The following is a 144179-nucleotide window of genomic DNA, read 5'->3' as shown; positions in this document are numbered from 1 at the left end:
TAGCAAATATTCTACCACAGAAACCCTGTTATATCCAGACGCAAAATGCAAAGGTGTTGAATGTCTTCCATCCACATCGCGACAATTAACAATGTGAGGATAAGATCCTAATATCCTTTGCACTTGTTCCGCATCCCCAGACTTGGCTGCCTCTAGTAACTGACATTCAATATCAGCGCTCCTTGTTAGAGGATCTTGTAAAATTTTCAAAACATTCTCCGAAGCCACTTGAGCTGCTGTGTAACCTTGCAAAGATATTATAGAAGAATCCACATTGTAGGAAAGCAATATCCTGCAAGCCTGTATATTATCATCTCTGGCGCTTCTATGCAACGCAGTCTGCCCCAATCCATCCAAGGCGTTGACCTTGGCGCCGTGACGTAGCAATATATCCATAATATCATAATGCGAAGTATCAGCTGCTATATGAAGTGGAGTAAGAAAGTCTTTATTTTTTTCATTTAAATGCGCGCCTTTCCTAATCAGAGATTCAATTATTTGCTTTCGTTTTGGATAAACAGAACTGACCACCGCATGCAAAGGGGTATCTCCCGTATATGGGTGCTTAAAGTTAACAATATCGGACGCTAAATATTTTTTTATTTTGGTCATGTCAGATTGTCTAGATGCTTCCAAAAGGCAGTGACCCTTGTATTCGTCTAAAAATTAAAGGAGATCATTTTGTTGGCCAACCAACGTTACTACTAACAAGCAATCCTCTCTTGTAATTCTCTGGTCGGTGCAACGTCTATTGCGGACTTTGAGTGACAATTTAGCAAGGTCGGGTCCGCACCTTCACTGAGAAGAAGGGAGCATACTTCGATGCGAGATTTCGAAGCCGCTTCATGAAGCGGAGTAAATGCCCACAAGTCATTGGCATTAACGTTGGCACCATGTTTGATAAGCATTTCGGTTACTTCAAAGTGTCCATACGAGCAGGCATTGTGTAACGGAACCAGTCCTCTGGAATATTGCAATTTTAGTGTAAAATTCGCATATCACTTGGTTAATACTGTATAATTCAAATAAGTGCTCGTACCACGATTACATTGTACAGTAGATTTTAATTTATACCTGATGTTAAGTGTTATTTCCATTTACATACAGTACCTATTGTGAAACTATTTTTATTTTTAAAGGAAGGGCACATTTGTATAGGATTGAATTTCTTTACCTGCAAACCCTATGTATGTATTTCTAAACAATTAGAAATTATCAACTTGCACTGTACAAGAACAGTGTGTCCCATTTTCGACGCTTTCATATGGAACCTCTCTAGTGCTATCAAAAATAGTATATTAAGTAACAAGGGATTAAAAAGAGTTTTTGTTCCTGAAAGAATGGTTTAAAGCCAGAGGCTTGAAAATATTCGCTCGCTTAAGAAATATGGGAGAAAATTAAAAAATTGTTGTTAACTTCAGAATGGCTATATATTTTCTTAGTTAAAACATGTATAGAAAAATGTTTTATACAAAAGTTTATACGTAACTATTGTTGAATAATCTGCCGTTTCCAAAAGTGTATGTGGGGTCTGGAAAAAAAGTTACAGGCCTAACTTAATTTTTGTAATGGAACACCCTGTGTATTTACATAAAAAAGAAGCATATTAAATTTTCTTTTCAAAAATGGAACACGCCAGGAATGATGTTCAAAAAAGATACAAATTCAATATTGATTTTTTATACTTTTTTGTGTTATTTTTTGAAAAAAAACTTTGGTACCTTTTTAGATTAAATTATACAGGATGTTCCATTTAAAACAATGAGGTTAGGTCCGATAACTGCTTACCTGAACCATGTAATGACCAAAATGGTTTTCTAATTGAATGAAAATACTCCTAATAAATTCCAAGAATATTTCCCCACGAATCGCAAAAGTTGTCCAAAAAAATAGCAGTGGGTCCATTGGATCTGCTTTGCCCGGTTACGTAATTTTCTTCTTAAATATCAAATATTTTAAAAATCATATAATTTATTGGCACTTTTGTTAATTCATACTTAAGAACATTTTAACTAAGAAGAAGTCACAAAACCGCGTTGTGCTAAGAAAATTGCGTATTTTTAACGTAAAGTGTGCTCTGGGTCCAATGGACCCTGCCTGCCCGAAGTGGGCTTAAGAAAAAAAAATAAACATCAACTTTTAATAGGCAAAATGAACGTATAATTTATATATTTATGTGAACTTTTTTTTGGTCGTAAAATAAGCGAAAGAATTGTATCTTTCCATATTTACATCATATTTAAAAACACCCTGTTTATTTGAATGAATTTGATTTCACCAGAAAATTTGACCCAAAGGCAGTTATTGTGAAAACAATTTTCAATTTTTCAATGTAAGCATATAAAGAAAAGGAAGCATCAGAGTGAAAACTGTTCAATACAAAAAAATGTGTATGAACTATGAAAAAAAAAATCAAAATTGTACTTTTACCCATGTTTATTATTTGAATGATAACTGGTTGGAAAGAGAAAACAAACTATATCAAACTGAGTAAAAATCCAATATAGCGTCCATTTAAAATAAGGAAGTTGATATCAGTGGCGGTTCATAAGTTATGTAGCCGGTGAGGCTGGGCATGATAAAGGCGTAGGATAGGGGTATTATGGAATACTTCTTCGAAAAAATCAGTTTAATTGCATTTTTGAAAATCCAAAAATAATACAAAAATTACTACTTTTTCTTATATTTTAACGGGTGTACCTATACTTGAAAATAAAATGTAAAAGAATGTACCTAGTAACCTACTCGTATTTGATACAAGGTACAATGTATATTGCACCATGCATATGGGCGCATTTTCGCGATCGATTGTGTGCGCCTGTTCTTTGTGAGCACTATAATAAATTCTCTTCGTCAGTTGGAAAAGTTACTTTTTACAGGCAGTTTCCAATTCTGCTCTTAAATTTATTTGACAATTAATGATGATTTTAATGAGTCAATCATTTTTTTCACACCAGGTCTTAATAAGCTCTATTTGATTTTCCACAATTGCTTACGTTAATTAACGATCAGGAACGGGACGCTTTTACCACCGTAAATTATATGAATGTTATTATACGAGCGCTATTCAGAAAGTAACAGACGTTTTGAAATAAAAAATTATGAAACTGTACGAAACAATTTTTATTATATACATTTGGAAGCTACACTCTTAGGCTACTTGTCAACATAGTTGCCATTCAGACCACCAGACCTCGACCTAGACTGTTCGCTACACACGCAAGAAATGTAGGTATTAAGCTCTACAATATCTGCCCTGCCTCCTAGAAACAGAAACCTGCATGTGGTCTAAGAGGACACCTTCTAAAGAACGCAGTATACCACTATCACCTCTTAAATAGGTCTTTCAATGAATGAAATTGTACCTTCACTTACCTTATGACACTGATATGTAGATATCACGAAATAAATTGAAATTGAAAAAAACAATTGAAATAAGTAACGGGTGTACACTTGTACAGAACCCTTCATCCTTCTATCCTAACTTTTACATAGATAAATTTGTTTTGCAACTTTCATTGCAAACTCGCTCAAAACTCTGGATCACAGTAAGAAATTGGTAAAAATATATCTGTGTGTACTTGTGGTTCATAGTACCAGTTACGTTACATGCAACAGTTCGCTGACAAGTACCAATCTTTACAGTACATAATTAGAAGGTTACAAAAATCTTACCCCTTATCTTTAGCATGCACATCGGCACCATGCTGAAGTAACAACTGCACTATACGACTTCTGTTGTAACCGGCAGCTAAATGCAACGGTGTCGACCTCCGACCATCGCTGGCATGGCAGTTTACGTTCAACGGGTTCAGTAGAACCAGTAATCTATCTTCTGATCCGGATCGAGCGGCTTCCAATAATTCGTCTTTACGAAACTCTCCAGTAAGAACACATCTGGTTGAAGTATCTGCTACATCTAATGGTGTTTTACCTTCTGTGTTACGGATGTTGGGGTCAGCTCCATGTTGCAACAAAGCTAGAACATAATTTAATGTTTACTCAACTTGAAGTATAAGCATAATGCACATAACAGGATTACGAGTAGTTTGTACCTTGCTTTGTACAGAACTGTTCAGGACCTAATCTGAATAACTGAATTAAAGTCAGCAATATTGAATGGGAGTGAGAGTTTCAACAGAAATTTGTGAATTACCTGCCAAACTCTCACCCAGAATATTCAGAATAACACTTTCTGAACCTTCAAATCCTTGCATAGCCATAGAACTGGAACAATGAAGATATCCCTTGGCCAGTTATTTGAATCAATAATTTTTTCAAATTAATTTTTATTTGTTTATTAAACATTCTGTGTGACATGTTTTAAGAATCATGATTGTTTTGGTAAACATTAGTAATTTTTTTAGAATATATTTAATTTGTCTAATGTTTACTGTTATAGCCTTGACTTACTTTATTTTAACTTCATAAACAATTTCTCAAAGTTAAGATCAACATTACCAGACCAGATATTTTAATATTTATGTTAATATTACCATCGTCTCTTTGTGTTAACTAGTAGTAATTACAATTGCAACTGGGTACCTCAGTAATCTGCAAAACAATAATTCTCCCTACATCCATTTTACTAACCTATGCACACGTCAACTTTTCCCTTGATAGCTGCTTCATGTAACGGTGTATAATTCCAATTGTCTCGAGTATTCGGACTTGCACCAGCTTCCAACAGCAGTCTCACGACATCTGCATGACCGAACGAGCAGGCATTATGAAGTGGATGGAGGCCACCATCATCTCTGGCTTGAATCGAAGCACCAGTGGATAAGAGAAATTCGACGACATCTCTTCTACCATATCCTTCCGAAAATCCAATTTATAAACAGATCTTTTGAAATAAAACGAAATTACCTGCCGCAAAATGTAGAGGTGTTGATTTTCTTCCTGCCGTATCACGAGCGTTGACCGTTTGGGCAGTGATTAATTTCCGAACACGTGCAATATCACCAGTTTTACATGCCTCAAACAATTCACGCAATGGATCAGTAGAATTCGAAATAGGATCTGCAGAAGTTGATAGTACAGTTCGTCGAGTCGCCATTGCCAAACAGTTTTTTCACTATGTTTTTAACTAATTAAGATAGTGTGGGCGAACCAATATTTTAATCCACTTCTTTTTAAATTTAGAATACTGCATTTTAGTTATTGTGTTGTAACTTTTCAATTACGTTATTTGTTACAACAGCTGAGGAATTATGTAAAATTGGTGAAAGTTGTTTTGTTGACTTGCAGATTAGTAATCAACCTTCAACCATATAAATAAAGGGTGGGGTTAGCGAGGAACAGATTGGTCAATTTATGACAGTATAACAAAAACAAATATATGTATAGGATGAAACATAATATATCATACCCCATGTTTCAAAATATAGAAATGAATAACAAACTGGTACTTATGCGTGCTACCCATAAACATATGACTCCCAGGTAGTACACTTACTATAAAGCTGGGTATCCAGAATTTAACAAATGACCCCTAACGTAACTACGAACATGTTACGATCGGGATAGGGGGTTGGGTATTAATCCGCACCCAATTGGACACGCGTAACCGTCACGCACATTAAATACTTACGCATTTTCGGTTCAAGTCAGTTTATCCACCTAAAATTGTTGTTTATTGGAGAATATAGCACCTTCTGAATACTGACCAGCAGTATTACTGCTTTACCTTATTTAATTACTGACAGTCACTATTTCATATAATTGCAAACAATTACGGCACATTCGACATTCCCCATGCCTTAACTTCGGGCGTTATTTAATTACATAACCCAACTTTCTTTAGCGGTAATTTAATTTTAATTTAATTATGTTTAATTGATCTTGTGTGATGGAAGAAATATTGGAAGCGGCCATTCTAGGTGGTGCAAATTACGACGACAATGAATCTTTGATAATTCAAAATATCTTAATAGAGATCACCTCTAAAATTTAAAGGTCATAATAATCTTACCTGTACTCTATACCTGTACTTTAGTTAATTTTAGGTTAATTTTGCCAATATAAAGTTAATTAAAATCTGTCACTACAAACACGCGATGGCGACTATCCAGGGCCGGCCCATGCATATGCGGCGCCGTTCGGCGAACATGTTCTGTTGGGGGGGGGGGGGCAGCTTCTCCTTATTGAAGTTTTGAGTGTCATCTTCATTGTCTTGCACTTCAACCAGAACATTGATGACTATCATGTCCATTGCTGGACCATGGTTTTGTGTGTCCATTTCTACTGTTTGCGGATGTTCCTTCCGCAGATGCGGTCAAATCCGTTGCGATGGGTGTTTATTTTTGCAAATTCATTTTTTTGGCTTCTTTTTAGTGCACCTTCACTTTCAAAAAATAAAAAGTGTACTTTTGCGCTTTTGATATGTCTGTCGGTCTGTCTATCTGAGTCACAAAGGCTCCGGAACTACACCACTTACAGACTTGGTATTGGTGTCATTCGATCAGAAATTAAAAATTATTTCATGTTTGTATTCTCGTTAAGGCATGAAATGTCCATGAGGACTATTAAAATCGAAAAAACAAATTTGAAAGTGCACTCTTCGTCTCTTGCTGATAAGTGGCTTAATGAATTTTTTTTCTTTTTTTCGTCTCTCTCTGTCCCCCGTTTCTGATTTTCCCAGCGGGTTGGTTTTCTTTTTCTCTGAGGACATTTTCTCGTATTTTTTACTTTACTTGACCTTCCGTAATTTACACAACAATCCTGAAGATAATTATCACACTTTTAATAAGTAATATTACCACTACCACTAGGGACTGAGTTAAAATAAAACAAAAACACCTCCTTACTATATTCTCAACTCACGTAGGTAATTGTTTTTAGTGCACTTAGATTGTACCTATATGTGAATAGTTTGGAAATTTTGTTTAAAAAATGCAAACGCACATTTTCGGCAATGTGCTCTTTCCGAGGCGCCTATTGCTCCTTTGCACCATAAGCCGATCACCTAACCTCGCCCCCCCCCCCTTTGGGCTTTGGGACAAATGATTGTATATTCTATATTGTATTGGCAGTCCGTGGTTCGAGTAGGTATACAATACAACAGTGTATTACAAATCTTACTAACGGGCGATCAAAAATGAGTTGCTGTCGAGTCGCCTTTGGAAGTTCAAGTTAAGTACGATTTGCCATGTAAACAAAAATTCTAAAGGTGACTCGACAACAACTCATTTTTGATCGCATAGTATAAAACAATTGGCGTGATTGATAGTTAAAAATAGTAAGGGATGTGACTTTCAAACTATACAGTTAGTTTTCGATAAAATTAGTTCTACTTTTGATCAGCTTTTAGTCTAAACTGCATAGAGTACTTTTTCCCCTATTCAAAATCTAGATTTTCGATAAGAGAACAATGCTCAGTTATAATATATACTTCTCGCCCTCCTATTCACTTTATTTTCTGTTTTTTTTTAAATTAATAATGTATGTGTGACAATACCTATACGCGCGAAATTCTAAATCCTGATGTTAACTAGGCCAGTGACGTCATGAATGTATAAGTAAATGAATTCATTTTCGATTTTTCTAGATTTGAAAACATACCCGACGCCAATACGGTCTTTGACGTCATGGGTGTTGTATGAAGGTAGGTATAGATTCCAAATACGCGGCATTCATAGGAAGACTGCGTGTATATTTTTCAATTTATTGCTTAAATACATCAAGTAGGTACACGTTATGTATGTAGAATTTTTGTATTGTAATTTTGATATCGTTTTAGGTAAAAAATATTCATTTAAAGTCGTCAATTTCAAATTCATGCCAAAACGTTCAGTAAGCCAATCTTAAGCTCATCGAGGTAAGTTTTGCTTATTGCGTCTATAATTGTCGATAAGTGCGAATTCGTCTTTTCCAGGTTTTGATAAGTAATAATATGGAACCATTGAGTAATTAAATAGGATGGAACATACAGCCGTTGAGTGACGGATTAAGTATTACTTGTGTTATATTATGGTATTACTTATTGATACAACTAAATATTCCTAACTCTTGTTTTGTACCATTTTATTATAGTACTTCAATAATATGCGATGCCATGGAATTTTCTAAAACAAAAAGATATCCAGTTATCAATTAGCAGCAGTTCGAAATGGATATTATGATCGACTTGGTTACTGTCTTGCAGTTAGTGGTGACTTATTCGAACATTTATTGTAAATTGTTATATTAGGAAACCGGTTTTAGTAATTTGGTCTTTCTTTATGTTGAATTCGCTGTTCTAAATAATACTTTTTGATAGAATTTGATTTGTTTTATAGCAGACATTCCATGGCATTACGGATATTGGCGTAGTTTTGTATTATAAAATTCCATGGCATCACAGATTATTGAAAAAGATGGGGGTTTTATTTTTCAAATTTTCCGTTTTTATTGTGAAAAACATGGAAAACTAATACGGTTGATTGACGTAAAAAAATTTTTTGTACAAAAAACCTTAATACATTTTTGCTCTAAAATAATTTGGGGAGCCAATAATCGCATGTTAAGAATTTTACATTGAAATCCCTATGATGCGTTACGCAAGTCACCACTCTGTATTTCTGTATATAAGATATAATTCCACCATACTAAACTAACCATTTAATTACAAAAAATATGTGTAAATGTACTGTTTCACAATAATCATAAAATTTTAACAAAATCTAAGATTTTTGCTTGTCGTACATGTCTTATAAATAAGATATTAGTGAACAAATTTTTCATAACATTAAAAAAAAATATGGTGATCTACATGTCACTTTTTTGACTTGAAGCTTAAGTACCCCGTTCCACCCCATGTTCCCTTATATATTATTTTGTATTATTGATGCAACATCGTAAGCCTTCTTCAAAACATCCTGCAGAGTATTTAATTTCAATATTAACTAGTTGTCAGATAAACTCCTGACTTGACTTTCCGACTACTTTTAATAGAGTCATTGCAATTATCTTTGGTAATAGTATAACATTCAAAAAATGCCCTCTAGCATATTTATTTTAAACCTGATGCAAAAAGTGTAGAAGCCTTTTTTGTAGATCTCATCAATCAAGACATATCTTTTTTTTGTGTACCTAACTAACATTTTTCACTTTGATGCTTACTTTTAGAGAAAAATGCAAATTAAAAAAAATAAAATAAATGTTTAGGTAACTTTTCAATTCAAAACTTCTCAAAAATAAAGGAACTCACAAAAAAAATTGTAATGAAATAGAGTTTTTAAGCCATTTTGGCCAGTGTACGCGAAAAAAATTAAAAAAAAATTGTTCAAGCCATTATTGCTCTTTTAAACTTTAGACATCCTCAACAACCATGAAGACGGTTACGGATCAAAACCAATATAGGACGTTTTCGATTCCCCATACCACTCTATATGCACCCCCAATTTTCGACCAAATCGGTTCAGGGATTTTTTAGTTATCCTGTTCACAAAAAACGAACCACATACACACACATAAGTGCAAAATACTCTTTCTACACTTAACATAATGCAATATACTAATTCAATTTCCGCCAATACATCTTGTGTGCGAGCGATTGCGATCATACGATGCTGTACACTGTACAGTGGTCTCGCTCAATGTAGCATTCTCGCCGTTTGTTACTAACTTATGGGACCCATCAACATCTGCAGTATAGCCTGTGAGAACGGCATTGTATAGTTATTGAGAAGAAAAACGGGTTCATACAAATCAGACATGACTCATGAGTGTTTAAGTTCCGCAATGTACTTACGCGTTTTACGAAATATGGAATTGGGACGAATGTATGGAAGGCCAAAAGTAGGTAATTTTCATCTTTGAAAAATGCTTGAAGGATGCAGCGTCTGCAGATTTTAGCTAAAATTACCTATATGACCCTTTCTATAAATCGCAAAAACAAAATTTATTGATTGAGATCGCCAACGCTGGAATATGTTATAAGTTTATTATTACTACAGGCAGTTAAATGAATTCTATAATGTGTCAAGAAAGATTTGTCGATGCGACTGGTCAAATTTTGTGTGGGTTAATGAATGTTCTTCAAAAAATGTATAAAACCCACAATTGCATAGAGTTTATTAACATACTTATGGCAGTAAAATCAATCTCTTGCCATGTAAAATATGGAGTCGTGAACAAAGCGTTTCTCCGACAGTCCCGTAGCTAAAAAGAATGTCCATTTGGTGGTGATCGATGCGCTTTACATTGCCTAAGGAATCTTTAGAATATAATGCACCCTTAATGTAACGCGTGAGATATTGCCTCCACCAAACATCAAATTTATTTTTTACATCTTCCTTCACAAAGGAATGTAAGTGAAACAAGTTAGAAAAGTAATCGTTGACGATTTACAAAAATAAAACGCATTTCCACTTCCATTCATTTTCCATTTGTAAGATAAGAACGTTTGTTAAAATTTCGTAAAAATCCGGCCATAAATTAGAAAGTTAGCGTTGCACATGTTTTTTGACGTGCGACTTCAATTTCAGTTTATAAAAAGAATCTTACCGTAGAATTTTAGAAGAATTGGTTTACAAATAACGAATGTGGGTCTGGGCCCATGCGTGTTTTTAGTCGGATCGGATTGGGCATGCGCGAAATAAATTTATTTGATTGGCATTAGTTTTACCTTTATTCGAGGTGCTTACATACAAAATTTCATTTAAATAGATTTACAAATACAAAATTAAATTGCGCAAATACAACAGTTATCGTGCACAACGGACGGACGGACAGACATACGGAAACAGACAGACAGCAATACAAACTTATAAACGATCTTGAGGACCGTTAATAAACGGCAAAAGTGTCAAATTATGGTACATGAAAAAAAATTAGTCAAATTCTTGACAGAAAAGCTTCCTAGCTCACCTCAGACCGAAAAGCGCAACGTCTTGGCACGCTTTTTTTTTACTTTTGTTGCTTGCTGTAATGGGGTCATCCCGCCTTCATTTTTTATTTCTGATCCACAAAGTACATTAAAAATAAAAAGACCCGTGTGTCCTGAATTTTTATTTGTGAGTAAAATAAACCCAAAATAAATTATTGAAAAGCTGTGTTTTTAGTCCGAATTTGAAACGCTTCACACTAAATACGTCACAAACCTACAACCAATCACGTAGAAGTGAGCTGGCAACCTTACGCGAGGGTTTGACGTTTGTCACATTTGACGTTTTGAGAGGGATGTTTAACTGCATCTAGCACGAAAGTGACAAGTGCCCGTGACAGATGACGCAAGTTATAAATGCTATTCTCCTGCAATATTGCCAAGTCGTTATGTCATCTGAATGGTTCTAGGAGCTGATTGGTCGGGCTTATTACGTCACAGAGCCCGCCACAATCATATCGTTTTGAATAAACCTTTTAAAACCGCACATGTTCATTACTTTTTGGCTAATCAGCCTCTATTTTTAAATAAACTTTTACTGTCCAAAAAAATGTTTTATGGTTTCAGGTACACGCTTATTAAATTAGAACTGCGGAATTCAACTATACTGTAAACCCCCATTGAACGCTTCCATTTTTTTTCACCAAATTTGATATTTGAGCAGTAGAATGTAGTACAATTTAGTTGACAGTCACGATGGAACGCTATACAATAGCGAAACGTGTTAAAATTATCGAGTTGTGATGAAAAATTTTAATGGAAAAGTCACCGCCTGCAGCAGGTGCCGCGGCGTTTGGTCGGTATATTATTCAAATAAAATTGTACTACCTTCTACTACACAAATATAAAATATAAGCCAATTTGGCCAGAAATTGTGTGTTTATTTACGTTTAACTTCCTGCGCTCCCCATGGGTGGCCTGGCCCTATACTTATTACCAATAATTCATTTATTATCTAAAGTCAGTAAACACAAAGCTCCTTATTCAATTCAATCGGCACGTAACAATAAGAATGACATTTTACAACTTTATCCCTTATTAACATGGCACTACATTAAGTTGTCAATAACCTTCTTCTTTGTCGGCGGTCTGGTGCAGATGTTATTATAGATCGGTCATGTTCTACTTTTCTTTACGGCATATTAACTCAGATTTCAGTGTTTAAATCTGTGATATTAATTAATCATTATAAAAACTGCAGTATATATACATGTATACAGATATTTTAACATAGGTATTGATATTTTACCATAGTTCTTTGGATTAAAACCAAAAAGAATGCAACGAATGAACTTCTGCGATCGCTCATCGCTCATTGAAAAAAAAGTTGTATGACGTCACGGCGCTAAAAACTTAGATATTAAAAAAAATTTTTGACAGTACATCATTTATAATGCCTAATGTACATTCTCAAAATTTTAACGAAATCATAATAACCGTTTTGGCGAAAATTTTTTTTTTCTCCAACCACCTGAATAAGACGCTATTTTGTGACAGTGTTCGGTACCTAAAATTGACGTTTTGCGGATTAATCGCTTTCACCATGGCAACTGTACAAAAAGTGGATACTTTTGGTCCTAGTACCAAAAAGAAATTGACCTTGAAAGTTGGCCAATTAAAAAATTACAATCACGGAGATATGTCACATTGAGATCGTTTTACATTGCAGGTTGTAAGATATTTCTATACATACAAATCAAATATTTTTGCAGTTTCAATGCAAATAATGATGTTACCTATACGTATGTACATGTATTGAAAATGATTTACGCTCGCTATTTTTATTTAAACCATGTGTAACGTAATTTACATATTCCGTGAACGTAATTTTAATACGTAGACAACCCGCCGTCGCGCGTAACGCCATCTACTTCAGACCCATTGCACTATTATCTGTCATTTTGAATTCAAAATTTGAAAAAGTTAATTGCAATTAATTTTAATTAAAAAACTGTATGGTAAGTTTTTTATTTCAATACAAAATATAACAATATTAATTGTGTATACAATAAAATGACTGAAACTGATAGCGACATGGATTGCACTCCGTCAGAGATTATAGAAACGGCAGAACATGCTACCTCAAGATTTGCTCCCTACAAAGTCGCGAGAGGTGAGAAGTAAGAGGTAAAAACGAATAGGTTATAAGTTAACCTAAAAACTAGAGTGGCATGACACGTGAGGACAAGAAAGCAGAAGTTCTTATACTATAGTAGTGAAACTGTAACTGAATCTAAATTGGAATATAATTTGAAGTAAAGGGGGTTGGAGAAAAAATTTTATGTTTTATTCGTACAAAAAATGCGTTTTCGGGACTCGGAAGGTTGCTGGACTCCGCTAACGCGTCGTCCAGCAACTATCTTCCTCGTCCCGAAAACTGACATTTTTTGTACTAATGAAACAAATAACTATTTTTCTTGTTTTAACTTTGACATTTTTTTCTCAGTTTTTTTGTAATAAAACCTGGCACAATTTTTGTAGGTTGTACACAGAAAAATAAGGTCTTTTTAATAACTTAATAAAAATTTTAGGTGGCTATTTGAAAAAAAAGTTCGATGCCGTTGCGGCGCTCCAAAATTTTTTTTCAAAAATTCGGCTCGTTATTAAGTTGCTTAAAATGATCTAAAACGTCGACATTTGATGAAATTTTATGATGTCCAAAAAACGGTGATCGCAATAGCCACCTAGCTAACGCTAGGAAGCTAATTAATTTTTTACCATAACTTTTTTCGTAAGCGGCACAGAAAGATTCCTTCCTTGGTGCAAGCCTCGACACCATAAGACAAAGACTAGCAGCGACCGGACGGACGGACGGACGAAAAAAGTGGCCACAATAGCGCATTATAAAACCAAGTGCGCAAACAAATAAAACCCCCTTGGTTTATTTATTTTAAAGTTGGGGCGCCATTATGAAGTTAGTCCTAAAATTAATTTCTTTTATATTTTCGTTTATAGAAGTAGACAGGCGATTTATCGAAGTCGATATCCTTAAATCTGCAAAACAATTAAGAGTGTAATGTGTACATTTTGAATTTGGGGGGATACCTTCATGAAGTCATATGCAAGAAAAGTAAAAACTCTCAGCAATATTTGACTATCTTTTAGGAAAAATGATATTATGGATCCATTGGACTTGATGTGGTACCTATTATAATTCGAATTAAAGTTGGTAATGCACTGGCTGGCGCGGGATTTTTCGAAGCGCAAATTGCGGCGCTACCTTTAAACATTTATAAGTAACTCACTTCCTCCTCTTCGCCGCGTTTTACATTCATATTGCATCTCATTTACTATTGAAAAGTAGCACCTAATCGTAAAATAAATATTTGAGTCATGATTCGAGCAACTTGTTTCCTGTAATAAAAGCTAACAAGTTGGGGGCGCGGCTTTACAAAATCAATAATCGCAATAATGTAGTGAAGATGGCTAGATAATGTGTTCTTTTGGAATGTAGTAGTAGAAAATTTTTCTTTGTACAGTAATTCGGTATGATAAATGCAAATAAGAACATATTATTTACAGCTACAGTTTTAGCGTTTTGTGTAATATTGTTTGTGCATATGTTTTTATTTCCCTTGTATACGGTAACTCCAAGTTCTAGTTCTTTAAAATTTTTTATAGACTTTGAAAAATCGTTGTGTTCCAGTAGTTCTCTAAAACCGAAAAAAAGTTGGACTAAACAGCAGTGCCCCAAGTATGGAGTGGTTACTACAATGCAAGGAGGTCGCCTTGGTAATCAAATGTGGGAATATGCATCTGTTTGGGCCGTTGCTCGGCGTACAGGGTTGGAGCCCTATATTCCACGATGTATTCGTATTAAACTTGACCAAGTATTTGATTCACTTTCAGTGCCAACGTTTGAAGAAATCGCTCATTGTCCGATTGACATGGGCACCTTCGTGAAGTCTCTGGATGCATGGAATTATACGTATCAGAGTATAGTATTACCACGTTATTCAGTTCAACCAGAAGTAGTGTTAACATGGGTCCAAGATATCATACAAGAATTTAGTTTGAAAAAAAAATTTATCCATAAAAGTCAAAATATGTTGCGATTAGTTTCTAAGAATCACACCCGGTGCACTTTCGTAGGAGTGCACGTTCGGCGAACAGATTATGTTTCTTATTTGTGGAGAAAGTATTCGATACCTCCTGCAAGTCCCAACTTTTACTACTCTGCTATGCGATATTTTGAAGCAAAGTATTTTAACGTCATCTTTATCATTGTGAGTGATGATCCCGCATGGTGCATTCAAACGTTTAGACAAAAACAAAACATTTACATCACAGGTAAAAAATTTATTAATTCTCCATCTTTAGATTTAGCCATTTTGAGTTCTTGTAATCATTCTATAATTGACTACGGTACATTTGGAGTGTGGGGTGCTATTTTAGCCGGAGGTGAGACAATTTTTTATAACATTAGTCAACGATCTACTGTTCGATTAGCACAGATCTTACCTAATTGGCATACGATTGCCTAAGAAAGGTATTTTTAGAAAATGAAGCCTAAAAAAGCAAAATTTAGATTTATTTTTTTAAATCGTATAAAAGTAAATAAAAGCAGTAATTTACATATGCTTACATGTTGCATTTTATGGGAGTTTTATTAAAAATAAATTGTCAGTGTGATTCTAATTAAATTTTATTATATCCAAAAATATTTTTACACGTTATACATGCTAATCTTGAAGGATGATCACTTCAATTCCCTGAAGTAATTGTAATTAATAAGTAATTAAACAAAGAAGAAATCTAAGTTTCAGATTGTTATTGCATTAACAAATGGAAGTATTTGTACCGCAATGCAATTGAACTCGATTGATTTTTCATCAGAACCACCTATACCAAAATCAATATGTGTAAATAATATAGCTAAATGTTTATATCCATATTTAACTTAAAATAATAGCACTGTCTATGAAACTGTAGTACTGTACCAATCAAATTATTTATATTATATAACTAACCACGCAGTGTTAATAAGGTATAAGCATACCTCTAAAAGTTAAGGGAAACCTAATTTGAAAAGGTGTTCATCATTTACTAAGTTTTAAGAGCTATAAGTCTATATATCTACATATAAGTAAAAATTAAGTATATGGCCTGAATTGAACATTATTCTTGGGAACATTTACATGTGTATCTATTGTCTTTGCATTTCTGTACATAGGTTGCACTCTGAACTTCTACTGTGATCTACAATATTTCTATTATTTTAATTCTGTGCCAAAAGATGAAATTTGTGACCTGAAGTATTATTTTATTGTAAAAAATCTGTAAAACTTACTATTCTGTGATATTTGTATGCTAAAAATTATAATATATACAATCATTGTATTAAATTATTTTCTTCATATGTATTTACTCATATTTCATGTATACTGTAGATTAGTATAAATTAATATATTTAATACCCCACTCTTTGTGTTTCAGTATCTGTACCATTTGATGCGCTGTAACACGCTGTAACAAAATTGTTTATAGCAAAATGAATTTTTTAATTTGTCAAGCAACTACTGTTTACTTCACAGTGGATTTTTATACAGCTGCACACATTTGTAAAACGTTCGCCATTTGTTCATATATATTGCTATTTGTATGTGTCAAGGAGTGGTCCGAAGGCTTGACGCATCTGTTCCATTTGACGACGTAGCTTAATGATCCCGCCAAGTAACTAAATAGTTCTTGCTATTGCTCTCCCCTATTCCAGTATGTGACTAGATATAAACTCTGTAGGCTTGGATTTGTATCTTCTCATGAGCGAGCAAATCCTTCAAAGAAATTTTGCTAACATTTCAGATGTTGTTTTGTAACGGAAAACGCTTCATCTGCACCTGCACTTTTCGCTCTATGAAGTTCTTCCATATAATCTGGATCTGTTAATTGTAGTGTATCTTATAAGTTATACATCCATCTCATCGCTGAATTAATTTTATATTTCAAAGCAGAATTTCTATGTTAAAAGTCAACCGTAGTTTTATATTGCTTATTTTTTCCACCTGAACTGATATCAACTGCTTGTCAAAAAATAATAGTAATTTAGAAAAAAAAGGGAAATTATGATTCCGCACATAAGATGCCAAAATCGATACTTATACAGAACAAAAGTAGTAGGTTTTTATTTCAATAATGCTTACTCGATGGCTCGATTCCCGTGTGATATCTCATGCATTTTTTGTGCCGAATATGTTTTTATTTTCTGCACAGGAAGATAGGTTGCAATGGCAAATATAGACATGTGTTGGTTTGTTACGTACAAATTGCACAAGTAACAGTTTTGTCTGTTCTGAAACAAATTCCTTCCGGAATACGCTACCCTAAATTATACAATTATTTTTTGAAAAGACTAAAATCATTTGATCGGTAAAATTGTTTACAACAAATAACATGAACTTAAGATATAATTAAAAATTAAATGTACTGGAAAATATTGGAAAACATTGCTAATCTTGTCCACCAAATACGTAGGTATATTAGAAGCAGAGGTAATTTGCAAAAGAAGAGTCATTATATTTAGAAGGATGCAGTGAAAGTGAACAGGTAGGTATTTGTGCATCTTCATTCAAATATTGATTACATCTTGTTTAGATAATTAGTCCTTGATCATTATACGAGTACAATATAAATAGTTTAATTTGTTGTACTTTGATCAATTTTTGAATTGGTCCACGCAAATCGACTTCCTTTGCTCTAAGCTGTCTAAATTATGTTTTGCACTCAAAGTGGGTTCATTACATTGTAGCACAGACATATTAAAAACTGTGTACCTACTACACTCTTAAATATGGAATAAAATTTCAGGAAGGCAGTGGAACCAATCGGTTGTCTAGAATATTTTTATTACAGAAAAGAGTATTGGAATTATATCCAATGTAATGTACCGAGACAGTTGCAAACCAATTTTCAAAGAGCAAGGAATGCTAACCTTGTTTGGTATTTATGTATGTCCATACGATTTGTGTACTGCAATCGATGTTATTTTATTTCCGAGATTATTTCACAAATAGGGAAGTCACAAATCATGAGTATCTTCTACGAGGTTCCAAATCATAGTAGTGCTTTATACTAGAAATGTACCTATTCTGTATAAAGGTCTATAACTCTACTTTATTCAATGTTTTACCCTCAAACATTAAAACGATCATATCGTACTATTTATTTAAAAAAGCTGTGAGACGCTTGCTTGTTGATTGTACAATGTACCCCTTACTCGTCGTTTATTGTGGTTTATTTTGATTTTTAAATTTAATACTTGGCCCCACCCTAGCTACGCTTCTGGAAAACCTGTTTAATAAAAGGAAGTTGTTATTCATATATCAATAACAGCCTTATTAAATTTCATTTTGACATTTTTGAATTTTTCCTATCGAAGTCCGAAACTTTGATATTACACTTTTTTTTCATAAATGGATGCTTATCTTCTTTCCGATATTTGAATTTTTGATTTACCCATTCTATAGCAACAAATTGTAAACAACTATAATGAAACTGAATTGATGATAATAAAGAGCAGGGAAATACGTTTATTTTTTTGGTACATGATTATTTTTTAAAAACAGTTGTCTTAGTTAATATACGATAGGTACTTACATTTTTAGTCATACTCGTCTGGTGCAAATGTGAATATGTTGATGAGTGCGTGACAATAAAATAATACAGCAGTTGTATGTGTTCAAAAGTTGTGTCTAATTGGCAGCAAAAGCAAGGATCGTTACGCTGACTAAAAATTAAAACAATATGAATGAAAATATTGAAGTGTACTTGATCCTTATTTGCGTTGTAACTATAAGTAAGTACTTAATACATAGAACCCATTACATAATGTGGTAAATGATTTTTGTGGATCAGAGGTTAATGCGATAGTCAATAATATTTTTATTCTAGGAACACAAAGTCTTTAGCTTTTGACCTTTTACCTTTTAAAAAATACCACTAGACGCTTGTGGTAACATCATCATTGAGAAACATCGTATATAAAAACGTTCTTTCAAAGGTGCATAATAGCTTACATGTTACTGTCTGTGCCTATTCTATAACACGAACCATTCGATATTTCTAAATGATGGGGCCAACTTTCCATTATAATCCGAAAGACCGCAGGCATCATCGTGATAACGTTGGAAATTTTAAGGGTCAAAGATAACGTTGCACTTGAGGGGATAACAGAGAGATCAGGGTAGATATAAGCAAGTGGATGCAAACTGGATAACAAACAGGGATACAGTTGCTTCCAAATGTTAACAACGTCATCTGGATACATCTGCAAATTTCATAGGTTAATCGTTTTCGTAAAAAAACATAAGAACGGAACTAGAACCGGATGGCCTCCCATTAAAATCTTTTGCCTTTCTTTTTGCGAGTCAATATACCTATCTCTACTTTTATATGATACATTTGATAAGGTGAATCGTCCCAATTCTCTTTGAAAGAAGTTTGTATTGAATCATAAAAGTCGAATCATGAAGGTATAGTAAAGTATGTGATTTATTTATACAAAATTAATTATTGATGAATACTTGTACTCACATTATTTATACTTACCTAACATTGCCCTCTGCAACTTCTGCTAGGGACCTTGTCTTTTTGTCGTGCTTGTGGACAGTTCACCAAACGTCTTGCAAGCTAGCAGAAGGTGATCTTCCTTGCAAATTTGACATCCTATTAATTAAGTTTGGCGGTACCCCTGCTTGCAGGGTGTCTTAGAAGGCGGTCAGTGTTGCTTCATCCACCTTTTCGCATACCATGTGCACCACCATGAGTCTCTACGACTCGGTTTGCACACCCATGTTTTTAATTGCCCGGAGGCTATCGGCAATAGTGTCAATTGTCATGGATCGTTTTAAGTCCCTCTGGAGAGATTGGAATCATTTCTGGTATGTTGAAGATGTTGCTTAGTTATTTGGAGTAGACGCTTATTCTGGTAGCGGTTCGTTAAATTTCACGCGTCCGTGTAGCGGGCTTCACATACCGACAGATGCTGTAGTAGTTTGCTGACCTCACCTCTTAGATTTGTCTTCAAATGCTACATTTTTTCCACGTCGGTTATCTCTTGTTGGAGTACTCTATTTCGTGGAACATGTCATAAACAGTGGGAGAGAAACCCTTTCGTATTCCTTTTATTCACGTGATTCATTCTCACAGAACGATACTATGATTCGGCCTCTTTTTGTGACTAACATATTTGAAATGTTTGAAACATCTTTGAAAATAGCTGAGACATGACCGAAAAATGTCAAATTTCGTTTTTATTTTCCCTAGCTTAAACGTTTTCAAATGGAACGTTCCCGTTACCATCTTCTATAGGAATTTTTTTTGGAGAATCTGAATCTGTTATCATAATTTCTACAACACACTAGATGTAGAAACTACAAAGGCTACTTTTTTCTTTCTTAAATAATGTTTGCGGAATGAGATAGAAGACAAAAAAAAAGAAAAATGTCACATTCTATACTTTTACATAAATTTATTACCTACAAGAAAAATTTCAAAATCAAATACTTTCCATTCATTTCTCAATAAAACATCCATGGCTAATTAGATCGTGCTGAATCAACATGCGCTATGATTGCGATGAATTGAAATTAATTTCTTTTTATACCTCATTCCATAAAAATCAATATGGCACCCAAAAGAAATTCTGACAACAGACGCAGATTCTCCGAAAAAAAGTGCCCGTAGTAGGTGCCAACGGGAACCGTCCATTTCCGACCGAAAATGAAAACTAAATTTAACATTTTCAGTCTTTCAAATGCTTTTTTTTTAGTCACAAACAGGGCCAATTTTGCCCCCCATTAACTTATACTGCATCATTGAATAAAATAATAACCTTTTCGTACTTCCGAGACTAAAGTGACAACTTCACTCCATTATGACAAGTACTGAAGTGTCACTTTTTGTCCCGCCGGGATTAAATTTGGACGAAAATCCCGGAAGGATGAAATTACTATCAAGGCAATTTCAGTAGGTTGTTCCACAATTTGTATGCGGCACTACTTCTTAAACGCATCGTACTGCTGCTCATATAGTTTTTTGGATTTCGGTGGTATCAATTCTTTACCTACTTTGGCTGCTCTTTTATCAATATCAAATACACCTTTGTCACCCACTACCAAAATTATGACACTAGCAATGACAGTTTCCAAATTATTTTTGTTACCATAGCATAGGGTTTGTCGTACCAACGCAACGTTCCTATGGTAACTTGTTAAGCAGCGATTTTTTAAAAGAACACGTTCTCTAATTCCATACATATTAAGTGTTTCAGTTTCGGAAGTACGAAAAATATCGTATATACCTTGCGACTGAAGTAGTGGTCTTAATCCCTCAGGTAAATTATGGCCCTCCCTTCGGTCGGGCCATAAACTTTACCTTCGGGATTAAAAGTACTACTTCAGTCCCGCGGTATATAATATACTAAATTTGTTCAACGACTGTATCTAGCACTGTAACCGAGATCCGACATTTTGAAGTACCTATTCAGGAGAATTATATCTGTTCTTTTTACACTCTGCACTCATCATGTTCAGTTGTTTTCTTACCTGGCACTTTATATATAATGTAAGAACAAGAGACGCTCATCGCTTGATACAAATTCGTCCAATCTTTCGTTATCGTTATCGCACGAGATTGTGAAAATGTACTGTCTTCTTTGGACCAACTGATTTTTTCTGCTACTACGAGAAAACGAGTTACCTAATGGAAACAGTTCTAGTTTCGCCCCGTGAAGAGACCCTCCCAGGGATCGGAATACCGTAACCAAACATAGTTATGCTAAGATTGTGATTGATCTCGCATCTCAACAGTAGACTTACATTTTCCACAAGAGGTACAAGTTACCTGTCCCAGGAGTGGTAACGACTCTTTGGTTTTGGGATATGAGTTGCGATTTCCTAATTTCCACATTATCCGTAGCTTGAACGTTGAATTTGCCTTTCTCCACCTGAGATTTGTATTCCCTTTTGTGCGTGTGTCCAGCACATACATAGCCACTTCGCTACCAAGTACTTCTGAGAAAAGTCATACTGGATTGTTTTAGCAACATCATATATTATACTAAAACAGTCGGTTGCAAGTGTTTAGAAAAGGAGCTTACTTGCTTACACATATTATCTTTCAGTGTGTCGAAAACCATCTTCTTCTCCGAAGCACATACGGCTAAAGACAATAGGTAGACTAAATTCAATAAAAATGAAATGGACTCGTCAATTATGTTTTTGGATTGCACATATTTTGACACAAAATGTATAGGTATGCAGGGTGCATAAAAAAGCGTGATAGAAAACCTATTTTTTCTCGGGCACAAGTTTCTAAGATTTCTATGCACATCTGGTTCTGAATTACGTACTATTCAAATTACTTTGTAATATAGATAAATGTTTGGATTCTTATGCATTTGTTTGGCTTGCAACATTAAGTACATACTGTTACCTAAGACTAATCCAGAGTAGTTACAGATGGAGGACTTGTGCACAAAAACTCGAGCAGTTACCACGAAGCTATATCACATACTCTCGCAAGGTATACTCGTCAATCTTCAAAATGCAGGTACGTATTTTCAGAGTACAATCATATTTGGTAGTGTCAGTAGCAAAAGACAGATATATTCGAAATTACTTTCCGATTTCTTCAAAATATAGAACACTCTTCCTTTGAACTTCATATAATCTTCCACTGTTAAATATTCTTCTTATTCAAGGTCAAAAGTAATGGCATCATCCCCTTCAACCCAGTTCAGTGATTGAGGTCTTAATAGCTTATGTATTCGTTTAGCTTTAGAGACGTAATGGATATCTATTATCGGTCTTTTGTTTTGCACTATTACACTATTAACTAAACTAAATATAAACTGGGCCTTATATAGATTGATTTACTTAACTTGCAGCCACATTTATAACACAAGTGCGGATTTCATTATTTATTGCTTCAACATCGATGCTAATACCTAAACGAATCACAATTCAGTTTGCTTATATAGCAAACAGAAAGCTTCTAGAAAATTCTCAAACATCTGACGTGTCATATTTCATAGAAAAATGAGTCACGTCCGTTTTCATCCGTTATTATCAGTGACTATCCGTTATCTATTTTATGGCGCCTAGAAGAGGTTCTAGAAGATTCATCACGAAATATAGTGACTTATTTATCGTGCACAGCATTACAATATGGTAATCCTTTAGAGCGGTTGGATCGGGTTGGATGGTAAAATGCTATAGTTTCGTTTGGATAGTCCATGATCTTCTAAATATCGACGAAAACCCTAAATTGACTTTTTTTATGAAAAGCCGAGAGGTATAAAAAATTTTAAAGAAAAATGTTCTTCTGACCAATCTTGACCATCTTGACCAAACACGAAACAAGCGAACAGGAAAAGCAGTGTTTCAACCTTTGTATTGTTTTTCAAAAACTATAGTAGAACATTCTTCCTTTGTTTTGAGTGAGTCTTGGATGTCGCCAGTTTTCAGATTCACGACACGCACCAGACATCCCAATCAATCAAATATAAATATAATGTAAATATCAAACCTAATATTAACAAAATACTGTAAATTTCATGCATATCATTTAGCCACACAAAATTCAAATTAAAATTATTACGCATACGCATGGGACAAAAAGCTGCGCCTTTTTATGTGTAAACCGGTATTACATGCTTGCCCAACTTATTAATATTATTTAATACTTCAATTCAATCATGTCAGTTTGGCATCATTGCTGTGAGGAACAAGGATAGCAGTATGGAAGAATTATGCGAATTAGTAAGAGAGGCATTTAGTCCATAAGAGCCCCATACTTTTCAAACAAAAGTTATACTCATTTGAAGATTGGGCCTTCGGGTTGCAAAGTGTCCCCCGCCTACTAGTGAGTGATCTAATTTCGCATGTACCTAGTCTAGGCGATAAAGACATCTAACTCAACATTTTGGGGTGGAAAAGAAAAAAATTGGTGGAATATGTTCAGTTAGATGTCAGAAACAACATATTAAAAATCCCACCCTCCAGACCCTGTGCTAAAGGCTCCAGCCACCCCACCACCCCCCCAAAAACCGTGTTTTCGCTCTTTTTAGCTGATATCTCGCGATCTATGAGGTCTAGATGAAATATTTTTAGCTGAAAATATTTCTCCTAAAATGTTACATAAGGTAGATACTCAGAAGTTAGCCAAGGTCTACCTCTTAGCCTAGGAAATTCATAAAAGAGGCGAAAATCATCAATTTTCGTGGCTTTTTGGGTTTTTTTGCAACTATATCACGACCTTTAGGGCTACATGAAATATTTTTAGCTGAAAATGTTCCTCGTGAAATTTCTTACAAGGTAGATACTCAGAAGTTAGCCTAGATGTACCTCTTAGCCTAAGAAATTCATAAAAGGAGGCGAAAATCATCAATTTTCGTGTTTTTCTTATCCACCTCAAAATGTCCAGTTTGCCAATTTTACAATCTCTATCGCCTAGACTAAGTTGAAAATTTCGGAATTTATTCCTCGAGAATAATAGCTATCATTATTGACTCGTGATATAATCTACTATATTAACTCCTTATAATATAACATTAAGAGTTATTCTTGCTAGTATTATTGAACGTGGTTTTGATTGTGTATTCAAAAATTAAAAAACAAACAGAGTGACGTTTTGGGGTTATTTCCGGAAGTGGAAAGATATTGTCATTATGGCCAGTGAATTCTTTGCTTGTTACTCTAAAGAAAGCATAATAGGTATAACCAAATTATGGTTACACTAAATTTTCACTCTACTTAATTAGAAAAAATCTATTTGTTCACAACCGAATATATCCTATCGTTCCGGAACGTATGAAGCACCCTGTATATGTAGTTACACTTATAAACAGTTAAAATTTCTAGATTAGATGAAATGCAATGCAGATCTGGAAGATGCATATCGGAGGACAAAGAATGTGATGGAAAACCAGACTGCCAAGATCAAGATGATGAAAGCAATTGCGCAGGGTTTCCGTAAGTTGTATCTTACTAATGTTTAGAGACTCTTCTAAGAGAATAGTACAATTGCCTAAGTATTTATTTTTTTAAATGGACCATTCGAAAAAGCATTAGAGATTTTAGCTCGGGTTTTAAAACAGCACCTATTAACAAATGTTACTCAAAGTTATGAATTTGATACCTATTTTATACATTTACCCACTGCGTACCTTATTGCACCCATGTTCACAACCAGGGCCGCCGATAAGGGGGGTCAGCCAGGGCATTTGCCCCGGGGCTCGGTCATATTCTGGGGGCCCGGCCAAAAGAGATTTTGAAACCTGATTTTTAATTTAACAATTGTTTATAATATGTGAGGGCAAAAAAGCCCTAAATTTGTTAATATTGTAATTGTAATTGTTTCCATGTTCGAATAAGTAATTTTTCCCCATATTATCAACCAAATGTTACCAATTAATATGTAATTTTCAACTACTTTTATATGTTCCTTCAAACTGAAGCTTGATAATGACCTCAGGGTCGAAACTATAGTCGCTGTGCTGTCACATAATGTCTGAATTTAAAATCTGAAACAATTAAATGAAGTATGGGGAAGGTTTAGTGCTTTTATAATTTCCACTTAGACTTTTTTAATTGTACTTTTTAACAGAAATCTGAATATGAGAGAGTAGAGTATAAAAAAAATGCACAGCAGAAGATTTAAAAAACCATACCATTGAGCAAAATTTCCTAATTACGGCACAGTGGCAGAAGGCTCGCTAGGTAAAAAACCGTTTGAGATAGACTATGGGTCAAGCAAGATCGTTAGATCAATCTCGGTACATTAGCTCTTGAAGCTCAACTTGCTAGAGAAATTAATTTTGAGCGAGTGATATTCACTTTTGCTAATAAGAAAATCCGCAGAGTCAAATTGTAATTTGGTTATTTGAATTCTAACAATTCATAATAAATTATGAAAATTACTGTGTCTGTATGAAAATTATTCAAATGTTCTCGTTTCAAATCTAGGTAGTCAAGATTGAACATGTCTAGTTTCTAGTTAAGTTTCAATTATAGGGGCCCGGTCAAAAAATATTCACTTGATGAGGGTGCATATTATAATTTTAAAGTGGAGTTTTTTGGGAGTGCGACTATAATGTAATATTCTATTAAACTTCCCCGTTGCTATCTAAATGGACGGGCTTTTTTTGATTTTTTATCAACACAAATTAAAATCAGTGGTTCATTTTGAAATGAAAGTACGGTATATACATATATAATAATTGCATTAGAAATGTCAAACACTAAATAACATTTTGAATGCCATTTGTTAATAGATGTTATTGAAGTGGTCCAAACTCTCCATTGTGATGTTGTCCATATAAGAGTATATACATAGGCGAAGTGGGCGTATGCATTTTCTCTCTGCATACATACTGAACTAAAAATAATTAATTTGTGACAGCTGTGGACCCAATTTCTTTCAATGTGCTTATGGCGCTTGTATAAATCAAAATGATGTCTGTAATGGTAAAAAGGACTGTATGGACAATTCTGACGAAACGTCCCCTTTATGCAAGGGTATTCCAGTACCAGGTTGTAGGTAAATGGAGTTTGTTATCATGTTAAAAAGACTTAATCTTGCTTCTTCCAACTTTTAGGATCGGCGAATTTCAGTGTGACTCAGGTGACTGTGTAAGTGAAGATGCATTGTGTGATGGGAAAGCTGACTGTCCAGATGCTTCTGATGAAACGACAAAAGTATGTGCAGGCTTACCTTGCAATGAGTATATAACTTTCCGTTGCGACTATGGAGCCTGTGTAAACAAAGATGCAAAATGCAATGGGGTCAGCGATTGTGTAGATGGATCTGACGAAAGAAATTGTCCCACAACAAGGCCTCCGATTCCACCTCCGACCCCAGAAACAACGCCATCGCCAATTCCGGAGAAGCTAACACCAAAACCAACAGAACCGTTAAGTATTTATTATAATTTCCAATAGAATATAGATTTGGTTGTATCCGCTCGTCTATCAGTTTTATGAGTGGAGCAAACATTTTCTGTTTAGAATAAAAAATCACGTTTAATAAGCGATACCTAGCTAATAAACTAACAGACTTATACCTATGATTATCACGTTTGACTATAATTTTATTAATACGATAAGTATAGATTCCGAAGATCAAACGGGCATTCTGCGCTTATATTATACGGGGTGTCAATTTTAAAACTTGCAGTCAATATTTGATTGCTAAATTCGAAGAAACGTGATCTGTTATCAATAAAAAAAGAAAGCAACCAAGATTGCTTAGTGAAGCAGATCAGGTTGAAGTTCTTGGCCAATTTGCCATAAATCCCTCAATGTCAACATTTAGTTTTTTTGTTTATTATTAAATTTTTGTTAAATTGTCTAATCAATATTGACTTTATTAGTACCACTGGAAACCATTTTTCAGTAGCTTTCCAACGATGTGTCACAAGTATGGGGTTGCCATTTAGGATTTTTGAAGAGGGGGGTTGGGGAGTTAAGGAGAGTTGGGGGGTTGTCACGAATAACGTCATTCTGGTTACCCCTCGATACCCTCGAAATGGTTTTGCGTGATTTTCAATATCTTCTTTAGTTTGGAAAATATTGCCGACTGCAAGTTTTAAAATTGACACCCCGGTGGTACTACAACACATAAATAGGAGAACAGAATTAATGGATTTTCCTAGGTTCTTGATCCTGCCATTTCTCATTTTGAAAATAATTTGCTAAATTTTTTGACACAAGATATAGCGTACAGCTAAATGGAAGTGCGAAAAAGGTTTTAATTTAATTTATTTATTTATTATCCCTCTCTTGTTCTGGGCCCTCAACAGGCTTGCGCCCAATTACAAAGTGACCCGCATAATGCTTTTTAGAGGTGCCTCTGCAGAAGGTCTGAAGTTGTTCTATACTACTCCGGTATTTACCTTACGAATTAGGAAAACTGCAGGAAAACCTAACAGAAACCTAGCAGAAAGCTCGAAACTGGTCTAAGGTAATTTCCATCTCTGCCACAGATGAAAAATTCACCTCAACCCAGGTTCGAACACCCGACCTCCGGATTTATAACTCAACGCTCTACCATTGAGCAATAATGCCGGTAACTTGGCATCTAAGTCTCCAAATTTGAAAATTGCTTTTCATATTTGTCATGCAAGATTTTAAACAATTATTTAATTATTATACCAATTGCAAAAATGTTAATAATTTCAAGAGCATGTTACGTAAAGAACTTCTAAGTCTCCAGAGAAACAAATGTCAATAGGACCATTTAATCTTTTGTTTTCTTTGTTTTTAATTTTCTTTATCTTACTTCTGTCTTATTGTTGTGCATAAGCATTATTTTTGTTTTCTTTATGGATTATGAATTCACGATGGTAGGAGTGAAAAACGATCTTTGGCCGATATCCCACCTTTTAAGCAATTTTTCTTTTATTTCTTTTTCTTATGTTTTATTTTTGCTTAATAAAGGGACTTGATTATTATTAAGTAGGTATGTTTAAAAGATCTGTAGTCGTAATAAAACGCTTTTTGATTTTGTTTTGTAAAATACACCGTAAATACAATTCAAAGATCCCTTATTAGATGTAGTTTTTAACCCTCAACAGAAAGTGATACTTTTGCTCCCATAATAATAAGTTAAGAGCATGGACAATGAAAATGTTTACCACAGCGTTTGCTATGCTGAAAATGTTAAGTTGATATCCCGTATACTAAAATGAATAATAATGAATTCTGAAAGTTTTAACTAATACTTAGTCAATATTCCAGAGGCGGTTGTTCAATTCCTATTCATCCAAGTAATGGAGAGTACTGGCATGGCTCTAAAAAAGCAATTCCTGGAGAATATATACCATCGCTTGAGGCTTTGATCTTGAAGTGCAAAGAACCTGAATACAAGCCTATTGCAGAACATAGTTTTTGCTTCGATGGCACATGGGTACCAAATCCGTCCGAATGTGTACCAACAGATAAGTACGGATATCCGCATATTCACGGAGGGCCGCTTATACATTTTTACAGAAGCGGTTGTTTAATTCCGGATCATCCCAATCATGGACAGTATCACCTTGGTCGTGAACCGGCAACACCCAGAACGTATGCTGCATCTGAGGGTAATCCTTTGGTTTTGAAATGCAATGGACCTGTATATAAACCTTCCCCTCCGTCTGCTACAAATAAAGCAGTGTCTAACTGCCTCGACGGCGAATGGACGCCAAAACCGGCTACATGTGCACGTATGGTACACTAATAAACCCCACTCATAACTTATAAACATACTATAGGAGCCTGCCAATCACTATCATCTACATCAACAACCAAAATTACATGTAAACATGGAAAAGATATATTGGAAAATTGCAATAATCCTGTCGACAATACTGTTGCTATTTTTGAATGTGCATCGTTTCATGAAATGGTAACAACCTCTCGTAATCCGGAGATTGTTTGCAAAGATGGGACATGGGATGACTTTATTCGGCAGTGTCATCCAGGTTAGTAGCTACATGCATGGTACTAGATTTATATTTTTTTCAAGGTCACTAAAACAAAAGTCAAATCTAATTTTTTTATTTGTAACATTTCTTTGACATTGCAGATATTTCTCAACTTAGTTGCCAGTTCGATCTATACATTTGTCATAGTGTGGTACCAACTTTTCAATACATTTATGATAGAAAGCGGCCGCCTATGCTTTCAACCAACTATACTAGTCTACTCCTCGTTGTCTGTGCCAGAACGCTGTATGTACAGCTATTTTGTTTTCATCAATGGTACTGTGCCATTTTTGTATATGGGTTTTGCTTTTATCCCTTGGTTAAGAGTGTATCAAAATCTCCCTAATTGATGTGTAATCTTCTTCTCCATCTTATTGAATGTTGATGCCTATTGCAGGTATAATTATTTTCGTTTATCATTCCGAATTTCTTATAATCTTTTGCTGATTCTTGCTTAGTGCGTTGATATTGTAACGTAAATTTAGTTATTTAGTTTTATTTATTTAATTAACTAACAATAAATTTATAACAGGCTTAAAATGGATTAATTTATAACAGCAATTACAATTTACCACTCGCAATTTATAACAACACAAAAACGTATCGATGTAGGAACTGACTGAAAAATTGGATGGTACAGAGGATCAAAACAAGCATTTTTTTCCAAATAAACCGAGGATCTAACGTGTTTCGTTTGGTAGCCACCGTCAAAAAAGTGGTGACATTTTTCTCAACATCAATAAGAGTTACAAAGACTGGTGGCACGTCTTTCAATAGGTTTTCGGGTATGCCCTTTCCGATTGTATAAAAATTGTTTCAAAATTCCTACCATGAATCGAAATTCTGATTTCGACGAACGAAATTTTGTAACCGGGGGGGGGGGGGATAAACACACGTTCTATCCTTTATGGTATTCTAATGAAAAGTTTGATCGAATTGGTTTGTACAAATTATAACTTTCCCGCGCACCTCTTTTTCGAGATCAGTAGGTGACGGGGCCCGTGGGGGGGGGGGTGGAACTGGTTATATCCTTTCATTTTACTCTAACAAAAGGTCTCAACGAAAGGAATTCATTTGTACCAACCATAGTCCTCCTCCTCGACCTCTTATCGTGATCGGATGTATTCCCTTATATCTCCAGGACGACTTTAAGAGCGAATATCTCGAAAATGGTTGGTCGGAGGAAACTACTCTCAAATGCAAAATGAATCGACTGGAGGTGACATATGTATTGGTAAAGTCGAAGCAAATACCTTGACAACGAAGTGTCGGAAGAGGCAAGTGGAACATCAGGACGAGACATACGTATCTATTGGCGATGTCAAAGTTTCAGTGCAAATATCTGCAGAATGGAGTGTCGGAGGATTGTGAATATATACCAGGCGGCCTTTAAATGTTTATGTGTAAAGAGCCTCCTCCCCATTAATCATCTACCAAAAAACTAAACATCGATAGCCCAACCATTTATACTAAATTATTTCGGTTTAAAAAAATGCGCGTTGTCTGCACAATTTATACTTTTTTGTTATGTGCGACATTTACCCCAATTTTTTTTCTACTTATATGTAACACCCTGTATATTTTTTATGTGGAACAGCGGTTTAATGCGTTTCCGGTGCAATTTTTGTATTTATGGAATATGGGACTAGTACGTTGTTTTTATTTCTTCTTTTTAGATGTGATCGTTTGACTTTTAAAGTAGACATCTGACTTATAAGTGAGTATAAGGAGTGTTTAAATCTGTGGTATACCTAAGTTTAAAAAAACTTTTGAAAGTTCCTCTTTTCAATGATATACAACGTTTGACTGCTTTATATTTTTCCACTTTCAAATGTGGAAAAAAATTCTACATCGATCAATTATTACATTCCCTATACACTAAATACAATTTCTTCTATGCCTATATCTATCTGTTATTGTTTCCATTTTATTTTATTTAAGATTTTCTAAAATTGTGAGCGTTACTTATATGCATACTTTTCATAGGAGGCCTTGAAATAAACAATGAATGTTAAGCGCGTTCGCACCTCCAAATTCAGTATGGTGCTTATGGACATACAGTACATGCTTGCCAAACGTGACAAGACAGCACAAGGAGATAATGTTTTGTTTTAATACTTCAATTTAATTATATGTCAATTTGACATCAATGCGGTTAGAAACAAGGATAGTATTATCGAAGAATGACGCAAACTAGTAAGAGAGGCAATTAGTCCATCAGAACCCATACTGAATCTGGAGGTGCGAACGCGCTATAGTAAGGCCGGATTTAATTCACCTGGTACAAATCTCCAGCAACTCCACTCCACCAACTGTCGTATCTCTGTAACTCGATTTTTCACAAATACATTCCAGTTTCCGTCTCGTAGAATCCACGATAGTACAGTTGTGGAATCTGTCCATATGTACACTTGAACATTCTGGTATTGTAACTCTTGAATTACAAAATTAGTCAACCTGGCGCCAATAGTGGCCGCTAACAACTCTAATCTAGGAATCGTGGTTGACTTCGTAGGCGCTACTCTTACCTTGGCTGTAATCAATTGAACTGTAACTCCTTGAGACGATGCTGCTCTCAAATAAACGGCTGCAGCATAGGCTTTGCCGCTAGCATCACAAAACGTGTGTATGCTCAATCCATCTTCTGTCACTGAATTAGTAATTAATCGGCGCGGTATTTCCAATTCTTTTAACGACTGTAACTGCTCTTTCCAATTAACAAACTCTTGTCTAACTGGTTCATCCACTTATTAGAGTTAGTGGAGTTATAAATAAAGTACTGGAAGTCTCAGCAGAACAAATATTTAGATGAAATATATCGTAGCAAATATAGCACGTCAATTATAATTAAATATATTAACAACACTTATTTATAAACACACTAACTCTAATAGGTTATGGGCCACAGACGAACGATAAATTAGTTGTTGGAAGTCTTACGAGATTGAAGATCATTAAAAATAGAATAACTGTCAAAAAACGTAAGGTGACGTACTTACTCTCGAACTGTCGATCTGTTTTAGTCTCCTAGTCTCGTGGTTATTCGATTAGAAATCAATAAATGGCTGGCGCTAACATCCTTAATGCTACCCGAATCGAATTACTCAACAGAAGTAATTATGATACATGGAACATTCAAGTCGAAGCGTTACTTGTGAAAGCAGATTTGTGGGAATATGTATCCGGTATCCGTCTGAAGCCAGAAGTTGAACCAGATACGCAGAACACCGTTAATCAACAGCAGTTACAAAACGCATGGATTATACAAGATCGTAAAGCGAAGTCAGAGCTCATACTATCAATTTCACCATCCGAGCTGAAGCAAATACGTGGATGCGAAACTTCGAACGATGTATGGATGAAATTACAAAGTATTTACGCATCAAAAGGACCAGCTCGAAAAGCAAATTTACTTAAGCAATTAATTACTCAAAAACTATCCGATGGAAATGATGTGAGGGAACATTTATCGCGTTTCTTTGATACGGTTGATAAACTTAACGCTATGAATGTAGAAATAAATGGCGATCTTCTCACAATTATTCTATTATATAGTTTGCCGGATAATTTTGATAATTTTAGATGTGTCATCGAGACGCGTGACATACTGCCAGACGCTGAATCGTTGAAAATTAAAATAATTGAAGAAAGCGATGCCAGAACAAGAAGAACGGAGAATACTGAGTCAAGTGCAATGTACGCAAAACATCAACAAAAATTTGCGAGCACTCGTACAGAAAAACCACTGTCAGGTAAATACAATAATAAAAAGCCGAACTACAATTGTGGTTACTGCAAGAAGAGAGGTCACAAGGAATCCGAATGTTGGAAAAAGAAAAATGTCAGCAATCCAGGTAAAGATAAACAAAATGAAAATTACGTAGGAGAAAGTTTCTTTACAAACAGTCCAGTAAATTGCGATAAGAACGAACTTTGGTGTTTGGATAGTGGTTGCACATCACATCTCTGTAACAACAAAGATTCATTTCAAAACCTTGAAAGCATTGACAGCAAAATACGACTAGCTAGTTCAGCAACCGCAGATGTTCTTGCGAAAGGTCGTGTCAATCTGAAAATCAAATCCAACGGTAGTTACAAAAACATAAATCTCGAAAATACATTATTTATTCCTGATTTAAGAACTAACTTGTTATCTGTAACGAAAATTGTTGACAAAGATCACGAAGTTATTTTAAAAAGGAAAGCGTTATCGAAATGAATTTTAGCGATTCCAACGTTCCTCATAGTTGCGAAATTTGTATAGCTGCAAAGTTACCACGTTTGCCATTTCCAAAAACTGCTAACAGATCAACAGAATGCCTTAATATCATTCACACTGATCTGTGCGGGTCTATGCGGACCACATCAAACGGTGGCGCAAGATATTTTTTATCGATTGTCGATGATTATAGTCGTTACGGCGAAGTGTACTTCCTAAAAAGCAAGGATCAAACCTCAATTAGACTCATTGAATTCATCGATAAGGCGGAAAGGCAAACGGGCATGAAAGTGAAATTCGTACAATCCGATAACGGAACTGAATTCTGCAACCAGAAATTAAATTCGTATTTTTCAAAGAAAGGAATTCAACGAAGGCTTACAACTCCACATACACCGCAACAAAACGGAGTCGCAGAACGCCGCAACCGAACTCTAGTTAATTCTGCCAGGTGCATGTTGATGCAAGCCGGTCTAAGTAACTCATTTTGGGCAGAAGCCATTAACACGGCGAACTATGTTCGAAATAGAAGCATAACGAAGAGTTTAGCAGAAGGTACACCTTTTGAAAAATATAATGGTAAAAAACCAAATGTTGGACATCTTCGATCATTTGGATGCAAAGCTTTTATTGTCGACACTTCTCCAAACAAAGATAAATTTCAGCCCAGAGCGAAACAGGGAATTTTTGTAGGATATTCTTCCGAATCAAAAGCATATCGTGTTTGGATTCCAGAAGATCGTAAAGTCCATATCAGCAGAGACGTTCAATTTTTGGAAGAGGTTCCAGAAACATATGAAGAAAACATAGTGACAATTACACCTAATTCCGACGGTATCAAACCTATGGACGATATTAAACCTATGGAAGAAATTGGTGAAACGGAAGAAAACGATGAAGAAAAATTCGACACTGTTCATCAAACTAGAAGAGGTCCTGGGAGACCAAGAATCATTCGTTCAGGACAGCCTGGCCGTCCGAAGAAGGAATACAACATGGTTGAAATTGACCGAACATCTTCTGATGAGGAAAGGATCATAGAAGATACCATAGATGACAGTATCGATTGTAGTGATGGCGATGTAGAAGAATTCAACGAATACTCAGGTATGTGCTCTAACGAGATATCATTAACACGGGCACTTTCTAGCGAAAATCGCAACGAGTGGTTCGACGCCATTTACCACGAAATAAAATCCCTCATCGAACATGATACCTGGAAAATAATTAACAAGCCAGAAAATGCAAGAATAATTGGTTCCAGAATGGTGTTACGCAACAAGCTCGATGCAAACGGCGCAATCGAACGCAGGAAGGCTAGATTAGTCGCAAAAGGATTCGCTCAACGTCCTGGAGTGGATTTTCACGACACATTCGCTCTCGTGGCTAGAATGGAATCGTTTAGAGTTTTAGACTATTAGCCGCTCTATCCGCTAAACTTCATTTGAAGATGCATCAGCTGGATGTTACTACAGCTTACCTGAATGGCGAAATCGACACAGAAATATTCATGGAAAAACCAGTTTTTCTTAAAGAAATGTTGCAACGAATGACAGTCGAAGAACATGGATCTAAACTTGCTGCGAAAGCTAACGAGATGTTACTGCGAATCAAAAAGGGCAAGGATATTGTTTGTAAATTAAACCGGGCAATTTACGGTTTAAAGCAGGCAGGACGCCAGTGATACAAGAGGCTGAAAGAGGTTCTACTACAACTTCAATTTACTCCTACTAAGTCCGATCCCTGCGTATTTGTTGATGATGTAGGCGGAAAGCATACCTTCCTTATGATTTACGTTGATGACATCATCATCGCGTCGAATAACTCGAAAAGAGTAAATGATATAAAAACAGCTTTATCTCAAGAATTCAAGATCAAAGATCTGGGACTTGCAAAGTACTGCCTGGGGATTGAAATCCAGCAGAAAGCGAATCACATTCAACTTTCTCAGAGCGGTTATATACAAGAACTCTTACACAAGTTCGACATGTTAAATTGCAAACCAAACGACACTCCATTTATATAGTAATTTAGTTGGCATATTGTTTATAAAAAAAACAGATGTTCTAATATTATTTTGAAATTTTGTCAAAATATAACGAGATCCTTAACATTGCTTTATTTGAGTGCTTAATAAGGGCATAATTATAACATTAGGCAAGATTGGTCGCAAAAGGATATAATCAAAAGAAAGGTATTGATTACAATAATACTTTCAGTCCAGTTGCAAAGTTGCAAACTATTCGTTTGATACTTGGTATTGCTGCAACAGAGAAAATGCATTTGGCCCAATTTGATGTCTCAACTGCATTTTTATATGGAGAGCTGGAGGAAAAGATCTTTATGAAACAGCCAGATGGATACGATGATGAGTCTGGTAGAGTCTGCCTACTCAAAAGGAGTTTATATGGACTAAAGCAGTCGCCTAGATGTTGGAATCATCGTATTGGAAAATATTTACAAAAATTACAGTTTAGAGCCAGTAAAGAAGAACCATGTATGTTTGTTAAAGAGAAAAATGGTGCTAAGATAGTTTTAGCATTATATGTAGATGATGGTCTTATTGCTGCTACTCATAAAGAAGATCTTGAAGAATTTATCCACCAACTTAGAACAGAGTTCAAGATTACCTCAAATGAAGCAACATATTTCTTGGGTCTTGAAATTGAAAAATCGCAGAATGGAAATATCAAGATTAGCCAGAAATCGTATGCTCAGAAACTACTTGAGCGTTTTAATTTTGTTGAATGCAAGTCAGTTTCTACACCAATGCTTTCAAGTTCAGGAAGTTCGAATTCAGGGAAAGCATCAGAAAAAGAAGTCATATTTCCATATCGACAGGTCGTTGGTGCGATCATGTACCTTATGTTAGGCTCGAGACCAGATTTAGCCTACAGTGTGGGATTTTTATCCAGGTCATTAGAAAACCCTACTATTGATGATGTAGCGAGAGCTAAAAGAGTCCTTAGGTATATAGCTGGGACTATTGATCTTGGTATAGTATATCAAAGTAACGCTAAGAAGGGAGCGTTCGAATGCTACAGTGATGCTGATTTCGGTGGTTGTAGTAAAACCTAAAACAGGTCGTTCAACATCAGGAGTACTGGTCAAATATGCCAATGGAGCTGTTTCTTGGATTAGTCAGCGACAAGGTTCCGTAACAGAATCTACAGCTGAAGCAGAAATCGTAGCTGCAAGTGAAGCCGCAAAGGAAGTTATTTGGCTTACTCAACTTTTGCAAGAAATTACATTTTTAAAGGAAATTCCAGTTATCCAGATTGACAACGCAGCAGCCGTTAGACTTTCTGAGAATCCCGAAAATCATCGCAGAACCAAGCACATTCAAAGGAAACACTTCTTTATTCGTGAGCATGTTAGTGAAGGCACTTTGGTTGTAGAAAAGGTTTCATCTGAACATCAGGTAGCTGACATTATGACCAAGCCTCTCGCTCAAACAAGATTACATATCCTTTGTGTAAAGATGGGACTTGTATAATTATTAATTTTTATCAAACAAGGGAAAGTGTTAAAGTCAGTTAAAGTTAGTGTTAGATAAAGAATAATAGGCGGCGTATTTCATAGTTTAGAAAGATTAGAATTTTTACCGTAACTGTCACATGTAATAACGCTCAATCTTGTAATCAATAATATCATTTTCATTAAAGTTTAACGTTGAATTATATTAACTATAACTCGTTTTCTTCAATAGGTATAACCCTTGTTACACGTTGTCATTTTAGTGTGTGGAGAAAAACGTGCGAAAGGTACTCCAAACGCGATTGGGGCAGGAATTGCAAGAGCTCTGGACTATCCTTGGCATGTCGGCATATACAACACCACCCGCGGTTATCTCTGTGGAGGTTCAATCATTAGCTCGCGACTGGTGCTGTCAGGTATGTGTGTGTGTAAAACGAGTTGTACATTAAATTAACGAATTGTGTTACAGCTGCCCATTGCTTTACTGAAATTAACAATGGCCGCCTTAAACTTGATGCTAACAATTACATAATTGTGGCAGGAAAGTACTATAGTGATTTTTACCATGATAATGATCAGGAGATCCAGGAGTTTACTGTATGTAGGTTAAAAGTTGAATATTAGAACATGTCGCAACGTTTTCAGATTGCCAACATTTTTCTTCCTGAAAGATATAAAGGATTCACACATTTTCTTGAGGCGGATCTTGCAGTCGTCGTTTTAAATGAAAGAGTGAGACCGACTCTTAGCGTTCAGCAAGTATGTGTTGATTGGAGAAGCGAGTTTGAACACGATCAATTAATAAATAATAATATAGGAGTTGTAAGTATATTGCCTTTTATTAACGATGAATTGCTAACACCATATTTTCGTAAGGCACTATATACAAATTAATCATTACTGAAGAAAAAATTTAAATGCCATCGGTTAATGCTTTTTCAAGGTTTGCTCTTTCTCCAGAATCGACGTTTTTTGCCTCCTAATTTTTGAACACTTTTTATATTGTACCTTTGCAATTGGGCAATTCGCCTTTCTTGCATCCCAGTACTTTGTATGTATCTTCCCAACAACACAAGCAACCACTCCACACCGCAATTGCGAAATTCGTCCAAGTTCGTTGCAGGTATTGATGTTGATGGTGCTGCTGCGCTTTTCTTCTCTCCTAATGAGAGCCAAGTTTTTGTCACCTGGCTGCGACGGCGGAGGCGGCTGGAGCGGCGAAGTCGCCGGTAACGTGGCGAGCGTAACGCTAAAAAAAATAAGAAAATAGTATATTTCACAACGCATTCGCTAAATTAAAAGATATACAAATTAATGAAAACTTACTTTTCAAACAGACGATTAAACTCGTCTTCCACGTCTTTATCGGCTATCAATACTACAGGAGATTGAGCAGGAGGCTGCTGCTGTATTTGGGATTCCTGCTGCTGCGTCGCTGAAACAGACGTGCCCGCCGGTTGCACATTATTTTTCGGTTTCGCTAGCAGCTGCTCCAACACAGTACTGGGTTTTGCGGTCTTTTTCAGTGATAACTTGGCACGTTGATTTGCAGACATTTTATGTACTCGTAGAATGACGCGAACCAACTGATTCTTTAAACGTAATTTTAGGTTTATATGAATAAACTTTTGCAGACCTTAGTAGAACTGACGTAAATCACGAGATTAAGAAACGAACACGTGAGAATGTCCAAAGTTCACGTAAGCAAAGTTAATGAACTGACATGAATAGCAGGCACAGAGTCTTTTCGTTTCCTCTGAGAACATCCGATACATTCGTACCCTCATCCAAGGTGAAAGCTCAATAACCTCAACAATTTCTTCTGATTAAATAGCGCATAAGTATAGGTTAAAGTATTCGTATTAGAATTGGAAATGCTTATGTTTTGTATGGGTATGAAGTTACCAGTTTCGTCAAGCAGAAAAGAATACAGTGGTGTCGCATTAAGTGATGATTGTACCATACTCGACTGCAATCGGTAGATTCAGGAAAAATCGCGGATATTGTCGATACGGTACTTACTTACCAATGCGCAAGGATTTTGTTAATTCGAATTTAAAATTCTCGCACATCGCCCGTGATAGCATTACAAGCATTGCGACACGAGCGAGTGCAGTAAGTGATTTCGTGTGAATAAGGGTTATTTGTGTTTTACATATGGATTTATAGCTTATGCGGTTATTATTTCCAATGTTTCCGATGTTTGCATAGATTGCAAAATCTGTGGTTTTTTTCATAACTTTTGGTGCCTAACTTCATTGTTTTCGATACTGTTTGAGCTATTATAATAGGGAATTTTTAGGGTATCGTCAAATTTTGAAAATTTTCTGGGGCATCATATTAACACTTTTGGCAATTTTTGGGTATTAAATTACTAATCCTGATAATTTTTTGGGTATCATTACAAATGTTGGCAATTTTCGGGTGTCATATTACAAACTTTGGCAATTTTGGGTTGTCAAATTACAAATTTTGGCAATTTTCGGATGCCAAATTGTAAATTTTGCCAATTTTTGGGTTTCAAATTATAAATTTTGCCAATTTTCGGGTGTCATATCACAATGTTTGGCGATATTCGGGTGTCAAATTACAAATTTTGGGGGTCAATGAACCTTGAGGAAAATTTCGGCAAAATGCCGTAACTTGGAGCGCTTGTTGCAAAATTCAATTCACGTTCTTGCTGAGATTATTTATGTACCTATTTACATATTTTGTACTGTAAGCCTAATTTACATTTGGCAAGTTTACTGGCGGAAAGTACTGTCGGCCAGTAAACTTGCCACGTGTAAATGCGCGGAAAGTACCAGTTAAATAGAAATAGGGTAGCAAGTTTACTGGCAGAAAGTACTTTCCGCTAATAAACTTGCCAAATATAAATTAGACTTTACCCTTTGTATATTTGTCATATTGACATTTTCGTACTTCCGAGACTAAAGTGACAACTTCATTCCATTATGACAAGTACTGAAGTGTCACTTTTTGTCCCGCCGGGATTAAATTTGGACGAAAATCCCGGAAGGATCTAACAAGGCAATTTCAATAGGTTGTTCCACAATTTGTATGCGACCCGCGGGACTACTTCTTAAACGCATCGTAGTGCTGCTCATATAGTTTTTTGGATTTCGGTGGTATCAATTCTTTACCTACTTTGGCTGCTTTTTATCAAAATGAAATACACCTTTTGTCACCCACGACCAAAATTATGACACTAGCAATGACAGTTTCCAAAATATTTTTGTTACCATAGCCATAGCCGTCTATAATTACAAGCCATGCTGAGAAGTTTGGCAACGTTGTCCGAAAGTCAATCGGTGGGCCGATATAATTTTAATGGCGTCTTGTTGCTCTTGAAAAATTGCATTTTTCCTCTCTCCTGTGCTTCGCCTTGGTGGTTTTAATTTAATACAGAAGAAAGATACTTAAGCAGCTTACAATTGTACATATATTTTATTTATTTACAAAAGTAGATAATAACATTTTTATTTGACGTTAAAATTCGGAACGCTGTAAATTGGTAACTGCTCCATAATGTGTTTTCCATTGAGATCTCCGAAATTGGTGAACTTCTGTCGAAAGAGGTCGAGGTGAAGCACACGCTTAGGCACTTAATTTCGGCAAAAGGACAGTAAATCGCTATCGCTGTGCATCAGCGAAGTTATATCAACGACCAGGTGTGATTCGGAATGGCAGATTTTAAGCCAGTCGCTACTCCAGTGGGTCTATGTACGAAGCTTTTAAAGAGGGGAGCCCCGTAGACTTCAAATTCCCGTACCGTGTACTCCTGGGAATAAGTCGGAAGGTTCCTTCAGAAAATCGACTTGACATGTCTGTGCTAGAATATCTGAAATACCAACTAATAAAATAATTATTGTATTCTTTCACGATAAACACTTACCGTACTTACGTACCACGTAGTGTGTAGGTCATATTTGAGCTTGTACAGGTACTTTGAACAAATACAAGTGCTTGTAAAGGGCCCACTAAGGAGTAGCCTGCTTTAGAGGTTATGACAACAAATCGATATATTTCGTTTAGCAACTTACCTGAATAATAATTTCTGTTCATTCCGTACGGAGTAACACAAATTGTCGCAATCTCGCTCTGTTAAAACAGGTAAAAAGGAATATTACACCCAAAACACACATAAAATACACCTGAAATCTGTCAAGTTGAATTAGGAAATCGGCCTACCATGCAGTGTTGTCATAATTCTCAGCACGGCTTGTAATTATAGACGGCTGTGCCATAGCATAGGGTTTGTCGGGATTAAAAGTGCTACTTCAGTTCCGCTGTATATAATATACTATTGCTTTCACAATCACCACAAAATTGGCCCGCCTACACAAGTATGACCAATCAACGACAACAGCAACAAATATGTTGCGCTTGTATTGGTGTTTGCTAACTGTAGTGCAGAAAGTTTAAAGTTTACATACTTTCGGCACGCGGCTGCTGCACATGTCATTGTGAATTGTCATATGGGTATGCGTATTTCAAACTTTTATACAAAGGCACCGCACCGCAACAGCACTGCACTACCACCTATCTGAATGGGGCTTTAGATAAAATCAATTTGTACGAAAGATCGTTAATCCTTTCATATTGGCCCTTCAAATAATGACCGTAAAAGATTATGTACTTTTACCTTTTTCACCTTGAACCCTTCACGTTTACTGGAGGAGTATTTAACTTCTAGGTATTTATCCTTGAGGGTCAGCTATATAAGTGGATTTAGAATAAGTTGAAATCAGTTACCCTTTACGGATGATGTAATTAAATTTGAAAAACTAAATACATAATCTTGTAAGTAATCAATTTGTTTTGCGTTAAAGCTAAGTGCCAATCAAATGAGCGATAAAGATAAGATAAAGAAGATAAAGAAGTATCCTGAAAATCTTTTACGTCCCACTAATTCTCAAACAAATGTTGCCAATGCTATCAATCTAAAAAATAATTCTGTCCACTGTTTTGTTTTCTCTAAGCAGGTATCGAATAAAGATTTCATTTGTAACAGATGCTTGAACTATTTTTCCACAGATTCTCTTCTACTTATTCCCAGCAGCGCTGTTAAAGTGCAACGGCAATCCGTTTATAGTTTAAAAACTACCGAGTAGCATTCACAATTTATGCGGATTTAGAAAGTTGTTCAAATTTAACTAACCTCGAAAATCACAACACTGTACTTCAGTTGAAACATGCACCTTTCAGCCTCGCATGTTATTTAAAGTGATCCTATAGCGGCCCAACGCTTGCATTTCCTGGTTCAATAAAGAACTTCATAGCAGTGCCTATTGGGCTAATGGATTCATTGCAAACATAATTCCAAGGGAAACTTTAAGCCCTAAAGCCCTAGTCAGCTTCATAACTTTATGAATTCAATGGTTTATCGCTTCACTGTATAAGATCCTAAAGTTAGAGATCATAACCACTTCACTGGCAAATATCGAGGAGCGGCACATTGGCATTGTAACCTAAACCATGTACATGTACTGGCATGTAATTCTCGTTGTCTTTCACAGTTTGTCACGTGTTGGAGGAAGGACTTGATTCTTCTTGCATTATATAGCGTAGATTTTGAATTTATGCCAAGCGGCCTTTAAATGTTTATGCGTCCCCTCCCCTTTAATCTTCTAGTAAGCAAGTTACTACCTTATAACCTAACTATTTAAAGCTATTTGGGTTTAAAAACACTTTGTGCACAATTTATACTTGTTAGTTCTCCGAAGCGCTTTTTTTGCTATTGAAACCCATAATGTTTGGTATCAAATTAACACATGGCCTATTCCAGTGTTTATGTTTACAGATTTATTTTATTACTCCACAAATGTTACAAAAAATCGCAATTAAAAAAATTTCCACTAGTCTTAACATTTTTATGTAATATATAAGAGTACCCCTCATCTCCCACGAATTACTTACTTTTTGAGAAGCGATTTTGGCCAATGCAACGTTAATAACCTTTACTTGCGAGTTGCGATTACCGTTTTGTTCAAAATCTTTACAAGTGTTCCATTTTCATTGGCAAAACGATCAAACCATTGCTTAAATACATGCAGTTGCGGCATGTTTTGGGCACACAAATTCATGCCGTGTTTTGTTCCGTTCGTCTGCTATTAACTTTACGCAAGGGTGAACGTGCTTCTTACAGACTTGTTACTACTGGACCGCGCGTTTAATCCTACTATGCGTATTAAAAGTGTTGCGAACGTAGTTAGGCAACACATATACACGTAAAGGCATATTGCGTAAAGAGATTTCGATTTTTACTATAGATTAATGACCTCAATTACATCTTAAAAGGCGTAAACCCCATAACACAGAACGTGGATAAATCGGTAAGGTTGCGACGATGAAACATTTTACCTGTGGAATGAGATTTTAGGCTGTGATTATTCGTGTAAAGTGCTTTTCATTGATGTCCCTTTTAATTTTTTTAGCAAGTATTGTTCATATATCGCTACTTGGTTTTCTTAAGGAAATAAGTAATTAAACGGGAAGTCCAAAATGATTCATTTGGGAGCTACACAATGTTTTTGTTACTTCTACCACAGATTACCCTACATACAATAAACAACACTACCATGTGGGTATTCAGTTTATCTCATGAAATCTCCTTTGGCAACCCAGACAGTTTTAACTTGAACGCCTTTTAGATCTCTATATAAAGAAGGTTGCATGGCCTGGATCGCATCGGTTGTCTTTTACATCGTAATGAAGAAAGACTCCTTGTCGCATTTTCATTGACCAAATACTTCGCGAGACCCACTGTTTGTGCATGAAGCGTCGATTTAAAGCCCATTTCACGGCTTTTTGGTATGAGGGCAACCGATTTTCTTACCCTTCCTTACTTTTAGCAAAGAATTACTATCAGAGCGAAATAGATATTTAGCCTAAAGTATTTAGCGTATTAAATGCATATCGTTGATTGAAACAATTGAATTTTTTACTGATCAAAATAGTCGTGAAATTCTTGAATCTTGTAAACTTTAAAGTTGAAAATCGTATTTGAAGAGTCTTTAAATGTAGGTACTTTTCCAAAATTTGTTTAGCCAATTTCGACGTGAAACAAGTTTATTTATTATTTCTGACGGGGAAACGACGATGTCTCTGTGGACGATCATTAAAGCTGAACTCGTGAGTCTTTGATGTCCGGTTCGGTTAGTCAGGTAGCTCTTCATTTGTTTTAAGAATGAAAATGTTCGCTCAGGCGTTGACTGGAGTCATGTCATCGCATAAATTCCTAGCAATTGTTTGATATTAGGAAAAGAACAGCTCATTGCATTTGTCGTAAGCCTACAAAACATTCACGTGAAACTTCAGTGCATAAAATAAACTGCACTAATATGACAACGAGCGAAAGGGTCACTTCCGGTTGACGAGTATTGACCAAAATTGAATCACTTAGTCCCTTGACCATTGTCTACCTATTACTGAAAACAGAACTGGAAAATTCGAAAACGTTCGTGAGTTACCATGTACACAGACGGACGGACAGACAGTCCAAAATCATAAACTCGCTGTTCTAGTTGATGCGGCTAGGGACTACAACTACCCGTTGATAGTTTAACCGCGTGTGTAAAAAGATAATTCACGAAAAAGAGAATATTCTATAATCGATCAATTTTATTGTATTGACAAACTTCTATTTATTTCAAATCTGTTCTATACATACTTGATTACTAAAATGCATCTTTCTTCATACTCCCACCAAAATTACTAAGAGGTAATTTTTAAAAACATTACATGATTGATCTGGCGGTTTTCCTCGAAAACGTCTATACTTCACGCAATTGCGAACCACATGTTGTATTGCTTTTCTACCTTTCAAGATCCAAACCTTCTCTCTTAAGTGGGACACGATGTATTGAGCTCCTGCATGACACTTATCCTCATGAATAAGCGCATCAACAACAGGATGTCTTGAAGGAAGCAGAATAGGTCGAACAAAATAATCAGAATCCTTCCTCATTGTTATCCGGGTTTTAACTCTTAATAGACCACTAGTATCTTTCTCCACATTAAACGGAAATGACTTATTTTTATCTGTAAACACTTCTTTCTGAACCATAAACAATAATTTCTGCTCTGCAACTCTAAGTTCTTCAACTGTGAGAACTATTGAATAAAAATTATTATGCGTACGGCAACGACATATAAACCGCATCACATAACCCATAACTATTACAAGTTTATTATACTTGGAAAACTTACACTTCGTAGGAAAATACCAAGGAATCTCATCCTTCATCACCGCATTAAACGCCGTAACCATCCTCTTCCTCTCTTGTTGAACTTCATCTTCATTTTCGACATATTTATTGATGGGCCATTGTTCAACATCTTTAAGCCAAGCTGGTCCCTCCCACCACTTTGACTCCAATAATGAACGAGCATCACACCCACGAGAAGGCAAATCCGCAGGATTCAAGGACCCAGGAACATGTCGCCATTCCTCTGGTTCAGTGTTTGAAAGGATCTTTTTCACCCTATTTCCTACGAAGGTTCCCCAGTTATCGTTACGTTTTATCCAAGACAATGCCGTAGTAGAATCTGTCCAGAAGTAACGATTAACATCATCCAACTTTAATGAATTTTCTACAGTCTGACACAGTCTACTACCAATTTCGCAAGAAATCAATTCCAACCTATTAATGGTTATATCCTTTAAAGGAGCAACTCTGGATTTGGCCATCAATAGCTGTACCATTCCTGTACCGTTGATTTCACTTCGAAGAAAAACTGTGGCAGCATATCCACTTTTACTTGCGTCACAAAATGTATGAAGAGTCCAACTTTGTTTGTTGCCTCTGCAAGCCCAACGAGGAATTTCTAATAAATTGAGTAACGCAATATCATGTTTCCATTTAAGGAATTTTCTCGACACTTCGGATGACACAGATTCATCCCAACCAAGTTTTGAATTCCAGGTTTCCTGAAGTAGTAACTTTGGTACTAACGTCACAGGAGCTAATATTCCAAGCGGATCAAATATTTTAGCTACTTCGGCCAAAATAATTCGTTTAGTGGTAGCTTTTTCAACTCCTTTAACGTTTAGAAAACATGACAAGGTGTCAGACCTTCGATTCCACTTCATTCCCAATACGTTAGTAACTACTAGCTGTTCAAGAAAATCATCAACGTTACTTTCCCACATTCGAAGACAAAATTTCGCTTCTGCCATTATACGCGTTGACTCGTTCTTGAATTTCATGTATTCTTCGACGTTATCAAAACATGCAACTACATTATCAACATATAACGTTGTTAATAACTTATCCGCTGTTGACCTAAGATGCTGATCAACTCTTCGCAAATGGTATTCAATAACTGCAGATAAAAGGAATGGACTACAGTTAACACCAAAAACGACACGCTTATGTCGATAAATTTTCATATCTGAACATGTAGAATCCTCCCACCAGAGAAACCGTAGGAAGTTTCGATCATCTTCCTTAACTCCAATCATCAAAAATGCTTTTTCAATATCAGCTGTTGCAGCGACTGACTTTTCTCTAAAGCGTAAGAGGAGGTCAGGAATAAGTTCGAGCAGATTGGGCCCCTTAGCTAAACATTGATTAAGACTTGACGCGCCACCTGCACTACAACATGATGCGTCAAATACCGGTCGCACCTTTGTAGTGCTACTGTCTGGTTTGTACACAGGTCGGTGTGGTAAATAATGACAACTTACACATTCACCTTTTACTTCTTCTATTACATCAAGGTTTAACCATTGTTTAAATACCTGTTCGTAGTCCATGTACTTTCCGTCTGCTTTCAACTTTTGTGTCGCATTTTCTAACCTTCTCTGAGCTACAAATTTGTTTGTAGGTAACCGTGCATGTGCATGATCATCTAACCAAGGAAGAGAAATTTGATATCTACCGTCACTATCCCTTGATACGGTCTGCCGAAAATGTTCCCGCACTTGGTCATCGACTTCGGCCTTTGTTAGCTTTTCACAAGGATCGTCAATACCAATTTTTTCTAAATCCCACAAATTTGTAATTGTGGATGACGAATTGAGCATTGACGTAACTATCATACTAGTAGAAGACCATTCACCACAAGTTTTTACTTTTCCCAAAACAGTCCACCCTAATAGTGTCTCAATTGCAGTTAACCCGCTTTCTAATTGATGCAACTTTCCAGTCAGCAACTTCCCATAAATATCACCTCCAATCAGAACTTCGATTTTATGACTTCCGCTACCGACGTCGTTCACTACAATACCACGTTCATGTAGCTCTTGTGTCCAATTGGCTTTTAATAGTTTAGGAATCCCACCACAAATGTTGTCTTCATCGTAGACGTAAAAATGACATTTGAATTTGGAAGACAAACTTTCCAAGTAAAGTTTATACTTTTTGTGCGTTTTAGAAACTGTAGATGCACCTCCAAACAAATTATGGGAAAACGTTAATTCTGCAATTTTACTGTACCCTAATTCTAACGCCAAACTTTTCAGAATATATGAAAATTGCGCCCCAGGGTCGATAAATGCACGCACTTCCTTAGATTTATTTTTTCCAAGGACTTTCACACGAAGTGTTTGTAGAATTACATCCCCACTGCATACACGACTCGCCATACTCGTAGACAAATTTTCTAAATCCTTATCACCTTCACTGCACTTTCCACTTTCTGATGTTGTATCACTCTTCTGGAGATCAGGACATAAAATACGTCGTTGAAGTTAGCATCAGCTTCAGAAATGAGAAACGAATTTTTACAGTGGACCATATAAATACTTCGAAATAATAATTTATTACTAAAAAAAATAGGGTTAAAGGGTTAGTACCCAATTGTCAAAGATATAACTTTGCAAATATTTAAAATATAAGGGTATAATCTACCCTACACTAAAAACAAAACATTAAAAAATTCTTAGAGGGTAGAAAAAAATTGGTAACAAGTTTATACTTAAATTAACATTAGATACTAATATAAGAAGTGCTATGAACGTATAGCTTTGCAAATATTTAGAGTTTAAGGGGTTAATCTACCCTACACTAGTAAAAACATAAAAAAATTCGTAGAGGGTGGAAAAAAATTTGTAACAAGTTCATACTTAAATTAATATTAGATACTAATAAAAGAAGTGGTATGAACGTATAGCTTTGCAAATATTTAGAGTTTAAGGGGTTAATCCACCCTACATTAGTAAAAACATTAAAAAATTCGTAGAGGGCGGAAAAAAATTTGTAACAAGTTCATACTTAAATTAACATTAGATACTAATATAAGAAGTGCTATGAACGTATAGCTTTGCAAATATTTAGAGTTTAAGGGGTTAATCTACCCTACACTAGTAAAAACATTAAAAAATTCGTAGAGGGTGGAAAAAAATTTGTAACAAGTTCATACTTAAATTAATATTAGATACTAATATAAGAAGTGGTATGAACGTATAGCTTTGCAAATATTTAGAGTTTAAGGGGTTAATCCACCCTACACTAGTAAAAACATAAAAAATTCGTAGAGGGTGGAAAAAAATTTGTAACAAGTTCATACTTAAATTAACATTAGATACTAATATAAGAAGTGCTATGAACGTATAGCTTTGCAAATATTTAGAGTTTAAGGGGTTAATCTACCCTACACTAGTAAAAACATAAAAAAATTCGTAGAGGGTGGAAAAAAATTTGTAACAAGTTCATACTTAAATTAATATTAGATACTAATATAAGAAGTGCTATGAACGTATAGCTTTGCAAATATTTAGAGTTTAAGGGGTTAATCCACCCTACATTAGTAAAAACATTAAAAAATTCGTAGAGGGTGGAAAAAAATTTGTAACAAGTTCATACTTAAATTAATATTAGATACTAATAAAAGAAGTGGTATGAACGTATAGCTTTGCAAATATTTAGAGTTTAAGGGGTTAATCCACCCTACATTAGTAAAAACATTAAAAAATTCGTAGAGGGTGGAAAAAAATTTGTAACAAGTTCATACTTAAATTAATATTAGATACTAATATAAGAAGTGCTATGAACGTATAGCTTTGCAAATATTTAGAGTTTAAGGGGTTAATCTACCCTACACTAGTAAAAACATAAAAAAATTCGTAGAGGGTGGAAAAAAATTGTAACAAATTCATACTTAACTTAATATTAGATACTAATATAAGAAGTGCTATGAACGTATAGCTTTGCAAATATTTAGAGTTTAAGGGGTTAATCCACCCTACATTAGTAAAAACATTAAAAAATTCGTAGAGGGCGGAAAAAAATTTGTAACAAGTTCATACTTAAATTAATATTAGATACTAATATAAGAAGTGCTATGAACGTATAGCTTTGCAAATATTTAGAGTTTAAGGGGTTAATCTACCCTACACTAGTAAAAACATTAAAAAATTCGTAGAGGGTGGAAAAAAAATTGTAACAAGTTCATACTTAAATTAATATTAGATACTAATATAAGAAGTGGTATGAACGTATAGCTTTGCAAATATTTAGAGTTTAAGGGGTTAATCTACCCTACACTAGTAAAAACATTAAAAAATTCGTAGAGGGCGGAAAAAAATTTGTAACAAGTTCATACTTAAATTAATATTAGATACTAATATAAGAAGTGCTATGAACGTATAGCTTTGCAAATATTTAGAGTTTAAGGGGTTAATCTACCCTACACTAGTAAAAACATAAAAAATTCGTAGAGGGCGGAAAAAAATTTGTAACAAGTTCATACTTAAATTAATATTAGATACTAATAAAAGAAGTGGTATGAACGTATAGCTTTGCAAATATTTAGAGTTTAAGGGGTTAATCTACCCTACACTAGTAAAAACATAAAAAAATTCGTAGAGGGTGGAAAAAAATTTGTAACAAGTTCATACTTAAATTAATATTAGATACTAATATAAGAAGTGCTATGAACGTATAGCTTTGCAAATATTTAGAGTTTAAGGGGTTAATCTACCCTACACTAGTAAAAACATAAAAAAATTCGTAGAGGGTGGAAAAAAATTTGTAACAAGTTCATACTTAAATTAATATTAGATACTAATATAAGAAGTGGTATGAACATATAGCTTTGCAAATATTTAATTTTTTTCCGCCCTCTACGAATTTTTTAATGTTTTTACTAGTGTAGGGTAGATTAACCCCTTAAACTCTAAATATTTGCAAAGCTATACGTTCATACCACTTTATACATATATTAGTATCTAATATTAATTTAAGTATGAACTTGTTACAAATTTTTTTCCGCCCTCTACGAATTTTTTAATGTTTTTACTAATGTAGGGTGGATTAATCCCTTAAACTCTAAATATTTGCAAAGCTATACGTTCATACCACTTCTTTTATTAGTATCTAATATTAATTTAAGTATGAACTTGTTACAAATTTTTTTCCACCCTCTACGAATTTTTTTATGTTTTTACTAGTGTAGGGTAGATTAACCCCTTAAACTCTAAATATTTGCAAAGCTATACGTTCATAGCACTTCTTATATTAGTATCTAATGTTAATTTAAGTATGAACTTGTTACAAATTTTTTTCCACCCTCTACGAATTTTTTAATGTTTTTACTAGTGTAGGGTGGATTAACCCCTTAAACTCTAAATATTTGCAAAGCTATACGTTCATACCACTTCTTATATTAGTATCTAATATTAATTTAAGTATGAACTTGTTACAAATTTTTTTCCGCCCTCTACGAATTTTTTTATGTTTTTACTAGTGTAGGGTGGATTAACCCCTTAAACTCTAAATATTTGCAAAGCTATACGTTCATAGCACTTCTTATATTAGTATCTAATGTTAATTTAAGTATAAACTTGTTACAAATTTTTTTCTACCCTCTAAGAATTTTTTAATGTTTTGTTTTTAGTGTAGGGTAGATTATACCCTTATATTTTAAATATTTGCAAAGTTATATCTTTGACAATTGAGTACTAACCCTTTAACCCTATTTTTTTTAGTAATAAATTATAATTTCGAAGTATTTATATGGTCCACTGTAAAAATTCGTTTCTCATTTCTGAAGCTGATGCTAACTTCAACGACGTATTACTATGCTACTACATAAAGAACTCGTAAATAGAGGTGTAGAGTGGGCATAACAAAAGCTAATGACGCGCGTAAAAGACGCAATTAAACTGTGAAAGAAAAATGCGCGCAGGGATGTGGGTAAGTATACATTATACCATCGATTATACGCACTATATAAGTATATAATCAATGATTATACCTACTGCATTCATTATATAAGAAGGTAGTAGATGGCGCTGCGTTTGAAGGAACACAGGAAAAAATTAAACGGCACCAAATTAGTGTGAAGCAGAAATATCCAACACTACGAACAGAAATAAACTATATACATAAATTTGACAGTCCAGTAGGCACCAGAAACTATCATCATTGTATCTACCATTGTATAGTATAGTCCAGGGCCGTAGCTAGAACGAAAATTGTAAGGATGCAAACGAAATGTTGGGAGAGTGGTGCACTTATCGTTTACAAAAATGAAGTCTCGCTCGAGATACTTGTTAGTCAAAAAAGCAAAAAATATATTTAAAAAAATAATTTTATCCAATATATATTATATATTCAGCGATGTTGCGAACTTGCCAAGCAAGAAACGAGCCTAGAGCTGTCCATAACTTCAGATTTCAGATATGTCTGAATCTGAGTTATTAAAGTGGTTACTTTTGAATCAAATTGCATAATTCTAATAACCATTATTGTACTCATACTACAAAATTTAGTATGTAGGTAATATTATCATTATCAAGAATAATCGTTTTTATTCAATTTTATTGTAATAATTATATTGTATATTTGTGATAATCAATTTACAATGTACAAAAATAGCACTATTTGTACATTTTTATTTTACGATTCTGATCGTGATCGATCAGAGGGTGCCACTTAATGTCCAGAGGGTGCCAGGCACCCTCTGGCACCTCCCTGGCTACGGCCCTGGCCGACACCTTTCCAACGAGGGGTCGGAAGGCATATCTACGACGCACCGTTCTCGAGATATTACGGTTTGTCAGAATTTTTGGTCGAAATTTCAAACCGTAATATCTCGAGAACGGTGCGTCATAGATAGTTGGAAAGGTCTCGACCAGCGCTGTCAGAATTTCGACAAAAAATTCAAAGGGCTGTAACTTTTGATCTAGTAGCTCGATCTTGGAACTGTTTGAAATTATGGATTCTACAGGCACATTCTATAAGAAAATATTTTTTTTCGGTCGATCTGAGACAATTTTTTTTTTCGGGCCAAAAAAAAAGCAGTGTTATACCTTCCTTTTTTACCAAAAATCGACTGCACCAAAATTTCTCGGGAAAAAAAAACCGATTCGTACTTTTGCGATTAGACGTCTCAATCAAGTTATGGGCAAAAAATTTAAAAGGCTGTAACTTTTGATCTAGTAGCTCGATCTTGGAACTGTTTGAAATTATGGATTCTACAGGCCACATTCTATAAGAAAATATTTTTTTCCGGTCGATCTGAGACAATTTTTTTTTCGGGCCAAAAAAAAAGCAGTGTTATACCTTTCCTTTTTTACCAAAAATCGACTGCACCAAAATTTCTCGGGAAAAACTTTTTCTTATTAATTTTGGTGCGTAGAATCCAAACCGATTCGTACTTTTTCGATTAGACGTCTCAATCAAAAGTTATGGGCAAAAAAACCAATTTCGGCAAAAAATTCAAAAGGCTGTAGCTTTTGATCTAGTAGCCCGATCTTGGAACTGTTTGAAATTATGGATTTCACATTCTATAAGCAAATATTTTTTTCCGGTCGATCTGAGCCAATTTTATTTGGGGCAAAAAAAAAATTCTGACAGCGCCGACTTGAAGTTTCGACCAAAAATTTTGACAGCGCCAATGGATTGCGCTGGCCGAGACCTTTCCAACGAGGGGTCGGAAGGCATATGTACGACGCACCGTTCTCAAGATATTACAGTTTGTCAGAATTTTTGGTCGAAATTTCAAACCGTAATATTTCGAGAACGGTGCGTCCAGGGCCGTAGCTAGAACGAAAATTGTAAGGGTGCAAACGAAATGTTGGAGGGTGGTGCACTTATTGTTTACAAAAGTGAAGTCTCGAGAGACTTGTTAGTCAAAAAAGCAAAAAATATATTTAAAAAAAATAATTTTATCCAATATATATTATATATTCAGCGATGTTGCCAACTTGCCAAGCAAGAAACAAGCCTAGTGCTGTCCATAACTTCATATATGTCTGAATCTGAGTTATTAAACTGGTTACTTTTGAATTAAATTGCATAATTCTAATAACCATTATTGTACTAATACTACAAAATGTAGTATGTAGGTATTATAATTATCAAGAATAATCATTTTTATTCAATTTTATTGTAATAATTATATTGTATATTTGTGATAATTAATTTACAATGTATAAAAATAGCACTATTGTACATTTTTATTTTACAATTCTGATCGTGATCGATCAGAGGGTGCCACTTAATATCCAGAGAGTGCCAGGCACCCTCTGGCACCTCTCTGGCTATGGCCCTGGTATAGTCAAATAATTGTTAATATTATTAAGTTTGTCCATTCTAGCACATGACATAAATAGCAGATGTGTAACTAGAGATCAGCACATGAAAATGGAGCAAGGAAAAAATATGCAAGACAAAGAAATGTGACGTTGAGGAGAGAGGAAGGTGGGAAAAAAGACCTATCGAGTTTAAAGGGGACAAGCAGATAACAATCCACTTAACTTACACGTTTAAATTGGTTCCCCCTCCAGCATTCCACAAAAATTTTTTGGGTATTTTTGATTTCTCTAATAGACCAAAAGGTATGGTCCCTTCAGCTTTTAAAATTTTACGCTGCATATTGCAAAACCGACAATAAAATCAACAATACTAGTAAACCTTTACTTTTACCAGATGTACAATTTTTTATAGTAACAAATAAATTAATCGCGTATTCTTTTCTCTATTGTCTATCATAATAAAATAAAATGTAATAGTTAAGGTACTTTCAATATGAATCGTCTCAACAATGATTTCTTAAAATAAAAATGTATCAAACAAAAAATAACATGCAATAAAAATGATAATGAGATGATATTAAAAAAATTATCACAATATAAAGTAAAATCGTTTGCTAAGAATTCCATGCTTTGAGTGTCTTTGAAATTAATCGATACTATAAGACGGTTACTTTTTTATGTTAATTTTACCACTAAAATAAACACAAAAAAGAGTAATATGTTTACGAATCAATTAGTTACAAAAATCGATGTTGGAGCAATGAATTCCACGCATGCTGTACAAACAAAAGTAAAATGACATCAATTACACTTCCTCCTAGCTTACGTGATAAAAATACTTAATTTACAAAATAAAACTATTTACAATAAGTAGTGCAGATATGGTATTCCTAAAGAAGAACATTGAGCAACTGCGTACCTTCTTAACAAATACGCACCTGACAATTTGTTAGAAAAAAACTTCTTTTGTGTCTGTAAACATATGGGGGAATTTCTTTTTTATATCTTCGCGCCAAGCAAGATCAGTGTTTGATCCGTACCTGTAATTGAAATCAAATTAATGGATTATCATACAGGCTGCGAATTTATTCGAGATAAATTCACAGAATTGTTATACCCAAAAGGCGACCACTCAGAGGGTACACATTACATATGTCTCAATGTGTTTATAAATGGAAAATCGTCCATATATAGCTTCTATGCTCAACTGTTTCGGAATAGTACGCCTCAGAATTATTTATTGTCAGCAAGAAGACTGCAAGTGGGTTCGCAAATTATACAAGGTGTTTTGGCCCGTGCAAAAAAACATTTCCTAAATAAAGCTGTGCAAAAGAAGGCCCTTAATTTTGAATAATAAGCTGCTAGTTTCGAAACACCCTGTAAGTGTGAAGCAAGTACAATTGTTTAGTTGAGCTTTGAAGCTTTAAGACATAGACGCCCATGAGTGCCCGCCGTAAAACACAGTTAGTTGCAGTACCTTAAAATGTTAGCCACAAAAACATAATCACAATTTTCGATCGTAAATTTGGCAGATTGATAGAAAAGGATGTGTGTACGTATAAAAGAAAGCATATAGAATAGTTACAATACATTGTAAGTTAAAATGAACATAAGATTCAGATTGAAGGAAGTGACCATCACTTTAGTCACCCCCTAATCATCAATGTCCCCTTAAAACTAAAAAAAAGCTTGTGTTGCAACTTGTGCTCATTTTAACTAGAATGAACTGTATAATCTTTACTAATAGAAACAGTATTTAAGCGCCATAAAAAATGAATAAATAAAAACACACGGGACCGGCTCCACACGACCATTGGAGTTTTCGGAAAAATTTCTAATTTGATCTCTTCTTGCATAAACGTAATTAACTAAGTCGCAAATATAACAGGAAAGAGCAGATTCTGAATTTTGAGAGAAGAAACGGTTTTGCCTGAAAAATAGATTTGTTCACTTTATTGTTCAACGGTAATTTATAAAAAAAAATGTTTCATAAATTCCACACTATGTCAATTTTCTATCCCAGAATCTGAAAAAATGGAAAACTTCATAGAAATAAAAACAGTTGTTTATTATCTGCGATTGTTGCCTGCTTTTCCTTACAAACATATTTAATATGTCAAACTAATAACACCCCAGGACATCTCTTCTGCTACAACTGTTAAAAAAACAAAAATTCAGAGATGGCTTATTGTCTCAAGATTACTAGGGAAATCTTCTGTATACTCAAATTTGGGGCAGTTGTAGAAAAAACAAATGCCTAGAAACTGTCAATAACCGCACAGACTAAATTCAACTCAATTAAACGTATAGGCTTTAATATTAATTATTTTACTTATTCTGTTTATTGAAAAAGGTTATTTTATTATACATACACCCTGTATAGAAGACATAATACTTTGTATAAGTCAAATGTGCAAACTTAGATATAGTATGGAAACAGTTGAAGGATAGCGAACTGTCATGACATGGTGGCATAAAAGATAGCCATTTCAAAAAAGAGTGACAAAGATATTGGCTCTTTCCGGCTCTCTTTAACGAACGAGAGGTTTGAGAGCATTCCCAGAGGAAGATCTGCCCAGTTATGGTTTACCAAAAAGCACAAATGTTATTGATGGCGGCTTTACCTTTACTGAGTGAAATTAAATATTAGCACCAAAGTTTCTACAATTTACTCTCATTTTATATATCATATGTACTAAAACCGCGGTTACAGTGATCTCTACAGTACAAAACGAGCAAAGGAGAAGTGACAGGATAGCCAACCACTTTATTGACATTCATTTAAAAGAAGATACAATTATCATAGTCCAACAGCAGCATTTTCTTGCAAATAATGTAACGGGAGCCCGCAAAGCATTGGTTCCGTTTCGGTTTTTCTACGGGGCTACAGAGACGGAGACTAACCGTCCGTTTGCGTTGGTACTGTAACGGTTTTTAAATAACGCAAGCAAAAGTAATAAGTGTGGTAGACGTGCATCGGTTGTCATATCGTGTAGGTCGTCTGCTAAGATTATGCGGCTTGCTTGCGCGGTTAGTGGCGGAAATGAGCATCATTCGCTTGAGAAATGGCAAAAGTTAGTGGAATCAAAGATACAATTGGTTTCAAAAAGGTTTTAATAAAGTTAATAGCCCAACATCAAAGTACTTCCGGGTGTTGTGGTATTAATAAAACTAGAATTTCAAGCAGAGCGGTATACATTTTTGTGAGTTAGACATACGCCCAAGCCAAGTCGTTTAAACCTCCCAGTCTAACGTCGTTTCTCCAAAAACTGAACTACAGAGTAGTCTAGCTGAAAGGTCGATTTTCTGTAAAGAGGTGGCTATAGGGGCGTTTTAGATATAGAGAAGGCGTTTGACCATACCACTCTAGAATCGATTAAAACTGACTATCATAAAATTGTATGTGGAAGTATGTTCAACGTAACTAAACAAGGTTTATTATTGAGATTATACACAAATAAGCCGTTTTCCTACGGATCAATGTAGGGCATAAATGGAAATGCTTTCGAGAGAAAGAGGGAAAGACAGAGAGGACAAAAATATGGGTTCTTTAGCACTAATAATAATGGTATCAGTTCCGGTTACCTATTTAATCGGACCTGGTACCAGAACATTTATTTTACAGATTCAATGAAACTTGTCATCAAGACCAGTAATAATTTATTTGTGAGGGACGTAAAAAAGGGCAACTTTTTCAATAAACAGTTCAGAAAAAAAATCAAAGATTTACAATGAATTCAATCCGGGTTAATAGTCTATTATAGTGGGGTCCCGATGATCATCTGTCACACAAATTTCTAACATCGATCCCCCACTGTACCTTTTACCTACACCGCCACCCACACACCAGTAACACACAAACAATACATACCAATAATCACGCTGCTCCGTATTTGGTCTAGAATTTGAATGATGCCTACTGCTCCAACTGCTCCTTGAAGAACCGGACCTCGTCGCCAAATACCGCTGATCACTCGAATGTGTGGGATACTCGGCTCGTCTACTACCCCCCTGATGACTCGACCTGCTCGGTTCTCTATTGGAATATGGATACGATCGTCGACTACGCTCGTAGTACGGATAATATTGACTCGACGTCCGGGCGTCTTCTCCGCTATAACTACTTCTGCTAGGAGGTTCCTTTCGTACGTTGTTACTTTGCCGAGGAATCGGATTGACCACTCCAATTTGTTTAACTGGCGTCGTTTCGGATTTCTTTTGCAAATTTGGATCTAAAGGAAAAATGGTGGAGGGTTTCGTTGGCGCTACCCTGGCTGTGGCACCCGATTTGGTAAGAGTACTATTAACGTTGCCTTCCTTAACCAGCTCGTCGAACAGCGCGTTCATCGCGTCTGGTTGCAATGGAGGGTCGGCTTTGGCCTTCTTCTTTTTGGGTATGTCGTCGTCCGAATCCTCAAACACCGTGCTCTTCGATTTACTAGCCGGTTGTTGCAATGTCGATGACTCATGCACCGGGGTTTTAATTTTCGTTTTCGATTTACTCTCCTCCTGCTTCACTTTCATCTTCTCGTCCTTTTTGCTTTTACTCTTTTGCACCTTGCGATACTCGTAATCCTCGGCCTCGAGCAATTTTTCAATCGAAGAATAATCTACAGGTTTCCTTTTTCTTCTCTTAACGTTATCGATCATGTCGCACTGCACTGGAATGTTGAATAGTTCACATTCAGTTTGTTTCGGCGTCCTTGGGCTTTTGGGTACAGGAGACTGTTTAATATTCTCACCTCCAGTTTTGGGGGAGTCACTCTTAGCCGCTGTTTTCACGGCCGATTCATCCGGAGCGGGAATTTCACTAGGCTTCGGTGTGCGTTTCTTTGAACTTCCACCCAAGTTAAAATCGTCAATAATACGCTCTTTTGGAATGACTGACTTCACTGTAGGAGCTGACGAGCTCACTTTTGGCGACTCACTCTCTTTACTTTTCAACTCGGTTGATTTCTTCGGCTTCGGAGCAGACGGTTTTGTTTTGTTACTGTTACTGACCAAATCGAGATTGTTCGAGTGTTTTTTGGGCTGAGGTTTTAGTTCACTTTCGGTCTGTTTCGGCGTTCTGGGGCTTTTTGGTACAGTTTTGGGTAACTCAACCTTGTCCGCAACAGTTTTCACGGCCACCGGCGCTGGTTGAATTAAAGCGGGGCTTTCACTAACCTTTGGTATACGTTTCTTTGAACTTTCGGCCAAATTAAAATCGTCAATAATCAGTAGACTTCGCTCTTTTGAAATAGCAGATGAGATACTCGAAGTGGTTGGCTTCACTGTAGGAGTCTGAGGTGACGAGCTCACTTTCGGCGACTCACTTTCCGTACTTTTCAACTCGCTGGATTTCTTCGGTTTCGGAGCAGACGGCTTTGTTTTGCTACTATTACGTACGAAACCGAGATTGTTCAGCTGTTTTTTGGGCTGAGGTTTTTGCTTAGGGCAGTTTATCATGTGCAGCTTTGCTTTCGCCGAGGGACTTAGTTTAACGTACAGAGGTTTTTCGACCATCGGCTCTAAGTGGGGCATTTCCTTGACGGTTTCGTGGACAAGTTGGGGGATCTGTTCTACTATAACCTTTTTATTCATGAAGCTATCGTTTGTAGAGATATTTTCGAATGTAATTGGAAGATAGTGCAGACCCGAATAATCGCCAAGATTCGAAATGGTAGTCTCAGTGGCAACATCTTGGGGTTGGGAAAAATCGCAAATAAGATCCAGACCCTGTGGCTGAGACTCAACAGTAAAATCTAAGCCAGTAGTAGAGAAAATATCTTTACACTCCGTCTCTTTTTGAAGGGCGGGGGGTTGCGTCACTCTCTCCCCATCAACCTCATCCCTAACCTGGCGACTTTTCTTTTCATCGGCTTTACTTTTGACTTTTTTAGTTAAAGTTCCTTCTATATTACACTCAGTGCTACCTTTCCTAGATTTAGTAAGTTTTGCCAACATTTCCCGTTGACTCGATTCCGGTATTTCGGTTGGCTCTCGTTGTACTTCAGACCCTTCCACAATCTCTGCACATTCAGCAGTCTCTTCAATCGGCTTGACGTTCCCTTGAGGGACTCGTTCTAGTATAACCTTTTTATTCATGAAGCTGTCATTTGTTTCGAATGTAATTGGAAGATAGTGCAGACTAGAATAATCGCAATGGTTAGAAATAGTAGTCTCAGTGGCAACCTCTTGGGATTGAGAAAAATCGCAAATTAGATCTAGACTCTGCGGCTGAGACTCGACGTTAAAATCTAAGTCATTGGTTGAGAAAATATCTTTACACTCGGCCTCCTGCTGAAGGGTGGGGGCTTTCGTCATGTTATTCAAATTTTGAATGCTGGTCAAGACGACGTTCATCAATTCGCTCATATTTTCGACGCTCATCGTCTGCTGCTGGAAATGATTCACGAAGACTTCATTGTTTACTTTGGAAAACTCGATGTTGTTACTTGCAGATGGCTCGTCGTACCCTAACTCGACTTGTTTTAAATTCGTTTGATAGTCACAGGGTTGAGCCAAAGGAGGGCTCGACTCTCTACCCAACGTGTTTCCGATTAACTCAAGAAGCTGGAAATCCGCACTGCTGTCTTCGGATGATTCTTGATTGAGATGATTATCGGTTAAGTATGGTAGCATAGTATCACTAATCAGGACATTTTCCAGCTCTGACGAGACGATTTCCTTATTTTCTGAAGAGTGATCGCTTTCGTTCGTGTCGCATTCGCCCCCTAAGAGCGGATCGCCTATACTGTGATAATTGTGATCCGACCCCTTGAAAAATATAAAGCCCGTTTTACTGGACCGATTCTGTTCTGAGAACATTACGGCAATTAAGTTATCCGTAATTTCGCAAGTTGTAGTAGTTTGCTTATCCGTGACTTCTAACAATTGGACGGGAGTTCCAATTTCGCTCTCGCGAGGAATAATCTGAAACTTTGTACCGTCCTGAATGTAAGGGAAGATGTTTTCCTGGCACTGAGGCTCTAGGCTTAACTTTTCATCACCCGTTTGACTGATGGAGGTATCAGCAATGGCCTGAGCATCTTCCAGATTGTCTACTGATGGAGCTGCAGATTCTTCAACCGTTTCCAAAGTTTCAACTTTTTCTGGCTCACCAGTGGGAGGCTCTGGCAGAGGTATTTTATTTTTAAGATTTTGAATGATGCGATCAATACTTTTCGGTTCACTCTTCTTCACTGGCGTTACTTCAGATGTTTTTTTCTTTTCAATGACCATGTTTGCAATTGAATCCCTCTGTTGATCTGCGCATTGTTCATTGGAGTTGGGAGTCGCTTGCTTACTCTCAGTTAAGAACTTCTTATAACTTTGCTCGTAATCATGAGTCACGAACCGTTTGTCTTCTAATTTCCGTTTTTTGCTTGGTGACTCCCCATTTTCATCTATGGTCCTAGTGGTATTACATTCAAGACTAAATCTTACACGCTTATGCTTTGGCGAAACTTTTTTCCTACCTGGCCTTACATCCTCTTGGGAATACTTCGGTTGCTTAGTTGAATATTTTTCAAACACTCTGTCTACATCTGGTTCACTATCATAGTTATCGGTTACGGCAGGTAATGTTTCCATTTGCACGAATACTAAATCATCATCGTCAGTTTCATTAGTTTTCTCGCCTTCTTCCGTAAATGAAGACAACTTATCCGCATCGGCAGCCAGACTCGGCTCTGTTCCTTCAGGATCAACAATCTCTTCGAACTCAGTCCCTTCCGTTACACATGTTTCTTCATGCGACGTATTACTGTGATCAATTATGGACTCTTCATGTCCGATGACTAAGTCAGTATCGTCCACGATCTCCGTTATCAATTGATCAGGTCTGACACCTTCCAATAGATGATCATCGGAACTGTCTTCGCAATTATCCCAATCCCTTATAATATTCGACACCTCCTCACTCACTTCCTTCTCAACCAAGTCAATTTCACTGTCATCTGCAAACTTTTGCAACCCACACTCCTCAGTTGCCACCTCATCAGCAGATACTGGCGGTTCTTTTTCAAGCTGCAAGTCTCTATCGTTATTATCTGGTGGTGGCGATTTTTCCCTTTGATCATTGAAGTCTTCCTTTGACTTCTGAACCTCTTCTTCTTCTTCAATCGTCTTAACATCATCAACTCTCTCCAAGTCGTTATTTTTGTCTGAACGTGCTTCTTTGTTTACTTTCATCTGATCAGTGTTAATTATTTCTTCGGCCTTACTGACTGCATCTTCCACGCTAGCGCAATTTTCAGTCGCAACCGTGGGAGATATAACTTTAGACGGAAGCAGACTTTCGTCCTCTTTAATCTCTAAATCTTGTTCATCAACCTTGGCGGACAATTTGTTGTCTTTCTGTTCATTATCTATAGAATAATCAGCGGATGGTAGCTGCTCTACTTCAGAATGATCTTCTGCTCGTTTCTGTTCATGAACGATTGTCTCATCACGAATTTCAGGAATTGATTCTTCCGAACCCATGGGTTTCATTTCTTGGACGATTGTCTCGTCGCGGATTTCTGGAGTTGATTCTTGCAAAGTCAAGGGTCTCGTTTCTAGGACGATTGTCTCATCTGGGATTTGTGGAATTGATTCTTCGGCACCCAAGGGTCTCGTTTCTGGGACGATTACTTCCTCTGGGATTTGTGGAGTTGATTCTTCGGAACTCAAGGGTCTCGTTTCTGTGACGATTGTCTCTTCGCGGATTTCCGGAATTGATTCTTCCAAACCTAAGGGTCTCGTTTCTGGGACGACCGCCTCCTCTGGGATTTGTGGAATTGATTCTTCGGAACCCAAGGGTCTCGCTTCTGGGACGATGGTCTCTTCCCGGATTTCCGGAATTGATTCTTCCAAAACCAAGGGTCTCGTTTCTGGGACGATCTCCTCCTCTGGTATTTGTGGAATTGATTCTTCGGAACCCAAGGGTCTCGTTTCTGGGACGATGGTCTCTTCCCGGATTTCCGCAATTGATTCTTCCAAAACCAAGGGTCTCGTTTCTGGGACGATCGCCTCCTCTGGGATTTGTGAAATTGATTCTTCGGAACCCAAGGGTCTCGCTTCTGGGACGATGGTCTCTTCCCGGATTTCCGCAATTGATTCTTCCAAAACCAAGGGTCTCGTTTCTGGGACGATCGCCTCCTCTGGGATTTGTGAAATTGATTCTTCGGAACCCAAGGGTCTCGCTTCTGGGACGATGGTCTCTTCCCGGATTTCCGCAATTGATTCTTCCAAAACCAAGGGTCTCGTTTCTGGGACGATCGCCTCCTCTGGGATTTGTGGAATTGATTCTTCGGAACGCACCTCTTCAAGGATTGAGTCATTGCGAATTTCTGGAATCGATTCTTCAGGGTCCACTTCTTCAACGATTGTCTCATCACGGACTTGAGGAATCGATTCTTGGGAGTCCAAGGGAGTAACACCACAAAGAAGTGGTTGGAGGTTACTACCAGATGTTACTATAATCTTGGCAGAATCGTCATGCTTTGTGTCATCTATAGATGCCTCTTTCGCTGGCGTCTCCGTGTCACTCTTTGGAGAGCCCGCACGTTTTGGTAATTCCACTACATCAGGCAAGGACACCTCCTCTTTTACAACGGTTACTTCTGGCAACTTAGCAGAACTTCCTTTCTTCCCAGACGAATATGATCGCCTCTTTCTTCTAGAATCTTGCTTAACCCCGCTTTTTGATCTTGAATATTTCGATTTTTCTAGCGGCACCTTCTCCACGCTCGCATTTTTGAGTTTCTCCTTGATCTTATTTTTTAAACAGGATATCTGTAATTCCTCCTTCGGGGCAACCTTCTCAATGGACGCTTGTAGTTCTTTTTTCGGGATAGACTTCTCAATCGGAGTTTCTTCCATGGCTTCATTTTTTTGTGTCTCTGCCAAATTTGTATCTTGCACATCGTCAGCCAATATTTGCTCTACTGGCTGAAGACAGGTGCACAATGATGATGATATGGCAACTTGAATATTTACAGTTTTCTGTCCCGCTGAGCTCTGCTCAACTACAGGAGGTACTTCCTCAACAGTGGACATCGCACCTTGATTATCTGTCACCTGCTGAACTGGTGCAGCTTTATCAGATTCTTGATCATGTGGGATCTGATCGACATCCTGTTTGGGTTCATTCTCTTTATTGTGTCTCAGCTTAGGCTTGTCTCGCAACGATTTCCTAGTACTATGAGTTTTTCGTTCCTTCCGTTTCTTCCTCTCCCCTTCCAATTCTGCGGGCTTCTCTTTAGTTTTCTGCGTATCATCTTTTCTCGCGGACTTATCACTTGGATCTTTCGCTTTCAATCTTTCTCCCACCAACGAAGTTTTGGTATCCAAGTCGGGAGTCTTTTGTTTTCGTTCATTATCCGACTTACTCCTATGCCTTTTTGACGATTGTCCCGATTTTTTGTGAGTACGGTCTTGATTATCCGCAGTTTTCGCTTTCGATCTCGACTTACTTCTCAGCGATTTCACTTCTTCAGTTGGTGGGATTTCTTGGTCTTCGTTTTTTGATTTACTCTCTTTTACAGTGACAATCTCGTGCGCTTTCTTGTCCTTTGATTTGCATTTCCTGTCCTTGTTCGATTTTAGTTCTTCCTTGGTAGAAGTTTTGGGCAGATCACTCTCGCCCTTAACTCGGCGCCTTTTCTTTTCATCCGTTTTACTTTTGACTGTTTTAATTGAGGTTCCCTCGATTTCACGTTCAGTTCTACTTTTCCTATGTTTGGGTAGCTTTTCCAATGACTCATCTTTACTCAATTCAGTTACTTCGGTTAGGGTACCGACCTCCGGTTGCACTTTAGACTGTTCAACAATCTCTGCATCACTCGTCAATGGAAGCAATTCCTCCACAACTTCAACAGCTTGTGCACCAATTGTTTCCTTTTTAATCAATTCAGCAGACTTACCATTCTCTTCAATCAAATGACCACTCTCTTTACGGACTTCTTCATTTTGATGACGCTCATCTTCTTGCTTCGAAATACAAGTTTCTACTGTGAGATTACCCTTTACATTGTCCTCTGATTGGTCTGAAGAACTAGCCAAGTCCAAAGTTTCAGGTTCTTTGACTATAGCTACATCTTTCAGTGAGGATTTATCTAAATCTGCTTTATTTTGTTCACTGTTCGACACTTTCTTTACAGAACTTGAATCATCAAAAACTGAAGCGCTTCTCGTACGCATTTTAGTTTTACTTGACTCCATTTGTGTTTTCTCGTAATTTGATCTAGTTCTCGGTCGTTTAGCAGGTGATTTCGTTGATTGCTCAACTACCTCGGATACCAAACGAGACGACATTCTTCTCTTTGTGATCTTGTTGGGCTCTGTGGCTACCGGCTCAACAGTTTCCACCTTCTCTGTAGCACAGTCACTTTTAATTTGCAGTGAGTCAATGGACTTTGTTTTTGATAGTCTACCTGCTCTATGCCTTCGGCCACCATCTTGACTTTTAGATCTTTTGTTTTCCTTGTCGGTCTCCACCTTTGGTGCATCACTTAAAGGCAACTTCAAAAGGTGGACATATGGTATGCAAGGAACCTGGAAGCACTTCAATGCGGCCTTAGTTAGCACCCTTTTGCTCTCAGGTTTATTTTCCAATGTCTCACTATTTTCCACTAATGAGGGTGTCGCTTGATTCTCATCTGCCACAGTCAATGACATTTCTGGTACATCTGCCACTTCAGTGATGGACACCTGCACTTCGTCCGGTACAACCAAGTTCTTTCTTCCATAATTTTTCCTTTTCTTAAACGGCATTACAGAAACTTGCTTCTGTGATTCCTCCGAAATCTCAATAACGGTCTCGTTCAAATGACTGTCTAGTTCCGTGGTGATATTGATGTTAATCTCCACGTTCTTGGTCATGGTTAACTTTAATTCTTTGCACAGTTCCTCACTGGTACTTAGTGATAGATTTGTTTTTTCAAACTCTTCTGCTTGCTTCAGAATATCATAGTCGATGGCGGGGTGATCCTCCGACTCGGGAATGCTTATCAAAATTTCCTCGGACACCTTCTTGTGAGTCACAAACACGATGCCATCATCTAAAGTATCTTCGTCAAACGCTATATTGTCAACCAGAATGTTTTGCAGACTTTGCACGCAACTAAAACGCTCGTCCATGCTTTCCTCGGTATCAGTATTGGGGGTGGGAATCATGTTGTAGACGCAAACAGGTGGGGGAGTAACCAGGCTTTCAAGATTCATGAAGGTCGACGGTATGCACTTGGAATTATCCTGGGGATTAATGTTAAGCTTCGCCAAGGCGCTATTCCGCGTGACTCGCCTCGGAAGTTCCTCCGACTTTTTTTTCCCACTTTTCCGCTTCCTTCCACGCTTCGATTTCACAATTTTTACATTGACTGATTCGATCTTCTCCTTGGTTGCGGCGACCGATGCGAGCACATCCAGATCATTCACCACCACCTCGCATGTCTCCGTTATCACGGTTTCTTCATGAACGTAATCTAGTGGCAGTTCACTGGTGTATTCCACGACCAACTCATGATGAACGAGTGCTTCTTCTGGAGTTTTCTTCAAATCCCTCTCAAAGCACGTAGCAACTTCGCCTTCATTGACTTTTGCTTCATTCGCATGCTCCAACAGATCTTTAGTGTGGAAATCTTCTGTTCGAATTTCTTCGTCTGACACTTTCTCACTGATATTTTCCTTAGAGTCTTCATCACAGTTCCCTTTTTCTTCACGCTCTGAATCTGTTGAAGTTTCAACCACGACATGGCTTAGGGTAATATCATCAAGTGACGCATTCAAATGATTGTGATAATCGTCAGATTTACTTTCAACAATGGACTCAACGGGATCATCTGCTATTACCAAATTTCCTTCGTCATTCTCATCTTCCATCACTAAATGTTGGTCATTATGTGCACTCTCCACCTCCAAGTGTTGACTATCGGTTGTCTCACTCTCCATACACAACTTCTCACTTTCATGAGCTAGTGCCAAATGTGGTTCATCAATGTGTAGATTCTGATCATCCTCCTTGGATGAATGTGGCACCTCTGGTACTAACAGATCATCTCGTTTGTCATCTGTTACCAAAACACTTTGTTGGTGTAGATCTAATTCAGAACTTTTACTCAAATCACGAACAGAACATTGATTATCATCTTGCACATCATCATTCTTTAACTCGGCCACATCCGACTCATGGACTGATACAGAACTATCGCAATTGTCTACATGTGACACATTTTGTTCAACCGCATCTGGTACATCACTTGATTGGGAACTTTTGTAATTGTCTTCAGTTACATCATCCACCATTAATTGTGATTCATTAGATCTTTGATTGGAATTATCATCCTCTACATTTTCCTCAACCAGATCTGACACACCGCTCGATTGGGAACTTTTGCAATTATCCAAATGAGGCTCTTTGGTCACATTAACACTTTCATCATCCACCATTAATTGTGGATCATTAGGTCTTTGGCTGGAATTATTTTCAAGCTCTATATCTGGTTGATCACAGGCGGCAGGCGCTTCAATATGACTCGAATTGCAATTGTCAACTATTGTCAAATGGGGCTCATGAGATATTAGCAGGCTCGAGTCAATGCTCAAATTTTCTTCTCGAACCGTCACATCAACAGATTCGGAATCGCTGCACTCGTGATGAACTGCAAATGAACGGTCCACAATGTCATTGCTGCTTAAATCTTCTGGTTCCACCTTGCCTTCGACTAGTTGGAGAACAGTGTCTTCTGCGTCTTTCGGCCTTGGCTCATAGTCATCGATTACAGTTGTGGCACATTCTTCATTGTCCAAGACTTTGCAATCGTCAAACTTAGTAAAATCGCATGGTTCACTAACAAGATTATCGCCAATATCTTCCAGAGTATTACAATCTGCAGTATCATTTTCCTTGGGCTCTTTTTCATTGTGTTCAATATTGTCTTTCTTGGCGTCGCAATTCTCACTGCTTTCTTCTTGGCTCTCTGGCAGACTGTCACTATCATTAGCTTCAAGCACATTTTCAGTCTGTGAACTCTCTTTTGGTAGATCATCTGACACATGCTCTTTGATCACTGGACCAAGGGCAGTATTATCCACAATTTGAAGATCACCTCCATTTTCATTTTCCTGGATACCATTCGTAGTGCGATCTTCTTCATTGGTGTCAGTACTGCAGCTGCCTTCAACTTTTTCTTCTTCCTCAATACTTTCATCAGTTATTTCACTGACATGTTCTTCCACATTACTACAATAGTTGCTTTCTTCCGTGTCTTTAACCCCATCAGGGGATGCGGTGTGACTACAGTCTTGATCTAAAGAATCTTCTTGACTTTCAATTATTACGTGCGGCATTTCGACACTTGCGCTCTCTTCGGCACGACTCGGACATTGATTCTCCAAATTCGAAGCTTCTTCTGTATCAGGCGAAACGTCCATTCGTAAATCTTCCACCTCATTAACATTGGGCAATATAAGGTCGTGTTCTTTGTCGACCTCAAACGGGACACTTGAGGGCTGTTGATCTGCGACAATGTCGCTGCTAACTTCAGAAGCCGTACTCGAGCTATGTTCATCAATCGCTCTGTCTAACTCGGCAATAATATTGTTTGTAATTTCGTTATTTTTCAAAGTGTACTCGATACGATAATCACAAGTCGGAATGGGGTCACTAACTGTAGCCGACACAGTTGATAAAGATGAATCAGTTGAAATAAGATCAATGTCACAGAGATCAGGCAAGAGAGGCTCACTTTCAGGAACTTTGTGCTCGTTTTCAGGACTGTCGCATATCATTATTTCAGTCTGTGAACTCTCTTCTGGTAGATTGATTTGAGGATCATCGTGCTCTTTGTATACTGTATTAAGAGCACTGTTATTCACAATTTGAAGATCATTGTCCCTTGTATTTTCTTTGGGAATTGAACTCTGTTCTTCATTTTCATTATGTTCCAAATTTTCATCAAACATTGTGTGTTGGTTAGCTTCAGTCGTCGCATGAGTGGTGACATCTTCAGTTGTGGTGATGGTCCCATCATCCACGGCAGAAGGTTCACATCTTGTGAGGATCTGAGATACTCCTTGAGCGTTTTCTTCCTTGTCTAACAAATTGGTGACATTGGCCTGAGAGTTGGTGGTATCGATAGGAGGCTCAAGGCACTTTACAGCTTCTTCTCTTTCAGCAAAGGTTGACTCACAAGCTTCAATGGCACAGTCCGATTTGATCCTTTCATTCGGCACTAAAGGATCATAGTCATCCACATTAATTACTGTACCAGAAGCCACATCCGGCACAAATTCAACATCGCTGTCATCGTCACTAACACAAATGACTCGTTCCCTTCGTGAGGTAGTTGAATGAAGATTAAGTCTACTGTTACTATTTCGCCTACTTTGTACATTTATTTGTTCAGGTATAAGAGACTTTCTCGAAAGCCTAGCTTTATCTACGAGATCAATTGCAACTATGTCTTCATATGCACCTCTAAGCGGTGAAGTGATCTGGGAAACGAGTTGATTAATGAATCGCATTTAGAAGTTGTCTACCTACCTCTACAACCTCTTCCTCTTCGGACGTCGCCGCGTCGTCCTTGAGAACATTGCATTTCTGTAGATACCGCGAAATTTGCTGCAATTTCGGCACCCGCATCAAATTCCCTAAATTAAACGCATCGGTCTGCTCTCTAATCTCGTTCATCTTATCCCAGACATTCAACTTTTGCAACAGCTTACTGTAACAAACCCAATTGAAGACAAAACCTGCGCGCGCACGCGATTATTATTACCTCATTAAATTCTCTATTAAACTACGATTTCGCTTATATTCAGATTTTACACTTTTTACAACGTATAAAGCCTTAATTGCACAGTAGTCAACAGGACTCGGTTTTACAAAGCATTCTCGTTTGACAGTCGACGGGTCGTGTAATATTGTTAAAAGGAACGTTAAAATTCGGCTCTCCACTTGATCCTGATATTGAGAGCTGTAGTTTTTCGGACAATATAAAACCTCGTACTCCAATTCAACATAACTAATAAGTACGGATAGAAGTTCTTGAGTTAACGGAAATTTTTTATAAACCTGTAACAGTGATATTTTAGTAATACCATAACGTGAACACATATCATCATCCCCAGTCACGAGCTTGCTCCACCTCTTCAAAACTGTATCTGTACTGTCAGGTTTTTAACTATGCCGAATTGTGTTAATTACCATTTTTATCCTTGTTTGCTATTACATTGCATTATCAAAAATAAAACCAACATATGCCGAAAAGCATGGATAAATAAAAGCAGAATGAGGACTAAGCACCAAAGAAAACTATACACAAGACTTTAGTACCCTCAACAATAGTAAAAGATTGTAGGCGCCACTATCACCATTTGAACAAAGTATCCTCAGTGCCATATAGTCAAGCAGTCGTCAACAAATTTCAATTGTTTTCATAAGGGTGTACCATGACGCGGCCTTAAAGCGTATTATAATATTTGTTCATGTGTTTTGGATAAAAAATAAACAATTTAATAATACACCGGAGCTAACCATGCGAAAATGGAACGTGGGGATTCCAGACCTCATCGGTCCACATGTATGAAGAGCATATAAGTTAACTATTAACTAACACATTCAAAAAAATATATACATTTATAAATATACAAGGGAAGTAAAAAGTACAAAAGAAAAATCTATATATAGATTACATCCTACTAAATAGAAACAAAAAATGCAGAGAAACAAAAACTAAAGACAAACAAAGGACAAATGAAACAATAAAATTATATAGGCTAACAAATACATAAGGAAACAGCAAATGTATACTTGTAAAAAATAGAATTAAGATAAGGGATGCTACTATCTATGCAAAAATGGAAGAAAATGAATATTGAACAAATGTGACAAAAAATTTAAAGAAATAGTATTATCGACAGCAGTTGAAATATATATATATATATATAAAATCAAACTAGATGGTGAAACCACAATATTAAAAGAGAAGTTAAAGAAAAAGACAGAAAAATGATATGATAGTGATAATGCAAGCAAAACAAAAGGCATGGAAGGAATTTGAAATTAGACTACAATTAAATAGGCCCAGTAATCAAAACAACGTAGGTACTGAAGAACCTCAGGAATAAAGTACGTCAAATGAATAATTTGAATAAATTTAAGTAGCTTGCGAAGAAAGAATACTTAAAGTAGATCCAATAAAAAAGATACAGAGAAAAGAATGTAATATCAGCAAAGCGCGATAGAATAACGCAGGAGAGAGCAAAAAATTTAGAAGCAGAAGAAATAGAAATGTTAACTAAAAGCCTCACTAAAGCTTGGAATAAGGCAATCCAGAAACAGGGGGAGACCACACTGTTCTGACTACAGAGATATATCCTTTTTCAAGCATTTTTTCAGATATATGAATCAGACCTAAAAAGAAAGCTGAAAGAAATGGTGCAACCTCAACTTGACTAAACTAAGCGCTAAAAAAACTGTAAATAATTTGAAAGCTATTGTAGGTATAAGACAATGCCAATCCGAATTTGTTTGAAAAAATTGAAACAAAATTTTGTTCTAACTTGTGAAGACTCCATAGATTAATATGAAAAATTATGATTACCTATTCAAATAACCAGAATTTTTTAATATTTAAAATACAAATATCTCCAAAACAGTCAATGTGGGTCACAGATATTGTTTAATAAACTGACCTTAATATTCAAAGTAAATCTAAATGTGGAATAAAAAAGAGGAGTTGCCATTTAAAATAAAGAAGTTGGTGACTACTTCCGGTATAACCGGAAAGGTTACAAACTGCCACTAAATATTTAAAAAAAAAAGCGTATAATTTTCACTTTCCATTTAAAGCTAATTGTCCCTTCAAATCATCATAGCATCATAGCTATTAGGTATTTAAGTAATACTCCGCTATCCGCTCCGCCCACTTTAAAATAAAGGCAATAATATATAGGTATATATAGAGAGCAATTTTGGTTTTGGTTAAAGTCTAAAGTCACTAAAATCTAAATATTCTGTAGTATTCACTATTCAGTGAGTGATCAGTGTTGGCAGTCAACGATTTGGCTATTCGGCAACGATCGGCAATTCGCTACATTGATGCCCAAAATAACAAATAGGTATCAGGTACTTAGTACTGCTACTGAGGTGAGATACCTGCGTCCTGCCTTTCACGAAATGACGAAAATAAGAATTTTAAATTTTAAAAACAGGAATTTTTTTGCCCATAACTTTTGATGGAGACGTCTAATCGAAAAAGTACGAATCGTTTTGGATTCTACGCACCCAAATTAATAAGAAAAAGTTTTTTCCCGAGAAATTTTGGTGCAGTCGATTTTTGGTAAAAAAGGAAGGTAATAACTGCCTTTTTTTTGCCCAGAAAAAAAAATTGTCTCAGATCGACCGGAAAAAAATATTTTCTTATAGAATGTGGCCTGTAGAATCCATAATTTCAAACAGTTCCAAGATCGGACTACTAGATCAAAAGTTACAGCCCTTTGAATTTTTTGTCGAAATTGGTTTTTTGCCCATAAATATACCTATTATTCAAAGTTTTCGTTGACTAATTAAAGCAAAAGCAATAAAGGGGCCTGTCAGCAGTAAGAAATAAAATACCGTTCTAATCTAATCTTTTTCGCCTGTGCAACCCAATTTCTATTTCTTCCCCCCCCCCCCCTTCTAGTACGCACTGGGTGACTGTATGTGCCACGAACTTGTTTAATCCCCCCCAGAATAAATTTCTACGTACGCCACTGGTGCTAATTCTACAATTACTTAACATAATTATGGACGATACTTTAAAACTGATAATTAAATTAAAAAAGGGACAATGGAGTGCTACCATACTATACCATTCACTAAGTGAAAACTTCCTGTGGAAATGCGAAATTAGCAAAGGAACAAAGACGGAGGCGTGAGGAACTATTCATAGATCAACACTTCTGTCCAGAAGTGAGACCTACAAAATTGAATGCGCGATACCTACAATTTAGATTAGATAGATCATAGTGTCACATATAAAATTTGTTGTATCTCGCCAAATAAAGGATGTTGAAATAACCCTCTTATCTCGAACGTACTGTATACTAGCACTGGGGGCCCGTTCCAGCTTGGAATTTGACTTCTAACCGTATCAACGAGTTTACCCTTGGATCCCCTAAACCGATACGAGTCTCTAAACAAGGCAGATGTACTCAAAGTAGGTAGGTACCCCAAGGTAGTCTAGTATGACATAGCACAATAGGCATCAGATACTATAAAAGGTTAAAACTTTCAAGGAAAAAAAGTATATTTAGAAAAATCTAGAACTCTAACAAATAAAAAGACAAGAGAATAAGCACTGGAAGGAATGAAAATTACAATAAAATTTGCTAAATAATACAATAGAAGAAAGAGTGATATGTTAGTCCCCTTAAAAAATATTCATTACGGAATATACAGATTGACAGATCCAACAACGAGAGGATACAGAATACAAAGAATACATGAACAAAATGCAAAACAATATAAGCCTTCTTCGGCACAGGGTAAATGTTCTAAATAGGTACAGCAACTATCAGAAAGCCTAGTAAGATGTAGTGAATGACCCATGACCCAAAATGTGTAATAAATTAATGCAAAAAGTATATGAAACCAACAGTTGATGATTTCTCTGAAACGAAACCTTGTATTAAAAGTGGAAATGAGAGTCTTTTTTTAAATTTGTTTTGTGCCTGTTCAAATGCTATAAAAACAAAATAGATGAAGTGATCACTTTAACCGCAAGCGTAGATAAAGACAAACAGATGATTATGCATTCAAATGACATCTGTCATTCTTATTTCAAATGGGACGCGGAGCTCGAAATAAAATGAAATTCAGAACATATTACAATGCTGTTTCTATTGGAACGACCGCGACGGCAGAACATAATGTTAGTCTTGTTGACGTCTAAACTAAAGTCAGAATTGTCAGAAGAATGATTTATGGCAACTGCTATTAAAAAAACTGTTGTATTATTCATGACGATAAAACGATAATAAATAACTATAATTACACGAGCCCAAAAATCAAATTAAAAGCTAATGATTAAATATATATGCAATCAGTATACAATAGAAATTGTAATACCTTCGGAATCCATTTTAGAATACATTAATTCTTTGTCATTGCCCTCTCAATAAGTTTTTAAAAGAAACGCGCTTTAATTGCAATCGATAGCACAATTACTATTAAACTATTAAAGATAAGCATCAAAAAACCAATTCAGAAATCTAAGAGCTAATTAGTGAAGTAACGATTTTTTTTCAGTACCTTAGTTATTATACTATTGTTATACCTTATGTGGGGATATAGGGAAATGTGGTATCAAACAACGTCGATTTTCATGTAGATTTCGAAAATCCGATAAATATAGCGTGTTCTATTCAAAATAAGAAAGTTGTTACCCACATTTTGAAATGAAGTAATCATGATAATGTTTTCGTAGATCATGAAAAACTATCCTAAATACATTTAAGTAACCGTTTGGGTGAAACAGCCTGTATATAGCAACAGAATGATAGCAATGGGGATATACAATAATTCAACTGTTCTAACCGCGAAAGAAATCACCATAGAACATTTCAATGTCAAAAAAAAAGAAGAAAAAAAGTTCCATCAAATACTGCAAGCAAAAATGTTTTCCAAACTCAATAATTAGTCAACTAGACAAATATTAGTCTTAAAAAGATCTACAACTGCTATACCTAAGGTTGGCTCTGGCGTATCAAGTTCCCAAAACTCCCAAATTTTGCGTTTTTTCTTTCGCATTTTTTTCTCAGGTTGGAAAATGTCTTGCGTGCACAACTGATAATTTGGAAAAAAATATACCCGGCAAATTTCAAGAAATTGTGATAATTTTTGTGGCCCCCCTCCCAAATTTATTACTGCACCATTTTGTGGCAGCGAACTTTTATCCAGAATCTGAAAGGGGTTACTGAAACACCTAGATAAAGTAGGTAATTTAAAAAAACGCAAATTTTTGAGTCATAAAACGAATCAAATGACACATTTTAACCCATGGTCTGATTTTAAAAAAAAATTTTAATATCCAAAGTAAGGAACTTAATACAAATGCAGGTAAGCGATACGTGAAACAGCATGCAAGTGCAGTGATGGCAAGCAATAGAAGCAAAATATAAAAATAGATAGCATTGGTTAGTTACACACAAAAATAAGAACACAACAACTAAGCACGAAAGATGGCATTATAGTAACTATTTATTGATCACAAAATATAAGACAAAACATAAAGTACAGAAAACAAGCGATACTGAAGATGAAAAATTATTGTCAGACGAGATTATTTGCGATGAAATAAATAAACCATATATACAGATAAACTGCTTTTTCCTCCATGAATTATAGACGAGTGAAAAAGTTTCGTATCAATCACAAAGATAGTATAATTAAGATAAAAGTTCTGTCTTTTTTGGAGGTGCAAACTCAACAACCAGGGATAATGATATATGTATACAAACCCTTGAACTGGCATTGGTTATAAAATGTAGTTTTCATAAATTTCAGACTGCATGCAAACGTTTTCAAAAATCCAAAATATTGTAATAAACTTTTTGAGTGAGAATTAATGTCAATACCTTAATGTGCCTAGAAATATAGTTGTGTAGAAAAATTAGCATTTTGTAAACATCTTCCAGGTGTTCCTTGTTCTTCCGTACATGTCGAGGGGCCTCCTGGATAAACCTGTAATTTATGGCTCTCTAAATCATTTCAAAAAAATTCAAAAAATTCAAATTAATTATCTATTGAAATAAACTTGAGTGAAGTGAATTGTTCAAAGAGTACCGTGCAAATTTTAAAATAAATCTTTCTTCGTCTGTTGCATTCTTCGCAGATTCCTTCTTCTTTCTTCGATTGCTGATCTCATTACTGAATGAAATTAGTGATAAATTGAGAAAGAAAATCTGAATGAATCATCAATATCAAAAAAATAATTAAAAGTAGTTGTTATTAATCTGAATTATTGAAAAATAATAAAAGATTGATTGAATAAAATTGCTTTCAAAGATACTGGTTCCTGTAAATAAATCGCGTGATATTAATTCGCCATATTGCAAAGCACAATGAAACGTAATGATTGTCAAATATGTTACCTTCGTAATAATTGTACTATGTCACCCAGTTTTGATGGAACCGAAAGATCCATTTCATCGTTTTGCAACAAAAGCAGCCGACTTCGAATGTCGCAATAATCCGTGAGTAGGCAATCTGAAATTGAAACGATCAGGTGACTACGAAAGCTAAATGGAACTCACCTTTCGATGCATTTCGCAGTTGTACTTTGTCAAACGAATTGCACAAGTCATTGTAGGAGTTCCCTGGAAACGTCCCGCTATAGTCTTGGCGATGCGCCATTGTACTGAAAGCAAGAATACAACATTCAGATTCAGATAAAATATTATTATTACACATTTGTCAGTAGAAATAATCCACGAATTTAAAAAATGATTGAAATGCAGAGAAACACTCAACAGAGTAGGTACTTCACGATGATCATCCTGTATAATTCCTGTTAATGTGAAGTATATTTTACAAAGCTGGGCAAAACCGCTCTGTCTAGTCCCTAGGAAAATTCTTAAGTTATACAAGAAGATTTCTAGGAAGACCTCTTAACAACATTTTTTTAAAGTTTTCTAAAATTCAGTTTCACATTCCAGACTGGACAGCGGGAAACCAGGAAAATACCCGCGAGGAAAAGAGACTGCTGATTTGTGTATATTATGAAACAGTTTTTACTAGAAGAGTGGAAGATCGCCAACTCTGATCCATTTGTGAACATTTATCTTTGTTTTTCACAATAAATTACTATTATTATTATTAAAGGCACAGCTTTTAGGGACCAATAAAGACTTTAAAGGCTCAAAAACAATCTACAAGACTCTGAAAGACTCTCAAAAGCTCTTAAGAGACTTTTTGAGATTCATGATACTGAAGCCTCTTATAAAAGACTCAGTTCGTAGAACACTCTTTGTGTATAAAAGACTCTCGAACATTAGTGTAAATGAAAAAAAAATTTGTAAGATCAAAGAAGTTTTACGAGCACGGGATTTTAAGAAACTTCCAGAAATAATTCCTGGCATGATTTCAAAGGAGAAGATTCCAGAGGATTTGATTTCCAAGAAGATTACTACAGTGGAGTAACTGTTTTCTGTGGGAAAAAGTGGCAAAATATTTGTTGGTTTTTGATTCTTCTTCTTCCCCTTCCCCCCCAACAAAGGAGCAGTCAGTATCAGTCAAACAGACAGAAGCGACTAACACGTATTTGACACAATTCTAAAAGGAGAAATAGATACTGAGAAAACAAATTCAAATAGAATAAACCAACTTTGGGCAATAAGTCCTACTAAAACACATTGGAAGTAGCTAAAACCTCCAGATAAGTGGTGGCCTCGATCGTGGTATAACATACAAGACAACATTAATGAAATCATTGCTATTCCGAACACATTAGGTACTTGGATATTTGTAAATGTATAGTGGGTTGGGTTGGTAGAGCACGAGATAGAACAGTCCACTCAAAAATAAAAATTAAAAAAAGTAAATAAATAATTATTTATCCAAAAGTAAACATATCTCTTTAATTGTTTACATATTGTACTCACTCACCTATTATAATGTCATTATTTTATTAGTTTAATTCGAGGTTTAAGTAATCATGTAATCATTGGCGGCTCGTGACATTTCAAGTTGGGTGGTGTGCTCGAACCACCACCAGTTTAATATGATAATATTAACCCCCAAGATTAACCCGATAAAAACCAGTGAGTGCTTCTTAAAATTGAACACTTCCTCTGTATATTCACTTAAAAAATCAATTCATTACTTTATTGTAATAATCAGTAGAAATAGGTAATGGTACCGGCACGTAAGAAGGCATAAGATGACGCATCCCTACTATTCATTTTCTATTAATTGCACCTACTGGTACGCCACGGATCCAGTTGGCTCTTCCTGCAGAATCTGCACATAGCCTTCTCATGTGCTGCTAGCAGTAAGTAATGCAGTTAAATAGCAGATGAATAAATCTGGGCCTGTCAAATAAGTTTAATTAAATATTCGCACTTTATTCTCAGTTACTTGATTTGATGTGAAAAAAAATACACTTTATAAATTGATATACACGGTAATAGTGCCAACATCAACTAAAATAAATAAAAGTTAGTTCAGATGGAAAATTGAACCTTCATAGAATACCATTGATAGAAAACAACTGAAGTCCTACTTCAAGTTGCGGCTCATCTTCACGTTCACTTCGGCTATGCCCGATTTACTTTGTGTTTGATTTCATTATGTTACGGAGCTACTCTCAGCTGCAGTTGGAAGATGACTTTCTAGAAATTATTTATCATACCCAGAAAGAAATTATTTAACAAAATACTACTAGACAAGCCGCCCCTGTTTATTGTTATTACAAAACTGCATTTTTTAGGTCTAGTACAAAAGTTATTGTAATAAAAAGTGACTTCATAAACTAAAAAGAAGTCCTACGAGACGTTTACGATATGCCTCCGTGAATAAGAGAAAGCTCATTCATAGAGAAAAATGGGCACTTCTCTGTGCTGCCAATCGAGCACATTTACAATGAATCCGTAAATCAAACATAAATGTTTTAGTAAGCTATGCCAACAAATTACACGTCATTTGTTACTCAAGCATGAACGACAAACGAAGTCGGTCTGTCTACAATGTTGTCAATAGCTGAAGGGTTGGCAAATTCAATTGTTTACATCGCCCTTTAGAGTTGCAGAAAAAGTTAGGTTAAGTTTGTATTTACCTTTGGGTGCTGCAGAAAAAATGATCCCCCCAATTGCTAATCTCACCACTACCACTTACCTTTCCAAATAAGGTTTCCTCGAAAAGCAAAAAACTGTGCACCACTACATTATGTAATGCTAATTACACCGAAAATTCCAATCTATTTGCAATTACACCAGTAATTAAAACGCGAAAATGCAATCAAGTGAGTCATTAGGATTTTTCCTCCAAATAATCGAGCACACCGCCTATGCACAAAAAGGTCACGCATCTAACTGTAAAAAGGATTTAAAAGGTGGACATTCTCTTTTACCAATTCGAAAGGATATGGGTTGTGTTTGAGGGCAGAGGTTTAGCCCCCATTTTTCCTTTTAAAGTTAAAAGGGTCGTGGGCAATTAAAATACTTACATTGCTAGCTGCACTGCATTTAAATAGATCGCGTGTCGGCACTATAATTAGAAGAACGAATTTCGCACTTTTTTAAAAAAATTACTGCAGTCACGATAAATAAATGTGTATTATTTTATGTATTAGTACATGTTGGAGCATCCTGGGTTTTCTTTAGGGGCAATTTCAGGTTGGCAACTGTCGTTGGTGATATGTGGTAATGCGGGAAAATTCCCGAGGGAGTTCTTGGGTGTAATTGTAATTGGTGGCGGTGCGGGTGGCGGTTTTTTATCATCGAAGGCAAGAAGTAAAGGCCGTTTCGGTTAGTATTATTTATTTGGGCGTAAAACAGGAATGGTTCTGGTGTGTTTTGTTTGCGCGAGGTTGGCAGTACGCGAATGTCCCTACGTCAACCAATGAGCCATCGGAAGAAATTGAGAGCATTTACCTTCAGCTGTGAATTTGTTCCCCTTTTATGTGACATGGCGTCCGAGAGGAAAGTTAGACGTTAAGCGGGCAAAACCGTTATTACTGTTTATATGCATATATGACGAAGCGGCTTTTTGTAGAAGCCAGAAATCATTTCTAGACACTTGCATTGATGGTAATGCATGCAAGGAAAACGCAACGGATGAACGATGGGTAGGGATTCGCGGAAGCATTTTATTACAATTCCGATTTTTCGGGATAAACCCAATGCTTTAATCTTGATTATACAATGTAACCTTCCATTTTCTGTTCACAGGTACTTCGAAAAGCATCAGACCCATCCCTACCAGGTAATGTATAAACAAACCCCAAATCGACGGTCTTATGGTCCGATTATACTGAATTTTCTCAATTTATCCCAAATTCTCGACCACCATCACTCAAATTATTATATCATTCTCGTTCTACCCCCTTTACTTGCAAAATTGTAGCAAAAATAAAGATAATTAATAAATATGGCTACCTGTCAAAGAATTAATCTAACCTTTGTCATGTTTTTCTCAATGTAGAATTCAAAGTATAACTCAAAGAGCTACAGCTCGAGCGGTGATAGGTACGAACGTATTAGAGACTCACCCAATGGAACTTACCGATCGGATAGTCCGGACTCACAATCTCCGCGTGACCGGGACAGAATCTACCAATCTAAAGGCTCCTATATACAGAAAATACGTGAAAAGGAGAGAGAAAACAGAGACTACAAGCCTACGAGAGATAAATATTCAGGTATACAACTCTTCGCGCGAAACAAGTTCATTAACTCGTCGCCCGTTCCAGATTGTGCCAGATCGCCGAAGGAGAAACGTAGGGATTTGGAGTATAGAACGAATCACGACAGGAGCGAGTCGGGCGTAAAGACGCAAAATTCCACGTTGCGCGACCGTAAGCCGATACACAATAATTGTGTCGATAAGGTGCTAACGTTTGTCATTTGTAGAGTATGATTAAATTATAAACGATTGTGTTATAGAGGGAAGAACGCGAGAGGATAACTCGAGTCGGCGATTGGTCGGAGCATATCAGCTCGTCCGGTAAGAAGTATTATTATAATTGTAAAACGGAGGTGTCGCAGTGGGAGAAGCCGCGTGAATGGATCGAACGGGAACGCGAGAGGGACCGTTTTAGGAATAGGGAGCGAGATCGGGACGCTGATCGTAATTATAGTAGCTCCAGTCGTTCGAGTGCAAGTAAGTACGGGTACACAAGCAAACAGATTTGTTAAAACACAATTTTGATTAAAAGGAAGGTGGGAGGGCATTTTTCAAATACGAGGTGTGATCTTTATTTTTGTTTCTGGCAATACTTTCTTCTTTTTGCTGTACAGACTAGCACGACCAACACATATTCATCATGCATTTTAGTTGGCTTCTTCACCTCTTATTTTTTACTGGCTTTTTTTTCCCCTCAGCGGCCAGGCGGGGTTCACCCCTACTTAGGACATGGTCTTGCTCCCTCTGCGCATTTAAAGGACGACTTGGAGGTAAAATCAAACAAGGAAACATCCTCATTACACCAGACATTAGATTCATTTTAATGAGAAGTATCCGTAGTTGGAATGGAATGGAAACTTATTCAATATACCTTTTTCTTTTTGCCCACCCTATGTGTTGAAACCTATTAAATTTTTAAAAAAACGCAGCCTTGTACGAGGTCTGAGTGATGAGATCTCAATCCCTCAGACGGACGGATGGAATTCACACAGGTTTAAGTTGTATTTTCCCTGGAAAATTCACTAAAAAGATTATTCTGCGCATGCGCGAGTCGTGTTACTGTCAAAAATGTCAGGTACACAATAGAAAAAATGTAATAAATAATCACAGGAATGTGGGAAAACATGCTGGATTCAAAATTTTAAAGAAAAATATGCAGCGCCATTAAAACAATGTTTGTTGTCCCATTTTTGTAATTACACATATTAAAAAGATATGTTTCCTTACTTTTGCCTAACCCGTTTTCGTATCTTATCGTTTATGCGCTGTTTAATTACACAGGGTGTTCAAATTTCCATGGAAACTCAGTTTCAGATTTATTATCAAAGGTAAAGACAATTTTTTGCAAATCTTTTTGTAAAACTATGATACCATAATCAAAGTTTTATTGGTCAACTTTGTTTTTGAGTTATAGACAGATTAAAGTTTTTGTACACTTTCAAAATAAAAATACACCCTTCTTTTAATGGAAACAACCATTTTATTAAGTAAATAAAAGAACCTTGATTTCTGTTATGCCATTTTATTGTTTTTTATATTTGCATGATTTTCAAGCGTTAATAATAACACTCGCTAACAGCAAAAAAGATTTTTACCGTTCGAAGACAATTGTTTGGAGGAGGAGCGGAGCGACGACTCCAATTATTGTCTGAGAACGGTAACCCTTAACGTTCGACGTGCTTATAACATTTTTTGCGCGATCGAAATTAAAATTATTCAACCAATATAAATATGCACTAAGAAATTAACGAGCAGAATAAATCGAAATGATCGAAGTGGTATGGTGTACATCACTAGGTAACCAGTTTATTTGTCAAAATTGAAATTAATAATTTCATAAAATTGTGCATGTGTCTGATGTAGTTTGCTAGCTTTGCACTTCCTTTATGACTTTATGAACCAGGTATTTGCCGGTGGCCGAATGGTATGTCGAAGATTAAATTAAAGATTAAATGTAATGTAAGACTGTTAACATATTGAACTGATTGTTTTTAAAAAGGCGTCGGTAAGTATTTTTGCTGTTCTGTTTTCAGATCGGTAAGTAATTTTGGCGTCGTCGTAATCATAGCAACTGGTAAATTCCACTTACTGTCATGGAAACACACATGGTAAATAGCAGAGACTTGTTATAACTAGACCGCGCGTAACGTAGATTTTACTATAAACGCCTGTTGTCAAGATAGGATAGGCAACCAACTGTTCATCGCGGGGCAGACGTACGTTCTGCAGCTTGCTTTAGCCATGTTTATTCTAAATTTTAGTAGCAAAAAAAGATAACATATAACTGTTAACTGTTTTAATCGAATTTATTGGTATTTTATTTGAACTAAATTGGTATATAACTGCCTTACTCTAGTCCTGATTTGATTTATATGTGTATTTTGGTGGTGAACACGTATGGGAAAATATACTCTTAAAACTAAAGATGTAAGTAGTAAGATATGATTATTTAGCGGATTTTGATTCAATATGCCTATCCAGAAACCCAAATGGGCTGTAACTGTTATTTATTTTTCTTAGACTGCTGATAACCATTTTGTTTACAACGCGGTGTGGTGTGGATTGAATGAATAACCTGAACACATTTTCAGCAATTTGGCAAATTTTTAATGCATCGCTTGATACGTGCAACAATCCTCCACGATTTTTTGTCGTTGTCTTGCTGGTAAAGGATGTCGAATAATAGTTCTACGTTATTTTAAGTGAATGGGAAAGTCGAAAACGCTCGGTATTGCATTATAGTTTAACACCTTCGTAGGTACCTTTCTAAAATCGGCTTCATTCCCCGAAAATGCACTATGGTGGGAGTAAATTTTTCTCTTCGAATGGCTCTGATCCATTGGCCCTTTAAACTTTTATCCGTTGAAAATCAGCATATTATTTAAAAATTTATTGACAGAGTACATGTTGATAGGCACAAGTTAACCTAAGTTTATTGGTTTATTCTCAACAGAAATTTATCTGTTCACTAATTCGAGCTAATCACGAGAATGATTAATGAACGGAACATCTAAAATAACAGCTTATTTCATTATATTGCATATCATCTCAGCGATTTTTGCCCCGCGGTGCATTGTGTGTTGCATACTGTGTCGAAAACACCTTAGATACGTTAAGCGCCGTCTAGTTATAGCAAGTCTCTGGTAAATAGTCAGAAATGACCGATCGCGCAAAAAATATATAAAGCATACACACAGTTTACAACTACCTAATATAATAATAATACTAATAATAAACTCGACATTCGCCCATGCCTATACTCAAAGATACAAAAAGTGTCCTTCTGGAAATGGCATCCATAACCGCTTAAAGCGAGAAAAAACTAAATAATCAACCCTATGCTGTATCACTCTCGTTATTCTATACGATCAATCGTTATCGCAGTTTAACGATCAAAGGTTATGATGACCACAACGACTATCGATAAACGCGATATGCTGTATCAATATTTTAACGGTATCGTTACGTTGTCCGGTATCTCGCAGTGGCTATTTCGGAAAAAAGTGTCGCATTCTAGAAAACAAGGAACGCTGCGCAACGGCAGTGCGTGTAAGAGTGAAATATCACAGCGATCAAATATAAGAGGGCGCTTAATCTTAAAACAAATACCCGCCAGATTTGGAAATGCAGACGTTTCTTTAAAATTATTATTATTAATTGTAAATGTACCTACCTAGTTGGTTTTTCACGACATGGCGAATGTCGAAGAGAATAATAAGAGGCCATACAACAGTTTGTTTTTTTTTAGAGGATTAGGTACAAATACCTTCATTTTCTCTCATATTCTGTGGAGGTATATCTACATCACCTTCATTATCCTCGAGTGGTGGTAAGTTCTCCTGTATCGCAATATTATGGAGTATTGCACAATGCACAGCACCACACAATTTTCGCAAATCTGTCAGGGGAGTAATGAAGAACTCTGTACTTCAAGAGGCATCTAAACCTTTGCTTCAACACTCCAAAACAGCGTTCTATTACATTCTTGGCTAAAATGTGTTGTGTAGTGTATCTTCCCTGTGGTGAAAGTGGGTCTGCCTCTGCATTTTCTATTGGCGTTAACAACCATGGCTGCAGTGCATATCCTGAATCACCTATACAAGTTTGTAAAAGGGCAAAATTGTTAGGTCACAACAGCCACACTCACCAATTAACCAAGATGAATGTAACTCATTGGTTAAATACTTTTCTTCCAGGTGCCTTTTCACCGCACTCATATCCCATATTGCAGAGTCGTGAGTAGATCCTGGAAACCGTGCATTACAATTCAGGATTTTTATGTTCGCATCACAAATCTGCATGTTAAACAAATTTTCATTGAAACATGCTGCTGTTAGTCCTTACCATTTGCACATTCAAACAGATTTTCTTGATAAACGAAAATCTTTTTGAAAATCAATTTCACCCAGCTGAAACTGATCACTGTTGTCTCGTAAAATTCTTCGTTGGATGTTTTCCTCATGTCTCAATAAAAACATAATCTACGAGTATTAAAAGGCACAGAACTTACCTCCCTATTACATTTTCCAATTGCCCGAACAAAGCTACTTGCAAAAATCCTTGCAATTATTCATTTTCTTTCTCTTTAACATCCCCTTAAACTCCGAACGAATCGATGACAGGACCGTTACGCGCCAAACGGATAGCATGCACCCTGCCGTTAAGTTTCTCTGGTTATGTTTGCAAAATAACGATAGAGAATTACGATAGTCGTTATCCCACTCTTTTTATGAGTGATACAGCATACCGATTTTTAAAAAATTATGGTAACGCCGCATAACGATATCGTTATTCTTAACGATAGTGATACAGCATAGGGCCGAATGTCTCTATTTAGACACATTGTTTAAAAGTAAAGGAAAAATAATAAGAGTTCAACATGTTGACCTTACGTAGACGTTCAACTGTTGCTCTACCACTCAACCTAGTATACATCATTGTGTACTGTGTTACCAATGTCAGAAAAATCGTTTAATAGACATTCCTTGATGCTGTAAAGGCTTTTGCATTGAAGTAGTGTTTAAGGCTTTTTTTAAATTGGAATAACTCCAGACGTTTAATTTGAGAAGAGAGTACGTTGTAGTAATAATAATTGCAAGAAAATGTAGTCCTGTCCAGCCTTGCAAAAGGGAGGTTTAGGCTTGCTTTATTACGGATCTGACAGTTGTGTGCACCTCAAAATGTTCAATGTTTGCTCTTATACAGGGTCACTGATCAGTCTAGAAACATCGATTATCGCGGGAAACATACAAGGTGTCGAATAAGTTTTGTGGTTCTTCAATGTCTACTAGACAGCAATAATTTTAATTACACAGGGTTGGTCATAAAGCTGGGGCACACAAAAATTGCATCTTTTTAATGGAACACCCTCTATAATATTCGATATTTCAATTCTTCCCTAAATTTTAAATTATTAGCAAATTAATTGTTAAATTAAAATGCTCAAAACGATATTGTGTAGGTAGTTCATCAAGGTACCTTAGAAATGTCAAACATTCATTTAGTGCCAACTGTTTTTGTGTTAGAAGGTGGTAGAATGCTATATTTATCGATGTTTACTCTTGGTAGATGATTGAGGGGGCTCTTTACGCATAAACATTTAAAGACCGCCTGGCATACATTAAAAATCTACGCTATATAATGCAAGAAGAATCAAGCCCTTAGAGAAATTACCCGAAATATTACATTTTCCCTTTGTAGGAACCTTCCTTCAACATTTTCGAGATATTTACAATTAAGCTTTTGTATCCCAGTAGATGTGCCTCGTGTAGAAGATCTTTCCGCCCTTTGAAAGTACCCTCATCATGACGTTCCACTTGCCCAGGAGTACTCTCTTCTGATACCTCATTTCCAAAATATTCGCTTCGATTTCACCAATAGATATGTTGCGTCTGGACAATCTGTGCTTAGATATAGGGAATTATATCCAATCACGATATGGGGTCGAGGAGGAGGACTGTGGTTGGTAGAAATTAATTCCTTTTGTTGAGACCTTTCATTATAGTACCATGGAGGATAAAACCAGTGCCACGCCCCCAGCCCCCTCTTTTGATAAGGGGTCAGAAAGAAGGGCGGTAGTTGGTATTTTACAATTTCATCATAATAGTGCCTGTGTGGCGCAGTTGAGTTGAATCTCGACTGCGGTAGTAAGGGTCCCTGGTTCGAATCCGGGTTCGGGCATGAATATTTTTGTAAATGTATAGTAGGTTGGGTTGGTAGAACAGCCTTTGCTGAAACCTCGCCCACTTAAAAATAAAGTTCAAAATAAATTTAAAAACAAATAAAAATCAGTTTTCAACCTGTACTACAACGTCTGGAAAATTTATGTCGCCCATAATCCTGACTTTAGACAAATATTTAAAATATTGTGCCGCCATCTTTTGTGGAAATGAATGTAGTTACCAAGACTTATGTGATGGAGCCTGACATTCACATCAAGGGCTCACGGTACGAAGAATAAACATAATATATCATTTTTATTCATGGTTAAGAGCTCAGGCGCCTGTAGTAGGACATGATCTGTCTCACCATAACAATATAGGGGTATGTTTGTGGTTTGGGTTCAGGTGTCCCCCTTTGGCTACGGCATAACCTGTCTCATTACAGTTTGTATAGTGGATCTTTGATCGATAACAAAAGACGAGCAGTACGAAATGAAATCAATGCAGACACACATCAAGTTACCATAAATCCTGGATTGTACGCTAGCGATCGAAACAAAACACTGCGTCCTTGTTGGCTTCTTAGAACATATGCGATCAAAGACCATTATACAAATTGTAGGGATATAATATTCGCATACAAAATAGGAAACCTATTACATAACAATATCCAAACATTAAAAATATTCAGGAGTTATGAAAAAGTATCATATGGCATTTGTGCAAAATAAGATAGCGGTAAAATACCATTGCAAACAAATTCAACAAAGATGTTACGCCCCCACATAAAACAATCAAAAACTCCCGTACCCATCGTACAAGCCAATAACAAAATCGTATTTGCATTCCAAAGCCACCTTCCTGCGAATGGTTAAGATATAAGTTACATATACTGTATTCATTTTAAGAAGGTAGCGGTAAAAAACAGGGAAAATTTGACCTTCAGTGTGATTGGTTAAAACACAAGTCAGTATTACGCTGAAACATAAAACGAGTGGCGAATTTTGCAAGCTGGTAGTTTCTGTTGGCATCTAAACTATAAACTATTGAAGTGTCATTAACTGTTAATGTCAAAGATTGATTTGTGTTTGCAGTGCTAGATATTTCTACTTTACAGTAATTTGGTGCCGTTTTATATTTTTCCTGTGTGTGCTTATCTTCAACCCCAGCGCCATCTGCTACCTTCTTATAATGAATGAAGTATAGTGTCTACTATGGCTACTACCCCTGGCATTTTCTTTTCAACATGTCACTGGGACATTGCGTACACATGTTCTCAGTTCAGAATCAACTGCCTTCAACTTCAAAAAACACCAAACTAAACCAAATTTTGTACACATTTGGTACTAATGAGGGTATCCGTTTACAGGGCACGAAAAACATTCCAATTCACGAAGTGTCAGTATCAGTAAAGATGGAGCTAGAGAAAGCGCTACAGGTAGTCGCCACTGGAGTAGCGGTAGCAGTAGAGAGGACGGCGATGTTACGAACAGAGACTCTCGTTCGTCCCGCAAGTACTCGGACGATAACATGCAGTGTATGCAGGATATGGATATTTCGCCGGGCGACAGCACGCCGACGTCTGAAGTCTCTTACGCCCACCAAAATCTCTCCAGTCAGCCCTTGAATTTGGAACAGGGATCCGTGGGGCCTGTACTGCTGGCGAACGCTTTGCCTCGTTTAGTTTCACATCCGTTGCAAGTTCCATCGACGCCGACGCAGACTAGTAGGCCCGAAGCGTCGCCGTTAGCGAGCGTTTCAACACCGGTCATGGTACCGCCGCCTTCCAGTGTGACTACGTCGAATGCACCCGGCCCGCCCGTCTCCTTGACGACGTTGCCTCGAAATTTATCTCAAGTACCTACCACCCCCGACGCTAACGAAGTCAAGACGCTACAAACTGTACATAACGTGCTTGTGATGACGCGACAGACGTCAGGTGAAAGTGCGCATATACATCCCCTTACGGTTGATACCAATCACAATGGGCCAATGGGAGAAGGACCACCTACGCCCACTCACTCGGAAACTCCCGACTGTGCTAAAGGTAATTGCCCAATATTATTACATGACATCTACTACTTTTTAATTTGATGCATACTATTGAGTATCTGTTTTTCAAATGTTTTTTGTTTTTGAACATTTATTGACAGTTGACAGCAAACATCGAACTGGCCCTACATTCATGCTAGGAAAAAACTACAGCCACTATTACCCGAGCATTCATTGAATACCCCTTATATTTGTTTACTTAATTATGATTCTAAAATATAATTTTTTGTTGATGAGCTCAATAGCGTGAAATTATTCACATATTTGCATGTAAAATAGAATTTATAGTTGCCATGCAAAAGATTTTGGATTTCTTGTTAAATAACTCGGAAGGTTAGTAAAAGTACTTTTAATTGATCGTTCGACCATTTTTTAAAAACATGAAACAAAGTGTTTCTATAAACCTATGTTCCGACACGACGTTGAATAATAATTGTCCACTGGTCAATCTATTGTTTCGTAAATTGAATTACGTTTTTTATTTAGGTGTGTAGTGGTATTTGTCCTATACATTTTTATGTCGTAACGGGATAAAAAAAAGACTCTTGTACATAAATTTATAGCAGGTAAATTTATATTTCAAGAAGTCCCCTTTAATTCCCTATCAGCAGATTCGCTGGTGGCTAATCTTTTATCGAGTTGATGGCGCCCTGATGTCTGGGATACTCGCTAAACTATTAAAGTATTGTGCTGCATTGAACAGAAAACGACTGTTTATTTATTATTATTATTTTGTATTTCGTTAGGATAGCGCAACATCTACTGATCAAGGCCTTAAACTAATTTTAGCTTCAGTTTTATATTTGTGTAGGTATAGAATGCAGATGGGTTGGTAATATTTATCTGAATTTTGCGCCGATCGGAATCCGTCTTTCTAAAGTGTGCAGAATTTGAGGGGAGCGGAGGTCCTATTTGAAGTTCTAGCAGGAGCTGTGGTAGTTTTGAGAAGAATTTAAATGTTATCATTTGTAATTTTGTCCTTAATGTGAGGATCACTTCTAGGTCATTACATCTTGATCGTCCATGACACTGTTATACCCTCGGTTTTACCACAGTGACATACATGATCTATTGTTTTTTTAGTATTGTTCTAACTTGCTCAGGCAGTTTTTAAAGGGTTCATATAAACATGAAGCTTTGTAAGGTCCAGGGAACAAGCAGGCCAAATATATGGCCTGCCTGCCTGTCTGGCACTATCTTGTTGGCAACATATTCCTGCAGAGGCAGATCTTCTGTTGCAAGAACAACATTATTATGTAAAATTTCGGTATAACTTTCTGCATCCAAACTTTCTTGATACACATGGAAACACAAAATCTTGTATTTTTTAACCAACACAACATATCCAGCACCTTGAAAGTGCACCATTGTTGGGACGTCTGCCCAATAATGTTCTCCAAAAAATTATCATCAAGGTCCCTTAACATTAGGCATTCGCAAAACTCAATTCGTCTTGGGAGGTCCTCTGGTTGCATCCAATGCACATTATGGAAAGAAAATGGTAATGGTAGTTTTTTAGGATTGTATGGTGCAACTTAATATTTATACCCAAAGCAATTTCTGCATCTCCCACCGAATTAAAAACTGATTTCTTGCAGCAATTCATATAAGGAAGCTTCTCGGGATGCTTTGCCACCGTCAAATATGTCTTTCGCTTTGAGATTAGCATGAATAGATGCCAACATAATGTGTTCCTCTTATAACATAGTTAAGTAAACTCAATGAATGTGAATATTTAATATTAAAACAAAGGTACACTTTGTCAAAGCAACCCAGAAATGCTCTAGTGTCCAAAACTCATAAGGTCAGAGAAATGATCAATATTGTTCCGTCTTTATAGGAACTAGAAACATTGTTTCAATCCAAAGGGGGCTGCTTTGGCCCACACTGTTCAGGGTTGTTATGTTTTTCAATAAGTGCTCATCTTATTTTTATTTGCTTAAAGTAACAGTACCAGTCGGAAGTCCGCCGGGAAGTGGCACCCTTTCATCCTTGCAAGGAGTGTCCAGTTCGCTGCAAGCACTTAGACCTCAAGGTCCGTCAATCACGCCATCACTAGCGAATCATTATAGGGATGATCTAGTAAATCACGTTAGAGGTTGGCCTGCCGATATTTTAGAGAAACAGGTAACGACACTTAAAAAAAATCGCGTCTAACACTGCCACCGAATTTTAGGCAGAAAAACTAGCTCAAGAAGCACACATAATGGGAAGCATACAATGTGCGAAGGTATCGGCCGAATTAAAATCCGCTAGATCGATAGTTCGTTTAACCGAAATTCAAGCGACACTGCAGGAGCAAAGGTGAGCTTAGTATAGTCGGCGCACGATGTGCGATTAACAGTTTGCGTCTCTCTGTTTAAGAATATTATTTTTACGTCACCAAATCAAAACACTGGAGGAGATGAAATCGCAAAATTCGTTCATGTCAGATGAATCGTAGTGGTCAAGTACGTCAGCAGATTAGTGTTAATGCTAAACAGTTTTATTTAAGTGAAAAGTATGCATAACGTTACTTTTATTAAATTAAAAACCGGTGTATATTTATTAGTTTTCTACTATGTTTCTGTCGGTTCGAGGGCCTGCGAAGGTTCATCTGGCACTTTTATTTAATAATTTAGAAGAATTAAAGACTATAGGTAAATTACTGAATATGTGAGTTTCTATTTGTATTATAATGGTTTTATCTTTTAGCTTTAGAGAAATAATATACTTAGCGTAGTCCTTTTCGTAAACACCTAGATGTACATTTTCGTCTGCTGAATATTTAAATAAAATGTGAAGGTTTTATTTTATTACTGTATTTTTTAAGTAGTTTTTTTTCATTTGATGTACATAAGTATTTGTAGAACTTGTTTTAAATTTACTTCTGCTTATTGTAGTTGTTTAATATTTATAAACGATCATTAACTTCTTTTTGTACTTTTTTTTATTAACCGAACAGGACGGTTCTACCACTACTTATCCCTAAGCTACGCTAATGGCCTACCTCATTTTATGCATTTCCCAATACTAGCAAATACATGTTTATTTATTTTTTTGTAATTTTCTAATTCGTCAAACGGCAATGTACATGTGGGCATGGAGCAATTGTTGTTTGAAAGGCACACTGGTCGGCCATAGTTGGTGGTTCTTGTCTAAACCTTTTTTTTTTTGTTAAACCAAACTATCTTTTTTTTGCATGTCTCTTCTAATTTTATTTAAAACAATTATTAACGAATGCCAACCTCGAGGAGTACCGCAAACAAAGGTAGTTTGGTAATATAACCCGTATTCTATTCAGTGTTGTTTATATTTTGTGGTATAATTATTTTTATTTATCTAATGTGTTAAAGGTACAATTTTGTTAAATTCTGATTTTAATTGTTGTTATACCCTATCCCTTGATTTCTGCAATCGTCTTGCTAATTTGAGTTCCTTTTATGGAAAGATTGAACAAACGTACAGTTATCTTTTATGCATAAGCACAAAATAACTGGCTGAAGTAATTTTTTTATAGTTGTCTTTCATGTATTTTGCGTGCGTGTCACTGTTATATATTTCAAATGTTCCAACAATTAACATTAAAACTTTTTAAATTAACTTGCTTTTTCTATATTGTAATGGAGTAAATAAATTAAAGATTAAGAAGTTATAATTTGCTTGCTATCTAATGGTGTGTTTACCCAATACCTTTCAGTGGTTGTTAGAAAATTCCATGCAAGGAATTAAATACATTCCGGAATAGTCGGATGACTAATCTAGAATTCAGTTTGTGGTGTACCTCCTTCCTGTAACATCGCCTGTGGTAACAACGGTGACACATCCTTCACTTAATTAGATTTGATTGAAGTTGCACCTTATGACAAGGTAATAATAAGAGCGAACAATGTAACTTTCATATAAAGCATACTGTCTCTTATCTGTTTAAATTGCTTAGGCTGTGTAGTAAATTTGGCCCTTCCACCAAAATGCTCACTCCCTAGAAAAGCAAGTTAAAAAATTCGCCGGTGCAATCAATTCTTGCCCATCTTTCTTGATCTCTGCAAGGGCGCCGATAGTAATCCCGACGCCTCATCGAGGTCGATAAAGAGATTGAGCTCCCTTCGGCGCAAACGACACTGGGTTCCCCTGTTTCGGCCAGAGTATTTGTTTTCGTAAGAAACGCACGAGACCATCATCCCCGCCCGTGTGCTTGGAAGTTCTGCGAAAGAACGTCCTCTATAGGCTCCTTAAACCAAGACATTATTGGGGGGTAGGGGGGCGTAATAAGAATTTTGAATGAAAATTGTGTCATAAATAAAAGCGGATTAGGGACATTCCCCTTTGGCGTACCTACTTCCTCAACTTGAATTTTCCTTTGCTCTTTGGAGCAAGTATCCCAGCAGGAACGACTTTTCGTTGAGCGCGAATCTACCTGAAGACGATGCAATTCAATTCTGTGTGCTCCACAGCTTGATGTAACACCTTGTATAGTAAAAAGTTCATTTATGTTGGTAACAATGAAAAATCTAGGGATCTTTAAATGTCACCGTTTTATGAACTAACCTTTACTTATCCGCCATATTTTCGTTCCTCATGCAATAAATTTATTAAGAGATTGAAATGTTCACGTGAAAATCGTACGTTTTTATTTATATAAATTCCACGTGCAGTTATGGATGGTCAAAATAATAACTTGGACAACAATACGTCTCTACAGGAAGAAACTAACTCGAATAAGGTAACTACGCGTGTATGTAACAATTCGCGCGTTAGCAATGTCCAAAAATAGAAAACCCACTCCAAGCCGTGTTTTTACCGAATTTTGTGCCTCAATTTCCTTAATAATTGTTTGTGCTCTTCATTTTTAACACATTTCTTTTGTAGTCCTTCGTGAAGAAAGTCAAATCCCATGTGTCGGAATTACTGTCGACTTCATTTGGGAAATGGTTCAGCGGCGATACTAATATACGGCATAGAGTGTACGATGAGGACGACGACAACTACGAAATTCAACCTCCCTCGAAGAGAGTCAAAATACCCACTCCGGAGTCGAAACCTTACACAAATTCGTTAAGTAGCGAGTTTAACAATTTTAGTCCAATTTCGAGTCGCATTGAAACACAAACTCGTGGAAATATCTTTGACAGTGTCGCCGGACCGTCGGGATTACAGCAGAAAGATAGATCTGCAACGATTAGGTTATTTAATGGGGATAAAGAGTCCGAGAGTGGCGAGTCAGATGCGTCTTCGGTATCGAGATTAAGAAATACAACAGAAACTAGGATTAATTTTCACACACGTAAGTAGCTGTGCCAATGTGCTGAAAAGTTTACAGTAGTGCCGCGGAATGCATATTATTGTTGTCCTTTATATGGGGGTATATATTTTAGTAGTAGCAGTCTACCAAGAATTTGCACTAGTTGAAGTTGCAGTACGGTTTTCTACCCAGTGCAAAAAATCATGGCAATTTAACGTTGATTGCTCAGTATTCGTAGCGATAATAACACCACGAAGAGTTTCAAATTTACAAGATTACTTAGTATGTTGCATTTCATGTCTGAGCACATTTGATCTTTTACTTCCTCTAATTTCTTCAGCGTTTTTTGGAATGGTCATGTCTGCACAGTCGTCTTTTATGAAAATCTAAAATTGAAGCTGACATTTAATTACCTATATCTTTACTAATGGTAAGCAAGGTGCCTTCATCTTGATTATATAATTTAAAAAATTCTTTTTCTGTGATTTGTACTTGTCATTTATATAGCTGTATATAATACTCAATTTTGTGATCAAAACACTCTTTAGTTCTTTTGTATACGTTATACTGTTCTTGTATGTAGTCGGTAAAAAGTAGCAGCAGAACAGAAGAAATGGTAAATAGTAAATAATTTTCTATTGTCATTTTTGAAATAATTGAAATAAAACTGATAATGAGCACCAGTTACTTTATCGGTCAAACGGTACTATAGGCTAGATCTTCTGAGTTATGTTACTACAAAACCATGAGGATGATCCACTTCCAAACACTGGATAGATTTTTTCAACAATGGCTGTACTCCTTAAAAGGGCTCTCTCCAGGGATTGAAAACAAATTACTGGAAGCTCAAAATCTTTGAGGCTTGATAAGACAGCGACTGTTCGACATATTTGATTGGATTGATTTTGTAACGTACATGATTTATTTATTTACACTTAATTAATTATTATTAATCACTTGTACACAATTTATAATATGTAAATTTATCACATACAAGTGTGAATTTTGAAATTGATGTTGGAACTCTATTAAACACGCTTCAATTTCCTTATATAGCAAATGGAAAGTTTCTAGAAAAATCGATTATCGATATTTTCGAGAATTCTTGAATAAACCACATTTTCTGGAACAAACGCGTCACATTCGCCTTCATTTTTTATCGCCCGTGGATTTGATGGCGACTGGTGGCACCCCTCGTGAACTCTCTGAATTTCTAGAACATTTGCTACAAATCTGATGTGTTAGTGTCTCGGTTAGTGTTCAACTAAGTACTATTTAAATGTAATAACATTTTAGAATGTTGTTGTCAAATGAACCTTTCTAATAAGCATTACAACTTTCCCAAATGTCATTTTTTTCTGGTGGTCATATTGTGTCATTCCCGAAATGAAAGTGCACCGTTATCTTTGCTGAAAAATCAATGAGAATAATTACACCACAAAAGCAAACACGATTATGGCATTTGTTTCACAGCCAGCTAAGTTAAACTATTACCTACCTAGCTTGAGATATGGCTATTGCGATCACAGGTTTCTAGACATGTCAACATTTCATCAAATGTTGACGTTTTAGATCATTTTAAGAATAAAATTTTTTCCTCTAAATGTACGTAGAGGGTGGTTCCAATTTGTGACTCACCATTGGGATCTCTGTAACGGAGAGAGATACACTGTCGGTTAAATGGGGGCAAAGTTGAAAAATCTTTGAAAATAACTGAGATATCACTGCCGTTAGGACCTTCTATGGCCACCTTTTTTTTTTTTTTTCGGGTAATCCGAATTTCCATAACACACTAGATGTAGGTATGGACTTCTTATGGACGCCATATTGAATTGTTACGGAATGAGAGGAAAAAAAAAGAAAAATAATGACATTTCATACTTTTAAATTTGATATATGATTGTGATGAGGCTGGCAAATGGGCCAAAGCCGTGTTGATTCAGAAAGTTGTAGATGTCTTGTTGAATATAAAACATTTGAAATAGAAATAGAAATAATTTATTACTGTAAACAAGAAAATTTCACAACCAAATTTACAGTCAATAGACACTAATTTTATTGGTTACAGCTAGGCACCTCATGAGCATTAGCTGTGTTGAGGTTGCCTTCATTATTGAAAATAAGAAAATGACCAAGGTGGCTGCTCCCCAGCAGCAATACCAACATACTATATACAAAATTTAAATAAAAATTAATACTGGAATAATTAATGATTAATTCATTAGTTAAATGGCAGAATGTAAGACTGCTTCATCGCACTATACCTACATTATACTAGTGCTAATTTTACAAGCATTATTAGATATGCTCAAACTTAAAAAAAAATATTTATATAATATAAGGAAACTATAATAAACATAATACTAGAAAAAACATTCAACAGTTTTGTGGCTAAAAGTAAACAGCCACGTTTTTAACCCTTTTAAAAAATTGTCACTCTATTTAAACTAGTGATAGAATATGGAAGTTTATTGTAGAATTTTACACAATTGTATACATAAAACCGCTTAAAAGCCTCACACGAGGGTCTTGGTAAGGCTACTCTATTCAAAGATTTTAGCCTAGATGAGTAGACTAGAGAATTACCTACTTTTTGACTACCCCTCAGATAAAATATACGTAACACTAAATATGTAGAGATGTCTGATGGGGAGAATTCCAAGAGACTGAAAATGGGGAAAAGAATTGAATTAAATTATTAAGTAGTTTTTCATCACTCATTTTATAACATAAGGCAGTGTAAAGCAAGCAAAGCAAGTAAGATCACCATTGAAGTTACCCGAACATAATTTATTGATAAAAATAATAAACAGAATTGGTCCTAAAACAGAACCTTGGGGTACACCACACGTTATTGGCAACAAGGAACTATAGGATTGCTTGATCCGAACACACTGACTTCTACCCGACAAATAACTACCAAACCAACTTAATGCAATGCCCCTGAATCCCGCTTCCTGCAAACGTGACAGAAGTAAACTGTGATTAACAGAGTCAAAGGCTTTCGTTTATATCTATAAAAAGTCCGGCTACCGTCAAATTAGAATTAATGCCATTAAAAATTTCAGAGCAAAAGGACAATAGTGCGTCCTCTGCAGATCTGTTTTCGACAAAACCATAGGTACTGCTTTTTACTTAAGAAATTATTTATGTTTAAAAACTTCACTACTCTAATTTTTACAATTTTTTTCTATTATTTTAGAGAAAACCGAAAGGAAGGATATTGGTCTTTAGTCGATAAGGTTGGTCACATTCCCTTTCTTAAACAGAGGAACTACTACAGCTTTTTTTAAATAGTCAGGAAATTCACCAGTTTCAAAACTCAAATTAATTATGTAGGCTAAGACAGGACTAATAGAAACACTAATTTTTTAATGACATGAGCAGAGATGCCATCGTAACCTGGCGACTTATTGGGTTTAGCTTCCCTATGATATTATGCACTTCTTCATTACAAGTAGGCATAAAGAAGAAGGAATTCGTGGTATATGTGTTTGGAAAAATGTCTCTGTAATCGTTACCGCTACAACCATCAGCCGAGTCTAAAGTGCCCATTAGCTTCTCAACAACTGAAGTAAAATATGAATTAAACTCATTGGCTATACCAAGAGAATCCCTTATTGTAACATCAGGCTGAGCGACACTCCTTATACTGTCAATGTTTTTTATTTTACTATTCCCACCCAAGATGTTGTTTATAGTAGCCCACTGTTTTTTAGGATTATTCTGGTTTCTATTGAACAATTTTTTATAATATGTATTCTTTTGTTCTATAATGGCGCTCTTGAGTCGCAAGGAAAAGGAATCAAAATAACGTTTTAATTTCAAATTACTGGGATTTTTTTTTTAACCTTTTTATATAAGATATTTCTATGCTGCTGCCTTCTACATAAAGCAAAAGTCATCCATGGTTTAATCAATCTAAGTTTGCTTATTTTATTTTGTAGAAATTTCGAATTATTAACAGCATCGTTTAGTATGCATAAAAACAAGTTAAAGGCAACCGATACACTATCATCATGATCACTCCGACCAGATAATACAACATATGCGTTTGCAACAAAATTATCCCTAGACCTAAGATATACATGATCTAAACAACGATTACCACGCGTGGGAGAGTTTATTAACTGTGTATTTGATTTTGAAGTTTTTCTTGTAAATTTATTGTAAAAATATAATGACACGTGGCACGTCATTATTTTTCTTTTTTTCCTTTTCATTCCTATTTTCGATATGTACAAGGTGTGGAAAAAATTCGTTATCGTCATTTAATTGTCCAGCAGACGTCAATACAATCAAATTTTATTAATGTAAGAGCGAGAGTAAGAGATGCAAGGTGTTCCCTTTACATATACCAACTTTGGGTCGAATCTCAGAAGTGGTGGTCCAAAAACAATTTTTTGACTATGTCACTGGATTCTATGTAAAAATGTCTCTTTTTCAAAAAATAACTTAAATTATTCTAAAAACCTTATTTTTCTGTATACAACCTGTATTACAAAAAAAACAGAAAAAATTTTTAAAGCTAAAAAACTAAAATATTTTTGTCGCCCAAATGGTTATTTTGATTTCGTTAAAATGGATAGGGTGGTCCAAATTCGGTTTCCCTTAACACCTTCTATGGGCATTTTTTCAGAGAATCTGAACCTGTTATGAGCTACAGACTACTACTATCTTATTTTTTTAATGGGCGCCAGCTTGGATTTTTATGGAATGAGATTGAGGATATCAACATGCGGCTATGATGGTGATGCATTGAAATGAATTTCTTTGTTGGTCCTCTGTCTCATAACGTATAAATTCAATATGGCGTCCATAAGAAATATGCATGTAGTAGTCTGTAGCTTCTACATCTAGCATGTTATGGAAATTCTGATAACACATTCAGATTGTCGGAAAGACATGTTCATAGCAGGTGCTAACGGGAACCTCATTTTCGTCTGTTTAAGCTAGCGAAAATGAAAACGACATTTGACATTTTCAGCTTTTCAGTAATCTCAGTTATTCAATGATTTTTCAAAAATTTCAAAAACGTTTTCTTAGTCACAAAAAGGGACAACTTTGCCCCCATTTAACCTACACTGTATCTCTCGAGGTATCTCTCATCGTTGCGGAGCTCCCAATGGTGAGCCACGAATTTGAATCACCTGTGCATTAACCATAAAGTCAAAAACTTTTTTTTTTATTTGAGTTTTTAGCGCTGGGACATCATACAACTTTTTTTTAAAAATATTTCTTAGAGATTAGTTTTCTTTGTTTAACAAAAATTGGGAAAACTTTTATTATGAAAAAATACTAAATTCTTCAAAATCCAGCAGCTTAGTGCGCGGTTAATCTTTAGGACAAGTTATTGCTTGAGAAGTTTGGTTCTTGCTTACTGTTCCCGAAAGTCCCATGTAGTTACTTTTATCTGGGACACCCTGTATAGATAAAAATAACTTGTAATTATGAACATCGTGGCACAACTGTACTGTTATACCTCCTAAATGCATTTCTTATTTTTTTATTTGCAGCGCCAAGTACACACAGTCGCTCACTGTTCACCGATCGGCCCTACAATTCGCAGTTAAACACGTCTCTAAGCTCAAAACGCCCTTCGTTTAACGCCTCTACTTTCGGTTCGCCGAACTTCGTCGATAGGACGTTGTCGACCAAACAAATTTTAAGCTCGCCGTTTTACAGTGGACGCACGGTTTATGGGGGCGCGTCGGCGTACAGCGCTCGTCAAAAGAGCGCGCCCGACCGGCCGAAAAGTCAAATACAAGTGAAACCCGTAAATAATTCGGTCGGTAACGACGTGAGCCTAAGCAAAACGGCTAGAAGGATATTGAACGCGTTGGAGGAGTTTAATCCCGTTACGGATGCGAAGAAAATACCGTATCCCAAGCAGAGAGTGCGGCCCGAAGGTATTTTATCGAAGTACGCAGGTGCAAATCCTTATGTGACTCGGGAGCGTAAGATTCCCTTCGCTTTGAACAAGGAGCTGCATGTACCGACTGTGCCAGATTTGCTCAAAATGAAATTGAAGGAACGACTCCAGGACAGTACGGTGGCTGTACGGCAAATCGCGACGACTTCAAAATCTGTACTTAATAGAGATGATTACAAAATACGTAGCAAAGAAGATGACGTGCCGAAACATAGTAACAAGATGAAGAACAAGCTCACAGCAACACGCCAGAAGAATGATAATCAACAAATTGAGGAGGTTAAGCTACCGGCGGTCACTTTACCGATAACTACTCTGCCGAAGTTTGACTTTTCACTTCCGCCACCTCCATCTAGTGCAAAGCAACCTCTTGTGACGGTTGCATGTAATGAACCCCCGAAAAGTACTACTCCGACAAGCTCATCCGTTATTAAAAAGAAAGCTGATGCAGTTGATGTAAAAGACCAAGTTGCCCAATTTGAGTTTTCCAATCCTCTGATACTCGCCGACAATTTAAAGTCGATAATCGCGATTAACGATTTTAAATTCAGTGATCCCGTATTTAAACAAAGAGACAAAAGTGCTCAGGACGTTGGTGTAAATTTCAAAGTGTCTACGTCTGAGAATTTCACTTTGAAAAGAAAAAATCAAGGTGTTCCCCCTGTTATCCCCAAGTTATCTAAAGGAAGTGTCGAGGACGTGTTTAATACACCCGTAGCGGAATCGTTGGACAAATTTAAACCGGCAGCTGCTTTGTGGGAGTGTAACGTGTGTTTAATCCGAAATACGCCCGACAAGCTGAAGTGCGCCGCGTGCGAGGCCGCGAAACCAGGGACCGAGGCAGTTAAGAGTGATGGTGCTGCGAAAACCGCGCCATCTTTTGGAGACCAATTTAAACCACCCAGCTCGACGTGGGAGTGTCCCACTTGTTTAATCAGAAATAAGGACGAGGTTGAAAAGTGTGTCGCTTGTGAGACTGTCAAACCGGGATCGAAAAGCGCAGCTCCCTCGGGCTTTGGGTTTGGGGATGCCTTTAAAAAGAAGGGAAACGAGTGGGAGTGTTCGGTGTGTATGATACGGAACAATGAGGACAAGACGGTTTGTCAAGCTTGCGAAACTCCAAAACCTGGCACGAAAGTCGATGAGAAACCGGCAAAGACTGTTAACGTTGCCACTTTCAATTTTGGAATTTTTCCTACGACTGCATCCCTTACAAAGACAACGGGAACTGAAACCGTACAGACTCCCAGCTTTTCGTTACCAAGTACAAGTGTAGTTACATCAACTTCGACCATTCCCACATTTACATTTGGAATTCCAGCAACGTCCGTAATTCCACCAACGCCTGTAGTTCCAGCAACGCCCGTGACTGAGAGCAAGAAAGTCATTGAACCATTGTTGCCCATAGCTAAAGTGAGTGAACCCAGCACTATGGCATCAAAACCTGTCAACGACGCTTCAAAGGCTCCAGTTTCAAGCGGTATATTCGTATTTAGCGTTCCTCCAAAAGTAAGCGCAACAGTATCAGATCTGATTCAATCAGAAGCTACCAAACCAACAGTGTTATCCACGTCACCTTCGGCATTTACATTTGGTAAAAGTTCCACCGCAATCACTCCATCATTAAAACGCAGTGCCGCTGATTCCGATTCAGCCGCAGTTGAAAACAAAAAACCATCATCCGCAATCACCTTCCAACCTCCCGCAATTAATTCCCCCATTACCCCGAAACCTGCAGTTTCTCAGCCCACAACAACCTCATCCAGCTTCATGTTTACACCAACACCCACACAATCTCATCCCACCACTACGGCATCAACAAACTTGTTCACCTTTGGCCCGACGAAAACGACGGCTTCTTCGCTATTTGGAAATACGGTCACCACCACACAGTCTCCAGTTTTCAATTTTTCGCATTCGGAAAAGCCGGCGCCGACTCAGCCCACTTTCGGCGGGACCACAGAAAAACAACCGGCCTTGCCAATGTTCGGGTCACCATCGTCGAATTCTCTGTTTGGCTCCGCAAAATCGGCCTTCGACGTACCGCCATCGACGCAACCATTCGGGTCAGTGGCGTCGACGGTCTTCGGATCTGAGCCGAAACCTTTGATGACATCATTCGCTGATTCGCCAAAATCGCAATCTCTATTCGGAATGGAGCCCAAACCGTCTCTTTTTGGGGCGACCGAGCCGAAAGCGCCATCTACATTTGGAACCGAACCATCCGCACCCCTTTTCGGCGCCGACCCGAAATCGACACCGTTTGGATCAGGAACCGAACAGAAGGCGCCCATTTTTGGAACCGGCAGCGATCAGAAGCCGCCGTCGATATTCGGAACCGATCAGAAACCCGCAACCTTCGGAGCCGCCGATAATAAACCCTTCACGTTCGGTCCGCCTTCCAACGACACTGCGGCGAAGTCACAATTTGCGTTCGGCGCCAAGCCGCCCGAGCCGAACAAGTCGTTTTTCGGCGCCGCGACGCCAGCTTCGACGCCGGCCGCCGGCGGTTTTAACTTTAACTCGACCGTCACGCCGACGACCTTCAACTTTAGCGCTCCCAAAATTGAGAACGCGCTACCATTCCAAAGCGCACCGAGCGCCGGCAATATCTTCAACGCCGCGCCCGTGCAGCCGCAGCAGCAGCAGGCGCAACCGCTACAGAACGGCGGCTTTAATTTCGGAACGCCCGCTAACGCCAGCACGGGCAATAAAACCGGCTTCAATTTTGGCGCCACTAATCAGTTCACACCCGCCGCCGCACCTGCACCGAACGCTGCGCCTAGCGCCACCACGGGATTTTGGGGAATGACAAACAACACAAATGCAAATCCTGTAAGTATGATTGTCACTTTTCTCAACAAAATTGGTATTTTTCACCAACCATATTTGCTTGGTAATTCTTTTGTAAGCTTCTTAACGAGCTCCTAAGCGAGTTCATGATTTTGGATTGTTTCTCCATCCGTCTGTGTACATGAAAACTTGTGAACAGTTTCGAATTTTTCAATTCTATTTTCAGTATTATCGTTGAGTGAAAGATTAGGGAAGAGGCGCAACCGTATAAACGGAATGAGTGAGTGCTGCCACGCAATACGCCGTCCGTAACTACACATTATTTTGTATCTGATAAAATTAAAAATAGATATTGTGTGTTCATTGTGCACTTCCTTAGCATTTTAGAGACTTCATTCATTTAATTCCTGTTTATATCAACCTACCGAACTTACCGTAATAATATTGCATGTATGTGACACCGCAAGAGAATGCGTATTTACCTAGGACTTGATAATTGAAAATCAATTTCTTTTGTCCATTTTTTGGGAACTTCCTCAATTAACGTTTAAATCTTTAAATTCAAATCAAAGGCAGATATAATGGGGCAGAGCAATAGAGTTGACTGATATTTGATGCTTTTAAATGTCTTTGTCCATTATAACTGTGCAGGCTGCACATCAAGTAATTAATATTTGGGAGTGCGGATTTAATTTTAGCAACGATTTTAGATAGTATTCGCGCTGATACGAATAAGTCAAAATTATAAATTGTTTACTGACCAGAAGCTAAATTTAATTTTAAGAATAGAAACATTAGAGAAAAAATAAAATTTAAATTCACACATGTAACAATTAGCCGAAAGCTAAATTTTTTATTTAAATCACTAATAAGGTAAATTCATTTGTTCGTTAAAATTGACACTTTTCTTCTTTTTTGGTGGGAAGATTTGTAACCAGCCGTTTCTTTACGGATATTGTGGTGAATAAGCATTTTGATGGCATTATTCAACACGTACTCAAAATGATTCGCGCACATGCCCAATCTGTGTCTTAAACCTTCCTCACAATAAGTTTTTATATATTTTCGCACACCAAATAAACGTTTTTGTTTTTCAAAGGCTGTGGAAAATAATGCAAAATATCTTGAATTAGCTTCGTAAATTCGTCTGTAGGTCTTTTTAAGAAATGAATAGATTTGTCACCACTGTAGTCCTTTTGAAGCAAAAATATTTCACTTTTATTAATAATAGCACTGTCTGATTTTAAATTAATTGGTTTACAAATTTCACAATCATGATGTTTTAAAAGCGTATGGGCTAAATATCCCGTTACATAAATGTTAGAGGACAATTCAAAGGTTGGCTTTTCGGGAATGGGTTCAATATTTTCCTTGTTTTGTATTACTTTCTCGCTATTTTCAATGTTTGAATTTTTATTCAACTCAGAAACTTTCCTTAAAAAGCTGATATTTCCAGACATCTCACTATTTGATTCGTTATTTGCCCCTGGTATATCTACATCTAAGTCCAAGTGTTCCGAATCATCAATTTCACTTATTGGAATTACCCAAATTTGATTACAATCTTATTGAAATATTCCTTTCCATACTTATTCTAAATTGACGGATTGTGGGATTTGGATTGTAGCCAGAGTGATTCCTCACGACGGAAAAAAAGTTTCAAGAGGGTCTTGATTAGTGAAGTTGGTTAGTAAATACTTCACTTGCTCCTTTTTCAATTTATTCCACAGTAGCAGAATGGCTTTTATTGTCCATTGAAAAAACCTTTCAGACAGTAAATGTTTTTTCTTTGTCGATTATTTTCATACACTTCTATGTTTTCAAAATAACACTAAACCGGCTTCAAGAACATCTTCAGTTTTAGAATTATAAATGGACTAGGGGCGTTTATAAGGATTTGTGTCTCTTAAGACGCGGCTATTTAATGCATCGAAAATGTTGTTTATATTTTCGATAAATGTTGCTGTAGCGAAAGATGTCGTACTTCTCAGTTGACCTATTTCTTGTGCCGATTTTATAGCTGCAGCTACAGTGTGAGGAAAAATTTGCACAGCAAATTTCACTCGCATTTTCTGAAAGCTGTTGGGGTTGAGGTGTTCTTGCTTATTTTTGTACATAGTTCGAGTCGTTTTACTTTTTGAATCAATTTTAATAGAGTCTCATCATCAATAATTATTTCTGGAGATTCCGCAGAGGCCCCAAGTAAATTGAATGCTGATCGATTATTAGCGCCCTGGTCACAAACTAATAATACAGGCTTTAAAGAGATTTGCCTCAACGTCTTCACTACATTTTCAATTATGCTCTTTAATTCTATGCCTTTAACGGATCCAGCTGAAATGAAGTATCCAAGCGGAATTGTCCAATTGTGCAAAAGTCCACGAATTAAAAATACAAGCGCAGTATTTGCTATTTTTGAATTTCTTCCCAAACACCCCAAGTCTTCATATCCCTCAATTACATCATAACCTTCGTCAAAATCCAAATGTTGTTTTAAAGATATTTCGTCAAATGCCACCACACACACTTTTTCTCGTTCAGTCATTATATTGGCCCTTAATTTTAATTTCTTAATTAGTTCATTCTTCATCCTATTAAAAAAAATGCTAAATGGAAATGTACAAATACCGCATAGAGTGCGGGAATAATATTTTTATTATACTTCATTGAAATCAGCTTATTTACACCTGTATCAGAAATAATGGTATCTGGCCTTTTCCAGGCTAGCGCACGGAATAGTATTTTACATTATTAGCCAGGTAAGTGAGTTTTTACCTGTCATCTCCTAGAGCCAGTAAAAACTATTACCTGGCGTATAATGTACAATATTTTATTTGTTACTCATTTGTAAACAATAGTAAACGTAAATAATTAGTTCTTAAATTGATCTCGAACAAATGTCTAAAATATCATGTTATCCATGTAACAGAGACTTCACATTAATTCTGGCCAATGAAATTACTAGATTACTAACTTGTAAAATTTTTACAGGTCAGCTGTCAGTTTTACAAGTCAGTAGCCTTTAAACATGGCGTTTACCCGTTTGCGTTTTGTCTTGTTAATCAACGTTTACAACTGAGTAACAAATAATAGTATTTTACATTATTAGCCAGGTAAGTGAGTTTTTACTGGCGATAGGAGAAATTGACTGGCGAGCCTGTCATCTCCTAGAGCCAGTAAAAACTATTACCTGGCGTATAATGTACAATATTTTATTTGTTACTCATTTGTAAACAATAGTAAACGTAAATAATTAGTTCTTAAATTGATCTTGAAGAAATGTCTAAAATATCATGTGATCCATGTAACAGAGACTTCGCATTAATTCTGGCCAATGAAATTACTAGATTACTAACTTGTAAAATTTTTACAGGTCTGCTGTCAGTTTTACAGGTCTGCTGTCAGTTTTACAAGTCAGTAGCGTTTAAACATGACGTTTACCCGTTTGCGTTTTGTCTTGTTAATCAACGTTTACAACTGAGTAACAAATAAAAACTTTTCCCGATCCCTTTGATTCTTTCCGTGTGCTGAATATAAATACCCAAAATATTGCTTTAAAATACAAATTTACAGGGAAGTAAACTAATTTTCAAAAAATCTATATGCGTTGTAATGTTTCATATGTAAGTATTTTGCGTTTTAATTCGTAGATGTTTGAATATTTAGATAAACTTCTTTGAGAATTTGTGACATTTTTTGACGTTTCGTCAACCTTATCTGAAATAAACTAATTAAACAAATCGCCTTTGAAATGATTTGAGAGTAACCATGAAAACCTCGATGAAAACGCATGTTCTATAACTGTTACAAAATAAAAATGTTAGCGAGTTTGTTGTTTTTTATGTTATCGATTTAAAAGAAGTATAATAAAAAATATTGTTCATTACACGTCCAGAAATGCTTTTTCCGTGCTTGCATGACTTCGCCTACGCCTCACACGGGAATTTGCCACGCGCGCACGGAAAAAGCCTGCTTTCCGGACTCCTAATGAAATATACTATTAATTACTCAATGCGTGTTGGCAGTAAGTGAGCGCGTGCAATAAACAAAATAGACATAACTCGTAGAGTTACCAATAAAATACAAAATAATATTTTATTTTGTAAAACCGATAAACTATTGAACAAACCAATTGAGGCAATGAAGTAATTAAGTTCCTTTACTCAATCTTTAAGTTCTTACCCAATTTTTAATTTAAAAACACTATTCCATTTTTGTATAGTTCGATAGGAAGGAAAAGTAAATCGTAAATTCTTAAGCATAAACTTATATAGAGATGGCGATTTGTAATAAAACGGTAATGCTAGATCTTTCTCTGCTTTGGTCCAGGGCCTTCGCTGGTGGTGAAATATTTGCATTTTTGTAAAAGTCTTAACAGCATACTTTTGTTTTTTAACAGCTTTTCTATCAAACGAAACGAGACTGATGCTTTTTTCTTCAATTGAAGTTGTTTTGCCTTTAATTTTTTCCTAAGTTCGTAAACTTTAACAGATAACTTCTTCACTTTCCCTGTTTCTATTATCGAATCCAGGGATTGCATGTGTAAAATTCTATCGCTAACCACAGATACATGCGATGGCGTAGGACTGGGAGGGTTAGAAGGGGCTAACTTATACTTTTTTGCAAAAGTGTACATGTTTGGGGAGCCTATCGGACGTTTTCTCACGCCATTACTCGATGAATTGTCTTCCTCTAAAAGAATCAGAATAATTAATATTGAGAATGGGGAGTAGTCAGTAAAATGAGTAAGTTCGCATATCGGATTAGCGTCACTGGCTTGACGCTTTTAAGTGGGTGTTTCCCATTCCGAGACTAACATACCTTAACTATTGCTTTCTCTTTTTGCTGCAACAACCTCCATTTTAAACGTCTGTAACGTCCAGTGTAATTCTTAGTTCACCGCCCGCGGTTCGTAAAACTAGATACGCACTTGCCCTCTACCTCAAATGTCATGTTTTAAATAAGGAAAGATGTATAACCTCATGCGCGCTGTGAATATAAGCGCTAATCCGATGTGCGAACTTACTCATTTTACTGACTATAGTGTGATGTGCAGAGCCCGTTCTAATTTTTTGAATTAACTGTGATTTTTGATGTTCTTTTAATTTCGCTTTATTTTCGCCATTTCGCTGATAGCTTAATTGTTAATTAATACTATGAAAAGCAAAATGAATCATCGCCATGACCTGGGCCAAATTGGAACAAAAATGATTCTTTTTACATTGTATTCTGAAAAGTGTTTATTTTAACATATGCATATTTTGGATTTTACTGCACTAAAACCTCGTACAAAACCACAGGATTTTCCCATTAAGAGGATGTTCTTCTTCGCATGTGCACATCTCTAATCCAATGGTGCTCCTGTCTGCATACTGTGTACCAACTTACATTTTAATTTTAAAACATTTCCAGATTTTTTGCAATATTTACATGTTTCAGGGTAATGTTCAAATTTTCCACAATTAGAACATTAAAGGAATTTTAGCAATCAGATATTTCACAAACTTCATACACAATTCCGACATATCTTCCATATCGCCAGCTGGCTGGCCATAGTAGACTGAATTTTTGCCTATAATTGTGTACATATTTTCGAGTTTTGACCTTTTCTAAGAACATTTTTGACAAAACTAGTTAAAACACTTCTGTGAGGTTATGTGTCAATTTAATTCAGATTAATAGACTTCTCTTACCATCTTCGTTTTTCCGTCACACAGGGAGATATCAGGAAGGAAACCACTTTTCTGCACATTGAAATCCTACAAATCTTGAAGTTGATTTTTGGACGTTTACTAAATTTTCTTTTTTCACAATGGAGCCACAGAAACAAGGCGAATGCTACTTGTTCTGCAGTAGAACATTAGAGGCGGTACACTTTTAGCGATTACTTCCGCAACATATGTTGAACGGTTGAAAGCTGCAAGTTATTACTATCAAAGATGCCAAGCGACTAGTATGACTGGTAGTCGGTAAGTAGGTCATAGACCCTTCAGTTTTTTGTTTTTATTTTACAGAATGTTACTTTAGAAAGGGGATACTGTCATCATCTTACGGTGTTGTATGAGTTTCTTGGGCTTCAAGCTTGTCATTAAAGAAAATGTTTTGAGAGTTTATGTCTAAAAGTGGTAACTGTTCGCCGCAGATGGCAATTTCTTTATTATTGTCAATAATGCCATGTCTCGATGTGGCCTTCAATTCTAAAATGACGCTCTAGCCCTAGCTATACATTGTGTCATAATTTCACTCCTTTGATTTGTCATAGAAAATTTCAATCTGGTATAAAATTAATTTTTTGTGCAAATCACAAGTGATCTTGTGTTTCCGCCTGCTGAGCAGTGCAAACTATCACTCTTCTTAGGCCACATATTTATTGATCTTCGTTTGAAAGCAGTAAAATAAAGATGTCCATTGAGATTGGTCCGAATTGGAAAAAGGTTTGTTTGGGCATATAATAATTGATTGTTTGATAATCAGTGACAAATAATTAGTTTATAGAATCATTTGTTTTTAGTAACTATTATCACTTGTTCGAATTGGGTTGAGTGGAAGAGCAGACACGGATGCTATCCCTGTCTAATAAAGTCATTATTATAATCGCCCATTTATTAATAATAGACTATTCCAGGCGGCGACGGCAAGCGGCTTCAATTTCGGTCAGACAGCACCGGCACAAGCGCCCCCGTCATTTAACGCGAACATCAAACCAAACTTCAACTTCACCGCTGGAAATATGGTGACTGGATTTTCGTAAGTACCTCACGCGCCTCGTCGTGCAACAACTTACGTTTCGTATTTCAGCGCGACGCCCGAAAATTCGCCGGTAACGCAGCGAAGGAGACTAAAAGCAGTAAGACGAAATCCTCGATAGTGTTATTGCGAACGCGCCGTCGCATGTAAATATATTATAGCAATTAATGTCCTGTGACAGTTAGCCTTAATTTTAAGGTATATTTTGTAAAAAAAATATATGCATTCAATGAGACGTTAAAAATCAAGTTGTGTAACACTGAATGATGCTTTTCAGACCTGGTATACTTTAACTACGAAAGTTTTGGATTGGCTGTGAATATCCGAAATGCGCGTTGAGCCCTTTCGGTACTTGTAATATAATGTTGAAACGTTTTAGAATTTATTATTAAAAGAAAATTGTCATGCGTATTGTACGATGTTCACAGTTGGGTCTTAAGCTTGAACGAGAACAACTGTTAAGTAATAATTATATATTCCTACATTGTACGTGTATTATAGTGTAGGTTTATTACATGGTCTGATCCATAGAATTTAGAATTTTTTACTGATATTTAAAGATGAATAATTCGTCTCTTGTGGTTTAATGAAAATCATTGAAAAAATACTTCGATGTATAAATATTGAAATATAATATTTATATGATTGCCATATTGGCTATACTTTCTGTGATATTCTCATGGGTCAGGCCCCGCACATATTCATTATATGATAAAACACAGACAAATGTATCAAATAATAATGCACTTATTTTCTACCGAAGGTGCGATATGTTTATTATTGTTGCCGAATAATTTTGTCTGTGTCAAATAAAGTAGGCTCACTCCTTATGTTCCTGCGAGTAATCTATTTTGTTGATTGGAAACTGTAGATATTTTTATATAACGATAATGAAAGTGATATTTTCGCAACACATTATTTACCACCTTTAGTTTTTTATTTTTTAAACCAATTACGATAAGGGTAAGATAATTTTACATGGTACGTTAAATAATTGTGTTGCCGTAACTTTTAAAAAAGGAGTTAGACTGCTTGTGTAAATAGTTAATTTGATTAAAAGAATTTAATTAGATGAGATCGATGCTGAGAGTTCCATTGGAAGTGGATTTTCTGTTCTCTAGTGTACTCAAATATGTTACAAAACTGTAATGGAACTTTCAGCATACTTGTGCCTTTATTTTTTTATTTATCTCGTTTGGCAAAAAAAAGCTTGGCCTAGTCTACGCTCCGTTAAATTTGTTTATTCTTCAACAAAAGGTTCGTTTTAAATGTATTTGCAAGAAAAATACCAATGTATGTGTTGTCTCCATAAGTAATTTATTTGTGTAAATGAAGTTTATTGTTTTGCCGATTTATTCGTATGTGCAAGCCAAGTTTTTGTTAAAACTGTTTTCAGTTAAGTTAAATACATAAACTAGTATAGGTAATGTGGAAGTTTTTTTTTTAACCTTGCACCTCTGCTATCTAAAGAAAAAATAGGAAGGATATATCGAGAAAATGAGTAGGATTGAAAGAATCTCAAGTGAGAAGATTTAAAAGATTCAATTAAAGCTCTTTCAAAACGGGAGCATTTAATGCCCCGGACATAGAGGAATTGAAGCATTTGGTTATTGGAAAATGCGCTAAAAAATGATAAGTAAGAAAATTTGAAATTGTGCAGGCCGCACATTTGATTTTCAGTATATGCAATATGTTTACTTTTACTAAAAGTGCTAAAACTTGTTGCTTCAATAAATAAGAAAGTTAGTATTGCCGTCTCCGCACAGGAGCGGGTTTGATTTTCACACTGCCCAACGCGTTTTTTTTTTGCCGTGTCAGAGCTATAAGCCTGTGGGGGTGTGAACTAAACAGGAAAATTTGCAGTGCAAATGAATTTCAAAAATCTTGAGTATGATCAGAGTTTGAGGGACCTGCCGAAATATTGTAAAAGAATTTATCTCCAGAAACCTTGTAGATTCCTAAAACAACAGATTATATGAACATGTGAAATCCAGAAAAAGAAAAATATTTGCTGTGGCTATAGGACAGATAGCATCCTCACACCTGCGCATGGGCGATTCTGATCTTTTATGTTCAGCCATTTAGCCGGTAATGAGAGTTTCATACACTTGCGCAAGCGCGATTCTCCCCAGCTATTCCTTTTATGTCTAATGTGTATGAAATTTGCTTTAAATCTGTTCAGCTGTTTAACCGGAAATGAAAGTACGGACAGACAGCCAGACAGATCGATCGACATCATCAAGATTTGTACCTATTTCCATAAAAAATGATTTCCATGAAAGAATTTTTCAAGCACTTTCCTAAAACGTAAGTATTGCAAATGGGGTTTTACAATTTTCTATCCCTTTTAATAGGCAGGAAGTAATTTCGTTTTTGTACTTTTTATTTGTTGAAAACGTGCCAGATGAATATCAAATCAGATTCAACTAGAAGGTTGGGTAATTCAAATTTAGCAGATCTTTGAATTTTCTAAGACAAGGTATAGGTACTTATAGGTACATAATGGCAAATTTTGCTTAAAAAAGCAAGAGTAGGTATAGGTACCATATATGTTTCAAAGTTTCTGAATTTTCAAATTGTAAGACAAATCCGAAAAGGAAATAATTTTAAAAACAGTACAAAACAGCTAGGTGAGGCCAAAAATCCAAATTGAATATTTGTTCACATCTAAATCTAAATTCAAAAATGCGTATTTAACAGGTGTTTTTAGTTGTGGGCATAAATTTCACTTTACATTGACGAATAGCGATAAGAGCGTCGCGTCGCGTCGGCGCGGAACTGGTCAAAGAATTCCAGTAAGGCACTGATTCTTTTCGTCACCTGTTATGTTAGTGCAGTGAAAGTGCGCGTCGTCTTCTTTTAGTGGAGATCGGTACTAATGGTTCGTCAAAGGGAAACTGAATCAATATCAAAGCTAAAAGGGTGAGTTTTTTTTATTCTCAGCAACCGAAAATTCCAAAATGTGTTTACAAATCATTTTTGAGCCAATTTAGTTTTTTAATGGTGCCTAAAATAGCACCTTATTCGCCGGTAATGCGTCCCGAACTAGATTTTGGGCACACACAAGATGTTGTAGAAATAAAAAAAGAATTTTTGATAAATATAAATAAGCAAATGCCTTTCATATTGATTTGCGTTATTATACTTTCTTCAGAATATTACATTTACAAAATTAGGAACTGTAACTTGCCACACGTGTTCAAAGATAACGCGCCACGTCATCAACAGGTGTGCGGCCGATGCACATTCAAAATGACCGCATATTTTATTAATGAAAAATGATAACACTAAATAAATTGGATTATGTACTCGTACCTACTTTAGGAACTTTAAATTTTTGAGTTATGTACGCACTCTCTTTTGTACATATGTATACCTACATGCATTTGTTATGTACCTACGCGGATGACTATTACCTATTTTTTGATTCAAAAACTGTGGCGAATACGCAAGAATATACAATCATAAAATAGGCATCTTTTTTCATCAGTTAGCCTGTAACTTTGGNCGCCGGCCGGTTGGGTTGCCCTACCTACAGGCGCGAAATTCCAGAAGGTAATTTGGCTCTGGCACCCTTATTTTAGATTTCCGACCCCAAGTGTCCTATATCAAAATACTCCCCTACGCACCACCTACACGCTCCCAAACGGTGGCAGGTACTATAGGAATCACCCTGTATTAATACCTACATGCATTTGTTATGTACACGCTCCCAAACGGTGGCAGGTACTATAGGAATCACCCTGTATACCTACATGCATTTGTTATGTACCTACGCGGATGACTATTACCTATTTTTTGATTCAAAAACTGTGGCGAATACGCAAGAATATACAATCATAAAATAGGCATCTTTTTTCATCAGTTGCAATTTTCAACTTTCTCTTTGCACCTAGCCTGTAACTTTGGAACTAGTAGCCCAATCTTGGAACGGTTTGAAATTATGGATTCTACAGGCCACATTCTATAAGAAAATTTTTTTCCGGGTCGATCTGAGACAATTTTTTTTTCGGGATTCAAATAAAGGCAGTGTGTAACCTTCCTTTTTTACCAAAAATCGACTGCACCAAAATTTCTAGGGAAACACTTTTTCTTATTAATTTTGGTGCGTAGAATCCAAAACAATTTGTACTTTTTATCAGACTTCTCAATAAAAAGTTATAGACTAGAAACCAATTTTGAAAGAAAATTCAAAGGGCTGTATGTAACTGACCTACACCTTATATACCTATATACATCATTCGCTATACGCGGATGGGCCAATTTGAGGTTTGTAAAAGATTCGAAATTTTAAGTTTCCTTCTTTTTTGCCTTTTATACAAAAGTAACACGTACCTAATCGGGATTAAACAAGCCTCTTTCAATCCCAATTTCCAATATTATTATTATACCCCATTCAAACTCTACTAAATGCGAAAGGAAGATCAATTGAAAATCAATCTGATCGATTTCCAAATTTGCTTGCAACTCCGAATAAACCTGCGTGCGGTCCTTCAAGGGAAGGAAATATTCTGCTACTTAAATGACTGTAAAGGTAGAGGGTGCTCCAGCATTTTATCTTCCATGCTTTCATCAACTTTCTCTGTTTCGAGTATTTTTAAACCAAACGCTATCTTCGAGACTGTAATTGAAAATATCGTTGAACTAACTCGATTCTTCACCAAGAAGGACCACCATAATTTTAAAAACATTACAAAACAGCTAGGTGAGGCCAAAAATCCAAATTGAATATTTGTACACATCTAGAGATAAGTAACTAAATTCAAAACAGGTGTTTTCTAGTTGTGGGAATAAATTTAACTTTACATTGACGAATAGCGATAAGAGCGTCGCGTCGCGTCGGCGCGGAACTGGTCAAAGAATTCCAGTAAGGCACTGATTCTTTGCGTCACCTGTTATGTTAGTGCAGTGAAAGTGCGCGTCGTCTTCTTTTAGTGGAGATCGGTACCTAATGGTTCTTCAAAGGGAAACTGAATCAATATTAAGGCTATAAGGGTAAGTTTTTTATCCTCAGTAACCGAAAATTGCTAAATCATTTCTGAGCCAATTTAGTTTTTTAATGGTGCCTAAAATAGCACCTTATTCGCCGGTAATGCGTCCTGAACTAGATTTTGGGCACACACAAGATGTAGAAATAAAAAAAGAATTTTTGATAATTATAAATAAGCAAATGCCTTTCATATTGATTTGCGCGTTATTATACTTTCTTCAGAATATTACAATTACAAAATTAGGAACTGTAACTTGCCCCACGTGTTCAAAGATAACGCGCGCCACGTCATCAACAGGTGTGCGGCCGATGCACATTCAAAATGAGCGCATATTTTATTAATGAAAAATGATAACACTAAATAAATTGGATTATGTACTCGTACCTACTTTAGGAACTTTAAATTTTTGAGTTATGTATACTCTCTTTTGTACATATACCTACATGCAATTGTTATGTACCTACGCGGATGACTATTACCTATTTTTTGATTCAAAAACTGTGGCGAATACGTAAGAATATACAATAATAAAATAGGCATCTTTTTTCATCAGTTGCAATTTTCAACTTTCTCTTTGCACCTAGCCTGTAACTTTGGAACTAGTAGCCCAATCTTGGAACTGTTTGAAATTATGGATTCTACAGGCCACATTCTATAAGAAAATTTTTTTTCCGGGTCGATCTGAGACAATTTTTTTATCGGGCCTCAAAGAAGGCAGTGTATAACCTTCCTTTTTTACCAAAAATCGACTGCACCAAAATTTATCGGGAAAACACTTTATCTTATTAATTTTGGTGCGTAGAATCCAAAACGATTCGTACTTTTTCGATCAGACTTCTCAATCAAAAGTTATAGACTAGAAACCAATTTGGAAAGAAAATTCAAAGGGCTGTATGTAACTGACCTACACCTTATATCATTCGCTATACGCGGATGGGCCAATTTGAGGTTCGTAAAAGATTCGAATTTTTGCCTTTTATACAAAAGTAACACGTAATCGGGATTAAACAATTTTCAATCCCAATTCCCAATATTATTTACCCCATTCAAACTCTACTAAATGCGAAAGGATCATTTGAAAATCAATCTGATCAATTTCCAAATTTACTTGCAACTCCGAATAAACCCTGCGTGCGGTCCTTCAAGGAAACGAAACATTCTGCTACTAAAGGTAGAGGGTGCTCCAGCATTTTATCTTCCATGCTTTCATCAACTTTCTCTGTTTCGAGTATTTTTAAACCAAACGCTATCTTCGAGACTGTAATTGAAAATATCGTTGAACTAATCCGATTCTTCACCAAGAAGGACCACCATAATTTCAAAAACATTACAAAACAGCTAGGTGAGGCCAAAAATCCAATTTGAATATTTGTACACATCTAGAGATAAGTAACTTAATTCAAAACAGGTGTTTTCTAGTTGTGGGAATAAATTTCACTTTACATTGACAAATAGCGATAAGAGCGTCGCGTCGCGTCGGCGCGGGACTGGCAAAGAATTCCAGTAAGGCACTGATTCTTTGCGTCACCTGTTATGTTAGTGCAGTGAAAGTGCGCGTCGTCTTCTTTTAGTGGTGATCGGTACCTAATGGTTCTTCAAAGGGAAACTGAATCAATATTAAGGCTAAAAGGGTGAGTTTTTTTATCCTCAGTAACCGAAAATTCCAAAATGTGTTTGCAAATCATTTCTGAGCCAATTTAGTTTTTTAATGGTGCCTAATACTCCGAAAATAGCACCTTATGCGTCCCGAACTAAATTTTGGGCACACACGAGATGTAGAAATAAAAAAAATAATTTTTGATAAATATAAATAAGCAAATGCCTTTCATATTGATTTGCGTTATTATACTTTCTTCAAAATATTATAATTACAAAATTAGGAACTGTAACTTGCCACACGTGTTCAAAGATAACGCGCGCCACGTCATCACCAGGTGTGCGGCCGATGCACATTCAAAATGACCGCATATTTTATTAATGAAAAATGATAACACTAAATAAATTGGATTATGTACTCGTACCTACTTTAGGAACTTTAAATTTTTGAGTTATGTATACTCTCTTTTGTAGCCTCTTTCAATCCCAATTTTCAATCATGGTGATAGGTAGGTAGGTACCTATAACAATTAACATTGTTTGAATACTTTATTTAAACAATGCCTATAGGTATTATTATTATATCCCATGATTCTAATACAGCGTCAACCGCAACCATTTGTGGAAACTTTTATTTTTTACGGTAATGATTGGACAAGTGCCTAAACACGCCAGATGGGTTTCCGTTTCCCGTTTAGAGTAGCGTCCGAGAAAGATCTCCGTCCGTCCACGTCGCCGTCTGTGCTTCAGCTAATTTTGTGGTGCTATTAATCTAAAATTCGGCAAAAAGATTCCTTTTCAAAATGATTACCTACCGTGCAAGAAGTGAACTCCGTCTTCTCCTTCATCGGACCATTCTTTCGGCTACCCTTTCTCTGGAAAGTGCAATTTCTTTGAAATTTTGGAGAAAAAGGAACTTTTTTCAAACAGTACCCAATCGTTTTTCTCTTCATTTAACCAATGACTAAAAAGTTAAGTTTTGGAAGGCTTCTTTTGTAATGTGCGGAGAACAAAAAACAAGACTGTTCTTGAAACGATGATTTTTGTACAAAAGTTTCCTAGGTATCTGAAGGGGGAAAGCAAAATATCACTCCGTACGACGTCCCTCATGTCTTCAGGTAACTTTTCACTAGGAAGAAATTGATTTAATTTTTGTAAAAGAATTCCCTTTTGTGAAGGGTAGAAAGCGATAACATGTCTTTTTGCATCAACCCTTTACATGAAGGTTATTGCTATTAAAATAATTTCTATATGATTCTCCATCCAGTGTCGAGATTTCGTCCTTCTCACGTACGGACGGAAATCTCCGTAATAGCGCACTTTATCTCTTGAAAACTGCACTATTACAGGGTTTTCCGTCCGTACGTGAGAAGGACGAGATCTCGACACTGGATGGAGAACTTATTTGATAGATACAGGATACAGGTCTCCCACAGGTCTCTGCAGCATAAGAAATGTACTTTTTTAGCGCATTTTTTAAGAATTAAGAAGAAAAATGTGCTAATTGTTTGCGTTTTGTCCGTCCGTTCGTTCGTCCGTCCGCCCGGTCCCACTTCTACCGTTTTGAACTACTTCTATGGTAATGGTCCTAGAATCCAGGAATTTTTTGCAGTAGGTAGCCTATAACTTGAAGGTCTGCCAGACGGTCATCAAATTTAGCTGTCTAATAGGGGGCCCTCCCCACGAAATATTTCCTGAGATGCTGTTTTTGAAAGTAAAACGTGCATAGCTTTTACATACGACAACGAATTGATCTCAGATTTTGCATACGCGATACGCATGCTTTTTAATGGTGCTAAGTTAAACTTTAGAAATGGGGGGGGGGGGGCATGTTCTACCCTTCATGGTATCTAATGAAAGGTCTCTCGAAATAAATTGGTTCTGTACAAATTTAACTTTCCCGTCGACTCTTTTTTGCGTTTTGTACAACGTACTTCCTGTTCTTTCTGTCCTCTTATCAGAAGTACGGGTGGAGAGGGAGGGAGGGGGCTGAAACTAGTTTATCCTTGCATGCGTACTCTAAATAAAGGTCTCAACGAAAGGAATTAATTTCTACCAACCATAGCGCTATTAATTTAAAATGCTGAAAAGGCGAGTGTAAAAGGTTCCTGTTAGAAGCGAGTAGCAGATAGCAGATAATATCACTTCCTATTTAACTCCTCACATCGCCCCTTGGCTTTTACTGAAAAATCCAGAATTTGTAAATGCCTTATTTAATATAAAGTGATCTACATATACTTCAATATATTTGGGAAATAACGCCAATGGCGGGGAACTGAACTAGCTACAGAAGTAAATGTAGGGATTTACATCTAGGTATTATCTTTCCCTATGCGTAGTTTTAAAAGACAAAATCTTTTCTGATGGGTGGCCCTAATTTTATGCAAGTTCACTTCTTAAGCTCCTTAAACTGTCACCGGCATTATACTAACTTTTCTTTAGAATACATCGCACACGAAGGAAAATGAAAATAGGAGTTATTTTGGTTGCATAAAATTAGGCGCCGTGCCTTTTAAAAGTAGATAGGGAAAAACAATACATGTAAATTCCTTTTTCCAATGCCGACACTTTTTTATTGAATCTAATCCCTAATTTTTGTGCATTATTAGGTAATTTTAATCCCTCATTTTTGATTTCTTGTAAAACATTCAGAAAGTACCTATTCATTTTCTTGATTTCACAGAACAGGTAGGTAATATGAAAAGCACAACTTCGCCCTCATTACTCAAACTGCAAATTCATGAAAAAAAGTATCACTTTCAAAACTAGTTGTACAAATAGCTAATGTCTACTTCTTAATAAATATACTGCATAGATTTTTTTTGAATTCAACGTTTGTATTAGATGAAAAATAATGCTGGGGGTACATATTTGGTTTGTCCATTTATCTTTCCTTATCTTCTAGGAAATTGGCTTTGTTATTGTGGATCCATTTTACTAAAATTTTGGTAATCAATTTAAAACTCCACGTATTTCATCCTTTTTTTTTTTTTTACTTAAATTGGTGTTTTGTTTCAGATTCAAGAAGGACAGCCTTATAAAGGTAAGATTTTTCCTTTTCCATGCATGGTTCATTTTATTATCAAAAAGTTTTTTAAATTGTTAATATTGTTATTGTTTCCCATGTTCTAAATTAGTAATCTTTCCTCATATTGATAACCAAAATGTAGGTACCATTTTAAAGTGTAATTTTCAACCACCTTTACATGTTCTCTTAAACTTAAGCTTGATAATGACCTTCGGGTCTAAACTATAGTCGCTGTCACCTAATGCCTTTATTTTAATACCTGAAATAATTAAAAGAAGTATGGGGAACGTTTAGGGTCTTTATCAATCCACTTAGTCAATATCACCCCGTTTTGAGTCGTTATAAGATGGGTAGCTACCAGCCTTTCAGTTCAGTAAGTATATATATCTTTCGTTAACGTATTTATCTGAACCATCGTCCATCTCCATCACAGACATTATTCAAAAATTGGTTCTTCGAGCCTAATTGAATTTATATTTTACAGTCTAGCACATTTCGACTAAAAATTAAAATTTGCTATCTGTTAGTGGTCTTGAATGGTACGCTTTTGAAATAGCGTTAACAAGTCACAGATGGCGGTAGTAGTCGCATAGACTGCTTATAAGCGCAATTTCAAAAAAAAACTTACAAGACACTCTATAACATATTTGCATCTTTGATACTAATTTATAAGTCAATAAAAAAACTAGAGAACGATACCTATTACCCATTTTAACAACCGAAAATTATTCGAAACGGGTCATTTTGTCTAATAAATCATAACTAGATCATATCCAATCACGCGACCCGCGGAAATAATGTAATGGAAAGTTATTCAAATTTACATCTGGTCGTGAACCTTTTTATGATCTTCCGATTTTCCGTTTCGTTTAGTTGCGCATGCGATGGTCGGGACAGACGCCTGTCGCCTAGACGCCTTCAAGCGTCTCTCCGCCACCAGGACGTCCCCGTACGTTCGACCAACCACCGGTTGTACGATAACGATCCACTGAATTTTTAGTTGTAGCAAGAACTGAGTACTGTGTTGATAAAGTCCGTTTTAATAAACAGAACAAGAGTAATTGAGATGCGTGTGCCATGCGTGTTTTTGAATTAAGTTGGTGAGTTGTTTTTTTGTTGTCCAATTTGATAAGGTACCTACTTAATTAGTAGATCTGGCAATAACCGAATGTCATCGAGCTTACCCTCATCAATAATTAATTTATATACGAGTATTACGAGTAGTATTAACAGGTGTGTACGCTTCAACGCGTAAATGCGGTCGAAACGTAATTATGCTTAATAACGCTATTGTTAACGTTCTATTCACTCTTCAGGTGAAACTTGCAAGGAATTTAATTTAATTTATAGACATATAAAGGGTTATAACATTAGGTTGTATGTTAGACACGTGTGCAAGTAGGTATAGTACCGTAACAATGTAATTGCACCCATTTCCAAATACGTTTGCCACATTTTCATGTGCAGTAAAATCGTTTTTCAGCATTTCGTTAAGTGATCATTCTTTTTTCAACAGGAATATATTACAAGCGTTTTACAACCGAGAACTTAAACTTTTACAGCTCTGGCAGTAGAGAAAAGCATATTAAAATAGTTAGACAATTTTGTTTAGTGCTTTTATTATAAAGTAGGTACCTATACTAATATTCAAAGCTTTGATATTTGGAGGAACTCATTAGAAGCAAATTTTAGTAATAAATGACAGCACTCCTGAGGGAAGTTCCAAATTTTCCATTGGTATATGTAGCTATACTTATTGGTTTTTTGGAGCGTAAATAACATGTTCCATACTTTAGGTATTCGAATCCCATACATATTTCGAAATTTCGTGTAATAAGTATTCAAAACAATAGAATGGGATGCTTTGTAATTATTTTATTCACTAATTCGAGAAGTAATTCGTAACCCATTGCCTTGTATACGGATTTGCGTTACTTTCTTTGTGATTTGCGTTGGTTTCCGTGAAGCTTTGAATATAGACTAAACAATCAAAGCTCTAAAGCAAGTATCTCATTTGTTCGAAGTAACAATAACCAGGGAATACTTCTGATCCAATTTCTATTGATTGACACTGACTTAGAACATACAATTACATTTCTCTATGCTATATTAAAGTAGCGTCGAATGAGCTTCTTGAATATACTGCAAAGATTCGCTTTGAAAACCCTGTGGTGGCGAAGCATATTACTATTTAGATATATGTTCTTGGATATGGTTTAATGTTAAAAGTAGTTGTATATGTAGCCATTCTGCTCTACTAAACAAGCAGCATTTAATTGTCAGTTTGGCAACCACCAAATACATATCTGTAAAGTAAATCTGTTTTGGTCATGGCAACTAAGGTATACTTTAAAAGTTTTAAAGTATACCTTAATGGCAACTTATAAATGAACCATGGATAACCAGGTTAATTAAGTGGCTCAGTTACGTATTCAAAATGTTCTTCATAATGGCGACGTCTCTATTGAGACAATACCTCTCCACAAAAAGTTTGATGAACGCTGATCCAAAATTTGCAATATTTTTTAATTAGAGTTGTCGTTTAAAATGGGTTGAGCTATTTTCGTAAGATGAGCACATACCTATACAAAAAATACGTAGGTAATTTATTTGAAAAACAGGAATATAGAAAAAACAAGTTAAAAAAGTCATTATGCAAACATAAATGACGAGAGCGTATTTTCCTCCTAATAATATTAATGCTAGGATCCTCTATAGGCACGAGATCCTTACCCCATTCTTTTTCAAATGAACCGCCTATCGTCGAAGTCTAGTGGAGCGTATACAAATTCAAACAAATTTTGAAATGGGCATTAGTCTTACTTTTATTCGACGTGTCTACATCATATGAAACTCTTTTTAAATACTTTCGTAAATTGCGCATTGTCTACATTAGAAATTTCATTGAATACCTTCATAAATACAACATACAGCATGCGCAAACAGTAATTTTCAAATTTAATTTTCATCTGAATCATCTTCTCGTTCAAATTTCACTTCTCTGTGCCACCAATCTAAAATCACTATGCTCTACAGTGCGTTACCACATATCGGGTGTAACGTGCATCAGTAACTTTGTTGCCACATATCTAAACAAAGTTCTCTGCCAGAGCCTTTCTCGCCAATGTGTTGGTTATGGTTATAATGTTGTTTGCAAATTCGCCATATACTTTCGACGGAATTGAACACGCAATGGTATGGAGGCAACCGTACCTACTACCGCATATCTATTTCCTAATACCATCTCATTAGCAGCATACTGTTTTGAAGGTTTGATTCTGAAACAACTAATTTTTAGTCTCGAACCTAAAAGTATTACTACGAATTAACCATGCAGCATGGCATTTTAGGGTACCTACAAACCTTGCAACACTCTCCAGAATTTCCACTTTTAATGTATCATCATCATTTTGAAACTTAACATTTTTGTGTTATAGTTATCGTTGTGCTTTACTCCAAGAAGAGTTTGGCAAGTTTTCCTGTAAGATACTGTTACATTGTCCATAATAATCAGCGATGGTTATCCTAAATTTGGTAGAAAATGATCTCCGAACCACTTAAGAAAACTGTCCTTGTTTATTTCCCCATATAGTAATCATTTGTTTCTGCAGCAAAAGCTAAAGGTGCTCCAGTAATAAAACAATGCATGTTTCCGGCATGTAAAACCACATATCTTAAATAGTTATAAGATGATATTGTTCTCATCAATACCAGTATGCTACCTGCCACCCTAGGGTTTAATTTTTTTACGCTTTTTGCACTGTTGTCTTGCCATAACTTACATATTGTTCCAGTAGATAGCAGATTGTTATTTGCATCAATTCGATATTGTATAAAAAAGGATTATAATATATAGTTATTTATGTATTAAGGGCGACGAGTTAAAAAGCTCGAGGGCCTATGGTCCGAGAGCTTTTTAGTCTCCCGAGAGTATAAACAACAGTTTATACCCGTGGTGTATACAAAATTTTTATGTTTTACAAATAGTTTTCTTCGTCAAAGTAGATAAATATTCGTTTACAAATATTTATGGGTAAAGACTATCGCTACCTACCAATCTTCTGTTTGTTGAATCGGGATTAATACAATTCAACAATGGCATCTGGAAAAGATTGCTACTTTTACTTTCGTGCGCAAATATATGGTATACATATAAAGTTCTTGCCCATAATCAACATACAAGAAGCAACCAAAGGACGTTAATAATTCCTAAAACGAGTACCTCTCACGCCCATCATCATGCATTATAGTTGGGTGTAAAACTATAATTTCTATTTCGTGATAATGTGGTTTGCTTCAGAGGTGAATCTCTGATTATAGTATATGTTGTATCATTTGTAACTATTAATTGTAATAATTATTATTATTATTCATATATTATGTACAGGGTGTAAATCAAAAAATGGAACATAGGCGTTTAACATGGGAAATTACTTTTTCTTTGCGCAAACGTTTCCTAATTATTTTACGCAAAAATACTTCAAATAAAAGTTATAGAAATATAAATTCTGCATCTAAATCATGTGAAACGATTATTCTACCTCTTCTTGTACGCGAAAAAATTAATTATAAAGATTCACGAGTTTTTAGTCTAAGTAGCCATGGACTATGATAAAAGAAAAACATAGTCCGTAATTTTGTCGCTTAAACTTTTCTTCCATGATTTTAGTAGCATTGTCCTTCCAGGTAATCCTCGTGAAATATATGGCATTTTAAGGAAATTGGCGGTAAATTACGTAAACTAACTAAGGTTATAACAGTCGGGGTTGGTCAGCTACCCCACTTCGGTTCCTATGATGCTTAATCGCGCTTCGTTTGACGAGTATCGACCAAAATTTAATCAGTTAGTCCCGTTGTCTACCTGTAACTGAAGACAGAATTGGAAAATTCGAAACCGTTCGCGAGTTATCATGTAGGTACACGGACGGACGGACAGCAGAGCTGGGCAGAATACTTCAAAAAAGTATTTGAATACTAAATAGTAAATACTTTACACAAATCAAAGATATTTGAATACTAAATACTTTTACGTCCAGCACAAGCGAATACTAGATACAGATACATTGAAAAGTATTCAAATACTTTAGAATGTATTCGAATACTTTCAAAGGTATTCGAATACTATAAAAAGTATTCGAATACTTTCAAAAGTATTCTAATACAGTAAAAAGTATTCAAATACTTGTCACTCAAATACATTAAAAATTTAAAATAATATACTAGATAAAAGGCTTAATACTACTTAAAAAATCAAGTTGTACTTTGTATGGGGTTAGCTTTTTTTATATTTCTATTGTTATATACAAATTTAAGGGGAGTAAAAGCGTAGTATTATTATTATATTATTATATAGGAGGTACCCACTAGCGCCTTTCTAATACCAGTTATATCCTTAAGAATACGTGTACCAGTTTTCAAAGCGATCGTACGTCGTGCACATGATACGTACGCCTTTCTGAAATTAATCGTAGCAATTTTGGAACAGATCCATTTTTGACCATCCGTTTGTCCGTGTGCATGATAACTTGTTTAGAAACGTGCGATCGCTTTGAAAATTGGTACACATGGTCTTAAGGATATGAGAAAGGTCCCTATTGTTTTTAAGTTACGTAGACTATCGAGTTCGGTATTCAGATGTATCGGATTTTTATATTTGATTTTGTGACAATAGAAACTTTCCCTAAACATTTCTAAATTGTTCTCAAATATTTGAATAACTTAAAAGTACTGCCTTTTTTTGAGGCCGGAAAAAAAATTGTCTGAGATCGACCGGGAAAAAACATTTTCTTATAGAATGTGGCCCGTAGAATCCATAATTTCAAACAGTTCCAAGATTGAGCTACTAGTTCAAAAGTTACAGCCCTTTGAATTTTCTTTCGAAATTGGTTTCTAGTTTATAACTTTTGATTGAGAAGTCTAATCGAAAAAGTACGAATTGTTTTGGATTCTACGCACCAAAATTAATAAGAAAAAGTGTTTTCCCGAAAAATTTTGGTGTAGTCGATTTTTGGTAAAAAAGGAAGTTTATACACTGCCTTTTTTTGAGGCCCGAAAAAAAAATTGTCCGATCGACCCGGAAAAAAAAATTTCTTATAGAATGTGGCCTGTAGAACCCATAATTTCAAACAGTTCCAAGATTGGGCTACTAGTTCAAAAGTTACAGCCCTTTGAATTTTCTTTCGAAATTGGTTTCTGGTCTATAACTTTTGATTGAGAAGTCTGATCGAAAAAGTACGAATTGTTTTGGATTCTACGCACCAAAATAATAAGAAAAAGTGTTTTCCCGAGAAATTTAAATTAAATTTTTTTTTAGAATCCATAATTTCAAACAGTTCCTCAATTACAAAAAATTGTTTAATGTCTCACATTTTTCTTTCTTTTCAAGAACTGTGCTTTCTTCTCCTCTAATTCTGCCTTCTACATGTTTCCATTCAAATTCTTCGTTTCTCGTGGCTTTGCTGCTTTAGCTTGGCCCTTTTTTCTTCCTCTACATTCAATATCTCAGCCTGCGGATACCATTTCCTATTCAACCTCTCAAGTGCGTCCCTTCTCCACCTCAACGCTTTTTTTTCACATTCCACTCCTCGTGGAGCCTTCTTCCTTTCCTCTCTCAATTCTTTCATTTCCTTATCATACGTGTCCCAAAAATTCACCTCTTCTTAATTTTTATTAGATTCTTAGATTAATTTTACCCTTACGACAATAATAACCTCCCTAATCTAAATTTAACCTCGAAAGTTTTGACCTACATTTGCGTTTCCCTGAATTGACTCACGTTATATGGCGCAAAATTAAATGCTGTGAACACCGATCTCAAGCCAAAAAGGGTTATATGCTCTTTTCCCGGCACAGATCCTCACCTCGGTACCGAAAAATGACTCAATTCTGATCCCTTTTTTTAACGGGCAAGCTAAATTCTAAGATTTCAAAGGAACTTTAACGTTAACACTAGAGTAAGAGTCCAATAAAATTAAACGTAATTAAACATCGGCAGCTTTGATCACGTAGGTACACATAATTAAGATATTTAATCTCTTGTTATCGCCGACAGGTTGTCGCTCAGACTCCCGAAACTCATTTACCGGTCAAGACTTACATAGAACCTAATGACAATTGTACTATTATGAACTTTCAAACCTTTATAAAATTAAGATTTACTAATTTTGGAATGATCAACCCTTATAATAATGGAGACACCATGTGTACTAATTACACCCAATGAGTTTCCGCGAGGTGTTTGGAAGCCCGTTGCCTAAAATCCCATAAAAATTCATGAAAACTGTTATGAACTTAAAATCTGTTCTTCAATGCACGTCTCCTAACGCGAAAAGTGTCCATAAACCCTTAATCGCTTGCGATGGCTCCCAAATACTCTACGGGGTGGGTGTATCCAGAGTGTCAGTAAATATCGGAAATGCAACAGTACAATTGCCTTTTGATGCTGTCCAGTACAAAGAATATAATGGAACGAAAATTACATTTCTAATTTGAGCTTGAACTTCTACATAATTAAGCGCACACTGGCGCTCATCAAAAAGGTTTGCCTTTCAGCGATTTTAATATCAGCGAGGGCATATTAGAATGCACCGATAATGTCACATGTGTTACATGTCGATATAAAAGAAACCAATATCCCACTAGTTGAGATTGATTTTAAACAACAGTTATTCATTTTTAGTTTGTGTAATTCGTACAACATGACCGGTCGCGGTTAGACACTGATAGTGCTATAGAAGAGGTAAGAATAGTACATTATATATCAAGGTAGAGAAGTCCACTATTATTGCCTGAGCACCAAGATTACATCTCGAGGCGCTTGCGCCGAAGGGTGTAAGGTGCGAAGGCAATAATAGACTTCTCTACCGTGGTATATATACTATTTTTTTCACTACTAGCACTTGAAATCCTCTAAATTAACATATTATAATGATAAGAGAGTTAACGGTTGGACAGAATTGTTTGTTTCTTAATTTAACATGTCAATCAAGTACGTGGAAGTACAAGTCAAACAGGCCGTATTTTGTTCTGTCATTGAGATTTTTCAAAGAGTAATTTCGTTCGAATTTTTTCAACATGTGATAATTTTAGGTATGTAATTTCTCTGGAAATTGCGAATGGTGGCAATTATTCGTTTTAGAGAACTTGTCTAAACGTTCATTGAGCGAAATTTCGGGTTGTGTTTCCTAAAAGTGACAGCGTGACAGTTCTCATTATTGACTACTAGTTAATAATAAAAAATTATTAACCACTTTGAACAAATGCAGAGAAAGCCTACTTTACAAGTGGAAAAAAGGTTAATAATCATGTCATCAGACGCTAGTAGTGAAAAAAATACATTTTATTTATTTACCTATTTATTTAAACTGATGAGAGAAATGCAATAGCGTCTGTTTTGAATAATTGAACTACACCACCCCACTCAATTTTAAAATTGATATCTCTTTAAAAACCGTAAGATTGAGAAAACAACATCACGAAAGAAAATTAATTGTCCATAAGTCATTTTTGTTACACGCTGACCGTACTTATAATTTACGACTTTCTATAATTCCGCACGAAGTTTACAATTTTTCAACCTTAAACACCTACTATTTCGATGGATAAAAATAAATTTTCCACGTCGTTAAAATATTACGGCACCCGAGGGATTCATTGCTATCGGAAAAAATGGAGGATAGAGAAAGAGCAAATTTATATTAATGTTACAAGTAGGATATGGACGGCCATGTTCCCGTTTCCTAAATTTTACTGACATTTATCTATCATAAGTTTAAGAGGTTGTAAAATATCGTGAAAATATACAGGTTAATTCAGCGTCGGAGGAAGTAGTAAAGGCAATGTAGTGAAAATCTATAATTGTCAAACCTTTTCCGATCGATTGTGTTCTAATAGCCGTCCATTGTTGTAAAAGTGTGATCGTTAGAGGGATAAATGAGGAGAAATCGAAAGGAATTGTTTCGAAACTTTTTTATTATTCATAACGCTTCGCTCTTTTAAAGTGTTCACAATTTTTGAAAAATGCTTTCATGGCACTAATTGTCTGTTACACATTTTAATGTAAAACGTAAACTGCGGGACATTTAGACGCAATGCTCGAAATGAACGTGCTATGAGTTTTTCAAAGTCCTAAGGTGGAAATATCCTAAATAGTAATAATGGAAGCATTTAGTTTCTTTGGAAACCAGGAAACCATAAATCTCGCCAATAATTGGAATTTCTTCGACAATTCCATTACATAATACGAGTTTAAATTTGGTGTATCAGAATTGCCAATCTAACGTAGTCACTTAGTAATAAATCTGGGAACGATTTAACTTCTGCCGGTTAACTACTGTACACGCAAGGGTTTAATCTTCCAATCTCAAACATAATTTAATAGTGTTCCTGTGTCGATCATACCGTTTAGATACTGAAACCTGTCGTGCAAAGGTTAAGGAGGTATTCATATTTATATTCATCTGCAAAATTATTTGTACCGAACTACACTCATTAGTAGTATAACTGTACTCGAATTATAAACCAGCCATCTGGATTAAAAATTACATTTTAAAAATCTGCCACACAGGCAAGAAATTCGGTACGCAAAGCGGCTAAAATACGGTCTTTTGGTTTTTATTATTTAACCGTTGTATTTTGAAAAATTCACAACGGGCAACTCAAACTCACTCCACATGGAAAATTCGAAATTATTAACTTCTAGGTTACAATACGAGTTTAGAAGCTTATTGTTGGAAACCCGAACACCGAAAAGCAAAATATTTGTGTTTTATAGAAAATTACTGTTTAAAACAAGAAAGAAATTTATTTTTAAAGAAATAAGAAATATTTGATTTGAAATTCAGAAATATATGAATTTGACGAAATCCCTCACCCTTCTCCACACACACACTCATTTGTTTTATACATTTTATGTTTTTACGGTGATTTCGCTGTAAAATTCCAAAATCTATTGGGTATTGAAAACAAATCTACTTAAGTTACAAATTGAATTAATTTTCAATATGCGACTGCCTTAATAACAGTAGAGCCATCAATATCTCAAGTGGTATAAACGAATCCGTAGATAACTCGTAAAAACATTGTTTATAGTACGCGTGAACATTTTTCCATTGATCGTCTCTTCATTTCTAGCTTTCATGTACAAAATTCAATTATTTGGTGGGACGCTACATACACAATTAGTCCAGTCAAATTAGCGCAATTTTGGACAAATAAAAACATTAATCGGTAAAGATTTGAATTTTGGTATACACATTTATTGGGACTTTCTATTGAACATACTAAAAGTCCCTGTCAAAATCTGTTGCGCTCGAGACGCCATCTTGCAAAACGGTACACTTTTCCAGTTTTTTGCCCATGTCTCGGCAACTATTACTGATACGAAGAAATAGTTTACATGAACAATATAGTTTACTAAATTCCCTATAAAAAAGAGTATTTACATTTTTTTGTATCTCCAATACTTTAGCTGTAATCTCACGTTGAATGCGTCAGAACGCGTTTAGGCCCCGTATCGCAGTTATAGGAATGAGTTCGTCTTTTTTATGACTACACCGAAAGCTATAAAAGCACCAAAAAAAAGGCAGTGTATAACCTTCCTTTTTCTACCAAAAATCGACTACACCAAAATTTCTCGGGAAAACACTATTTCTTATTAATTTTGGGGTGTAGAATCCAAAACAATTCGTACTTTTTCGATTAGACTTCTCAATCAAACGTTATAGACTACAAACAAATTTCGAAAGAAAATTCAAAGGGCTGTAACTTTTGAACTAGTAACCCAATCTTCGAACTGTTTGAAATTATGGATTCTACAGGGCACATTCTATAAGAAAATTTTTTTCCCGGTCGATTTGATGCAATTTTTTTTTCAGGGCTCAAAAAAAGGCAGTGTATAACCTTCCTTTTTTACCAAAAATCGACTACACCAAAATTTCTCGGGACTTTTTCTTATTAATTTTGAGGAGTAGAATCCAAAACAATTCGTACTTTTTCGATTAGACTTCTCAATCAAATGTTATAGACTAGAAACCAATTTCGAAAAAAAAATTCAGAAGGCTGTAACTTTTGATCTAGTAGACCAATCTTGGAACTTTTTTGAAATTATGGATTCTACAGGCCACATTCTATAAGAAAATTTTTTTTCCCGGTCGATCTGAGACAATTTTTTTTTCGGGGCTCAAAAAAAGGCAGTGTATAACCGTCCCTTCTTACCAAAAATCGACTACACCAAAATTTCTCGGGAAAACACTTTTTCTTATTAATTTTGGAGAGTACAATCCTAAACAATTCATACTTTTTCGATTAGACTTCTCAATCAAAAATTATAGACTACAAACAAATTTCGAAAGAAAATTCAAAGGGCTGTAACTTTTGAACTAGTAGCCCAATCTTCGAACTGTTTGAAATTATGGATTCTACAGGGCGATCTGAGACAATTTTTTTTTCGGGGCTCAAAAAAGGTAGTGTATAACCTTCCTTTTTTTACCAAAAATCGACTACACCAAAATTTCTCGGGAAAATACTTTTTCTTATTAATTTTGGGGAGTAGAATTAAAAACAATTCGTACTTTTTCGATTAGACTTCTCTAACAAAAGTTATAGACTAGAAACCAATTTCGAAAGAAAATTCAAATTTTTCCGTATCAATAATTGTTGCCGATATATAGGCAAGAAACTGAACACGTGCTCTTTTTTTCCAAGATGGTGCCTCGAGCGCAACAGATTTTGACGGGGACTTTTAGTATGTCCAATGGGGAACACTAATGAATATGTGTACCAAAATTCAGATCTCTACCGATTAATGTTTTTATTTTTTCTTATTTGACTGGACTAAATTACTTGCACAAGTTGTACATCCATCAATATAGGGACAGCTCAATATTCTACGGTGTATATGTTTTATAGATACAGGTATTATACCGTAATTCATGGGTAAAAGTATGTTAAATGAGTAATATACAAGATAAATTGTACTCGTAGTATGACAGGAAAAACAAAAAGACCTCATCAAATTTATTATAATGGATCAGGCTTTGGCAGTATCTTAAAGTTTTCTATTAAATGTGGTAGCCCTATTATAAGGCCCCGCCACTTTTCTATCAAAAGATATAATGCATTCTTATAAAGAACAAAAACGGCATTAACCCTATCGGACGTAATAAGATTTATTCTATCGTTGACCTGTATGTTAATCGAACCGGGTTTTCTTTTGGACTGTAGAAGAATGTGACAGGGAATATAATCGCTAGGGTGCAGTCATGCGTTTTCTCCTCTCGTCCTTAGGCCTTTGCGTTCAACCACAAGTAGCTAACCCCACAAAATCCGTTTCAAAGAAAGACCGGCTTAATGCGCGAACGAAATAAATTGATATGCTCAAAGCGTCCGTGCTCACTTTGCTCATTAATATTTATTAAAACGCTGCAACCGAATGGGATAGGTAAGTTAAGGTGCAGGCGTATTTAGAGTTTAGTTAACAATAATAATAATCTCCATAATAATTTCCCAGTTTACTTCATATTCAAATAGGTTTAAATTAATATAATCTAGCTTTAAAGTTCGCTTGTTAACCCGAAGTAGATTTATTACTATCATCCCAGAGCACTTACTACATATTGCCTTTTAATAACACTTAATCAACAACCAACTCAACTACTCCAATAAATACAGTTTTAACACGCTACTTAAATTATACAAGAGAAAAACATTTATACGACACTTCGTTTTAGTACCGAAAATAAATTAAAGTACACGAAAAATGTTAGCGAAAGTTAGTTTTCTTCATCTTTTATGCATAAGAACATGAGTTAACTGCATGAAACGCGTGTTTTGGGTTAAATTATTTCCATTTTCCTACCGAATTTTGTTAATGGATAATTTACCGTTTTTAGTGCGAATGTTTTTCAAAGTAATTTACCTCTTTCCCGAGGGGTTCGTTCTTTCGGCAAAATAAAAAGAAATTACGCGAAGACTGAGCACCTTCATTAGTAGAAGTAACATTGGAATAACACATTTCACCTACAAAGGTAGTTGAGCCCCTTTGCTGATGACGTTTTTATTGCGGTGCCTCTGACATAATTCAAGTGCTCTAAAATAACATGCGCTACTGAGTTAAATATTTTTCGAGTTTAAAAGTATAACAATTTACAAAAAAGAAACGTTCAAACGTACTTCTGTCACATTTTCTGCGTTTCCGGGAGCTGCAATTGCAGTTGATTTAACTTCCTTTTCCATTATCAGTTCGTGTTGATCGTGAGATACTTATTGTCCTATAAATCTGATGGCTGCATGTTTCGTTTCATATTCGAAGAATGTGGTTTATTGGAAGAAGCAGCCGCTAAAGGAGCTTAATTCTATAGTTTTAATTTAGAAAAACCTGCTTGAAGTAGACTTGTGTAAATAAGATGTATCTTTCGGGGGTTGCAACCAATCCCTAAAATTATAATAGATTTGGAAGGATGCATTTTGAAGCTACGAAGCTTCGATGTTGAACCCTGTACATCAACTTTTGACGCTTTATGATTTGAAATTGCATTCTTGAAGCTTTAATCTTGAAACTTTAATTTTTATTCTTTAATCCTTACTTTTAGAATGAGACATGGGACTCCAATTTTATACCTGAAAACTTGAGCCTCTAAGCTTAAAAATTCAATCTTGTTGCTTGTGGTTTTCAGCTCATATATTGCGAATCTGGAGCTTGAAATTTAAATGCTGAAGTCTGAGCCATGGATTCTTAGGATTAAACCTTGAACACTTGCCCTTGAAACATGAACCTTAAAAATTTTGCGTCTGAAACAGTCATTTGGAACCTTTAATGTTTAATAATTCAGCGTTTAATTTTAGTACTAACACTGGTAGTCACTAAACCTTGAAATTGTGACGAGTACGTTTTAAAGCTTGAATATTTAGAATTGAACCTTGATGTTTGCACCTTCAAGATTGAAGGTTTGAATCCAGACACTGGAGGAAGCCGAGAGAAGTCATGCAGGCGATTTGGGTGATTCCGTAGATTTAAACGAAGATGAATGTCATTGTTTTCGGACCAATCAATTGATTCACAAGGTTTGGATTGTTCTGGTGATTCGAGCACATCATGTACGCATTGAATTATTCGGTTTCTGATGATTTAAGTTGTTAAGCAGATTTTTTATTAATATGTATGAGTGAATACGAACATTTAAGTGACGCGAAAGTGTCTCATGCTTGGCCGGTTGTGTGGTAACGATTGAAATTCTTTAAAGGTGTTGAATGGCCCGGATTTCACTGACACACAAGTTCTTTAAAGGTTGCTTACTTCAAATATGACTTATGAAACTGTCATCTGGGGCTGAAATAAAAAATCCTCTGAGGTCGCTCTCTGTAAATGTAAAATATTTCTTTGGCTTGTACCTATCCCTTTGTTTGTAATTTAGATTATGCTGCCAAATATGTTCGAATTCTTAATCTCAGCATTGTTTGAAGTTTTGAAAAATGCTCAAATGGATAGAAGCTTTAAATACCTTCGACTTTCCTTCATATATGCCAGCATTATCGATGCATTTAAGGTTTTATGCGCAAGATGCTTCCTATTCATCCACAAAAACAACTTTTCATATACTTCACAATAGGCTTTACTGGATTTGGATTTTGCACCTACCAACTTTTTTTCTACTACTGCAACCAGCCACTGAATGGACGATATTATACCTTCTTCAACCGAAGTCATTTTATTTACAATGACGGCGAGTTTTATAAGCAAACGACATTTGCCCATGGCAATCATGGAACGTTATTTTTTTCCCTTATTTTTAAATTATATTTCAGGTATAATAACAGATACTATAAGAAACACATACGCCTAATTGGCCTTTAAAGCACTTGCAACGTTTAAAGGTACTCCGCTGATGTGTACTGGCTGTGCACTATAACTGCTTGCTTTTTCAAAACTTTTTTCCGTAATTTGAAAACACGCGTTAAACTTTCTACATCACTTTGGTTAACTCGCTTCAGCACACTATATTTCGATACCGACCAATTAGGTTCTAACATAAACATGCTGACTGCCAGTAAAAAAAATTACGTGCACATATGCCCACGCTCTTATATTTATATTTAAGGAAACACCACTCCCACCATAAAATAACCTCATTTTTTAAGAATTTTTAAATAAATCAACCAATCACGGCGGAACGTTCCCACTTCTCCAACGTGAAATGCGAAACATCTGAATTTTGAAATTAATTAACTTTTGCCTGTTTAAACACTCCTTATCGAAAACGAATAAATAAAAACCTTTCATAAAGTAGGCCAACTGACCACCTATGTCTCACTTCTAACACTATCTAAATTGAGCAATTACAAAGCGATAGAATTAAAACGAAAACAACACAACTCACAACATTTCTAAAAGGAAAAGCAAGCACCGAAATATAAATTCAAGTAAAATAAGCCAACTTTGTGTTTATTGGTAAATGACCCTCCTGCTTTGCTTAATAAATTTATATATTCTCATATACAGAATTTCCTGTTATTATTTTTGGTGTAAGTTCGAAATAACGTCTACGTGACGTAGTTTACACAACTACGTTGAGAAATTACTTTGGCAAAAAGTGAGGCGGAAGGTATTAATTTTATTGACTATCTAAGGGATGATATGTGTAGATTAAGGGTCAATCAATTTCGTAAATTGATATTGCCAAACAACTTAGGCTTAAGAATACTTAAAAAACGACCACGTTGATTTTATTAACTGATATTGAAAGCATGATATGTGTAGACTAAATACTATTCGCATAGCCAGAAAGGAGAACCTCAAGTACAGTGCCCTGGTGGCCCGAGGGACTCTCTAGATTGCGGGCACAGACTAGGAAGCTTTTTAATAAAGCAAAAACAGGATCATACCGAATTACACTCACCCAATACAACAAGGCCATAAGAAACGCATGAAACTCGTGGAGGAGGTACAGCGATGAAATTTCAGAAGGTGCCAGACTCCAAAGAGCCTTAAAAAACAGAGAGCAGAATTGATTCCTTGAAGAAAATTGAGGGGGATTATACAGGAACCTTGGAGCTTTTGCTTCAATCACACTTTCCGGCATCAAAAACCTTCACTGAAAATGAGGGCGGTGAATAAATTACTCCGGAACCACTTCTCAGGGGGTTTTGGTTCGGCAGATAGTGAACTTAGCCAAAGTGAAGACTTTCCACCGTATAAATCCCGAGCGATGGATGGAATATTTCCTGTTCTACTGCAACATGGCCTCGGCCTGCTAGCAAGTCGTATTCCTACCGCAACCGGGGCGAGACTCATACGCCCAAGCCAAGTTGTTTAGACCCATCAGTCTAACGTGGTTTCTCCTATAACTAATGGAGAAACTTATTCAGCGACAGGGCGATCTTCGGTAAGGAGGTGGCTCTAGGGGCGTTTTTAGATGTATAAGGGGCGTTTGACAATACCATTCTAGAATCGATTAAAACTGCTATGGAAAGCGTGTAGATGGATACATACCACGTGACCAGACCACTCCTGAAATGTAGCTGCAATCCTTTACGCCGAATAACTACGTTGTATAATTATTTTCACAAAAACTGAGGATTTATGTATCAATATTTAAGGGATGTTATCTGCAAAGGCAATAATTGTCTTAATTTTACCACTTCGCAGCTGAAAGAGTAACAATGGAAAAGTGTAGAAATACGTTAATATTTTTTAAAGAAATAGGACTCCTTAATAAAATCTAAAAAACTTTGAACTTACCTTGTGATATGTAATAAAGGCCAATAGCCTCAGCAGCTGACGCCTAAGGAGGGGTTTTAGTGGGGGAGCCCCACCCTCAGTGCGTAAATGCATATCCCCCCCCCCCTAAGAAAAAAAAAACAAAGTCAGCGATACTTTACTTCTTTACTTTAAACTCATTGTATTAAATAAAATAATGCTTACTGCATTAATTTTACCTGACGAAATATTAAAACCCACCACAGTAATACTCGAAAATCAGCTATTACACCAGCCATTCGGAACCGCGAACATACATTATCCCTACAAAATAAGGCTCTTGGAGGAGCAACCCAAATAATAATGAAGTCATCTGTTTGACAGACGTTCATATTCACCATTTCACTAAAAATTAAATTTATACGCCCTAGGGTTCGTGCTAAATTCAGAAGTGTCATCTTTAATTCTACTTTCATTTACAATAATAAATTAAATTGAGTGATACACGATTTTCACTTCAGGCTGTGATTGTTTTTGAATCATTATGCCTCTCACATTCATTTCATCCATGTTCTTGACAGTAACTTTACCACTAACTTTAAATAATACCCACACCCTAAACCTAAAGCTTTCTGAAGTAGCATACTTTGGAAATTCGATTGGAAAGGATTTCGAGCCTCTTGAATATAAAACAGATCATTTAAGATTGTCTGCTAATTTGAACCCCATGTGAAGCTCAGAGGTAGACTGTTTTGTATATTTAATAAGTGCCCGTGTTATCCAATTTGACATTTTATGTTTATTTACTAAAACATGTAGCTCTTGGCGCTAATTCTGTGAAAAGGTATAGAGGAATAACACCTGTCACATTTTGTGAAGTCAAAGGTGTGTGTTTTAAAGCGACAATCCTTATAAATTACCCCGACGTAAAAGTAAACCACGAAATTCATTTAGACTATTGAAGAACAAATTTGCCTCTGTTGCGGCGTTTGAGAGTGCCCCGCAAGTACGAGAAATGGGGTTAGGTTAGAGTTGAAACATTCACTTTCATAAATCTTCAGTCACTTAAAGTAAAAGCAAAACCTCACTTTCATTATGCCCACCTGGATTCCGTAAGGATTTTCTTTTGCCTTTTTTTTCTTTCGTACCGGTCGCATTAAATTATAATGAGACGTCCCAAGTCAGTACAGATGCCTAGTTTCGGTGTATGAAATATTTACCGAGGGGAGATTTAAAATTTATATAAACCCTTCGAGCTAAATTCAATATGATAATTGCGAAGCAATTTTCCGATATTAAAACGTGAACGGATCAATAATTTAAAAACTCGCCGTATTTAACCCAATACTCGAGAAAGCGGCAACAAGAAACCGAAAAATTTTAATTTTAACAGGACAAAAGGGGGAAATTTGCGCCTCTTTGTCATGGTCCATCGGTTTAATTTAATAAAACTGGAATGGCGGCAAACGAAAATATTTTCTTCTGGAAAATATTACAAAAAGAAATCTAATATTTAAACTTTACACTTGAAGCAAGAAACTTATTTAACTTTTTACAATTTCACTTGGTTGTTTTAAATGTCTCCGGCGAGGCACATTAAGAAATGTGTCTTTTGCATAGCTTGAAATTCCAGCTTAGTTAATAAAAAACACGATTGTGCACTTTTAACTGCCGCATGGAAGCATTATAACCCTCGATTTAAATTTTTGTATCTTGAGCTTTACGTATTTCGACTGGAATGAAATTGTTATTGCATGTAATTCTACGTTCTTAAATGGTAACGTCCGTAGACCATTCTAACTTGTATTGTGCCACACGAGCAAAATAATTGCTATGCAGCTTCATCCTTTATTCGGTACCAATCGACCTAAAAGATGGCGCTACAACTAATTAGATTTTCTGGTTCGAATCCGGGATCGAACAGGCCAATGTTCCAAGTTGGAAAAGTTGACAAAGGGTGGTGGATATACCACTTCCCAATTAAAAACGCATTTTAAGATTGATCCATTTAAACCACGAAAATACAAAATATCCGCGAGCTTTTCTTGGAAAGTAAGTTTTTTCGCCTGTTAAAATTTTCAATGTTTACGATTTCCCCTCAGGATTTCTCCGGAGTGTATTTACCAACTGCACATAAAAAGTTTGACCTGAAATGGCTAACATGTCAACGCATGCGGAAAGTATTTACCTAAATGTTTGATTAGCTACGGCTTTTATACACCAACCCTCATAATACGCTGAAAGGGTTAATCTCAGAGTGGCCGACACCGTTTTTGAGTCGGTCTCTGGTTTCAACACAATAATTAATTTGCCGAAACTGTTTCGAGAGTTCTTAGCGGTTTGTATTGTACTACTTAACACGTTTAGATACAGCCTTTGCATTGAAAATGAAAATCGCGCCTGATACCTGAAGCTTTTCAGACATAAAGAGTCTATACTCGATAGTGCAATTCTTGATGTATGAGTTGTATGAGTATGCATTTTTATATATTTCAGACGTTGATTTCTGAGATTTGTACCTCCATTAATATGCAAAATTGATGATGTCAAGATGGTTGTCGATATAGGAGTATGTAAAACTACGAAACTGCTATAATTCTATCTTATCACCTAGTCATGGAGCATACAATAAGTTTTTTTATTGCAAAATCTCACATTACTTTTCAAAGATTAGTTTCTCAGATAGGATACTGATAGTATTATTTTTGATTTCTTGTGCTCAAACATTTTTGTTCAATATTTGAGAAGCTACTGAAGGTTAAGTTATAGAAACAGAAATTGAAGGTAGGTAGAAAAATCTTGACTCAAAATGCTCTTTCTTATGTAATCGTACTATTGAAGTTATTTGAAGAAGGGCAAGCGGAAGAAGAACATAAAAATGGATCATAAAGTAAAACTAAAGAATGAAGCATATGCGAAGCATATAAACCAATAAGGATTTGCAAAATACTATAAAGCTTGCCGAGGAAATTGAACCGGAAGAGAAAGTCCTTCGTTAATTAAATAGAGTCCGACAAACGATTTGGATAACTAAAAAAAAATATAAATGGAGAAATGTTTACAAGCAGAGAAACAACATCGTAATGTTATAACAAAAAATTAAACTTCATTTGATAATCCTTAAATTGGGAACTGCATTGTAGACTACAAGGTGTAACACAAATTGGAAATCAAGTAATCAAAGGGTACGTTCGTAAATGCCCAAACCCTAATCATTTGACAAGTACTCATAGTAGCATAAATGAAATAACATTTTGGGAAAAAAGAGTCTTTGGAAATCCAGAGGTAATCTACAAGTCAAAATCTGTAGACGGTGACGACGGCGGCGACAGGAAACGGCGGAATGGGAGTGCTTCGGGCGCCACCAGAAGTTTTCGGTCTCTCTTGCTTCTGGACAAGAAGCGGTTGGCGATGGTAAGTTCCAAGTAGCTCGAATGAGGAACGGTAATCCCATGAATTCTAACAGGCAAGCAGTGGGCGGATTCTGGTGAATGCACAACAATTTTCATAAACGGGAACAGTAAATAATCAGATTCGGTACCGGTTTCTACGGAAAAGCAAATAAAGGAACCGAGACAATATTCACCCCTTATAATTAATGAAATGGAAAGTAGCAAAAAGCTTATCGTGCAATTAAAGGAGGGGTTACTGTGCGGGAAAAAGTAAAACCTAAATAAATGTACGGAAAAGTTCAAAATGATGGTAGTTACAAAACAAAAGGCAGAGCGCAAAGGATTTAAATATGGTTAAACATTCAAGGCAAAAAAGATGCAATAGTTAAAAGAGTTTCCGTTTGGGTTAAATTTAAATTTCGGTAAAACGCTCAAAGGTAACAAATAAACTTACTATTCGGTTAAATTTACGTTTAAGTAAACCACCAAATACAAAAGTTTTTACGTTTCGGTTAAACTTACGTTTCGGTAAGCCACCAAATGCAAGATCGGTGTCAAATCTCAAGTTTTTTAAGGGGACACCTAACGGATAAAATCTCGACATAATCGGAGGCTTTACTGTAATCCATTCACCTAGTTACCTACGGTTAATTATACTTATCCAAATAGTTGGAATAAAATCTCGGCAGTTCAGCAATGCCTTTTGAGTGTGACGTCAAACGGCGGGGTCTCCTATCACATTGATATTTTCGTAACCTGCACGACCTTGCCGGTTTTAATGCTGGATTTCGAATATCATTAGAAAACTAAAATCAATTAATGGGTATTTAACGGACCTAAAACTGAATAAGATTGATTCCCTTTCTTCTTTTTTGGCAAGAGAGCTTCCAGCATTTGTAAATTGAATGTAAATATTCTTACGGGAACGGTTTGAAACGTCGGATTAATATGCAGCGTGGTAGCGGCGGCTAAAACACCACTCTAGAAACTAAATCAATTATTACTCTTCTATCTTCAACTCCTCATACTTTCGGAGCGACAATCTTCGTAAAAAAGGTCTTTTATCTACACAGAGTGATCACCAAAACTGGTAATTTCAAGGAGGAAAGCTGGTGCTTCGTTATACCTTTACCAAGAAGGGAAGATAAAGATGAAAGTTGTTATCAAACCATGGAATAAAAAATACATATATCATTATAAGACAATGACTTTCACGCAAAAGAGTGTTTACAAAGGAAATTAGGTGAAAAATAAACTTAACATAGAATAAAAAAGGAAACTGGCCAAATAAAATGTTTAAAATTTAGCGAAGAAGTTTCAGACGAGAACGTTTGTAATTAGGGAATGCAATAACGGGATCGAGGGATCCCGAAATATACGGGGAACCCATCCCGCAGCATTTTTGCGGGATTAATCCCGCACATAAATGGAGCGGGATCACGCGGGATTTGCGGGACTGAGGAATATGTTGACCAAGGGGACGACTCTGTTTTCTTTGTTAATGAAACGCATAACGGAGAAGTTATTTTTTAAATAATTGTTAAACTTTTTTCGTTAAAAATGTACTATGATTTTTGAGGCACTTTAGAAGACTTTTTGTGCTTTACAGGTAAGGTTTTTTTGAGTTCTAAGTTAGTCCGAAGGTACTTTTTTGTTAAATATTGTGAGAATTAGCCATTTATTTTAATACAGAAGTTAACCGCACAGAATTGCTTATTAGCCAATTTATTTAAAGTTTTGCGAGATCTCGCAAATTTCGGGATCCCGCGGGATTAACATCTAACAATCCCGCAAATACCGGGATTGATATTTTGCTGCGGGATTGCATTCCCTACTAGAAACCAATTTCGAAAGCAAATTCAAAGGGCTGTAACTTTTGAACTAGTAGCCCAATCTTGGAACTGTTTGAAATTATGGATTCTACAGGCCACATTCTATAAGAAAATTTTTTTTCCGGGTCGATCTGAGACATTTTTTTTTCGGGCCTCAAAAAAAGGCAGTGTATAACCTTCCTTTTTTACCAAAAATCGACTACACCAAAATTTCTCGGGAAAACACTTTTTCTTATTACTTTTGGTGCGTAGAATCCAAAACAATTCGTACTTTTTCGATCAGACTTCTCAATCAAAAGTTATAGACTAGAAAACAATTTCGAAAGAAAATTCAAAGGGCTGTAACTTTTGAACTAGTAGCCCAATCTTGGAACTGTTTGAAATTATGGATTCTACGGGCCACATTCTATAAGAAAATTTTTTTCCCGGGTCGATCTGAGACAATTTTTTTTTCGGGGCTCAAAAAAAGGCAGTGTATAACCTTCCTTTTTTACCAAAAATCGACTGCACCAAAATTTCTCGGGAAAACACTTTTCTTATTAATTTTGGTGCGTAGAATCCAAAACAATTCGTACTTTTTCGATCAGACTTCTCAATCAAAAGTTATAGACTAGAAACTAGGGAATGCAATACCGGGATTACGGGATCTCGAAATACCGGGATCCCGCAGCATTTTTGCGAGATTAATCCCGCACATAAATCGAGGGATTTGCGGGACTGAGGAATTTGTCGACCAAGGGGACGACTCTGTTTACTTTGTTAATGAAACTGATAACGGCGAATTATTTTTTAAATAATTGTTAAACTTTTTTCGTTAAAAATGTACTATGATTTCTGAGGCACTGTAGAAGACTTTTTGTGCTTTAAAGGTAAGGTTTTTTTGAGTTCTAAGTTAGGCCGAAGGTACTTTTTTGTTAAATATTGTGATAATTAGCGATTTATTTTAATACAGAAATTAACCGCACAGAATTGCTTATTTGCCAATTTATTTAAAGTTTTGCTGGATCCCGCAAATACCGGGATCCCGCGGGATTAACATCTAACAATCCCGCAAATACCGGGATTGAGATTTTACTGCGGGATTGCATTCCCTATTTGTAATTAAGTTTAAAAAGATCCCATAGTAGCAAATATGCGCAGGCTTAAGGAAATAAGGATGTAAGTGTGATCTAAGCAGCAAAAAATGAAGGAGGAAGAAAAGGAATTTAAAAAAAATTGGTATGGAAGATTTCGTTATTAAATACGTGGAGTACCCTTCCCTGGCCTTACCACGCTCCATTCAAATTTTCTATTGTTGGAAGCCGTGAACTGGGTCATTTTCTGACAAGCTGTCTGTAGCTATGCCGATTTTTCTTTAACGCGTCGTATTTTCAAATTGTGGTCTTTTGGGCAGATATTCAATTTATGGGAATGTTAAAAAGGGATCAAATTTCGAACCCAACCTTAAAGTTAATAATCCTTAACATCTGGTCAATTGCGATTCTTTTTAAACAGACATACGAACACAATACACTACGTAATATTACTTCAAAAACTACACTTCTTTAATTTTGCTTTATTGTTGATTTCAACGACACTAATAACGAGTTCAGACTCGAATTTCCACTTTCGAACGACGATTTATTATAATCTTTTTTCTACAAGAGCTTTACAATTATGAAGATACTGTAAATTAGCATTTTAGTAAAAATTACTCGTGCCGTGAAATTATTGAGACAAAAAATACTGAATTAATTTGACAGATTACAGTGGAGACATCTGACGTTGCCTCAATATTAACTCACTCGATTCTGAAAATAAGTCATACCCGTCATACCTAGTTCATACCCAAGTATACGTGGTTTATAGTAAACGAGATTGCATCGTAGGTACTATAAATGAGCAAACGTAGTAATTAAGCTAATAGTTTAGTAAGGAATCTGTTCTTTAATGGTCAAATAGAATATCTGCGTAATAAAGAAAATGTTTTTTGTGGAATTAGTCAGTCAGCCGATGAGTGACCCATGAACTATTTCCCGCATTCCAATAAAATTGAGTAATTTCATTGCAGTATGTAAAATACAAGCAATAAGTAAATCTATGCAGATAATAATTACTTTATTAATGTTGTTCTCTCATTTCAGAATAATCATCGCTGCAAAATATGAAAATACGGAATGTTTGTGGTATGTATACGTATAAACACATTCGTTATTTAGGAATCCGCTTGTAAATTTTACCCGCTTGTTTATTTACTTATGAATAATAACATAATGTTTGTACTGTAAGATTAAAACGTGTAAAGCAATAGCGATATTGTTTTAAAATGGACCTAGATGATAAGATTTTGGTACCATAGAATTTGGGTAGGCGCATCCCAAACTATAAATTTAAAAATGGTCTCTAGAAGTTTATTGTAAAATCAAAAAATGCATGTTTCAATAGTGTGTTAAAGGCAAACTGAAGTAGGAGAGGTTTCTAATCCAAATCCTAAGATGCAGCTGCATATAGGTACTTCATCAGTACCCTAACGAAGTTACAAACAAACCAAAAACACCAGTTCTTTGTAGTAAACTTATACAAACGCCATACATCTGTTTGAAATTGCAACGTGAAACCGGTTGGGTAAACCAAGAAATGAGCGTTTTGTAAAAGTTTCAGTAAAGGAACACAAAAAAATTTATAAAATCTCAGTGCAACTTAAAAACTGCGGCAATGCTCTCATTTTGGGAATCTAAATTTATTTCCTTCTGACATACTAAGAAATGGAAAATCAATGACTTGGAGAACACCTTCGTGATGCCAAAGGAGCAATTGTTATGGTAGTTTTAAAGAGTACTTCATAGAGGGTGATGTAATACAGTTTAAAGTACTGTTACGCCAAAGAATAATAAGTGGTTGACTATGGTTCTACTAGTACGGGCAGATGATTGTTTTTTTTAACAGTTGAAAATAGTAGGAAAGCCTTTTGCGCCAGTATTTATAATATTATTCTCCATTATTTTACCGTATCTCTTCGCTGATCCATTAGGAGCACGCATTTCTTACGAAAAATTATGAGAAAAACATTATACAAATTCTCGTGTGTCCTTCACCCTTGATTTTAATGGGCTCGCTCTTAAGGCAAACAATAAGAGGCACAAAAGTGTCGTGTCTGATGAAAACTGCTTTCTGATATTTTATTTCTATTTCGAACGCATGCTTTGTAAACGGTAACAAATAAATTCAAATATTATTCCAGTTCAGAAGGCAATGGATTTGCATGAATATTCTATGTCTACGCCAATTCCGCCTGTTTATCGAGTGGATTTAAACATGGCGAGTATTTTTCCGTTTGTAGCTTTAAAACAGTAATTCTGTTTTCAATTTATAATTTATATTAAATGCGGATAGATGTAGTCACAACTGGAAATGCGTTAGAAAATTTAATAAATGATAACAACCGCATGTTTTCCGTTATGGTTTTCGATTTGCCAACTGGTGCATCTTGCAAAAAAAAGCATTTGCACAATAACTTATTAACGCAATGGAAAGCGTTGTTGTGTACGTTGTTCGCCAACCCTTGTTTAATTCAAATTTAATTTTGCTATAAGGGTTTATTGTAAAACCTTGTGCATTTTACATGATCTATGTACTTTGTACAAAACAAATTAATTCCCTGAAACATACCTTTCTCTATTTACAGGAATTGAATATGTGTGAGGACTGAGGGGGAACTATAGTTTTAAATGCATTGTGAACTATACAGGACTATTCCGGATCTCCCTATAACGGCGTTTCATATTTTAAGTTTTCTGTGGAAACTGACACACAATTGAGGCTTTTAAACTTTAGGACAATATGGAATGCTTCTTCACAAAATAAAGTGCTTTTTATAATAAGATAGACCAAATATTTTCA

General features: G+C 36.0%; 8 protein-coding genes across 15 annotated transcripts in view; 4 read left to right on the top strand and 4 right to left on the bottom strand.

The window, feature by feature from the left end:
• The window catches only part of LOC116173229 (poly [ADP-ribose] polymerase tankyrase), a 14004-nt gene extending 8696 nt beyond the window's left edge, over window positions 1–5308 (bottom strand). Inside the window, exons 1-5 of the mRNA XM_031490578.1 lie at window positions 4870–5308; window positions 4594–4818; window positions 3676–3979; window positions 710–963; window positions 1–659 (exon numbers count right to left, since the gene is read on the bottom strand). The exon at window positions 1–659 is cut by the window's left edge and continues 35 nt beyond it. Coding sequence (XP_031346438.1) covers window positions 1–659; window positions 710–963; window positions 3676–3979; window positions 4594–4818; window positions 4870–5059 — 1632 coding nt within the window. The 5' untranslated portion in view covers window positions 5060–5308. The remainder of the gene's footprint in view (window positions 660–709; window positions 964–3675; window positions 3980–4593; window positions 4819–4869) is intronic.
• An 8966-nt stretch (window positions 5309–14274) lies between these two features.
• LOC116174628 (galactoside 2-alpha-L-fucosyltransferase 2-like) lies at window positions 14275–16241 on the top strand. The gene has a single exon (XM_031492569.1). It carries the CDS (start codon window positions 14356–14358, stop codon window positions 15349–15351), a length of 996 nt encoding a protein of 331 aa, XP_031348429.1. The 5' UTR covers window positions 14275–14355; the 3' UTR covers window positions 15352–16241.
• Window positions 16242–18180: 1939 nt separating this feature from the next.
• LOC116159988 (modular serine protease-like) lies at window positions 18181–37920 on the top strand. The gene is made up of 11 exons (XM_031473101.1): window positions 18181–18659; window positions 22324–22414; window positions 24727–24837; window positions 26267–26404; window positions 26463–26777; window positions 28603–28806; window positions 28855–29069; window positions 29118–29327; window positions 37290–37442; window positions 37496–37623; window positions 37672–37920. The coding sequence occupies exons 1-11, from the start codon at window positions 18608–18610 to the stop codon at window positions 37918–37920; spliced, it is 1866 nt and encodes a 621-aa protein (XP_031328961.1). The 5' UTR covers window positions 18181–18607.
• Window positions 37804–39019, bottom strand: LOC116174635. Its single transcript, XM_031492578.1, has 2 exons — window positions 38353–39019; window positions 37804–38275 (listed from the first exon to the last, which is right to left on the bottom strand). The coding sequence occupies exons 1-2, from the start codon at window positions 38580–38582 to the stop codon at window positions 37954–37956; spliced, it is 552 nt and encodes a 183-aa protein (XP_031348438.1). The 5' UTR covers window positions 38583–39019; the 3' UTR covers window positions 37804–37953.
• A 5264-nt stretch (window positions 39020–44283) lies between these two features.
• LOC116159980 lies at window positions 44284–47078 on the bottom strand. Its single transcript, XM_031473092.1, has 4 exons — window positions 46912–47078; window positions 45238–46839; window positions 44864–45141; window positions 44284–44319 (listed from the first exon to the last, which is right to left on the bottom strand). Exons 1-4 carry the CDS (start codon window positions 47069–47071, stop codon window positions 44284–44286), a joined length of 2076 nt encoding a protein of 691 aa, XP_031328952.1. The 5' UTR covers window positions 47072–47078.
• A 7118-nt stretch (window positions 47079–54196) lies between these two features.
• LOC116173520 (titin homolog) lies at window positions 54197–78971 on the bottom strand. 7 transcript variants are annotated; one of them, XM_031491041.1, is made up of 10 exons: window positions 78685–78971; window positions 75776–75879; window positions 75614–75728; window positions 75098–75203; window positions 69256–69551; window positions 69021–69201; window positions 57384–68971; window positions 55305–55442; window positions 54451–54552; window positions 54197–54402 (listed from the first exon to the last, which is right to left on the bottom strand). In XM_031491041.1, exons 2-9 carry the CDS (start codon window positions 75873–75875, stop codon window positions 54462–54464), a joined length of 12615 nt encoding a protein of 4204 aa, XP_031346901.1. In that variant the 5' UTR covers window positions 75876–75879; window positions 78685–78971; the 3' UTR covers window positions 54197–54402; window positions 54451–54461. The 7 variants fall into 7 exon arrangements, with proteins under 7 accessions (XP_031346901.1, XP_031346910.1, XP_031346892.1 ...); XM_031491050.1 differs by having other exon boundaries at window positions 54197–54552; window positions 57384–62605; window positions 62732–68971; XM_031491032.1 differs by having other exon boundaries at window positions 54197–54552.
• Window positions 78972–79116: 145 nt separating this feature from the next.
• LOC116173553 (WW domain-containing adapter protein with coiled-coil homolog) lies at window positions 79117–91657 on the top strand. Of its 2 annotated transcripts, XR_004145954.1 has the most exons (10): window positions 79117–79305; window positions 79409–79442; window positions 79662–79878; window positions 79930–80066; window positions 80123–80339; window positions 87393–88070; window positions 90021–90202; window positions 90252–90379; window positions 90440–90714; window positions 90770–91657. XR_004145954.1 is itself a non-coding variant. In XM_031491081.1 (9 exons), the coding sequence occupies exons 1-9, from the start codon at window positions 79265–79267 to the stop codon at window positions 90516–90518; spliced, it is 1713 nt and encodes a 570-aa protein (XP_031346941.1). In that variant the 5' UTR covers window positions 79117–79264; the 3' UTR covers window positions 90519–91657. The 2 variants fall into 2 exon arrangements, 1 of the variants encoding a protein (XP_031346941.1); XM_031491081.1 differs by having other exon boundaries at window positions 90440–91657.
• Window positions 91658–92591: 934 nt separating this feature from the next.
• On the top strand, window positions 92592–110161 carry LOC116168276 (nuclear pore complex protein Nup153-like). The gene is made up of 5 exons (XM_031484008.1): window positions 92592–92777; window positions 92924–93338; window positions 98813–102063; window positions 108647–108768; window positions 108820–110161. Exons 1-5 carry the CDS (start codon window positions 92712–92714, stop codon window positions 108887–108889), a joined length of 3924 nt encoding a protein of 1307 aa, XP_031339868.1. The 5' UTR covers window positions 92592–92711; the 3' UTR covers window positions 108890–110161.
• Window positions 110162–144179: the final 34018 nt, after the last annotated feature.

Source organism: Photinus pyralis, unplaced genomic scaffold (assembly GCF_008802855.1).
Source record: "Photinus pyralis isolate 1611_PpyrPB1 unplaced genomic scaffold, Ppyr1.3 Ppyr1.4_LG1, whole genome shotgun sequence".
Taxonomy (NCBI): Eukaryota; Metazoa; Arthropoda; class Insecta; order Coleoptera; family Lampyridae; genus Photinus; species Photinus pyralis.
Note: the sequence above shows the minus strand (reverse complement) of the source record. Positions and strands in the feature narration are given on the sequence as shown.

Bases quoted from the DNA above. Each gene is read 5' to 3' on its own strand.
- LOC116168276 (XM_031484008.1), top strand. From the start codon at position 92,712: ATGGATGGTCAAAATAATAACTTGGACAACAATACGTCTCTACAGGAA. The intron at 92,778-92,923 runs GTAACTACGCGT...TTTCTTTTGTAG, and splicing joins AAGAAACTAACTCGAATAAG to TCCTTCGTGAAGAAAGTCAA. The intron at 93,339-98,812 runs GTAAGTAGCTGT...TTTTATTTGCAG, and splicing joins TAGGATTAATTTTCACACAC to CGCCAAGTACACACAGTCGC.
- LOC116174628 (XM_031492569.1), top strand. From the start codon at position 14,356: ATGATAAATGCAAATAAGAACATATTATTTACAGCTACAGTTTTAGCG.
- LOC116173520 (XM_031491032.1), bottom strand. From the start codon at position 75,875: ATGGCGCATCGCCAAGACTATAGCGGGACGTTTCCAGGGAACTCCTAC. The intron at 75,204-75,613 runs GTAACATATTTG...CATAAATTACAG, and splicing joins ATAGTACAATTATTACGAAG to GTTTATCCAGGAGGCCCCTC. The intron at 69,202-69,255 runs GTAATAATAATC...GGTTTGTTACAG, and splicing joins TTAATAGAGAATTTAATGAG to TAAGCTGTTGCAAAAGTTGA.
- LOC116174635 (XM_031492578.1), bottom strand. From the start codon at position 38,582: ATGTCTGCAAATCAACGTGCCAAGTTATCACTGAAAAAGACCGCAAAA. The intron at 38,276-38,352 runs GTAAGTTTTCAT...TATTTTTTTTAG, and splicing joins TTTAATCGTCTGTTTGAAAA to CGTTACGCTCGCCACGTTAC.
- LOC116159988 (XM_031473101.1), top strand. From the start codon at position 18,608: ATGAATGAAAATATTGAAGTGTACTTGATCCTTATTTGCGTTGTAACT. The intron at 18,660-22,323 runs GTAAGTACTTAA...GAGTAGTTACAG, and splicing joins TATTTGCGTTGTAACTATAA to ATGGAGGACTTGTGCACAAA. The intron at 24,838-26,266 runs GTAAGTTGTATC...AATTTGTGACAG, and splicing joins AGCAATTGCGCAGGGTTTCC to CTGTGGACCCAATTTCTTTC.
- LOC116173553 (XM_031491081.1), top strand. From the start codon at position 79,265: ATGGTAATGCATGCAAGGAAAACGCAACGGATGAACGATGG. The intron at 79,306-79,408 runs GTAGGGATTCGC...TTCTGTTCACAG, and splicing joins ACGCAACGGATGAACGATGG to GTACTTCGAAAAGCATCAGA. The intron at 90,203-90,251 runs GTAACGACACTT...ACCGAATTTTAG, and splicing joins CCGATATTTTAGAGAAACAG to GCAGAAAAACTAGCTCAAGA.
- LOC116159980 (XM_031473092.1), bottom strand. From the start codon at position 47,071: ATGATAGTTACGTCAATGCTCAATTCGTCATCCACAATTACAAATTTG. The intron at 45,142-45,237 runs GTAAGTTTTCCA...TTTATTCAATAG, and splicing joins TTGGTATTTTCCTACGAAGT to TTCTCACAGTTGAAGAACTT. The intron at 44,320-44,863 runs GTTTGGATCTTG...AATGTTTTGTAG, and splicing joins TGTCCCACTTAAGAGAGAAG to GCTTACGACAAATGCAATGA.